We start from the raw sequence: 144,179 nt of genomic DNA, 5'->3' as shown, positions 1-144,179 counted from the left end.
AACCTCCCACTCTCACTTTGTCTTACACCTTTCACTGAGCTGCCTTTGCTCCTGCATCATTTATTTCCTGACTGTACGCTCTTGTAAGTTACACTAAGTTGCTGCCAGGTAACATACAGCATCATTTATATCACCTATAGCACTGCCCAATTACAGAGCAAGATGCTGGAGTCATTGGTTCAGTCCCAAACACACAATCAAAACAACTTCTGCAGTGAGAGCAGGCACAAGATTAAGTCTTTATACAAAGCTGCAGAAATTGAAAGCACAATTGCTGGGTAAAGTGCCACCCACGTACAGCTCGCCCTAAGTGATAAAGGCTGATTGTCATATGACAGGCTCTAAACATCTAATGGTACCTCTTACCCTTATTCTCTGCACAGACATCTTAGGCTTCCTCAAGCTATCTACAGCTGATCTAATACTTCAGCTTGGTACAGTGTTGTGCAGTTGCTACAACAAGACCCCAGAAAAATAAAGCCTGTGTCGATGAGATGCATTGTTTTACAGCCCAGGGATAACTTGATAAGTACCCAGTCAAGCATCTCTGCACTGCTCTTTTGCACATCACAGAGGAGCCTTGAAAGATCAGGCTATATTAAGTGTGAACTGCAAGGATTTTCTACAATGCATAGTGCATTCCAGCTGCCATTGTTTGGATCTTGTCCCTCCTCTCAGTCTGCATTTAGGAGTGGCTTTGTGCAAGTCACTTCCCATTTTTATCCCTCTGCTGGTCCCCATAGCATGGTAGTACTGTAGAACTTCATGAAGGCAAGCACTTTGGGGCCATGTCAGTACCAGGACTTGGAGCCATGTGTGTAATTGCCACATTGCAGTTGATATGCATTATATATTATCCTTTGGCATCAATACTGGGCTTTATCACTGAAAATTAGCATTCTTCTAGATATGACAATCGAAAAAGCTCTCAAGCATGCAGAAAAATCTCCAAAAAAACCAGATTGGCATTGACAGCAATATGTTAGCATATGTAAGACCCATTTCAACTCATGAGTTCTGGAAGGATAAGATTAAACCCTCTTGCATTAATACCTGCTGCAATGGTTTCCCTTTCCCTCCTGCTGGAGACTGGGAAGATTGTAATTTGTGAGAAGCCCATTAAAAATACAGATGTCCCCATTCACACTGGTGTCGAGTATTAATAACTTTTTCACTGAAAGCCTGAAGACCACATATATTCTTACTCACTATATCCTTCACCTTAACAGACCTCAGTCTAGGGATACATCTTTAGAACGTAAAACACACAAATGTCTAAAAACATTAAGAGGTATATCCAGCGTGTGTATAATACTTCCAATTTTCCAGATGAGTGGTTTTCAGACTGTGGTCTGCAAACCCCAAGGGTCTTGGTCTATTTCTGTATCTGATGTGCATTGCAAGGATCTGCACATGGGAATTTCCTAAAGATGACTGGACATCTTTCAAAAGTATAAGGGATCAACAAATGAAGACGTGGTCAAAATTTGTACATAAAAAGCATTGAGGCCAAATGCATCCATGATGAGAGTGGCGAGGAAAAGATGGGTGTCTGAACACTCTAGCTGTATGTGACACCAGGCACTCCCATACACAAGGTATTACTATCAGCAAGGGCTAAGACCCCATCAGCCTCCTCCTTTCCCTCTCCTCCTGTAAATCCACAGCTGATTAAAAACATTAATTAACTGTCAAACCCTCTCCTGCTCTCCCATCAATTAAATCTGGTTTATGTCCATTTTATCTATCCATCCAGATGCTTTAATTAGTCTCCATGATTGCAATTCATCAGCACTTCCACGGAGTAAAACACATCAGCAGTCTTCTCCACCTCTCTCTGCAAAATTTACCCAACACCTCACCTAATGGGGCTCTGAGCCCAGCTCATGTTTTGGGCTCAACTACAATGCAACTAACAGCAATGATTAGTACAAAGGGAACTGTCTTTCCATTCCCAGCTTAATAGCTAACATTGTGTCTTCATAATCCACAATACAATGATTTAGTAGTGCCATTTGTGTTTCCTGATTCCCTAATGTAATGACTTAGTACCACAGGGATATGCACATTTTCTTCTGTTTGTAAATTTTTATCAGGTTTATAAATACAGCATGGCCTTACTGTGCAACCTCACAATCTCTCTGAACCCAGAAAAAGTTTAAAATTAATAATAAACGATAAAACTTGGGAGAAAAAAAAAATGAATCAGGCTTCATTAAATGATAAAATCCATCAGGAGCCAGGGGCAAGGACAGGGGCAGGGACTCAGTTAATTTGTGAGAGTAACGTAATTTTGAATTGCTGAAAAGATATAACAGTGGAAATACGTAATACAGTTTAATCTTGGAGGTCACCCCAAGGAGAGAAGGCCAAGTAGCTATCTGACCTTCTCCAGAAGAAAGAGAATATATTCTGTTACCTTGGCAAAATTGAAAGACTTATGTGTTCTTAAGCTGTAATGATTAAGAAATCAAAGAGTTCAAACAGCCAAGCTGTGATCATTCCCACCCCAAGAGAAGACCTCCATGCACATCTTTAGCTGTAAAGAAATTTGGGCAGCCAGCCCAGGAAAACCCCTGCCATCCCCTACCTTATTTTGCGCTCTGCACAAAAAACAGCTATATTATAACTTCAAGTTTAAGATTAATTCCACAGCAGTAAGACATTTTTACCATAAAAGCTCTCCCGGTAACCTCACCTCTACTCCATGATGATGCTTTAGAGCAGTTATAACCTGGTTATCATCATTCTGCTGTCAGAATTGGACACTGGGCCACTAAGTGTTAGTATGAGCTTCCTACATTACACAGACATTTGAATTTCAGACAGTAATATCGGTGGTGAGGGGACTTCACTTTCCTCTACCACCACATGCAAGCAAATACCATCAAGTTCAATGCATGAGGACACATTAGAAAACATCTCTAGGAAAGCTACCCGACCTTAACAGAAGGACCTCAGAGGAAGATGAATTAAACAATCTCCTCGATAAACTTCTATGGTCGACGCATTGCCACTGTAAAAAGTTGCCTCTCATTTCCTGTGTAATTTTTTTAAATTTCAATATGCAGCTTTTAACATTTATTAGGACTCTGTCCCTTAAATTAGAGGTTGTGACACTTTGAGACAGCAGAATGACATGAAAAAGTAAGAATAGGTGTCATATTAAAGAGAAAAATTAAAATACCCTCATTTTGAGCTGGTAAGTATGATGTTGGAATGCTAAGTCCTCTCCTTTTGTAACCATGTTTAGTATTATTCTTCTCAGGGGATCAGGAGCTTTGTATTCCTTAGCTGAAATCTTAAAAACAGTATAGTCTTCTATTAGAAAGGGTGATCTGATAGAACTGAGCTGTGCAGTGTCTGCATGAACATACTGACAGTATAAAAAGAGTCAGTGTTATCAAAATACCTTTTTAGTGTAAATACATATTTCACAAAGTATTTCAGATATCTTTAAAATATTTATGTTGCAATTAAACTAAAAATATGGAATGTGTGTTTCGCAAATTAAGCCAGTAACCCAACTGGGGCTTTCATCCCAGTTTGACAACATAAAATTTTGAAATGTCAAAACTGCCTTCAGGACAAAATTTCCATTTCTGTTGCCATCTGTCATGATGTCCCTCAAAAGCGGCAGACCACACTGCTCTGATCTCTCCAGGTCAGGAGCTTTCGATTGCTACTTCCTACCTGCTATTTCCACTTTCACATGGGAATGAAGAACTCATTTGAGACCACTACATATCAAGCACTTAATTAACAAGCAGAGAAAACAAAAAACAAAAGCAAGGAAACAAATAAACAAAAAACCCAACAAAACTGTGTTCAACTGGGACTGTGCCCACATATCTTATGTGGGCTGCAGCCAGGGAGTAAAAAGTTACCAACAGTTCATCCATTGCCACAATTGTCATCTCTGATGTCCTGACACAAACACGTGAATAACCACACTCGAGTTTTGTCAAGAAGTGTAGCTATGCCAACAAAGGGGGATATTTTGTGGTGATGAGCAGCTGACATCACTAACCTTCAACCAAGGCTGACTGCTGTTTTGATCTAACTCTTCTGTTGAACGTAAAGTCTAGACTGACACTTGGTCTAGAGTATGTAAAGAAATGCAAGCACATGCAGGTTGTACTCAATATGCATTGAGCTCTTTATACTAACCAAGGCTTTCCAACAATGGAAAAGTTACGCTTGAGAACCCACAAAATAGTAATTACATCAAAATATAGCTAAGTATAATTGCCTTACAAACTATCTATCACATCTTAATACAACCCAGATATCTTCCTCCCACAAAATCTTCTGATTCTGGTCCCTTAGAGATCCATGAGATATATTTACAGCTTCCATAAAAACAAACAAGAGATATTGTTATGTTAATTCACCACAGAGTGGTCCTCAGTCTCAGGAAATTTTGTAGGGATTTGCAAACTAAAAGAGATTGAAAACCACTGTTGCCTATCAACTCCCCAAGAATCTATATGGTGCTCATACTAAATACCTTCATATATTATTTGCATACTCTGCAGATGTTTGCATGCTGTGATTATGTAGAATAATAATGCCTTGAACTGTAAAACACTGGTCTTATTTATATACAATGCCATACTTGGTATTTTATGTTTATCTTTTCTCATAAGCCACCTTTGTATATTGCATTGGTGGGAAACCATCAAAACAGCTCTGAAAACAACAAACACTCAATCACAGGTCAATTTTTCTGCCAATTCAGTTTCTTGTTTATCTGGGGAGGGAGTCTTGGTTTTGGTGGTGTCAGAGCAAATTTCCTCACTGACCTCAGTGGTCCTAGAATTTCAGTCAGTGTGTTATACTATTTTTTTGCATCTCAGGCAAAGTAATGTCTAGCCTTTCCTTTTGGAAACTATTTAATAGCTCAATGAGCCTCACCATAAGGGTTTTCTCATTTGCATTTCTTCCCATCACTGCTAGCTCTGCCCAACACACATTAACTAATTCCTTCTCCACTTGGTGTTTACACACTTCAAATATTCATAGAGGGCTCAGTTACTCCACATTCCCATCACTGCCAGATGCATTAACTTTCAGTTTTACCAAGTTGAATCTTCATTTGTTTTCATACCAAGGCTCTAATCTCTCTAGGTATCTTTGTATTATTACTATTTAATTTCTGTTAAGTACTGACAGTATGCCAGGTGCCTTCAGTTTGCCAGATGCTGTAGAGTGGAAAGGTACAGTTCTCCTCCTGTGGACCAGGCAGTCTAAAAGAGAAAGCAAAGATGGGACAAAGTATCCTCACAGCTCAGAGTATATGGTTACGCTGAGAATGCGGGTGCAGCTGTGAAACTAGGCTGAGGGATAAAAATACACAGGTCCCTTCTACAATCCTGGTAAAAAAAAAAAAAAAAAAAAAAAAAAAGGTTGGGTTTTCCCGACATCATCAGATGGAAAGGTTGTGCTAATTTTGTGGGAATTTTGAGGGAAAGAGGTGGCATGAGGCTGAAAGGATGCATTTAGGGAGCAGGACAGGATCCAGAACAAAGACCACTGCAGGAGTCAAAACAGTGCCTGTCTTTGACAAACGTCACTCCAGCAAAGGGAATGGTGGCATCAATGAGAAAAGTACCCTAGATCCCTTCCTCAGAATTGAAGGCACTGAAATAAACGTTTGGAACCACCACCACAAAACCAAGAGACAGCAAAGAGGTGATCAAGCAGACAGCCGGCCTAAAAACATAAAAAGAAAAAAGGCAAATACAAGAACAGCCTCAGAGAATCACAGGTGAGACTGGGGGAGAAAATGCAGCCCTCAAAGCTACCAACAATTGGGATAGCAGCTTTACTGTCCTGCCCTGCACCCTGGCTGCAGTTCTTTCCTGTCTTGCTAACATCCACACAAGAGACAAGAATGTGCTATTTAGTTTTTCTTCTAGCTATAGCTCACTTTGGAGGAGTGGATATACTTTTTCTCCACAGTGCATAAATCTATAGTCTACCCTTCTCATTTCCCTCAAATCTCAGAAAAGCAAGACTCTTCTTCCAAGGCCAAAAACGTTAAAAGAGTTCTTGGCTCTTTAACCACAAGGCAAGAAAGCACTCTAAAAGGAACTGGATATTTCCCTACTGAGAACAGACTAGAGGCTCTCCTAGCCTGCTTTCCACAGTCTGAGAAGGAACAACTAAAAGGAAATCCAGGGACCAATCACAGTTACCCTCAATGAGGCCAAATTCTGGCAAAGACTCTTAAAAGCATCAAAGACTTTACCAGGAAGTGGCCTGCGTTGTTTCCAACACACAGATACATACAGAAGTAATATGCACTTATTGTTTGTTACAGCAGTTCTCATGGCTGCTCCTTAGGCAAGTTGTTCCTGCCCCCTGGATCTCTGCCCCAAAACAATGTCAAATGTTTTCTCCAGCTTTAGTGATGGGATCTAGCTGGCAGACAGCACTCTGCGTAAGCATCCCTCCCCACATGCACTTTCTCCAAACAAAGCTTCCCAATAACTCTTCAGGCTCTTCAATTCTGTGATTACCGACTAAATCTCACATCTTGCTCCACCATTCCCAGTGGGAAAGAGTACTGAGCACACACCATAATCTTCCAGCCTCCCTACTACATCTTTTACCACTTCACCGTAGAAGAGATGAGACAAAGACAGTGCCAAGCAAGTTCCATCAGAGGAGGGAGACATGAAATACTGAAGTTTTATTTATTCACACCTTTAAGAAGTTCTTGAGCTCCTAAAAGCCACCTTAAGGCTTCTTCAGACAAACAGATACTTAAATGCTAGATCACAAGGAAGTGGAATAATACATACAGTACTGCACAGGTGGGTAAAAGACTTAGGACTCGAGTCCAGAGCAGAAGCAGCCCTGACTGAATGAAAGCCAGACAAATAGCCACCACTATTCTATTTCTCATAGAAACAGCACTTTTTACAAAGAGCAACTCCCTCCTTTCAGATATCCCTATTCCTTCTCTCCCAGGAACCTACAGGCAAGGAGATAAACTGTTTGTAAATAGTGGTTTCACACCAATTAGCTCCATGTTCTGCAAACTGCATTGCAGACTCAGTGTGGGGTTTGCAAGGGCTTGTTATTTCAGAGTACTACATATATATTTCCATATAATTGATCTGTTCTGCTTTAAAGAGGCCATCAGGAAGATATGTGGGCAATTTATTGTAGAGGTAAGAGAAGGAGAGGCAAAGGGAGTTAACCTCAGATTAGCTGTGTTTACACAAGAGTGTTTTATACTGTGGGCTCTTGGAATGAGACCAGAGCCCACATTGCTTTTCCCTGCCTCCTGAGCACCCTACTTTTCCCTGGAAGGGAAGGCAGCCACAGCAGTAAAAAGTCAGGAGGGTCAACCTCGCAGTCATGACAAGGCCAAGATAAACACAGAAAAATCTCTGCCCCATAGCGTGGTTGCCACCATTTGGGCACAGATCTCTAGTGCTGGATGACACAGAGCTCAAGCACAGTTGACTAAAGACAGGAACACCTGGATATGGCCTACATTAGGAACCATTTGGCTACTGGAACTTGTCACAAATGACCAGCAAGCAAGCTGGCAAATATACAGAGTACTGTAGCATCTCAAAATGCCAAGGTTTACGGCCTCAAATCTCTGTGCTCTGAAGATACCATGCCATGTCAGGGACAGAGGAGGCAGGCCACAGAACTATGACTATCATCATTTGTTATCCAAATACAGACAATAGAAGCAACCGGGGTTACTCTAACCTACTTCAGAGCACAGGTCATGGCCTCCACCAGTAGTTCCTGCATGACAATTATAATTTCTCCTCACACCGTGCAGCCCATGTCAAAGGCTGATAGGGTTGGACTGAAGACTTGAGTGCTGGTGAATTCCCCTGCTTTTGACAGATCTCTTCCAACCGTTCATTATTCTGCTGTGCCTTATTTGCACTCCTGATTTGTCTAGCTTCCATCTCCAGTTCTCAGATCTCTTCACATATCTGAGTACTAAAGAGCTGTCAGACAAATTCTTTCCCCGTTGGCTTTATTCCACGATCAAGACCCTTCACTTTAATAAGCTAAATAGATAGAAATGTCAATGCCTTCTCTGCAGATGAGAATATTCCCAACTCTGAATCTTTCTTGTAGTTGACTCTGCCATTTTCAGCTTTTGATTTGTGGACCACAAAACTGAAACAAGACCTGGAATAAGTGCACAATATACATCTTCTTAATCTGTTTTGCTGAGGGTTCTGCAGCAAGGCAAAATATACCACCTTCAGCTCTCCCAAGCCAGCCAAGAAACATATGCAAGCGCCACACCTTGAAACAGAGTGAGAGACTGAAAACCAGATAGGATACAGTTTTCTCCAAAGAATGGGGGAACTATATATGGGATCTGGGTGAGGACCACACAGTTACCTTGTAGTCATGGTCCATACAGGATTTTCAGTTTGAAGGAATCTACAACAGTTCTCATGTAACTCTGCTCCCCACAATCAGGAGCACCACTTCACAAGGGGACTGCTGTACTGCCAGAGTACCAAGGCCAACTTTTTCTAACATGGCTGTCCATGCACTGGGATGAAACACCTCTCAAAATAAAAGGCACTGGGCAAATCTTTTACTTGTTTCCTACTCTGATGTGCCTGAACAATATCACAAATTCTCATATTCATCTACAACCCATTAGCACCGGACCCCCAAAGTTGTTTACCAAAACAGGACAGCACAAGAGGCAGCTCTCCCAACCAATGCCTGCCCCACAGCATTATTTGTGTATTAGCCCTGTGAAGTTGGGCATCACATCTTGCTTACACATTGCTCCCCAGAACCGGCCTCACCCTGCTGTTAGTTAACATGCAACCTGTGATGTGAAAGCTTTACAAGCAATGATTTTATCTCTTCCCCCTAGACACATCTGTTTTGTTATTGTAACAAGTAAACTTTTCCATTTCTTTTTAGAGGATGGGGAGGCAGCCTTCTAGTTTTAGCATAAAATAGCAGCTTGATGAACAGACCTTACAGAAAGGTACTGAAAGAACATGAGGGTGACAGGAAAGAAGACATCCGTCAGTGAGAGACGAAGTTGAAAGATGTGATCACTGAGGACAGATCAAGGGGAGAAGACGTAAAAGCAAACCAAATTGGAAACATAAGCAGGAACCATGAGATGTAGAGCCCTGAGAACAGGAGCTGATTTTGATGCACAGCACAATGAAGAGGCACTGAAGTTACTTAAGGAGGCAGCTGTATAATTAAGAGATCTCTAGGCACCATCTCAAAGATGTCATGACTTGTAGTCAGAGTGAGATAGCAGAACAGCAAAGCAATACTGAAGGGGCTACCAGCCTGCTTCCTTGCATCAGTCTCCAGGGCTTCTGTATTGTTCTGGAAAACTTCAAAAGCAAGAAAACATGGGCAAATGTGTGATTTTTTTTTTTCTGTTTAAAGTTATTCTGCTGTAGCATCCTGGTGAAGTTCTGCAGAAAGCTAAATCATGGGTCCACACAGATAATGTAGAAGAAATACATCCATTGGATAGAGGCTATTTAAATATTTGATGGCTAATATATTAAATGTTAATTGAATACTACAATGATTTTCTCCCCTGGACAGCACACAATTAACATTTAATTTGTTATAAAATATTTAAAGTTATGAAATATCCGAGGGCAACTGAAATGTGTCTTTCACCAAATGGTCTTGGGACAATGTGTTAATGGGACAAAAGGGCAGGTTAGCATTTCAAATTCCTCCAGTGATCTGTACAAGAGACATGGGAAAAGGTTTCAGAGCTGACACAGTTCAAGGACATCCTTAGAGGACATGAGGGGGGGACACAGATATCTGATCCTGTCCCATCCAAGTTAAGCAAGCTCGAGATTCCTCATGGCTACAAAGCACCCAGCTTGAAAAGTGCTGTGGTGACTATCCATTCCTCAGAGAAAAGCAAATTCTGGGCACTTAGACAAAATATATATTTTATTGTTACTTGTTTCAGAGATATCAGTGAGGGTTGGACTCTCGCACTCATTCGCTCCAAGGCATATTGACAAGAATAGAATTCAGACAATACAGAGCTATGGCTTTGGCTGTGCTCAATGCTTCACTGAGTATCAAGGATGGTAATCAGCTTGGGATGCTAAAATTAAGCCAGTTGTTTAGGACCTGAACACAAATCTATCTCATTTGCTTTAGCAGAGCTGAACATCTTAGCACCTCAGAAACTTACGATACTCTAGTGCCTTGTTTGGCAAGAGGAGTAGGAAACCTCTACTAAGACTTCAGTGTGGAAAGGGATCTTTTAGTTAGTTCAACAGCTTCCTTCAGCAAGTCTAGGAAAACTCAGCCTCAATAGTCCTGGTATTTTTTGAAGTAAAAGTCAAAGAGAAATAAACAAAGAAATTAGAGTTCTACAGTGTATCATTCATGAGTCAAAAGGAATCTATATATAAGTAAACCAAACATCTTTTACAGGTACCCTTAATTAAAGAAGCAACTTTCATTGCTAAAAAATCCTGATTATGCCCAGTGGCACAGAAGGTTTACCTACTCAACTCCACATTGCTTAGCCTTAATTCACCTCAGCTTTACAGAGAATATATGCTTTGTAAAGCTCACCTGTTGATACAGCTTCTTTTAAATTCCTAACTTTCTTGGTCTCTGACCTTTCACTGACTTTTTCTAAAGATCTGCTAAAAAATTCTAAGCTTTAGGCTTGTAATAATGGTTTATTTCTACCTAGAAGACCTTCAGCTTCCAGAAGCTCCTCCCATTTACTACTTAGATGTTTGACTAATGTGGGGAAATAAACATGTTCAGTTCAAGGCTATGTAGAAAATAGCATCGGGAAAAAAATCTTGGTCTTTATCAGATGGAGGTCAGTGGCCTTCATGTGACACACTGGCTCACTCCCTCCCTTCATGTTCCTTTGATAAGAGCCTTTTTGTCAATCAGCTGCCATGGTGAATCACCATCACTTCACCACTAGTATACAGCATCACAGAAAAATTGCATCCAACAAACTGTAAGACTTGTCTGTGGGAACTGACTGACAGCTTGCACTAAGGATTTCCCTGGGCCTAAGATGGTAGCCCCAAGCCCTGGCTCTAAGACAGAGGGAGAGCCTTCTGCCTGTTGAAGTCTTTCTGTCTCTGTGTGGCAGAGAAAAGAGGTTTATAAGAATACATTGAGAAGGTAGGGGTGCCTATACGCTCCCAGTGGTAATTCTCACATATTAATCGCCGAGGATATAATACTGTACAGCTGAGGTCACAGTCATGGTAGACTGCTGTAAGAGACGAGTCTGGCAGCCTGCTCAGTGCCACTAACACAGAAGCCCAATACAGAGGCTTGCATAGACAAGCAACTCCAGGAAGCTTAAGAGGTGCTCAAATGAGCAGATTACTTCAAGTCAATGCTGAACCACCAATTCAAAGAGACTCTAGATTTCACATACTTGATGGCTCAGAATGTTGCAAACCAGCACTTTGGTCTGACTTCTTGGATAAAGTGGTACTTTTTTCAGTTTGCCCCTCCTAGTACTGTGGGAGGCCTTGGAGGAATTTTGCTTGATTTTTGCCCCTCCTAATATTTCCAACATGTCAAATTATGGTCAAACAGAAGAGGTCAGTGAGAGACAATAAAGGTTTTGGGAGGAAGGTTTCCATAAAAATCAGATTTTGCTACTGCAGAATGATTCTGTCCCTTACTGTCACAAAACACCAAGTTTATTTAAACTTGCACACTCTTTGGTCACGGCAAGAAACAGGAGAATAGAGAAGTACTAAAGGACAGAACTGATATGTTCTTTCAGACTTAGGCAGAGCAACTTCAGAACAGTACTGTGAGAAAGAAGTGGCTTCAGCACATGAATGATGAGCATGAGCAGACATGGGTGTGGAGAACATAGAACACAAGCCAGTGAGGCTTTTTTATTCACTCTGTTTGCCAACCAGATCTTTGGTCACACCTTGGACTTCTTCCTTCTACCATATCAGATTGCTCCCTCTTCTTTCACTCTGTTCCCAGCCAGAAATGGAATTGCCCAAGTAGGACCTGTTCTCCTGGTATGGTGGCTGCCACTTACCTGTCCAGTGGATTTGGCCTTGTGGCAGGTTCCTATAGTACCATAGTATATCAGTGTCATACCTAATTATCATTCTCTGAGGAGTGAGCCCATTAACAAGCTGCACTGAAACAAGATCTGCATACTAATTAGGGAGCTGCCTTGGAGGATATTAATTAGGGGTGACACTTTCAGGGCAAATTCTACTATTCTTCCTTGTATCCCATTTGAGACATGGCTGGGAAATGTGAGTACAACACAAAAAGAGACAAGATGGGGCATTACAGGGACAGCCTTCCATTGCAGCAGAAGACAAGAGTAGAAGAGTTATCGCAATATTCCTTTTAGGACTTGCTACTGTCTCAAGGAAAAATCTAGAAAGCCCCTAACATTGTTTTAACCTAGAAAGGAAAGATGCGAGCAAGCTTGTTTCTTTGTCTCCACAGAGGTAATCCTTCTGCTCCTTTCATTTACACTCCTCTAGTCTCTAGTACAAAGGTCTCATACAAGTCCAGCAGCCTTGACAAATGGCTGGAGCGCTTGCAAGGAGATCGAGAACTCAGTTTCTTGTCCTGGCTCTGACAAGTGACTGAATACTTGTTCCTTGAGTTCTCACTTCCATTTATCATCTTTAGTCTCATACAGCACCTTCCTCACACAGCTCTGAGCGCTGTCTAGCTTCATAGGCCCCCCATTCTCTTCTACAGCACCATCCTGCACCCAGAGCAACCCTGAAGAGCCAGCAGAAGAGCAGGTTTACAACTTACGCCATAATCTGGAGACAGCTACAGACTGCCAAATTTCATTGTTAAGACTGAAGGTGGGAAAGAAGCAGCAGGAGTGAGAACTCCACAGCAAGGAAGATCCTGTTTAGAAGCACACATCACTTGTTAATTTGCTGCACAACTTCATATATTGTGTTTGCGTACAATTCACACATCTGTCAACACATCAATGTACAAATAATTTCACCTCCTACTAAACTGCTGCCACTTCCCTTACTATGTTCTCAGTGCATGCCCACCATTACTTTCTGGTGTTTCACAAAATGAGGAAACAAGGAAAACAAGTGGTAGACTGGATCATGTAAGGCCATGGAGTGCAGGGGCCCAACTCCCACAGCGATTTGCATGAGAAGCTGCAGAAGTGCATGTGCCCTCCTGCAATTAACAACCCACCAACAGGGGAAATTTCTTCCTTGAAGCCATCAGTTATTAGCAAGCAGATACCCTCAAGCATGAAGGTTTGCATCCGTTCTGCATTTTTAACCTGTCTAATGTAAATATGTATGCTCTCACTAGCTATTTTAACACCCCTTCCCCTCCCGAATTCTGCTGAGCTTCCAACCCCGAAGTTCTCACGTGGCAGTGAATTCCACAGGACAGTGGCACTGTAAAAATGGACCTACTTGTCATTCTTAGGAATGAATGTAGATTAGGCAATGCAGATTTCCTGCACATTTTAATGCTCACATATATGCTTGATTTCAGCTTCTTTCTTTGAGAGGTCATATGCTGGCTCCTGATTTGTAAGGCAGACTTGTTTAAGCTACTGGCACTAAAAACAGTAGAAACAAGTGAATAAAGAGGAAAGCCTGACATTTCTTTTCCACATGGGAAAAACTGGAAATCTGTCTCATTTCATTTTAGTGATCACTTACTCCAAATCCCTTCATTTCCATAACAGAAGTAATAATGCATAGATAACTTTTTTGGGGGGAGAGGGGGGGAGCTGCTGAGGAAGTCAACAAAACACTCTACTTTTTTCACCATTTTCCTTCAGGCTGAGGTCACTCACCTGATATCAGGAGGCAACAAAACCACAACTATTCCATAAGGGAAGATCACTCAAAAGCTGAGGATATCCAGAATGTTGTCTCAAATCAGAGGCACAGCCCCATGGTATCCAAACAGGGCCAGGTCAAGTTCTGCTGACAGCGCAGTGATGAATAGCAATGAAATGATCCAGGTCTTGGGCTCATGCAGAAAGTCCAGTCAGTGGAGGCAGTCAGAGATAAGACTACCTGCAACATAGCTCAAGCCAGGAGCAGGAGTCTGAGTTGGAGCCTAAAAGCAGTTCCTGACCAATGGTGGAGGGTGCATGAGGGGAGGGTCCAGGTGAGGCTGGTCAAGGTTGTTAAGCCACACAGGTGCACTCAGGGTTGATACACAGTTGATTAGCACAGAGTTCCATCTGCATGTAAGCCTCTGTGGCAGAAGGCAAGCCTTTTCCTCACTGTGCTGAGGATCTGTAAGATATCCACAGGCCAAGGAAGCTTTTCCAGTTTTATAAATTGTTGTAAGGCTCAATGGATGTAAGCAAGTTGGGGTGACTGTTAGACAGTGGGCAGAGTTCATTGCCTTGACTCTTATACTCTTTTTTTTGGTTGCCCTAATTACCATCAGAGTTGACAGCTTTTCAAGGTGTATGTGAAGTACTGAGATTTGCTTCTGATTTATTCTTTTCTTTTCTACACCTCCTGTTTCAACAGGGTTTGGGCCCTGTATATTAAGGTCTAATACACTTCTTATTGTGATGAGGAACACCTGCACTTTGGGAAGAGGTCAGTGAGATGACAGACAAGCCTTAGTTACTGTAGGAGTTCAGTTCATCTCAGACTAGCTCCTGTAAACTCTTTGCTTCTTTCCAGTAGAAACTTAGGCCTTGGAGTTCTGTCCAGCAGTGTGCAATGTGGCACTGTCTGTACTTTCAGCCTTAGAGGGCAGCCTTGATATTAGCCTTGCCTAGTTTCCCTGCTGCAAGCTGCGAGTGTAGCCTCAGGCATCGTGCAGCCGTGATTCCCATCACATGTAGGAGCACAGGAGCCCCAATGTACTCAACATGCCTTGCTGCAAGGTACAGCCTTCAAAGCAGTCCCTCCACTGGCTGTGAAGTAGCCACAGAGTCCAAAGCCAGGCAAGGTGCAAAGCACTTGTGCTTCCTTGCACAACCTGCTTTCGCTGAAGAACAGGCATAGCTTGTGTCAGTCCTAGCTGCTGCCTTTATCCCATGGGACACAGAAATGATGTGTTCAAAGCAACATTGCTGGGCTCTATTCCTGGATTCATCTGTATGCTAGGGATGATTTCCCCAGTGGTTTTCTTCTCCCATGCTGGTGAATCATTTCCCCAGCAGAGATGATGTATCCCAATAGCTTCTAAATATGCATTGAAAGAGCATATTTTCTGTCTTTGGATTATGCCAGATGGCATCAACTGATTAGTGGGTTTAATATAAGGAGTTTCCCAGGGGAAGAAACTCCTAGATCTCACTAAAGGTTCTTTACCACCCTTATGGTCCTTCCCTTCCCAAACTTCAAATTACAGTAGCTGGGCCCCTGCTGCAGAACTGAGTCCTCTGCTACTCTTTGAAAATTTTTCAGGAAGAAAGTGGAAAGCATTTCCAGCAAATGCTTTTAATGTCACTTTGTTTGCCAAGAGATGCTGATTCCTGCTTTGGTTATCATTACATGAAAGCATCTTTAGTTAAATAGGAAAACAAGTGATGATTTTTCCCTGAGTCGCTCATCTCTCTAGCTACGAAGTTTCTGCACTCCCTGGCAAAGGGGCATGGCTTGTGATGAACAGAAGAAAATATTAGGAGCTCCCTTTTTAAAAAGCACCCCTTTGTAAGCATCACTTCATGACTTCAGATAAAACCTATTGTCAAACACCAGTCTCCCTTCTCTCATGTGAGATTCGATAGATTGTGTGACTGGTATTTTTTGGGCTGTAATCCATGCTAACACACTGTGCTCCTCGCCTCTCTCTTGTGCCTAGATTCCACCTATGAACATATTATGGCCTTACATTTCAAGTCAGTAATTTTGGATACATTTCAAGTGAGAGGTACTGAGACAAAGAACAGCTCCCTACATAAGTTTACAGCAGACAGCCAATAAGCCAAGTACCTTTCCAAAACAGGGATCCGTTGCCTCCTAGGAGCTGTTTGAAAAGGTGACGCACTTCAGTTTCCCTGTAGGCCAATATCCTTGAGGGAACAGTATCTCCCATAGTCTAGCGCATTCCCACCTATGATACAAGGCACTACAGCATGATGGGTTTCTTCAGATTTTCTATTCCTCGTGGTTTTCTGAGCAGCTTTTTACTTCAGAGTAGCCTCTCTGCTCAAGTAGTAGCTGCTCACACCTTTCAGTCTTTGTTACTCTTGTCTTGAGGAAACATTTAAGGAAGAGCAAATATCTTTCTTGTGAAGGAGCAGAGTGAGGACCCATATTAAGCAGCATCACCATTGCCACACCAACTGGCAGCTCCCAGAATGTTGACATTCAACAGCCATGGAGCTGTGGTACCTTTCCCTCATTGGGGATTTTAGAGTCTGTGACAACTGAAAATCGTGCCACCTTCTGTTAGTCAGAATGATAGCACCATTCCTACCTCTCACAATTTGAGTGGTCAACTGCAAACTGACTGTGTGGGCAGCCTGTTCCCCCATCCGGTGCCCAGAACAGAGATTCTGAACATTGCCCTAACACGGAAGCCAAGTGATCACAAATTCAGATTTATGGTACATCTGCAGACACTTTCTGTTTTACTGCCACACTAGCAGCTTTTTACAGGTTGAGCCAATATAATTTAAGAAGATAGCAGTTCCTGCTGTTTGTTACAGCCCTTCATAGGAGAGGATGATCCTAGCAGTTGAGACCTAAAAACACTCATCTAAGCATGCCTAAAGAGTTGTAGCCTTTTATGCTGTTCCAGCCAGGTCTGCCAAAGACACTTGCCTATACTCTCACTACCACTTCTGTCACGTGCAACTAGTGCCAATCAAGGATTTAATCATTGCAACACCTCACCTTCCCTTGCCAAGTTACAATCCAAAATGTTCATGCAAGTGCCTAGATTTGCCCTTGGCAGCATAAATGGAGAATGTGGCATCTAAAATGGGTTCTAAAATAGCCACCACACTGAGCAAAGAGAAAAAATGAACATTGTACATAGTAACCTTGAAGGACAGAAGACCATCCCTGAAACAAAATGATCCTGAAGACACAGCCCATAATCTATATACTAAAAGGCAGAACAAGGGTATACGGTCTACAGCTTCTTCTTTCACATATCGCTGTGTCTTTTAAGCATCTCCAGTAGTCTGGACATACCATGTCACTGTAAATCTAAACATCACCTGTCTGCTTAGTTGAGGAGCCATGTGGGCACCACAGAGAGGAGTGTGAGCTCATGCAGTGGGAAGGGGGACAGCACATAATGGGGAAAGGGACGCATGTGTCATATCCCTTTTTCAGAAGTTCAAGAGGGTAAAGACACAGAGGTGCAAACGTTGAGAGCAGTCCCTGGTGTACATGCCATTGAGGTCACCCCTCCTTGCCCTGTGGAAACACTATACCTGCCTTTTACTCTGCTTGTCCCTTGCCCCTTCTCTGCCTTCCAAGCTTCTCTCAGCAGAGTTTGAATCTCTCAAAATCAAGGTGATCATACTTCCCAGACACTGAATCCTGTGTAACCACCACATTTTCTACGGCACACTATCCTGACAGCAACATCACAGTGAGAATAATGTACTATCAGCTCTTGTGTAAAACATATTTGTTAATAATACTGCACATCAGTTTTGACTTAAAACTGAAGCTTGCCTGTGTTTATGCAGCCTCCCTTTATGTGGTCACCTTTCTCAGTGCAAGCTGTTGTTCTCATTGCCACCTTGTTCCTGATCTCTCTTTTCCCCTGCTGCTTCCTCAAATCAGTTTTGTGCCAAGTGCAGCCATAAACACATATAATGGGATGTGTTCTTCATCACCTGAAACTCTCCCAGAGGTTGTCCAGGGCTGGGAAGTAGCTGAAGAAACACTGAGCCTCTTCACTGCTCACTCAAGGTGCCTCTTTTTTTATTTCATTTTTTACTGGTTCTGCTTCCTCCTTGCACCCACCTCCTTCATCTCTGTGCAGGTAAAAGTAATCCACTCTGAAATGCTACTTAATCACAATTCCAGCCAAAAGGTACATGAAGTTAAGGCCTGGCCCAAGGGAGGGTGCATGGCTGGGGCTGGGACTAGATCTTAAGGCATTTGCTCTTCTTTTTTCTGTTTGGCTAAAAGCTGTAGCAGTACATGCTGAGTGTCATGGCCAAACTGCTCCCCAGTGACCTTCCTAGTTCTCAGCTCTATTCCAAATTTTCCTTCTTCCCTGACTTATTTTCTTGATGTTACCCTTAACTAAGTCTTCTCTCACACCTGGCTCTTAATCACCTATGTTTTCTGCTCACCCTCCTGTTCCCCACTGCTTGCATGTCTCATGCAGGTGCACTGTGCAGCCACTTCACCTCTCACCAACCTACTTCCAGCCTGCTGTGGATAATAGCAGACATCAGATATAGGCCATGCTCTGTGAGCACCTATAGAGGGGAAGAAGTGAGGATGCCCCTCCTATTCAGGTGACACTGCTGTTCAGGTAGCAGGTGGTACTCTGCTCATTGCCTGAGCCACCAGACTGTGGGTATTTGCATGCATCCCAGGGTATTTACTGGCATCTGGGTAGCTTCAGAATAAATAAAATTTGAGTAATGTGTGGGTCTTAGCAGCTGCAAGAGCTGGACAGCAGCTGCTAACTACATGGGAAAGTGACTACATGCTAGATGTTTCACCTTAGTCCTATTCTGAGCATCAGACAATGTGGACCATAACATGCCTCTGAACAGCTCACTGAAGAAAGCTCCCTCCCCTGACTCTAAAAGAAGCCAAATCCCTTCCTTACAATTCGTCTCCCCTGACACAGAAAGATGCTTGTAGGATCCAGCCTTGCACATTTTCCAGCCTCACATCCGTTGGCACATATTTGCCCTGTCTCTGCCTCTGGCTGATGATGCCTCTCCAGCCAAGCAGACATATCAGCCTTGATAGGATGCCTGTAGTAAGTAGGCTTGGAGTCAGTTCCCTACAGCTGGGCAGCCAGCAGTGTTTGCTCGACATATCTGGCAAAGCAGAGTCACCCAGCTCTCAGCTTCTTTGTCTTTTCCTTCAGGTCCCATCCAGGAGGTATCTATGCCCTATGCACTGGCACCAGGAATCAGCTCATTGGCAGGAATCTGCTACCTTGTGTCCACTTCAGTGTGCCCTTGTATCCCACTTCAGTCCAAGTAACAGTGCCTGGAGAACAAGGCTTTTACCTTAGTGCTTTGCAGCTTAATTAAGGTGAAATCTGATCTGCTGTTCTGAAGCCAAGAAATGCCAGGATGGCAGATGGCAGGGAAGAAAGTTGAGCAGAGTTCTTTGCTGGCATCCAATATCCTGGGAGAAACCAAACTGGTCCTGTAGGGGTCAACTACCAGGTTGAGTAGGGAGAAAAAGCTGCCAAGAAGTGTCTTATTCTGTTAGAAAAGTCAACAGTGAAATACTATAGAGAGATTAAAACACAATATAATTACTTGATTTATTGAGAGTTAATGTCCTGGTCCCTCATGACAATGAAGAACCAGAGGGAGGTGAAATTGTTAAGCAACATAATTGCCCCCCGCCTGAGCTTAAGCTGTCCTCTTTCATTTGAGACTTACACAGCTCAGAGAGAGTGAGCCACACAGCAGAGGCAAATGCCAGTGAACACAAGTGCATCTCTGCTGGTGAATGGGTGTGTGAGGGTGGTTGGGCAGGGCTCTGCCTTATGACCTGACCTTCTTTCCCAATGCCAGCCACTCCTCTAGGCAGCAATAACAGCTGCACAGTTTAGTGTTTCTATCATGTTTGCACGCATAGATCTCCAAGCACTTCACAGGAGAGGGAACTGTTGTTCTCTCAGTTCACCCAATGAGAAAGGCTGCAACGAGCAATTAATCTCCAAGACCACCCAGCAAAGAATCATAGTCACAGAATGCCATTAGCTCAGTGTTACCTGCTTCACTAGATTGCCTCTCTTTTGGAAGAAAAAAGGGCAAAGATGAAACCTTACAGCTCATCAAAAGCCCAGAGATGAATGGGAACCAATGCAAAATACCAGCACCTGTACAGATTCAGAGAAGAGCAGTAAACATGATTAAAGGGCTGGGGAAATTGATTCCTGGGGAGGGAAAGAGAGCTAAATATGTATAGCTGCCTAGCTATACCCAGAGGAGCATACTTAACCTGCTACAAGTATTTGATGTAAGAATAATTGTCCTGGGAGGAATAAAGGTCTTACAGCTATGAAGAATAGGGTGAAATTAAAAGGGTGGAGATTTAGCCTCTGATGGGCACACTCGATAATGGGGATGCTGACCTGTCTCCCTGAGGAAAGCCTGTTGCTTCGCTCATGCAGAGTTGTCTGGGAGACAATCATTCTCTGGCACAGCAGTGGACTCTGGAGGTTTTCCCAGCCCTATTTTCCTGGTTTCTGTGGACCAACAGAGGCTTCCTGTCTCAGTAGCTTGTCACTAGGGGTCAGGTGGGGTTTTGTTTTATAAATTCTGAAGACAGCTAAGGGATTCCTGGCAAATCTGTATCACTGGAGAGTCTTACCAAACAGCCGCCTCCAAAAACACAAAGCTCTGGTAATAATATACAGTGCCTCCAGCCCTCTGCTCTAGAGGAAGAGGCATTGTTATTCTTGTCAGAAAACTGAGGGGCTGAAATCTAGCATTTCTTGTTGTTAAGGAAATTTTGCAGATGGGTCTTTGCTGTTAAATGTTGTGATGGCAGAGCTCAGAATAATGCTAACTGAAAGCAGGAAAAAATATGGCTGCTGTGAGAAGAGGGCATTGGGGTTTATAGAGGAGGCTTCACTACCCAAAGCTGGCATGCACAGGTTTTAGCCCACTGCAGTGGCTCAAACCCAGAGTACTTTCAGCAAACACTGGCAAGGGCTGTCTCCTTGGAAATGCTCACTGTCTCCTATTGGAGAAGTTACTTTCCCACCCATATCTAACCCTCGTTCTCCTCTGTTTAGCACCAAGGCAAAGGGACACAATGGTTTAGGGAAAGAGCTGTCTGCTTTCTACACCTACTTTCCTCTCTTTTTGGGCTCGTTCTCAGAGGAAATCTACCCTAAGGCCATGTATGTTTTTCATTTGCTTTATGGGGAGTTTCTTATTTGCTTTATGTACAGTTTCCTGACCCAAAGTGCATGTGCACTGCTTGTCAAGGCTGACTTCACTCTATGTGTGGGGCTCCACATTCACTCTCAGTAATCTTCAAGCATTTTTAGGGAATAAGAGTACAAGATTCTGCTTTGCTCTGCTCTGTACTCCTTGGCCCAGTAAATACTGAGTTTCACATCAGATACACAAAAAATATGGAGCTGGAGCAGAGATTGAACTGACAAACTTCCAGTTTTCATCTCCTCTGGCATCATTAATGTTTCCAGCACTGTTTTCGAAATATTGTCAGAAAAAGGGAGGCCACACAGATGGGTGCTGTCATTAGAAGACAAAAAATAAGGCTGTGATGGCATGCAAGTATGAGAAACCATGAAGTGAGAGGATTTGGATTTAGGTTTCCCTAAGGCTTTCAATACCACATCAGTATGAGTGAGAAGCAGGACTTACCATTTATTTACTTTGGCTAGACACTAACTGGGATCATATTTTCTTGGTAGAGCACTGCTTCTGAGCTAAAATAATTGAGACTAAAGCAGTAAGATGGCCTCTACAGGGCCTGGATAACCAACCCTGTCTCTTCAGGAGGCCAATGGAAATTTCCCTTCAGAGCTCCCCGTGGGAAGAACTGCAACATATCTCACCTAGGCCGTTGATAGCTTTGCACAGAAGATGTTTCCAGACTGTGTAGAGACAGGCTAATGATTCTCAATCCTTATTTTCTGTCCCTCACACATCAGGCAAAAACATTACTGGACTTATTTACAATAGTATATAAAGACTCATAGCTCTTTTTGCCTATGTTTGGTGACACAGTCACAAGTATCAGGGCTGGATGCCATGTCCTCTTCCAGCTGCAGCCAAGAAGACATTACTGCTTGGTCAGATCTGCTGAAAGCAGATCCCTTCCTCATTTCAAGAAGGACCTGGCTTAGCTTTAATAACAGGTCATTGCAAACTATGTTCAGATAGCTAAAACAATTTGCTGACAACAAACACACCTCAGGATGTAGGTATCAAAAGCAACTTACCCCAGGCAGGAGGGCCATGCCAGAGACCTGAAGACAGTGAGCCCTTCACCTGGTACAGCGGCAGCCAGGAAAGCATGAGTGATTGTGCCTTAGTGCGAGAACATCTGGAAATCAAGGCTCGTGATTTCAGGAACATTGGGAACAGGGGCTGGTCTACTGTAACAAGCTTCTGCAAACTACTTGCTTTCTTCCTTCCTTCCCTCCTTTAAAATTCTTTCTTCAAGTGCAGGAAAGCCAGCCCACCTGGTTTGCAGAGCCTGTCACCAGGCCTTTAGACTGGAGGAACAAGCATTTGCTTGTAGAATGTCAGCAGCACATGTTTCTGGGAGACTGAAGGGCAGGTGGTACTGCCTTATAAATCATCTAAACATGCCTGGTGTGATAAATGCCTGCTGTATTTTGCATAACATCTGGGACAGCATAGGAGAGACCTTGGGGGTTGGGAAGGAGCAGAAAGTGAATGTTTTCTGAATGTTATGAATTGACAAAGACAGAGATGGTGTCACCATATGGTCAAAGAAACAGTCAGAGATGCCCAGTCCTCCTCCTCTGAGGGGAAAGGCAACGATTGGGGCATGAATGCATAGCAACCAAAGAGTATTCATTCTGTTTGGTTTTGTCAGGATTTGACAGCATTAAGAATAGTGGGGTCTCTGTGGGGCAGGCTGAAAGGACAGAGGGAGGGTGAAAGAGGAGGAGGAACTGTGTAGCATGCAGATGGACTGGTTGGTTAATTCCCCTGGGGTTAAAAGAAGAAAGATCAGGAACAGCATAAACCAGCATGGGAAAAAGGACTTCCAGGAATTGCTAAGACAGTAACAGAGATCAGGACAAAGAAGGTTTAAGGAACAAATCTGAAAAAGAGTTTGAAGCCCAAGCATGATTTTAACACCTTAGTTTGACCAACTATCTTGAACCATCTCCATCTATTCCTGAAAAATAAATGTGATAGGACATCTCTTGTCACAGAGGACACCTCTTCAGCTGTCTATGATTCCAGCCCTCCCCCGAACACCTAGTTCCTACTACCACTGGAAGAGAATGCACTGGAGTGTATTTTCAACAGGCATTTGAGAATGTCACTTAGCACAGCCCCAGGGAGCACCGAGTCAATCTTCTTATCACACTCTGTGTGAGTGGATCTTTCTTCTTACATTTGATACCAGTGCTCCAACCCACATATGGAGCTGATTTAACCCCAGGCAAATCTGGAACCACAGAGAAAAAAGGTATGGAGGAACCTCAGGACACCGTCTAGTTTATCCCTTACCATGAAGTAAGATGAGAACTAGAACTAAACCATGTATGGCAAATAGCCACCGAAAGCTTTTTAAAAGTTTTCTCATGATGGAATCTTCACACTCTCACCATGCAACACATTTCAGTTTTTCACTATCATGGCCAGTTTATTTCTAGCCTGAGTCTTCCTTGCTGCAGTTTAAGCCCATTATTTCTTATCCTATCCACCATGAATGAGAAGAACTGTTTATTACCTTTTTCCTTTCAGCAGCCTTTGATAGACTGTTACCTCCTTCCCTCTCCGGCCTTCTTTTCTGTTGGCTAATTTACCCAAATTCACTCAACATTTTTTCAGACATCATACTTTGTCAGAACACTGATTACTTTCATTACTGCCCTCTGGACTCCCTTTCTTTCCAGGCTCCTGCTTTATTTAACGGGTAGTGCTGGAGAAAAAAACCAAAAATTAAAAAAGACGTGCCCACATATTTCTGAGAATGGACCTTCAGATTTTTTTCTACAGATCCGAAGTCAACACCATGTTTTCACTGGATTATTTTCTCTGTATTTCTCTTCTATTACTCTTTTGTCACTTCCCAAAGAGGTTCATGGTAATTCCTGTCTCTTCACAATGCACTAGCCTCTACTGTGAGGGCCTGACAAGGCCCTGCTCCTTTTAGTGAAGGTGGACTTACTCATGACTTCACAGTGCCACACACAGGGCAGTGGGCAAAACAAGGGTTTGTCAGCCCAAGCTTAAATAAAAGCAAAGCAGCCCAAAAAGACTGCTGTGTTGTCTGAATGTGTATCCTGTTATTGAGAAATTTGCTTTATCACCAGGTAAGATTTAAGGATAAAAGAATACATTCACCTAAAAACACTAATTTTCAAAAATGAAAGTGAGTCGTAAAAAGATAGAACAATGTTATTAAGATCATCCTTAACTTAAGAATCCTCTGTTATGACTTCAGCATAGTTTACTTCAGACTCTATTCCTCTAGATGAGTCAGAAGTGAAAGAAAGTGTTTGCAAGATGGGCACTTCCAGGAAAGTTGCTTTGCTATGCATTGTTTATACCAAAATAGAGTGTTATCATTGCTGTAAGTTCTCTTTTTTGACATCTGAATCATGCCATGAAATTAATAGACTTCAATAGTAATTGTGCCAGAGTCAAATGCCTTGTAATGCTTTAAAACCTTCATGCATTTGGAAATGTCTTCACAGTCAAATCAGGGCCATTTATTTCTTGAACCGTCAACATTACTAAAAGCAAAGAACGGAAGTATGAGCCAATGTACATTTGTTCTTACTGTCTCCATTTCTATTTCTACTGCTACCATAAACAAGTCTGCAATGGAACATGCTGGATTAGTTAAGCCCTGCATGAACCCAGTATCTGGAGCAGGCCAGGGAGGAAATAGGGCAACTGAGCCACAGAAGGTAGATGAAGGGGTGGAAGAGGGAGCAGGGAGCAGCAACAGAACTGGAACATGGAGCAACTAGGGCCAGTGATTGTAAGGGAAGGAAAGTTGAGATCCACCTTTGATAATACTGTAAGAAACAGAGGAGCAGCACAGACTAGCATCCATACCATGGGGTTTATTCCCTGCAGACAGCTGTAATGAAATGCCACACCATATATGTTATTAATCTCCAATGGAATCGCATCGTTGCCCCTATAGCATTCCTTCACATGATGTCTGTGTGCAACATGTATCTCCTTCAAGCTGGACTCAGTTTAGAAGCTTTTGGTGCATTTGGGGATAAAGAGCAAAAAGCTGTTCACTGCACCACTTGAAAGTGCTTGCAGAATTGCTGTCCAGATTTCCAACACAAAATGGAAACATTTTCATTTTTATCCTTTGTCAACGTTTTCTGAGTTACCTTGGACTCATTGTCAGACAATATTCAGAAGTCAGCTCCACCTCCAGCTTTGCCGAAGTGAAGACAGTTCCTGCTGCTGCAAAGGAGTGGTATGGAGCAGTTTCTGTTGCCTGTGTCATGCAGAAGCACTGAGCTGGTCCCAGTCCATACTATTCACCAGGGAAACAGGCACTTAAGGCTGCTAGTAAGCATTTGGATATGTGGACAGGAGCCAGCCAAAAGGGCCCTGCAGTAGGAGGGGCCATGCACAGTGGGATCAAGCTGGACTCAAAATGGGGCAAAAGAGCATCTGGAGGACCATCAAGGAGAGGACAGTCAGGAATTACCTCCACATGAACCTGAAAGCATATTCATTCAAGGTGTAGTTAGTGTTTTCCCAGTAGGACTTGTTAGTATTGGCACCATGTAAAATGCAGTGGAACAAAGGCATAAAGTCATGCTGTACCTGGCTGCAAGGAACTTCCAGGAAGATGAACATTTAGTACCTTGAATATATAAATACCTTTCTTATATAACAAGATTTGAGTTATGTTTCTTAAAGCCTTGGTGAAAAAAATCGATCACAGCTCAGTCTCTCAGTGAATATTGTTGCAGAAGCAAAATTACTTTCTTATATGACTGCCATGCATAAGCCTTTCACCCCTTTTGTTCTCAGTACACCAATCAGCAAGAATGGCTGATTTCAAGCCTTAACTTCTGCTCTGAGGAGACCAGGGATACTGCTGGAATCCAACAGTCTTTTCCCAAGCACAAGCCCTTTACCAGGCTCCCTCTGCAGCAGGTGACATTAACACTTTTCCATATATTTGTCCTGAAAGAAATGTTTTTGTTTCACAGACTATTCACTGACATATAGCTCCCACAGCTAATCTTAAAGTGCTTTCTAACACCATAAACTATACATGTTACAAAGATTAGAGCTGAACAAATATTTCACTATAAATCATTTGTTCAATAAATTTCATATTTTTCTTTTATCTATTTGTGAACTGTCTGCAAACTGCAAGCCAAATTCCCAAATTCATTCATTAGTCAAAACTGCCCATGAATTTCTCCTGCAGATAGTTTTTACCCTGCAGGCCATTCATGGACAGTTTGTTATGAATAGCCTCAATTCAATGCTTGGTTAGTTTAGCTGCAGCAGTCATGTGGATGCGTCTCTGTTCTGAATGAAAATTCATTTTCAAATATGAACCAGTATTCACAGTGAATTTCTCCCTCTGTTCACTTAGCCCTGGGAGGAATCAGCCTAGTCCATATAACAGGGAGGGTTAAGCTGTCCCCATCAGCGCAATGGACCTGGAAAGGAGTAGAGTGATGTCCAGTTGAAACCGTTCTGCGTAAAGGCAGGATGGGAATACTTTGCTGCACATTTGTGAAATGTCAGAGCTGATGTCCTCACTCTTTCCTGAAGGGTGACCACCAGAGATAATTAGGACGATGGCCACATCTACAGTGCAGCATCACTTTATGTAGCACAAGGATGTATGTTCTCCTGTTACTCAAGAAAGATGGATGCTTTCTCCTTAGCATTCTCATAATGAAGTAACATGGGTGAGTTCTGAGTTACATCCAGACCTAGTTTCCTCTTGCCAATCTGCTTTCCAGTGGGTTAGTCCATACAGCATGTTTCCAGGGTGTTTGTAAGCATCCTTCGCCTCTCTGGAGAAGAAAGTACTGTGTTACAAACAGTAGCTTGAAGTTTGAGCTACCATTGAAGAAGTCTGTAGGCTTCTCCTGTCCTGTTATCTGTCTCCAGCAGATGTTCTTCTCATCAAATCACCGTGTTGCAGAGTGCTGATGGCAGTTCTGACAAATTCAGCTCCTACTCACACAGGGGTTCTAAACAGCCACCCAGCTGCATCTGCTGGTCCTGCTTCTTCATCATCAGCATGCCAGGGCAGCAACACCCTAAAAATCTCAGACAGTTAATGACAAGGATTATGTGTGTCTCTCAATACCACTGGTGTGCACTTTGGAAGAGATTTCTCAGGCTGATAAAACATTGTGAGACTTCTTCTCTTATTTCTGAGGTTTGAATTTCTCTGTGTGGCTATTTTCATAATAGAGAAGCAAATCCAGAGGCCTTTTCAGCTGAGATTTCAGATAAATAGATCACCAGCTAGGAGAGAATAGCAAATGTCTGCAGCTGGAGAAAATGCTAACTTTAAGTTGAGAAACTCAAAGCCAGAAGAAATAGAACAAGGTAATATGGAGAAAGAGGGAAAAAATAGCCAAACCCAGAAAACAAATGCCCAACCTGAAAGCTTTTCATTTTGTGATGGAAAATGTTTGTGTTCTTTCCCATGAAAAGCATACCTTTGCTGTGAAAATATTGCATGAAAATTTCATATGATCCTTTTACCATCTTTCCTTTGTGTGCCAAACAGTTTCAAAGGTCTACTGCAGGCTGAATAAGTTATAAACATTTTCAAGCTTCCATTTGAAAGATATTTGCATTCATTGTGCAAGAAAAGCCCTAATGCAGACCTCTCAGAAAGCACACACAAAAAAATCCCATATCTAGACCTGTATTACCTTGAGCTTTGACCACGAAACACATTGAGCCTCAGTCTATCCAAGAAGCTGCTGCCATTATCCTCTCCAACACCTTTTGTTCAAAATGCCTCCACACCCACCCTTCACCAGTTCTCTTTCCCCTTTGCAGTCCATTTGAAGCATTTTGCCCTCGACAACCCATCTTCCACCCACTTCCCTGCACCTGTGTCTTCGCTCAGCTTTCTAGTAGCACCTTTGCTGAAGCCTTTTGAGTAGACAGTCTCTCACCTCTTCCAAAGGGGTCCTGTGACCAAAGATGCATCCCTGATCCCTTCTGTGAAGCTGTTCTTGCCATTCTACAAGTCTCTCCCTCGACGAGATTTGACTTTCCAAGGTCTTCCCTCAGACACCTCCTCTCGGAAGAGCATTCCTCTGCTCTTCTAAACACACAGATGTTACTGAATAGGAAACTATAAAGGCACACGTGAAATGTGCCCTCTCACTCTTCTTACTGTCAGTCTTCTTGCACCCTTCAGAAGAGCAGACTCTAAACTCCTTGGAACAACTGCCATGGCCTTTTTCTATCTTTAAAGGTTCCTACCACTTTTATCATGATAAGAAACAAACAAACAAAAAAAATCCAACAAACAAACAAAAAAAAATAAGCAGTACTTCACCTAGGATGAAAATTAGATGCTGCTTTGTATTGCAGCAGCAGCTGTTAAACAGTGAACAGCAAAGCTGCATCTCAGCAGGGAAGAATGAGAGGGAAAAGCCTGTAGCTGGTTAAAACTACTTTGGTAGGAATTTATGGAGGTAAATATTTTACCTTTATAACTGTAAAATTTCATCAGATTCATGGGGTTTACTTGCTGGGACACCATGATACCCACCCAGGTCATATCTGTGAGTCTTATCAAAAACAAACAAACCAAACTAATCTGCAAACAAAACACATGACATTTTTTAATAACTGGGAAGAAATTGTGCATTCCTTCAAAATCCCACTGCTTCCCTCTCTGTGCACTGCCTGCTGCCACCCCAGCCTTGGAGCAGCTCAGCACAGCCCTTCATCTAGGCAAGCCCTTCTCTCTACCAAAGCAGGAGGGTGGTGGATCCCAGCTGGAAGTGCACCTGCTTCCAGACTCCTTCACCCCTCCCCAGGAAACCCAGAGCATTTTTCCTCTCTGACATTGGCCTTGGAAGACAGGAAGGTTGCACCCAAGGGTGCCAGTCCTTCCTACGCAGCAAATGAATGATTACAAAGGTATTGTACTAGAAGGCAAAGGTAAAAAAGTGCATTGCTGGCACCTCTCTTATTTGATTTTATTTTTCCCCTCCAACCCTTTCCTTCAGAGCTATGTGAAACGATAAGAGTAGGGGAGAGATTTCGCTTAAATTAGGTTTACAAATAGCCCAGTGAATAGGGAAATTAGATGCATATGCTGCATGTTAAAGTGTCACCGCCACGCAGCCCGATGCGACCGGAGTTTGGAAGGCAGCCGGGGCCCCGGAGATCAGGTGCAGCGCTCTGTCAGTCAGGAGGACGCCGGAAGGTTTCTGGAGCGGGGCTGCGAAGCGCTGGGTGCTGCTGCCCCCCGACGGTCCCTCCCCGCAAGCGGCGCTTTGTCCCGGCTCTGGCGGCTCAGACCGGGCTGAGAAGCGGCTCCTGAGCCCCCAGCGCCGGGGGCCGAGAGGCACAGCGGCCAGGCCAGGGAACCGCGGGGCAGCAGGGGTGACCCCGAGAGAAATCGTCATTTTCGATCGTTTTGAATGCAGTCATGGTCTATTAAAAATGACAACTCGGGGCTCTCCATTTATTCCCTGCCACTGAGATTTATTTTCTGTCCAAAAATTTTATTTTTTTTTCTTAATTCCCAAACTTCATCTGGCAGCTGAACATCAAGATCTGGTTTTGATACCTTGCAGTAAGGATATGTGTTGATGGTTGAAGCTGCTACCTCGGCAGCCTCGGAGACCAAAGCTCTCTATCCACAAGGTATTCACATAGCACAGTCTGTCTACATAGTATCATGGCTAGCTTCTTTCAAACACTGGCTCTTGCCCACTCAGCTCACACACTCTGTGTAGCAAAAAGACACTGTACAAGCTCACAAGGACAACTAGTCTCCTCATCCTGCCTGGCCTACTTGGTAAGCCTGCTCGCAGGGGGGGATCAGGTTGTTTTCATTACTCCTTTTATTTACTATCCTTGATGAATTACAGCTGACATGAAGGCCATTTATATTTCATGTGCATCCCTTTAGAGGGGGGAAAGTTTGGATGCAATGTTCATCATTTGGGGCTTGTTATCAGCATTTGGTCAAGGGTTCTGGTTCTGCCTCTGCTCTTGTGAGATCACACTTGGACTAGTGCATCCAGCTTTGGGACCCCCAACATAGAAGGGATGTGGACCTGTTGGAGCAAGTCCAGGGGAGGGCCACAAAGATGATCAGAGGACTGGAACACCTCTCCTATGAAGGCAGGCTGAAAGAATTAGGGTTGTTCAGCCTGGAGAAGAGAAAGCTCCAGGGAGATCTTACAGCAGCCTTCCAGTACTTAAAGGCATCTACAGGAAAGATGGAGAGTCTTTTTACAAGGGCATGATAAATCAAGGGGGAATGGCTTTAAACTGAAAGAGGGTAGAATCAAATTATATATTAGGAAGAAATTCTTCGCTATGAGGGTGGTGAGACACTAATACAGATTGCCCAGAAAAGTTGTGGATAACCCATGCCTGACAGTGTTCAAGGCTAAGCTGGATGGGGCTTTGAGCAACCTGGTCTAGTGGAAGGCGTCCTTGCCTGTGGCAAGGGAGCTGGAACTAGATGATCTTCAAGGTCCCTTCCAACCCAAACCATTAAATGATTCTCTGATTCATACAGAAGCTCTGCACCTTGGAGGCAGGTCAAACCCCAAGAGATAAGCCTATTACATAGGCACCACTTTCATTACAAGGTGTGCTGCCATTGCCATTGAATTACAGACGTGTGGACAAGACTCAGTTGTCCTCTTCAGAGATGGTAGAACAAGGTAATTGGGTCCTGGTGAAATCACTGGACTCACCATCCTTATAAATCTGACAACCAGCCCCCAGAGTTCCCTCCAGAGACTCACACTGGACCTCAACATGAAACTGGGAACATGGGGAGAGATGGTAGTAATGGGTAGGAGACACAAGATAGATGAACAGAGGAAGGATGGGTGAGGTAGAGCCCACAGAGTTGAAAGCCAGAGTGAGGAAAAGCAAACTGGACAAGAGGCTTCAGCCACATGGACTAGAAGAGACAGGGCTAAAAATGGTAGGAAAAGGGCTAAAGATGGTAGGGGACAGGTTAAAAAACGGGTGAGGGTTTGGAAGAGAAGGAATAGACTCCACAGAGAGGGAACATAAATATCAGCAGTAGGAGAGGCAAAACAGAGGTGGGGTACAAGAGAAAACTTCCTCTCTAAGGCAAACACCAAGAGAGGAAATAGAGAGGATAAATAGATGGAAGGGGGAAGAGGTGGAGAAAAGCAGAGAGGCCTGAGAGCAGGAGGCTAAGGGAGTAGGACACCGTGCCTTTGGGACTTGGCTTGAAAAGACAGCTGTCTTGGGAATGAAGCATATGAGGAAGGACAGCACAGAGAAAGATGCAGTTGCCCTTGTCTGTGCTGTGGCTGTCACTGTGCAAAGGAACTGTATTCACTGTGAGGGCTCCCAACAACTGTTTTCACCAGCTCACCTCTGAACACACTCCACAACTGCAAGTAACCAACATGCTGGGAAGCTGCAGCCACCCTGTCAGGAGCAGCCCGGACAACAGAGCTGATGCTTCTACCTGGTATACTGAAAGAAAGCTGTACCACCAGTGCAGCATTGAAGTCTTCACACCAGTTTACAGAGAAGACTGTTTTTGTGCCATTCCATAGAGCAGCAATGCTCCTTCAGTCCATGGGCAAGTCTTAAAACCCACCTGTTGCTTTCCAAACCCATTGATTGGATGATGCATATTTCAAGGTCATGGCAACCAAAGCTCTCTGTTTTCTATAGGGAGTGTCAGAAACATGAAACCCAAAGCTTTTCTTTTTCTCCAGTTAGCAAAAAAGGTTTATCTTTCCATCCAGGCTTGAGAAGGGCTATGGGGTTAGCTGGGAGCCATACCTGGGAGCGATAAGACTGCTAGCCAGGTGTACACTAACCACAGCTCTGCCTGTGGAGGTAATACACTCTCCTGTGCTTCGGGAAGCACTCCTCTGGGACTGAGATTGCTTGGTAAAACCAGCCCCCCTTTCCTGTCCCCTGGATGAAGCCACCAGGTTTGCAAGGGTTACTGTAACTGAATTAAATCCCTTCTTGCATCCTGTAAGAGCAACTTTGAATGTGGCTGGTAACCTACTTTAAAGAGCTGCAATGCCAACAGAGAGGAGGTGAACAAATTAGTTCAGTTCCTTGAAAATATAGGCGAGGACTAAGGAAAATCCTAGTCTCTGGATACAAGTTAATGAGAAGTACAGGATTCTGTATATTCCTGTATACAGTCTCTGCAGCATCTGGCAAAGTTAACACTCAGGGCTGGCAATGTGCATATGGAGAAATACATAGATTATCCTTAAAATATAAAACTCTTACAAAGCAGTCAGTCAAAACCAATGCTGGAAACGTTTCCTTTTATACCTGTGCCTAGTGAGACTGTGGACTCTCTGAGCAGAGATCTTTAAGAGCAAGGTAACCATCTTTCAGCAAGGGATTAAATATAGTTGGACTTCTTAGATCAGACCCGGTGGGGGTTGTGTGCGCACATACGCATGTGTATGGGTGTGTAGATTAGATGGGGTTTTTCTAAGTCATCCTCAAGCCTGCTCCTTATGATTATATCAATTTTCCAGGTGGGGAGCAAAAGTCTCAGTGAAACTAAAGCTAATATTTTCACTCTCAGGCTCCTACGTTCAGATTAACCATTAGGTCTGTCTCTGACATGCACTCCAAGCATCCAGCTGTGGCCCCCCAGGATAGGTGTCTACTTACCTCAGGTAATGCAGCAAGTCAATGACAAGATGAGAGTGAAACCCAGGTCTGACTAGGACCCCAGCAGCAGGTTTGCTGCATCACGAGCACCCAGTGTATTTGTCTTCATTTAATGTGCTATTTTTTCTATCCTCTTGAGTAATTTCCTTCTCTTAAAGGATATAAATCACATACCTACAAAGTAAAGAATTATTTAAAGAACATTTATATTTAAGCTCAAAAAGGAGTTTGAATTTAACTCCCTAATGGCTGAGATGTGACTGGTTGTTGAATATAACTTGGCTTCATTACATGAAGATGTTTTATGGCTTCAATACCAGCTGGCCTGCAAACCAGTGTTCCATACACTGGGGTGCTACTGTGGGTGAATACCCTTGCTGCAAGTTAACTTAATACTGCCTTCATTCATTTCCCCTAAATCAAACTATGCTGCTCTCAGCCCCAAATGCACAAGTCAGGCTTTGCCCCAACTTAACTCAATCAGTTTAACAGCTCCATTTCATTGTGTGCCACTCTCAGGTGGAGACAAGGTAACAGAGGTTTCTTTTTACTTCTCTAAGTCACACCACAATTTCATTTTGTCCCTGATCTTATTGCTGACAAAGACTGGGGGAGGAAATGCAGGAGTGGAGCCATTCCCAGTGGAATAGCATTGACTTCAATAGTATTGACAGTAGCAAGTGTTAAAGGTAATCTGTTAGTGGGAAAAGGAATACTCTTCCTGCTTATAAAGTACAGCTTAGGAGCAGAAATACCACCATAAGTTTTAAAGGAATAATGAAAAGGACATGAAACAAATTAATACATTGGGAAAAATCATAGTGACCATGTTCTAAACAACTTAGCAACTATTCTCTCACACTACTACCTTGTGCAGCAGTTGCATTTGTGCTTCACTCTAACAAACAATGGATTTGCTCTGAATAACACAAGTCTAATGCTGAGATTTCCATTTATGAGAATTGAAATATGATGCAAAGGTGCAAGGCCATTACATGTACAAGACAGACAGTCACTGATAACTTCCAAAATCCTTTGGAAAAGAAAAGAAAACATAAATCTACAGTCCAAGAATCCTTTGTGGCCAACAAAAGTAATTTAAAACTCGCAGAGACTAATTTGATCAATTTTAATGCAGACCTCAAACTCCCTACTCAGAAATATGACACAGCCATCAGGCACTGCAGCTCCTTTCCAGCCAGAGGACAAGGAACTTCATGTCACTTGAAAGAAAGGTTAGACATACTGTGTATCTGGTGTGTGCTGGGGAGAGATGGAGCCACAAAATTTATATCAAAACTCAGCTGAAAGGCTACCAGAAAAGCCCCATGGGCTGTATGTTCTTGATTTGACTGACAAGAATAGAAATGAGGGCATGACATGGAAATCCTGATTATGAGTTGCAATTCAAAAGTAAACAGTATTTGTTGAGTAGCTGAACTTTGAACTGTGATTTGGACCATTTCATACACCATCTTTAGTAAATACAAATCTGGAACCAAGCTCTGATTTGTGGTATCCCAGGAGTCCACTTCCTGGGGCTGGAGATGGTTCTTTGAAAAGTGAAAATCTTTGGAATCTTAGTCACATCCAAAATCTATTAGGGTCATGTTTCCTATTTCCCATCAACATGTAGCTGAAAAGAAAATCAAACTTGGGAGGTTTGCATTTAATCACCTTGCTTTTTGAACCAAAGCTTTGCCAGACTTGCATGAGCAAGTACTTTGCTCTCGTATCTGACCCCAAATTCTGCCTGACCTTGATGTTGCAACTAATCTGGGCCCATTAATGAGCGTGGACATGGTTGCTGGTTTCACAAGGTCAGTGCAGCCTTGAATCCTCAGAGCTGGCTGGCAGGCACATAGTTAGTTTGCAGTGGCTCTTCCACTGGGTGCTCTTCTAAGCTATGAAACGCTGCCTTGACCTGGAGGAGCTAGAAAACTCAGCCAGGCAGCTCCTGTCAGCCTCACAGGGCAGTAGAACAAATTTAAGCCAGTTGTGAGCCCATAAGAAGTCAGTTGAACTGATGGATACAGTTAAATAAGGAGGCAGCAGCTCTTTACACAAGTTTTGTCCTATCTTTTCCCCAGCATTGCCCATGTCCCAGTCCATCCCCCATTCCCCCTGCCTTTGAACCACAGACCATCACAACAAGAGGAGGAACAGGGAAGCTAAAGGCAAGCTATGGTTAAAACCATTTGCTTCTGGGACACAGACAAAGTACTCAAGCCTCTTCACCACATCATAGCAGATACAACAGTACTGAGGGCAGATCCTAAGTAACAATAATAGGAGATAAAAAGGAAGAGGTGTTTATACTCAAGAGGCAGAGAACTTTGTTCTTGCAGGACCACAAGGGAAAAAAACAACCTACGAGCTAGTGAGGAGGTGCAGCCTGGTGCAGACTAACTGAACGAGTGAACGGGAGTCGATGTAGTTCTTCATCCCTCCAGAGGATGTCATCATAGAGCCACCAAAAAGGGTGATCTTTGTGACCCAAATCTGGCAGGAGAGTGAGTTAAATGACTAATGTGCAACCGCTCTTCGAACAGTAGACCCAAACCTCTCTGCTTACTTTCCCAGAAGTAACCAATTTTCTCTAGCCAGTGTGGAACTGGTGGAAGGATAGAGGAGCGGCGAAACCCACAGTAATTTGGGAGATATGCAACAGGCTAGCCTGGAAAACAAATGGAATGTGTGCTCTATGTGACTTCACTGAGCAAAGGCATGGGACTTTCACGTGATTTACAATCCTGCTTTCAACCTGTTTCAGTGTCCCTGAGCATGGATGGACATATGGAGCACGCATTCACACAACGAAGGTGAGGAAACAAAACTATGGACATGGAGATTACGTTTACAGATAGCAGGAACAGGCTGCATTCTGCAGCCTTGAGCAAGGGCACCCAGGAAAGCACTGGTGGGAGATCTATGTGCTTCATCATCCTGTTCACCCATTCCTGTTGTTTGTGTCACAAAAAGGTAGTCTTTGATTTTGTACATATTTTTCCCTACAGCAAACCCCAGCCAAAAGAAAGAAGGACTGATGACATTCATGGCACATTTCTGTAATAGTTTCTATCCCTAATGAGACATCTTAACTTTGAGAGTCTAAACTCACACTGGCTTTTCTGCTAATTCTACACACTGCCGCTTTTGGTCCTTCATGTGGGTCACAGGGGCATACATGCCTTCGCCACAAGGCTCAGTCCAAGAAGAGAGGAGAGAATCCCAAATGGAAAGGCTGCACCAGTGATGCTGAGCACTAAAGAAGAGTCTCTAGGCTACCATACAACCTTAGAAACTGCCACAACTTAAAGAAACTGCTGCTGCAACCCAAATCACACACCTTTTCCCCATCTCAGGTGTCCACATGGACAACAACCTGGTGATTGCTTGCCAAAGGATCTTGAAATGTTTCAAGAAAAATAGCTACCTGAGAGAAACTCTGCAGATATTGGTAGTATCCAGGAAGACAGACTGTGCAGATCAGCCCTTGTACCAAACACACTAGGTTTAGATACAAGCAAGGTAAACTACAGAGCCTCTGGGCTTTACTGTATTAGGCCAATGTTTCTCTTTGTGCATGCACCACATCAGTTTTCCCATTAAAGTGTATCAATTAAGTCATCATTAAGTGCATCATTACAATTAAGTGTATCACTAAAGTCATCATCCCTTCCCAAGTATGATTTAATAAGGCCAAATCCAGGACCTGACCCAGACTGCATCTGGTTCTAAAGAATCACTTGCCAGCCAGCCATGCAAGCTGCATCTTAATCTCTCTTCTTTGCTGTTATTACTTTCGAGGGGGTGGGTTTTTTTTTTTTTTTGCTTGTTTTTTACATGGATAGATTAAATTTCCTGCCAACCCACTTTCTCATTCAAACATGTTACAGAGGAAGTGGGAGGAAGGAGGAAATCCGGAACAAACAACAAGCAGAAAATGGCATTAGAAGGCTTAGTGAAGAGTCTGATCCTTAGCCATGCACACGACCCCATTCCTGCACATCAGCAATGCTCTCTACCACAGGGAAAGGAAAAGTGCTTTTTTATCTGTCCTTGTCTATGGAAACACATCAAAGAAAATATGCCAGAACCCCAGAGTTGGGAAGTCCCAAGGCTACCAAGTTTCTCCTCCTAAAAAAACTGCATTCACCAGTCCACACACGAAGCTCTTGCCACGTATTATCTCCCACTCCCCTCCATGGCTGCATAGGTGATCTAAGGAAACCTTTCTCTGCACTGCCCACCAGCTGACAAGAGGTCTGAGCTAGTACTAAACCTCAGGAAACACCTTCCATGTGCACTCCCTTGCTTAGGAGCTCATAGACCTGGTGATTCTCAGTAACTCCCTGCAGGCACTTGCATTGCACAGAGGCAGACATGGAAGAATGCAGTGTGGAAAAAAAGAGCCACAGCCTTTCACTTTCCTTGCTTTCGAGGCTTGCTTTGTCCCTGATGTTCACCTGCTCACCAGCCAAGGAGAGACAGCTCAGTGAGTTCAATGACATCAATTCCTGATCCTCTTCAGCACATCTTGCCTTTCTTGTGGCAAGAGCAGAACTGTAAAAAGGACACAGTGAGGGAACCCCAGCTTTGCTGGCATCAGGAGAACAAGCTGCAGGCAGCATGGCCAGCAGCACTTGGAAAAAGCACAGGGAGAAGATCAAGATAGCTGACAACAGCTCTGCTGCAGGCCTCCCTTTAACAGAGGCCATATATTAGTTATGAGTTAATGTGAGGGCCTGCTGGGTTTGCTCAGAAGTAAACTTGTGAAAGGCATGTGCTTCCTCAGTTTTTCCTGTCATGGAAATGTTCAAGACCCTCATAAGAAAATCTGCTAAACCGTTTTGGGTTCACTTGGTGTTGGCAGACACACACACAGGCTCATCCACTTGCTCACAAAGCAGTGGTGCCATGGCTGGGAAGATCCTGGTTGGAATGAAGACACAGAAAGGCACTTGCATGCCTTAAGTAGATGAGACTGGGATGCAAAATGTTGCTTCTAAGAAAAATCCAGTAACCTGCAAAAACTTACCAATGTACTTGACGAAACTGATTATTCTGAACAGTATAAAAAACATTTATTTGATTTCCTCTGCCCAGTTCCAAATTGATCACCCAGTTACCTTGAACCTCGGTGTCGTCTCAGGTAGCCTGATTTGAGGTACTCTTCATGAGTGCCTAAACCACAGTGTGAGGAGGATTGATCTCCTGAGCATTCCCTGTCCTCATGGGGAAACCAGGCAGTCTTGGACAGGACACCATCTGTTAGACTGGCTTCTGCTGGAAACTCATCTGTGTTCCAGCAAGACTGTGTTGAAGTGCATGCATCTGACTAATTTTCTTTTTTTTTTAGTTCAGATGAATCAGCAGATACAAGTCCAAAAGCTGTGTAAGTTAAAAAAACTTCTAGCAGTTTACAGACTACATTTCCCAAATATTTTAAATTGATCTCTCCTCTACAACAACCTCTAAAAAGATGTCTACTTCTAAAGTGTGAAGCATCCTCTCATAGTTATTTCTGTCTCAGCACTCAAATGTACAGTTAACCCTTGTGTTAAAACAAGTTCCCCTCTCATACTCTTTGGTAGAAATTGGTATAACTGACAGGTACCAACATTTAAAGTAACATCCATGGCACCCACTGATGTGGACAATTTCTACTACACAGATGGGGTTGAAGTCTGTCAACAAGCTCAAGCATTTCAGTAGTGACTTCCACTTACAGCTGTAATAACTTGAACCTTTGTTTGATTTTTAATGATAAATTAAAACTGAAGCAATACTAAGTTATCTAACTGGTATTATTTTTTTGCTAGATATTTGTATTGCAGCAATGCCTCACTAGGTACAACTTACAGATTAAAACTCCAGCATATCAGGTGCTGCACAAACCTAGTAAACTATCCTGCATCTTAGGAAATTCTGCTATAGATCAACAGAGACGTGCAGAAGAATGATGTAAAGGGCAAACCAGTGGCAAGGAGTGGATGGTATAGCAGAATACTCACAGTGCTATCATGGGAATAAAATATAAAGATGCTATTAATGTCATATCAAGATTGCACAATCAAAAGATGAACAATGGTAACACTAAGATTCCTATGACAACTTTCTGAAAATGGCAATGCAGTCTTCTTATTTACAGTAAGGTCCATAGCTGAAAACACATTTACAAGAGTATTTTAAAGTAGATGTTGAAAAATGAGAACATGATGCATGTGCAGCAGGGCTGAATTACCATTGCTGTTGGATCTGTAAGTTTCTTGTTTTAATAATCACTCTCTGATTACCTGGGGGATTTTAGAGAAACAGTAGGGAAAATGAGAAGAAAGAAAATGCTAAATATTTGGCAAAACATCAGGTTGCCCTAACTAATAATAACCTTCTGGTAGCAGCTGTTGATACAGACTAAGAAACGTGTGCTTCCCAGTCCCCTTATGCCCTGAAAGTGTGAATGCTCAGACACTGAAATCTCCTGTGCTCTGTCTATGGGGATCAGCACTTCTGTTAAATTCCTGACGGTTCCCCCCATCAAACTTATCCAAAAGCCCAAGAAAGTCAGTAATTGCCTTAGATTTTGAATCTAGTATGGACATGCCATTTTTTAGATTGGAAAATCAATATGTGAGCAAAAGTTAGCCATTTAAAAAAAAAATTTCTGACATCACTCAAATCAGCAAAGGGTCTCCTTTGTCAAATGACAGAAAATAAAACCTACCTTTGTCTAGAGAAGTAGAGATCTTCCACGTCTGGGAAATTGTACCTTCAAGGGCAATGTGTCAGACTATTATGAATGAGTAAAACAAGTCTGTAGTACCTGGGCTCACTACCAAACTGGCTGGCCCAATAGCATGCAGCTCTTAGTTGCATGGTCACTGCTTACTGCCAGTCAAATCAAGGATGAGTATTAATAGCCAAATTCCTTGTAGTTACAGAATTAGATAGGGGGAGGAAAAAAGCAGCAGCAGGCAGTCAGAAGTCCTTTTTTTATATGAATAAAGTTTTATTGAATTTTATACAATTAGAAAGAACAAAGAAAGAGGAGCAAACAGTCTTATGGAGGGTAGGAACCAGAAGAGCTTTCCCAGTAGAGGAGGGCGCCTGCTGAGGGCAGTGTTCCTGTAAATGTCACACAGGGGTTGTTACAAAAGCAGAGAGAATGTGTCTGAGCTTTTCTTTGTTGTTTTTTCTCCCCTCCCACATTAGGGTTTCTAAAGCCACTCTTCTTCCCCCGTCAATCTTACCACCCAGCAGCAAAGTGAGCAGATAGGCAGGAAAGAGGACTGCTCCAGTGAAATGTGTGTGCACACACAGAGCAACTACTGCCAGCCTGCACCAGTGCAGGGGTTTGCACCCATTCCACCCATTCTGGATGGAGTTGTGTAGAGGGGGAAGGAAAGGAAGTTGGATTTCTCCCTCTCTTTTTTTTTTCTTTTTTTTTTTTTTCTTTTTTTTTTTCTTTTTTTTTTTTTTTTTTTTAAGCAAAGAAGGCACAAAATCTCAGCCAAGTTTCAAACCTAGTGCTGCTTGGGAGCTCCCAGCCTCCCAAAAAGCCAGTGTGTCCATATGGGAACCCAGCCCTCACCTCTTCCTCCTCTTCCTCAGAGTCTGTGCTTTCATTTGAAAGGTACTGCTCAGGTAGAGAGCCCTGCCCAAGGTTTGTGCACTGCTAGGGAAAGTAAAGCCGTGCCAGGACAAGGAAAGTGGGGATGAGGAAGAATCTGTTGGCTTAAACAGACCCTTTTTCCAATGTGAGAACTATTGAAAGTCACCTGTGATTCCCCACATTGCTTTTCCAAGAGCAGACCTGTGAGGGCTCTGGTGCTTTTGGAGGTGATCATTGCTTTTTCCTGTGCAAAGGTTGGTGTTACGTGGGAGGGCCAAGACATCCATACAGACATGGCCTCTCTGAGCCAGTGCTCTCTAGGAGGCAAAATCCCAGCCCTGAGTCCAGCCCTCCAAATGGCATCAGATTCCTTCAGAGGTTTCAACTCTTGGCTTTGATTAAGGCTATTTAGTTGCAATAGAAAAAAGTAGAGATTCCAGCTACAACCACCTGCCTGACTGCAAGGAGATGGCAGAGCCACTGGCAGATACCACCAGTACCAAGTCCCGGGACATTGAGGGAAGAAGGAGAGACAGAGATATAGCATGTGGGCCTCCATTAAGCCTCTGCTTTCTAAAGAAAGGTATTTGCATACAAATCCTGCCAGCCTGTCTGTGCACATGGGAGAGCAGAAATGAAACCTCTGATGCCTCTGAAGGCCCCAAGACTGCCATGTGCCCTCCATGCTGGCCAGCCCTGGATATCCTGATGAGCAAAACCCACCAGGCAAACATCAAAGCTGGGGTTTGAAGTCACTTGTCCTAAACCAGAGCAGCCCAGAGGAGTGGATGCCTCATGAACCTGCTTGGTGTTTACCACACCACCCAGCTCCTCTCTGCCTCTGAATAACCCCAGCAACACCCCAAGAAAAGAAAAAAAACAGAGATGCAAGCCCTATAGCAGCAGCAGCAGTGACACGTGGAGTGTCTCAAGGAAAGATACTCACATGGCTTCATCCTCCACAGCTATAAATAGGGCTCTGGTGGCATCCCAACCTAATGCAGGAAAAACACCTAGCCTGAGAAGGACCTGCATGTATCTGTGTGTGTGTGTGTGTGTGTGTGTGTGTGTGTTTGTCTGCGTGTATATTGAGGTGGGAGAAGAACTGCAAAAAATAAAGACAAATTTTCCCCAGTCCACGCCCTCACCCAACCATCCCCTTGGCCAGGCTGGTGGCTGTGCCTTCATCTCGCTCCTTCAGCCTGTCTCCCAAGTCCCCTCAAATCGGGTCCCAGTGCACTATTCTCCCTAATCTGACAGGCAGAGCCAGGGCCATGGAGTGGGAGCTGGGGCTGCTCAGCCTTCCCTGCCCAAACGCAGGCTGTCATCCTCTTGGAAAAAAAATAGCAATAACAACAGAAAAATATTAATATATATATATCTCCCCAAACCTCCCTGAAAGACCCAAATGGATGGAATCAGTCCCCAACAAAACCAACAGGAAATAAAAGCAAAAGTTCCCTCCAAGGTCAGGTCCAGGTACATATCCCAGCTGGGGCCCAGCAGCCGGGGAACACGTCCCGACCTCTCTGCTCCTCTGGCCTTGGCACATCTGTGGTGTCCATCAGCAGGAGGAGCTCCAACAGCTGTGGGGAAAGCGGCTTGGACAGGGCTGTCCCACCAGCTGGCAGTGGCCTCAAGCAGGGAGGACAGGGTGGGGAGGTTAAGTGTGTGCCCCCCTTCTGCCTCACTGCCTTTCAGGAAGGAGTAGGGTCTCTTCGCCCCACCAGCTATGAGAGGCTCCTTGCTCAGCTCTCAGCAGCTGACGCGGTCCTACACGAGGGAGCCGGCCCGGCTCTGGGCGGGCACCATGACGGGAACAGCCCCGATCCGCTCCAGCGTGGCCTGACTGACTGCATAGGAACGGGTGTGTGGCAGCCGTGGCTTCCTGCTGACTGAACCATTGCTCCGGATCACCTCCTGAGGGGACGGCGCCGTGCTGGCCGTCACCACCAGTGTCTTAGGAGGAGCCGGGGATGGGTGGCCGCCATTGGCATAGACAGGGCGGGCACTCGTGCTCCCTGAGCGGGAGAAGGGGGGCTGGTGAGCATCGTTGCTGTTGCTGAAGCGGGTGAAGGAGTCTGTGGCGTGGTTGGCTTTGGGGTCATTCCAGTAGCGGCTGTTGTAGGTGTTGGAGGAGGTGAGGGTGTCGTTCTCTGATGAGGACGCGTCAGCATGGAACGTCTTTGCAGCAGAGGAGCATTTGGGTGGCAGGTCATCCTCCCTGGGAAGGAGAAGGTGTGAGAGCACATAGAGGATGCTGCCTCACTTGCCCAACACCGCCCCCACCACCACAGTGCTGGGGTGAAGGAAAGCACCAATGTGAATCAGTGTTGCTCCTTGACCTGTTTGCTCCCCCCTCTGTGCAGGACCCACCTCTGTGCACATTAATTGCTCCATGTGATTATCACTGAGGGAAATGACCCACAGTCACGTGTCTAGAGGGACAAAACCAGTGGTTGTCACAGCCAGTGATACTTCTCAGGCAGTCAGTATGACTGTACAATCAATGAAGCTGATCCTCAAGGGAGCTGCAGGATGCTACCAGAGGGAAACCCTGTGATTGTAACACGAGACAATATCACAGCTGTATCTCCAGAGCTTTTCAGCTATCACTGTCTGGTGTTGTGGGTGAGGATTCCAACCATGCCACTCTCCTACGGAGCTAACAACATCAAGTCCTCTCCCTGTTGCTGGCAGAGGGGTTGAATTAGATGATTTTTAAGGTTCCTTCCAACCCATGTGATTCTATGAAGCCAAAGCTCTCATTAAAGGCAATACTGAAAAAAAGATGTGTTGTTACATTCTTCATTTTCTCTCTCCACTTTCTGGACATATATGGACATCTTCCCCTGGCCCAGGGGAACATGCCCAGGATTAGCAAGAATGAGATTTCCAATTCCCTTCCTGCCAGCAACAGCTTTTGCTGCGTGATCAGAGGTCTCCTGCCATCAGCTTTCCCTCACCCTTACCTTATCTCATTTGGAATTTCCTCCTCTTCTTCTTCTTTGTGTTTATTTTTCCAGTAGAACAGTGCCACGGCCACCAACACGATGCAAACAACGAGCACAACGGCGCCCGTGGCCACCGCTCCCGCAATCAGGCCAATACTCCGTGGGTGGGCTGTGGAAATGATTGAACAGAGCATAGAGGAGAAATCAGGGATTGGCTGTGGCCATCCATGAGTATTTGAAGCTACTGTGGCTTGAGAGGGGGGAAAGGCAATGTTCCCATTCCAGGGCAAAATTATCTTCTGACAGAGAGGCACATGGTGGCTCACAGCAAACATGGTTACACACTTTACTGTCACAGGACAGAAGCTGGTGGCCAAGCCTTCCCTGGCAAAATACTTACGTGCAATGACTTGCAGGTCCAGAAGGCAAGTGCTGGTTCCAATGGCATTTGAAGCCACACATTGGTAAAGACCTGAGGACACAGTGCTGATATTTCGGAGAGTGACAGTGCCCTGGACTTGGTCTAGTCAGAGAGAAAAGAAGGATTTAAATCCCTCCCCCCCTTAAGGAAAACCATGAAAAGGCAAAGCCAGCAAATAGATAATTTTGGTGTGAGACTCTTAAGAGAGAAATAAATTAGGAAATAACTTTGAGATGGAAGCATTGTGCGTGCACAGATACACACAGAGAGAAGATTAGGTCTTAAGGAGCTTACACTAGATGTTTCTTTTTCTTCTGATAGATGAATTTCTGCAAATGAAAGCTTGGCATTCTCAGTATTGTGTGATAACAGGGAAGAAAGTGATGTGAAAAAAAAATATATATATATGCATATATCCATATCTACTTGCTAAATTCAATCTTGCTCTGCAGAACCCCTGCTCTCCCATCCCTGGGCTCCCCACCCCCTGCTCTGCTAATTTTCCTCATTCCTGAATTATGTGAAACTGAAAGCTTGCATATTCTTAAAATACAGCAAGATAAAGGGCAAAAGCACAGCTATCACTTGATCAGGACACCTAGGCAGAAATTTTATGGGTGGGACTCGAGGCTGGGAAATACCAGTTTGATCAGAGCCTTGCTTTTACGCACATCTGAAAAGCAGCTCTGGCAGTAATTTATTGGAGAATGGTGGCCTCGGTGTAAGAAGCTGTCACTATTTTCCTGGGATGATTCTGCCTCTCTTCTTCCACTTTCCATTCTATGATCCTTTCATTTGGTTTTAAATGCAGGGGAGTTGGCAGCTGAGATTTCCAGCCACATGCCATCATCTAGCAACCACTTTCTCTCTCTCCCATCCAACTCAATCCTTGTTTTTCAGTGGGAACATGTTTCTGTACAGAAAAACACCATGATCATTTAAGTGACCTCTGGAGGGTACCTAGTCCACCATGGGCTTTAGGAATCTTCGTTCCAATAAAATGACCATGCAAATGATGGCAGACACTCAATGAGCCACGCCACCTCTGGCAGCAAAGACAAAGGAAAACCCAGGCTGTCCCCTGGGAAATAAAAGGATAATCAACAGAATGAGCACCTTGTGTGGCAGTTGGGGGCAACTTGGGAACATTGTCCAGTTTCTCCCAGAGGTATGTTGGTCGGGGAATGCCTTCTTCTGAGCTGCAGGTCAGTGTGATATCGCTGCCCACGTCCAGGGACCCCTGGATTCTGCAAAGCGGGGCAGAAGGAGGAACTACGAGAGAAGAGGGGAAGGTGATAGCATATCAGGAAATAAAACCAAACAGGGGAGTGCAGGCTCACTCTGGACATGTGCTGCTGGGGAAAGCAAGGACACTGGCACAAGCTGACAAGGGGACAAGACTGAGGCAGCAAACAAGAACCCATTAAGGTTTGGGGGGTGACAATTCACACAAAGATTCCTGACCCACCAGCCCATCAAGGTTACAGAGTTTCACAGGACCCAGCTCCCTTAGATCTTTCCCTTGAGAAAAAGGTGAACATTTCTGTCATTGAGATAACAAGGATGGTGAGAGCTAACAGAGCTGCAGACAAAATTTACTTTGAGTGGGTTTTGCATTCATATCCCTAAAATGGCACTCACTCTAGAGTATTTAAATCAAAGGGAGCATCCAGAACCAACTGCTTTCGTGAAAAGGAAGAAAAGATCTAAAGTAATCATCTTTTCTTGTTGCTATGCACAAAACTCTTACAGTTCCTTCAGCTGTCCAGGACTTTTTTTTTGTACTTTTTTCATGCTTCTTTGCAACTCCGTATCACAATCCCACCACAAAAACTCTCTCCATCTTATTTTAAACTTCATTATATACTACCTGCATATGGAGTCTGTCTGCCCTACAAACTCACACAGTAGCCACAAGGCAGCCTATCCCTCACCACAGGGTGTGGGCTCCAATGCATACACTACCATATTGCTCTGTTATGACGCACTGCCATGCACAGAGGATCCCCTTGTCCCTGTTCCTCCCCTCTCCCCCATAATACCAATAAACACACCCAAGACAGTAAGTCCAATGACTCCAATATTCCTGACGCCTCGGTCGGGAAGATTGTTGACCAAACACTGGTATGTGCCAGTATCCGATAGCTGAGTGTTGTTGATGAAGATGGAGGCACTGGTGGTTGGCATTGTCACAGCAAACCCCACTCTCCCATAGAACTGAGGTGCACCACCAAAGATCTGACCCCCTTGGTAGAGAATAACCTAGAAAAGAAAGGAAGGCTCAAACAACACTCTGCAGGAGCTGAGCAAGAAGGAAGCACAGCAAGCAAAACATGGGCTTCCAAAGCCAAAAGGACAAGTTACTAAAGGATTTCTGAATAAACAGACCTAAATATATATCCTAGCAGAGGTGTTTTCTCCAAAAGAGGAACAGACTCTGTAGCATATTTTATGTCAATAAAAATGTTCACAAAGGTAACAGACAAGAAAGATACCCAAATCTTCTGACATAGCTGGATAGGTAATACCAGCCTACTTCATATAATAGTCACTACCCATCTGGTCAGGATTGATGTACAGAAACAGAGACTCTCTGCAAGTCAGTGAGTACTTTGCTGAAAAGTATCTGCGCAGTGGACAGTATCATTTTGAGTCTCAGTCAGTAAGATCCTGCCATGATTTGACACTGCTCACTGAAGATCTTTGGGATGAACTGAATGACAGGCATTGCAACCTTTGAACCTGCACAGTCTCTACCAGTCAGACTGTACTCAGACCAAATCCCTGAGGAGCAAGTACTCTCCAGTGTGGGTTCTCACACTGAATACAAAATGCGATGAGGGCAGTGTGAGCCAAGACAGATGTATCTCAGAGAAATGGCATTCTTCTGTTGTCAGAGTATGTGGGCAAAAAACAGGCCAGCATATCTCAGGTTATGATTCTTGTGCCCACCATGATACACTCTCATTTGCTAATGTTCATAAGAATGGACTTGCATAAGCAACAGACAGTGAGAAAATAAGAAGGGAAGTTAAAGGGGTGATAAGTCTATGGGAGGTTATGTGTTACGGGACATTTTACACAGATTTCACAGGTTCAAGGCTGCAGCTACTCCCAGGCCCTCCAGAAACCTGGATTACATCCCCTGTGCTCTTTTGAACACACACCCCCCTAGAGGTCCAGGGTAGCAATACAGTATCACATACACCTGCCCCAGGTGCACATCCAGCCAAGGCAGCCAAGAACACAATGTGCATCTGCTAACTGAGCATTGAAGAAATCATATTAATGTAAGATCCAGAGGGCATGTTCAGCAATGAAGGAATAGTGAAATTCTGGGACAACCAGAGACTCAGCATTGTAAAGGGTGTACATCCCAAAAAAGGTGGGGAACGGGAAAGCCTCAAAGAAATACATACTCCAGTAAGAAAGGACCTACCTGTTGAGGTTGGTTGGCGTTAGAAAGAGGAATGACCATCCAGATGACATTAAGGTTAGTGAGAGCAGCGTTAGTGGTGAAGGTGCAGGGCAATACTGCTGTCTGGCCTCGGGCAACCTGGATACTTCCTGAACTGACAGAAACCTCCAGGGGACACACCAGACCTGGAAAGAGAAGGACACACAGTTCAAAGCACTGCAGGTGGCCCCATACACTTACAGGTCATGACATCAGCATCCTATTCTTACACAGTTGTACCTTACCAGACACTAAGGGCTAAAAATAATTATACTCCTTCCTCACAGATCAGACTGCTCTCATGCAGATCATTTCCACAGACAAATGCAGATAGGTGGTCCTTTAAAGTGAGAGCACTCTGGTTTTAGAGTCTATGAAAACAACTGGCTTGGCTTTGGTGGCAGGGAAAGAAGTAGAAGAGCAGCCAAGCTGTGTCTGAGAGATAATGAAATATGTTTTCAAACCCATCAGTACCCAACATTAGTGAAACAGAAGAGGAAACTGCAGTCTTCACCAAGGGGTAAGAAGAGAGAAACACCATTCTCCCCTGACTTCTAGGCCTCATAAAGTCCAGCATGACCAGAAGTATTTTAGTGATATTTTTAATTTAAAGGGTTAAAAGCCAAAATATTTTCCAGTCCAGGAATTTCTATTTAGCTGGTGAAAAATGACCAGCTGATAATGGAGGATCTCATAAAGTCTCACTAATTTTCCAGCATTTCCACCATTCACTTCTTTGCTTTCCACACAATCTAGATAGAGCTGAAAGCCTGATAGCCCCAGCTACCCAGTACAGCAGCTCAAGGCTGCAGTTTTAAGATTGCAAGTCACACAGGGAAATCTCTCCGTTCTTAACACCAAAATCTTATCAAATGAACCAAGGAGTTTCCACCACTATTTTGAGTAGCACTAAAATTCTTTAAAACATTTTTCCCCACAAAATCAAAATAATGACTACAAACCCTATGTCTCTATATGACAGCTCACCATCTTCTTGTTCAAACCATGTGAGAGGCTACTGGAGGAGAAGGCAAGGAGTTTTCAAGCTCCAAGATAATATCAGAATACTGTTAACACTCAGGTGCAGTCTGTGAGCCACCCTATTCTCTTGCTGACTCAAGGAAGGGCTGCCAGCAAAGTTTCTATTTTCTGCCAAGACACACTGGTTTGCTGAAGGTGCAATGTTTCATGAGAATAGTTTTCTATCTGAACTACAAAGAAATTGAACAGGGTAATGTCTGAGAAAAAGCTGAGTGGTCTCCCACATGCTTGTCTGCTGAGATCCTTCCCACACTACCTTAAAGAGATGGTGTGCTCAGAGGCTGGAAGTGCTGACCTTCAGATGCTACAAATACAAATTTTCTAGCACTTGAACAGCCTATGATGTGTTCCAGGGTTTGCACTGACTGTTCTGGAGCTGCAATACCCCAGGACATTGTGAATACTCAAGCACCTCCTCTGAACTTCTATTCCTTCCTCCATCTCTCCCATCTCCAAAGCCCCAGGTAGTTCAGGGAGGCTCAAAAATGCTTCAGAATAGAGCTAGACAAAATTCCACTTCAATCTCTCCAAGTGAAATTCAAGGGAAAGTTTCTTACTTTGGGGAAAAACAAAAACAAAACAAAAAACCCACCACAAACAAACAAACAAAAAAAAAACCCAAAAAAAAATTTCCAAATTTCTTCACAGTTTTGGGACGTATTTAAAAATATGAAAAATTTTGGAAATTCGTAGGGAAACATTTCATCACCACTGATAACATCACAGAGAATTAGGTGGCTGGATGAGGAACAGCTGGTGAAACCTTAATCCACCAATCTTCTATGCAAGGCTCTCAGCAACAAGCAGAAGTAAATAACTTGAGGAGCCAGCAGTAACCATCACCCTTATTAAGGCACCTGCCTTCCAGTTGTGTCTGTGGGCAACATTCTGGGAATGGATTTGGACTCCTCACTTTCTTATGGCTGGCCAGGCAGTGGCAGTAGCCCAAAGCCCAGAATTGATCCATGTTGACTTTGGAGATGCCTCCTACTGAATATGACCCTGACAAGGAATTATTTTCTGCAGGCCTAAATTTGAAGGAGGTATTGCCATGACTACTCATGCAGCCTGGCATCACCCATGTGCTAAACAGTGTGCAGGGATTCACAATGTTTTGAACGTTTATTGGACTAACCTCTCTCATCAACATGGTCCAGAGAGCTCTTCTGTCATATTTGGCATAGATTTAATGAGAAGTTCTCCACAAGAGGAAAACAAATTTCTCATCTTACTTGGAACAGCAATATGTGTTCTTCAGTCCCATCCCTTATCCCTTCCTTTTTTACCCTCTAAGAAAACCCCACACATTCAAATTATTGTCATTCAGAGAAAGTAATACTTAAATGTGAGTATTCACTAGGAATAAATTTACTGGAAAAGTTACACTTCATATTTGCCTTTGCAGGGTTAGTTACATCAATCACTCAATCATCAAGACGATGAGATGTTCATGCCTAATCATCCTCTTGCTACTCCTAATATTTATTATTAGTTGATTGTAAACATCCCGCAGAATAACGAAAACACTAAAATAGAACATACATAATTTAATCACTGTAAAAATAATTTTCAATACATTTGAGGATTTCCCAATCTACTTATGAACAATTTAAAAAAAAAAGAAAAGGAAAGAAGACACATATTATTTTTGCTCCCAGTACCCCACTCATCATCCTGCAACACCTCGTAATTTCCTCCCCCTTTTAAGGCACCACAGCATCCCTTTTAATTTTAATGGCATGGAGCAAGGGAGCACTAAGGAAGAGCTGAGGTCTCCATCAATTTCTTTTGCCAAGGGGAGCTGCTTCGAACCTGGCTTGCAAGATGGACACCCACACACACACCATACTGTCCTGTCTCTGTCTTGTTAAAGCACCAGGCAAACCAGCTCCTCAGACTTAACCTTTGCCTCATACATCCCAGAGTTGCTCTTTGGCCTGGGATGTATACAAGGCAGGCAGTGCTCAAAGACAAGAACTCTTTTTATTAAGCTAAATGGCATCTGCAGGGCTACGGCTGGGGAAAACACACACAACCGCCTCTGACAAGTAAGCTTAGACAAGGCAACAGGAGAGCCAGGAGACCAAATGTAGGCAAAGTCCTCTTCCACCAGCATAAACAGGAAGGTGGCTGGTGTGTTAACACAGCTCTGGGGCGGCAGTACTGCAGCACAACTCCTCTCCCAGGGAGACAGCTGAAAGAGCAAAGATCAAATCCTCTTCGAAAACTACAGCATCTCAAGACTACTAGGAAACGTAACACATTTACACGTGCACTTGTCCATCTATGCAAGTATCTGTGTGATTGCATCCTTCTACACCAATACTCATGGCCCAAAACACAGATGGATGCACACGAAGTCACATACACTTATAAACCTGTATGTCTGGGGAGATACATAGTAGAAAAACTCAGCCAAATTATACACGTTTAAACATTTCAAAATTAGGAGTTGCAAAAATGTGGCTTTGCATTAATGCAAGAGGAGAGAGGCAGGGGAGAGAGGGAGGAAGATATTTCAAATTTAGCATATCTATTGGGATAAGGATTTTTCAATTCAGCCTAAGGAATGAGAAGTTGAATTCCCTTGAGTAGATATAAATGCAAATATAGATATATGCACACACATACAGCCCAGTCTACTGAGTCAAATTACACATAAGAGGTCAGAAAAATCAAGCAAAGGATGTTGTAAAGGCTCTCCTTTTGCATAGTTACACAATCCAGATATTTTCTAAGCATTCAGAAGTTTAATGACTTTTGAGAGACAAGGAATCGATCACCACCAAACCGTCTCTCAGAATTGGATTACAATGGCCATTGCACTCTCTCGTATATGCAGTCTCTTTCTTACTTAGTAATTAAGCATCCCTGTAAGCAGCATGCCTGGAGGAAGAGCAGGGTACACCACTGTCAGCAGAAAGAGGAATGGGCCCTTCCTGTACGTAGGACACTTTGATCTTAGCTTGATTCAGCAAACGATGTTCTCCTTTGATCCCGAGGCAGCAAGCTCCCATCACTAATTACAACAGATGCTCCATTTTTCTGTCCCCTCTCAGGGAACCAGTCAGCAGAACAATGTTTTGGCTACAGAGGCACTTTCAGAATTTCTTCATATTTCCAAGATCAAGTATTATTCTGGCAACAGATCGCTGTGATTTCATTTTTGATGGCTCACTTCTGCTTTTTCAAGTGGCACACTCAGCTCCCTCCCCTGCATTCATGAAGGAGTCCATGTAGATACTTCATACAACATGACACAAGCATGTAGGACACAGTCCCACAATGACCATTTGCCTCCCTGCTGTGTCTAAGGAGTCAGATGCTGCTACATGTTTGCTAGCTGCCTTACAAGGGTTGCAAGCCTCAGAAACCTAAGAATATACCAGATACAGTGAAGCTGAAAGACATGGGCATATCTTAGCACTTGACTCTTTCTAGTTTGGCTGAAAATGTTCCCAGCTCTCACTCACTGCCACATCTCTTTGCCAGAGATCACCAGCAAGACCAGCAAATTACCTTGGCTGACAGCCCTATGAGTGAAATAAGGACTTCCACCGTGACCACATCACTAGGCCAGGTTGTAACTTGAACAGCCAGCACAGAATCACCAGTCCATATCACCATGACGGCAGATGGTCAGAGACCACAAGGCCCACAAGGCTGAGACTGTGCCTTCAGGAATCACTGGCTATTTCACTCTGTTGAAGCTGTGCAAAGGGCAAGTCCTCCTCTGTTGGACCACACCCAGCACCTGGTTTTCAGAGGCAAACGTGCTCACCACTGGCTGGGTTGCAGTATAGCGCAATAGAGAGGGTCTTCCCCCACTATATTTATCTTCAGAGTGTTCATCTCCCAGGACCTCAGAAAAATAGAAGGTTTTTTGGAGAATCATTCATATCATGAAAGTCAAGTTCCTGCCTTGCCTCACCTTCTGACAGACACTCTCTACTTTGCAAGTACCCCCTAGAATTGTTGGTAAGTCAACAGCTTTTGGCACCTAATAGCAGCAAACTCCTGATACTCAAAGGCAGAGGCAGGGGTACAGGTTCACTCTGCGGTACTGGCAAGCCAGGGAAGCAAATGGGCAAGGGAGGAAGGAGGGAAGAAGGTGTGAAAGGCATGGAAAAAGCTTCAGCTGTCTCCATTCTGCATCTCCAGACCTCAAGGGAAAACATGCAGAAATGTGTGTGGTTGGAAGGAAAATGAGAATAAAACTTCAAGCTGTATCAGTTTGCATCTGAAACCCAGGGAATGGCTGAAACGGCTCCCCACCCCCCCCCCCCCACCCCCCCCATCCCAGAGCAATTAGCAATCCTGTTGCCACATGCTGAGGAAGATACCTTTGGCAGTATAACATTTTAGGTCCCTCATTAGAGAGGCAAAGATGAGGTCACACAAAAGTTCCAAGAAAAGGGTAGAAACACAATGTTCCATCTGGCAACTGCGGGCTACGGAGGGAGAAACTGCAGAGCAGTCTCATTCCTGAGATGAAAAGAAAACAAGAAGCTGTGCCTTTGGCCTGCCTCACGACTTTGAGTCTGGGAGCAAAGATACTTCCTGTGCCAAAGAAGAGGAATATCTCCCACCCTAAATGAGCTGAGGTACATTGCAGACTCAAGACACTGAGCAGCAGCAAAATCTACAGTCCAGAAAGGAGAGACTCACAGCTGGAGAAGACAGTGACAGATGCCAGCAATACTTCTGTCACAGGACCTGCTTGTGCAGCAACTGGAAGGAGCCTGGCTTGCAGTTGCAAGCATGGATGACACTGAAGTTATCCAGACTGATATGACAGCATTCAAACTGGCTGCTCATCAAGCTGCTTGAATACTGGTCTTGCCCATTCTCACTGGGGAATGAGCATCCTACTTCATTCCAGATGTGCTATAGTTGCTAGTTCAGAATCTATCTAACCAAATGCAGTGTTTATCCGGTCTAGTATCTGGAGGCAGCTTGCAGCAGACTCCATCCTGCTTGTAGAACCGGCATCACCAAACACTCCAATGGAGCACAGATCTTGAACTTGAGCCCTGCAGTGTTTCTTGCCAAGAACTAGACTGAGTGATCAGGGACACTGGCTACCCATAAAACTGGTAACACTAACCCTTCTTCCTTGGCATTTATAACCTCATCTGAAATACACAGAAAACTAGCAGGGAAACAGCCTGTTGACCACCCCACTGTGACCTCAGCTGTTGACCTGGTGAGCAGCAGTCACTACCACCCCTGCCATCTTCCCTTTTAGAAATAGGTCTTTCTCTTCAGGCCGGTTGGGAGGATGATTTCAAACAACTGGCTGATTGAGGTGACATAAAGCATATCTCCCTGTGCTGACCTCCCCAACCTGCAGCCATAGGCGGAATGAAAATTGGACTTTCAGACCAAAAAAGGCAGGAAAGCTTTTAGCTGTACATACTTCAAGAATGGTGTCAGTTCTCTTCCATGTCCTTGTCAGAGGAGCTGGACTAGCTCTTGCAGGGGTAGAAAAGGGGCTATCATGACACACTGAGGAATTTGATTCCTTTCCTATTTCTGGGACAGACTCCCCGGGTCCTGCTGACCAAGCCAGTCAGCCTCAGGTATTCTCAGCAGGTCCCCATTAGTGTGAGATCCTCGTGCGCTCAGGTTTAGACCTCAAGAGTTTGATTTGCTGAATTGCTGAGCCCTCAAATCTGCTAGGGGAATCAAGAGGGGCTGTGCTCTCCAGGTAGCAGAGATCACATGATGTTAAGCTCTCTGAGCATCTGAACAGTGCTTTTCCAACAGATCTTAATGCTTTTGTTTAATTAGTCACAGTCTTGAACTGCAAAATAGTTTTCTGAAGTGTGAGAACATAATGTTTGAGCAGCTTGCTAATATGTGCTGAGTGGGAACAAGAACCCAAATCTGGTTTACAGATGCAGTGTCAGGGGGCCAATGACCCAAATGGTCCTTTCCAATTCTAGGCTCCTGCTGTGCTCCCAGTACAGGCTTCTCTTATGTGTTTCTATCAAGCCTTGCTGAAGCTGCCAGGGGAGCTGCCTTCTTCACAGCTCCTGCTAGCCGGGATGGATGCCTTGCATCTTTGCTGCCCTGAATGCAGTATGCATGCAAGTTAGAGGTAGAAAAACAACTGCATTGTATTATAGCAAGATTATAAAAATACAAAGGGACAACAATAGAAACAAAAATAGCATCTACAATGACATTAGCTAGGATAAAACTAATCAATCGCTGTGCTCTGGGCATGCATTAATCCCCTTTCCATGGTTTAATGTTGCACAATTAAGTACATTATGGAAAGTTTAACACTTCCTTCCGACGCATGCAGCACTGGCTGGAAACAGAAACTGCTGCGATCTGAGCTGGCAGTCCTTGAATTTACAGCATTCACAGAGGACTCAAGGAGCAGCTGCACTACTGAGGTCGGGGAATTTTTTGCTTTAGTAGATGAGTAAGGCCAGAGAGGACCCAAGGGGGAACAGAAACTCAAGTGCTTGCTCATAGTTTCACTGAATTGAGAGTGGAGGGGTATGTAAACCTGATTCAGCCCATTCTGTGGAACCATTTGGTGTTGATTTTGTCCACTCCTGACTGTGCCCAGAATTGGAGTCATCAGTGACTCACACCTCCAGGACTAAGGTGAGTAAATCAGAAGCATGCAATCTGTCTACAGAAGGTGGCTTAAGGCCACAGAGACAGCATACACAAGGTACAGAGTGGTGTGTCCTTGCAAGAGGATGCCAGTCATTTCCTTCTCTGCTCAGGTCCTCCAGAGATGCCTGAAGCATCATTTTCCAAATTGCAGGCACAGACAAGGGGGAAAGCAAAAGGTTAGCTGGGCACAGAAAGGTATCTTCCTATTCTTTGTCTTCTACAAAGTTGAGACTGGCAAACACAGTTCTTTCTCCTTCACTCCTAGTCCTGTCACAGATCAGCTCTAAGGAATCCTTTTGCAGGAACTTAAGATGTTGTCATCCTTTGCTATTTGCATTGTTATTTTGGCCCAAAGCCAGCAAATGCAGAAAGGAAGCTGTGCCTCCCTCTCACAGCCCGGCATGAAGCAGCATAACCTGCTGAGGAAGGTGTGGGGACAGTTAACTTGCTTTGCTGTGAGAGGGGAAAGCTGCATTGCAGACACACTATCCTGTTCTGCTCACTGCTGTAGTAGAGGCATTATCCAACAGTAATGAATGTCAAGGGATGGAAGCATTTTGAAGGACCACAGCCAGTTACTTTAGCTGAAGTGACTTGGAGATGAAAGTTTATCAAATGTTCATATAAGCACATTTAAGGTGAGAAGCTCAGCTTGAGTTTGCAAAAAGCCTGCAGCAACAGCTCAGAGCTGCAGACTTTCCCATTCATCTAGCTCAAATGCCAACTTAAACCTCCCACATCCCTCCTCTTAATTATCTTACTGCTTGTCACAGCACACCAGAAAGGAAAATGCACCTTTTATACAAAGATTTTTACCTACATTTCCTAAAAGAGGACAAAGGCACAGAATTGACTGAGAGCAGCAAAGGCATACATTGGCTTCATTTTCCTGAAGCAGGTTGCAAAACCTCACAAGAGCCAACTGTTAACATTTGGAAAGCATCGCCATGGCCAGTCATTGTCTCTGAAAGCATCCTCAAGCATCCCCATGGGTATCTGTAACCACACCTGAGGCCAGATGAGCCCAAACATGAAAAGTACAGGATGAGGATGCATGGGATAAATTGAGAGCTGCATGTAATTTGCTTACCCCAGAGCGTGAGTCTAATTAGAGCTCTTCCCAGGATCTAAAAGCAAAAATAGGCTCAAGTTCCCCCCTCCCTGATCCCATTTCTTTGCTAGCATTCTCCCAGCACAGCCCAGTCAGCAGAGATGTGTCACGCTGTGGATCAGTGCCAAGTGCTGGCAACAACACGTGACATTGCTGACACAGCAAAGTTGTCTCCTTCAGGAGAAGGTATCCACTGGTGCCTCTGCAAGAGAAATGTATCTGCTCCCAAGACTGGGGAACAGAAAGTCAGGGTTAGGAAGCTGAAATTAAAACAGGTCGGCAAAGCTCTACTAAGACACTCACTTCTATTTTCTATTTGCCGAGACATAAAAAATACATTAACAGCCCAGCAGCTTTGTAAATGATTTATGGTCAAAAGAATAAATTTCTTCCTTCTCTGCTGGCTAAAAAAAAAAAAAAAAGGTTGCAACAGTGATAAACTGCTTAATAAGGGAAAACAACTCAAGGTTTAAATATGTTCAATGGTATATTGAATGGGAAGGACAGAGCCCATAAGGAATGAGATTAAAGTCCAATAAGGGGAGCTGGCACAGGGGAAGGCAGGATGAATGGGTGTGCAGGCTGGAATACACAACTTTTGTGTGGTGGGGAAAAGCAGGAGCATGGAGTGCAGCTGCCTGAGACAACCATTGTTTGGTCAAATTCCAGTGCAAATAGTCTCAACCAATGTTTCAACCAACTACTTTTACCCAAAGCACCAAGAGCTATGTTCATCCTCCTCCAAAAGGAGGAAGAGCAGAGGGTGATTGACAAAAAAGAGACAGAGCTTTCCCTATTAGGCACAGGCTGGGTTAAGATCCAGGGACATGCTGTGTTGTGTTTCCCTCTCTGACGGCACCACTGACATCATCTGGGAGTCCTTCAGGAACCTTAGGTGGCCACATGAAACCCAGGGTTTACTGGTGCTGCTGCATCTTCCAGAAATAGCAAAGGCAGCAAGACAATGGGAAGACAATGCATCCACCCACCCAGATATTGATGGGCTCCACAACAAACAGGAGTGCACCCACACACGCAGAGGTGCTGTATGACACAAAGCCACTGAGGCCACAGCAGGGCTTGGATGAGGACTCCAAGAAGGTGGGGCTTCCTTTGTAGGCAAGCTGCCCTGCAAGGGGGAGAGTGAAGGCTGGGCCAAACCTAGATCGGGTTGGAGAGGAGCTGGGGGCACCTCCTGGAAGGAAGGGCTCAGGGTGAGGACTGTGAAGCTGCAGTAGCAGTATGGGAGCTGGGATTGCGGTTAAGGAAGTTTAGGGGACCATGGACAGTGGGGTTTGGGAATATGAAATAATTCCCAAGAAATGGCCTCACTTCTCCAAGACAAATGCAGGGGAGCTCCTCCAAATAATTCCTGTGGTACCCACCTTACCTGTCTTGCCCTGTTACCAGGATATTCCAGAATCATCATCACCCCATGATTGCTTATGATGATGGCCTAAGGGGTGTTATGATGGGCTGGTTCCTTAACAAAGGGCTGCCTAAGACACGACAAAATAAAATTAAATAACTGAAAATGAAAACAATCCCCAAGGAGACAGAAAGCAGCCCTTTCTGAGAAGAAAAGTTTTCATTTATAGACTGATGCTATTCTCCTTGAAGTCAGGAAGGACTGTCACCAGAACGAGTGTCAGATTCTTAAAGGATCTGGTCGAGCAATCCCCAAGTTTTGGCTGAGGCAATGCCAACATGTTGGCTATCTGTTTTGTATCTTGTGCATGAAATGCTCTCATTCTATGCAGTTCACAAGCTTTGCAAGTGTGAAGATACTTGGCCAGTGGTCTTTGTTTTTCACCATGCCTTTGAGCTCCCTAAAAATTTTCCTGCTCTGTGAGTTGACTGTGCGTCCTGCTTCACCAAGGCTGCCACCTGCACGGCCAGCAGACTGCCCGCATGGAGCTGGGGCTGCTCGGCCAGACACTAATGCCCAAGAGGATTTGATATGTCCTAGAAATTCCACTAAAGGCAGTTAAGTTAGTGGAAATATATTTAATGTTTAAAAACTAAGCACATGTGTAAGTATCTTGCCAAATTGAGGCTTAAAGGTCTAATCACATTTGCATCCATTTTAATAAAAAAACTCCTGCAGCCCTCTGGTAGGAGAGAGAGCCTTTAAGTGACAGTGTGCAAAATCACAATGGAACTTCCCTGTCTTACATGTGATGCTCCAAACAAGACTGACAAAAGCAGTCGAAGTGTCCAAAAGCAGTCAGATTGAAACTAGTTTTCATGAGCATATTCAAAGACATTAGACTTCCATATCTTAAACTCTATTAATCCCAAACTGCTTTGAATTTAAAATTATTAAAATTATTAAAAACAAGCAAACAGAAAGGAAAAAAAAGGCAGGCTCTTTTTCATTTAAATTGGAAAGAAACGAAAACCCAAATTTGTCTTTTGCTCTGGCAAATGTCAGGTCAGTAATTGAATGTTTCAGATTATGAGTTGAGCTGTCTGAAAGAGGTTGTAAAAGGACAATTTTCCACTGGGAAAAGAAGAGTTTTCATTAAAATCAAAATAGGTTGTAAGAATATCAACTTTGATGACATTTTCAGTGAGTGAAGACAAAATGAATTACTTTGACTTCCCCATTTAATTATGGTAATATTGGCACACTTGAGTTCAATAAGGTAAAAACACTTTATTTCAGTCCATTTAAACTTTTGCCATATTTAGATACTACATAAATTCTGACTTTGCATAATTTTATGCAGTAACAGTACAGTGTATACAAACGTGCATACTTAATATGCTAGGACCTTTCAACATTATATGAATAGTATCTTTTCCCAGTGGAAATCTCCCTTGATTTTTGGTCTTTCTATTAAAAGATCTGGACTCTCACTGTGATGGGAAATGAAACAGAGAGGGTACATTAGGAGTTGCCTGGAATAGACGTCCAGTTTGTTACCAGCTTTAGGTACAAACAACTCCCTCACGATCTTCTCACAGAAACACGCAGAGTTCTGGAGGTATAGATGTTTCCATGTAAAGTTTGGTCCTCATGTTGCTCAAATGGCCAGTGTCAAGCACAGAGACTTCCACACATAAGCCACAGGAACACATCTATTTAAGCACTTTGCAGTCCTTTCTCAGAATGAGTCAGTCCATGCTCCCTGTCCTCTGAAAGTGCCATCTTCCCCACCTCCCTACACCAAAACCCAAAGCTTTGGTACAAGTGCTGCTGACTGTCCAGCCACTTGGGCTGTTCATTCTCACATTGTATAGTGGAAGCAGGACAAATAGATGAAATGTACACAGTCAGATTAATACAAATCTGCTGTCCATCTGCAGTGTGTCCTTTTGGCATGTGGGTAAGTACCAGCACAGGGCGCAAAGGGAAAGAAGTCCCAAAGCTGGGAGGCCCTCCCTGCTCATGGGGTACCCAGGCTTGAAGCATCTGCAGCTCTAAGCATCCAAGCTAAGATCACTCAGCCTGACTGTTCACAAATGCTGTGCGTTTTCACCTCCAGCCAGTGCCAGACCTCAGGCACCCTAGTTGGGTACCCAGCATGGTGCTGAAAAAACTCAAGTGCAGAAAGTTGCACTGGTAGCTCTAAAACATGACAGGAGGTAAGGCTCCTGGGCAATGCAGTCTCCATTTTGCAGTGAGGAAAACCAAGATGGAGAGAGGGTATAACTCACCTAAACACCAAGCAGCAGGTCAATGGCGAGACAGGAACAGGACTTCAGCACCTGATTCATGGCCCATGCTCTGCCTATTAATCACTCTCTCCACCACTGTACCAAGTATTAGTATTGATTTCAAATTAACACACACACATCTTATCGAGGAGAAAAAAAATAACCAAGAAGTTTCACTATGTTCAGCTCTATTGGAGGCCAACATGATTCCAAGAGCAAACATTTTCTGCTAGCGGCCCTGCCCCAGAGCTCTCCAGGCTGGGAGGCACAAAGCAGGTTCCCTCAAGGACATGTCAAATGCTCCAAACATCTTAAGTAGCTGTTCAAATAACAGAGAGTACCATCATAACCTGCTTGAGATGCAGAAAAGAGACTTTGCAAATGCAGCTACTGCTGTTGCTGTACATGACGACGTGCCTCTCTCCTTAGCACCTTATTTTCTCATGCCAAGATCTGAGAGTTAACGACAGGTGACCAAGCCTCACAGTGCTGTCTGATTTTATGCTTGCCCTCTCTTCTTCCCCTCCCATGATGTCCTAAATTCACTTTTCCAACAGCTGCTAACTTTTGCAAACATAAAACTCCTACAAGCTTCCCTTGTCTTTTAGAGTTAAAGTCTCAGGAAAACACTTTGCAAATTTTCACTCTGTAACAGATGCAAGAAGTTGCTTATGCCCAAGTAGCAAAGTACACAACTGCTCTGAACTAACTTTTTTTTTTGACACAGCTGGCTCAGTTTTTCACACAGATGTTGTTTCTCCTGTCAAGTCTAAGAGCACACAGAGCAGCATTAATATGAAAGAGCCCACTTGGACACTGGTTTAACAACAAGTTGAAAATTCCCCAAGCACAGCCTGTATGCTGAGTTTTCCCTTTACATTGTTTGGGTTTTTTTGGGGGGGGGGGTGTATGGTTTTTTGTTGATGTTGTTGTTTTGTTTGTTTGTTTTATGCACCCAGGGGGAGATAAAGAGAAAAAAAAAAGAAAATGTAAAATAGAACAAAACATAAGAAGCTACTGAAGGAAGTTTTAACCTTTCGGGGGTAAATTCCCTTTCTGAAATTTGAAACACACATGTTAATCTTTAATGTTAAACCATGGATTAAAAATTAATTTGAAAATCTCACAGTTTGGAACAGTTACAAGTCCACTGCATTATTAAAAGCTCAGATCAGTGCTACTCTGCATAAAGAAGTCTCCCCAAACTCTTCCTTTTCTCTTGAAGCCAAGAGCAGGTACTCACTGCTCTCCCCATGTATTCTTAAAGCTCAGAGAAACCTTGTAGTGGTTCCCAACAGCTGGGAAAGGCTCATGATGAGAGTCTCTGGGTCCCATTTCAGAGTACTGCCACTCTCTCTGTGGTCCTGGGAAGCAAACCCAGAGCAAGCGGGAACAAGTGGGAGACTTGCAAACAGCACTTCCCTGTTTAGCAGGGCTTAGCTAGTGAGGCAAGGTCACAGCTTGGCTCAATTTGCCCAGTTGTACCTTTTTGAAACCAAATCTTATTCACAGGCATCAAAAATATCACTGGGTTCAACCTTCATCCAAGTGCCTTGGAAATGCTGGTAGGGACTCTCACCAAATCTGCAGGTGAGCCCCAGTGTCAAGCTTGTTTGTGCCTGCAAACGCCCCCAGTTTTAACAGTGATGTGGGAGGCACAGCCCTGAGGAAAGAACAGTCTGTGCTTGACATGGTCTAGGCTGCCACAACTCACTGTGGCAGAGCAACTGTTCCAGAGGATTCACCAAAACATTTTGCATCATGGAAGGAAGAACTGTTCCCAAACTGCCCCGTGCCACCCTGATACAAAGGTTCTCATTTCGGAACACAGAGCACGAGGCTGAGCCCTCAATTTTACTTAGTTTTCAGTGCTCCCTTTTTGTTTGCCTGGAGGGGGAACCAAGGGACCAGGCAGCATATGCAGAGGTGTTTTTACAAGTATTTTTGGAGCCATTTTCTCTATTACCAGCTGCTGTCTTACAGCTCTGCTGTAGGCTGAGCAGGAGGTTTCCATCTCTGGAGTCTGTGGTACCACGTTGTTTACCGTAAGGGTTAAAACATTCTTTTTGAGCATCATTGTTTTTAACAGCTACCTCAGCACAGTTATGCTAGCAGTTACCATCACGAAGCAGCCTTTCTCCTACCCCCTTTTTTGCATTCTCAGGCTCATTTCCTTCCAAATCCTCCACCTGAGACCATCCTCAGGAGGTTGCCTTCACCTGCAGCCAGCTGGGTCCACGCCAGATGAACCACCGTGCCAGCCGAGGTGAGCACTGCTCACGTACCTACTGGGTGAGGAAGATGCTTGGGCAGCCAGTACAGGTCTTGGAGGGGGGTGTCCCCCTCAGGGAAGTGCTGATGCCTCTCTGACCCTCTAGATGCTGTCAGAGGAGAGGACATCTCATCTGCAGTCGAGACTGCTACCTGCTGTGTGGTAGGCACTGTGTGGTAGGTACTGTGTGAGAATGAATATGCTGTGTTGCCTCACACAGTGGGCAACCCTGGTATCACCAGACTCTGGGTGAAAAAAGAAGCAATCTGTCCCTAGTTTTAAATCAGTACTTGTATACAGAAAGAAAAAGAAATAAAAGGAAAAAAATGCACAGAAGAGTTTAAACACATACAAATCACACTTATCTTTCCCTTGTTTATCGTAACTTTTCCTACCATATCTGCAAATGAAAATAATAATAGTCATTGTAGTAGAATCACACTTTGACTTCTTTCCCAGATTCTCTTCTTATTCACCAGGCAGTGAAGTCATTGTATCATCAAAACTTCACAGAGACCTGGTTTTGCAGGAGAAGCACCACCAAGAAAGGTTTTAACAGCTTCCCATGGAAGCTGGGAAAACAGAAGAGGAATGGAGGAGAGGCCTCCACTTGCGGAAGGGGAGGGACAGGCAGAAGGATAAAAAGGTGGCAAATGTCCACTATATTTTCAGGAATGGAAAGCAAAGAAAACAATTATGATTGAACACGGAATTCAGCCCACAAAGAGTCCTGCTCAGGAGGCAGATGTGTTCTACCAGCAGGATCTGAGCACCCCTGGAATCCAGGGGAGGTAAGGAGCAATAAACCCTAGTGACTTGCCGATGCTTTTGCAGAGCCAGACATGAAGTCAGAGCTAAGCTTGATAGTTCATCTCCCAAATCATCTCTCCTTCCATAAATTTAGTCTTCTACTTTTAAACTCATGTGCCCATCAAGTCAGATTACAATTAAGACTCTGCAAGTATGGCAAAATATATTCATGAACATCTGTTTGAATAATAAGCCTGAGTTTGCGTTAACAGTATTCATCCGACCTGGTTTCCTTGCCTTCTGCAAGTGCTCACACCAGCTCTCCCCAGTTCAAAAATGACAACATGAGGGAGAAGCTGCTGCACACGCTCAGATAAACATGAAGGTAATTTTGCCTGGTGGAGGAGGGGTTTCCAGCCCTTGGTGCAATCTTTCAAGGGTTGCAAGCTACTCTTTGGATTCCATAAAAACCAGCTAATATAAACCAACCTAAAGTCAGAAAGCTAAAACGTACTTCATCAAAGTCTGGCCTACCACCAAAAAATCTGTATGTGGCTTTGAATCTTGGGCTCTGCAGTTTGGATCTGCTGAGAGAAAAGGGGTAGTAGCTTGTGCTGAGGTCATACATGCTTCTGCATCTTGCTACTCCCAAGGTAAGGGTGAGCATGCCTCCCACTCCTCATACCACTGTATCCCCCTCAGACCTGCCAACATAACTGCTAGTGTAATAGCTCTCCCACACAGCTCTGGCAAAAAGATCCTCGTTAGTGGGTAAAAACAAATTTTTTTCTACCGTAGGTCACACTGAGAGAATCAGGCTCAAGAGCAAGAAGGCAGGCAGCTGTGCTGAGGACGTGAACTGATGGTAACCTCTGGCAGGGGAAGGGGAGCAGTGACAACCTCTGACCTCAGCAGCAGTCCAGGCAGTACATCTGACTGCCACCTCGCTCCCTGCCTCCGTTTGCCTGGCTGGGAACTGGGGCAGTGTCCCCTCACCCCACAAGTTCTTTGTGCTGCTTGGGCATGTGGTATCAAAGGAAAGCAGATGAACAAGCAGAGAGATCAATGGAAGGAATAGAAACCATACCCTGAGGCCTAGATACCGTTTGAAAGCAATAAATACTCAAAGCAAAAGATCGCAAACTAGAATATGACCCCGGGGGAAAACATTTCTTGAAAAGACAGAGTAATAAATGCAACAGTGTTCACTTGATGGCTACTCAGAGAGAGATTGTGGAGTTAAATCAGCATGGCTTAAAACACACACCCCACAGAGATAGGTGGAAAGGCTGCCCACTGGATGCCTCTGCAAGAGCCCCATATCTCCACAGCTAATTTGGTTATCTCTAAACAAGATGTGGAATGGCTAAAGAACAATACAGCAGGACAAGAGTAGTCTGTGAGTAGGAGAAAGACTAGCACTACACTGGGTAATTCCTAGAACCACAGAAGCTCAGGAGTTGTCTTTTAATGCTGCCGCAGGGATGCTAGGTATGTTCACAGTAAACACAGTCCATAGGGAAGGAATTCAGCTCAAATGACAAGGTGGTATTGTGGGAGGCTGTGCTGTACTAAGACTGGCACAAGGCTGCTGCCCATCTAGGGATGACTTTCATCAAAGGAGCAGCTTTTTAGAATGGCTTGCTGAGCTCTCATTATAGTAGGAGCTACAGATATGTATTTCTGTGCTCATGTCACAAAATGTTAAAGTCTTTTCCAGGCTCTAGGAAGCAATACAACAATGGACTAAAGCACTTCTGCTAGGCTGAAAGACAGCATTGCTTCAGATAGCACATGGAGCAAGAATACACAACCATAGAGGACAGATGAGGAAAACACATCTACCTTCGGGAAGTAGAAATTTATCAGATGAAACCAAGTTTGTGTTAGTCTTTTGGCAAGAACATCCCTGGCTCTACATAATTAAATGGGTTTGGTTCATACTTTTTCTTTTAATTAATCAAGAGGAATGGTGGTGCTCTTTCCACATCCCCACTACATCTAAAATTAGACACCAAACATGGAGGTGTGGGATGACAGCATGCAAGCTCCCGGCCATGAGAGTACCTTCCTACCCAGTGCAATGGAGTCAGGGTGCTTGCTGGTGCTGACAAGGCCATGCAGTACCAATTCTGGTGGTTTGCATCCTCTGAGAAGTGAAAAACAGGAGGTGACAGAGTGGTTTTTCACCTGCTTTCTGGATCCTTGGGTTTCTGACAGATTTCTCCGCGAAGGGCTACCCAAAAGCTCCATGGAGCTGGAGTGTCAAACGTGAACACTCAGCACTTAATTTGTGGTGCAAATCCTGTCAAACTTGATTGCGTCTCTTTGCCCCTCTAAGGCATCTCAGGCTCTCTCCAGTTCTGCAGGGGGATGAGGCTTTAAGGAATGACCAACTGCTAAAGCGAGCCTGCAAACCGGCAGGATGCACAGCGTATGCTCCAGAGCCAGGCATGCCCTCTCCTCCCCTCTGCCAGCTCCACATACGTACACATAGTGGGCAGCAGGGAATACACCCCAGGAGGCCTAATTAATGAACATATTTGAAAGCTCCAGGCATCACCATGCTAGAAGAAATGAGTGATAACTCATGAGCTCCTGAGCACAACCTTTTTGGGTTAAGAGAGGAAGGAGATGGGGCCGCAGGCGCTGCCTGGGAGGCATCTCGAAAGCACAAGACCCTCTGCAGGGTTCTGCCATACTCATCTGTACCACATGCAAAAGTAGCAGAGGGAAAGGAGCCTTCTAACGTGGGAGATCAGGCAGGATTAAGTAGGAACCCAGAAAGCACAGCAGAGCTTCTTTCTGCTCCCTGTGAAAGGAGAAAGCGATCATCGTGGAAGAAGGGATGCAGTAAATGAGATAGAGAGAGGGAGATACATCAAAGGGACAGAAAAGAAACAGAAGAAAAATAGATAGAAAAAAGCTAAAAGATAAATGTAGTATACTTTTAATTTGCATGAGAAAAATAGTTCTCTTTTCCCCACCAATCATCTTTATTAGCAACAAAATTTGCAGCGAGGTCTCAGACTAGCTATCTAGCTGTGACAACAGCAAAGCTCTGAAACAAACTGCTCCATGGAGACTGTGAAAACTCCACCTCAAGCAGCTTTTAAATGCAGGGCATAGAGTTGACTGAGGCTTAACCAGATACTTACCAGGTACCTGAGACTTAACTCAGGTACTCTGCTTGAGCAGCACACAGACCAGATTGGCAGTGCCTGAACTTTTTGACTCACAATCTACTTTGATTTTTGGAGAGTAGTTGCATGAAATCACTGAGTTTCTCGAAGTTCCTATTTAATAATACAGTTTGCTTACATAGTGCTCACCTCAGTCTCCCAGTGACAGTCCACATGTCACTGGCCTAAAAGACGTCCCAAGATCCTAAGCTTCTGCAGCAATACATGCTTCAGCTGTGGGGACAGACTCCAGGAGATGTGAAGGTGGTCACAGAAATAAAAAAGATGTGTAGAAAGCCCATTTGCCCATAGGGACCTATAGCTTGCTCAGCTTTAGTGCATGTGTTGTATGTAGCCACACTGGAATGGACAATCTCCCCAGTGTTTCCAAACTCCCTTCTCAGTCCACCAACGAACTGTCCACCATCCACACCAAAATACAACATTGAGCCTGAGAGGGAGCACATCAGGCTGGGTTGTTTCAGGTCTTGGCTATGAGCAAGGAAGCCAATGGCAACACCCTGGGCAGGGGAAGAGGCTGATAGGGAGTAACTCTTCTTTCATACCTCCTTCATGACATTCCAGGGATAAAGTATATAGGAAAAGATGCCTCCTTGAAGGTCTTCTGTATCTGAATATCTGCTGCAGTCCAGACTCCAACCCCATGCCCAGTTATGGGGCCTGAGGCAAGACCCAGCAAAGCCACTGCTATTAAGAGGATGGAAAAAGCAGTGGCTGATTTCAGACAGAGGAAAATCGTGGCTAATAAAGCACCTGCCAAGTAAAAACACGGACCAACTCCACACAACATTTTGGAGATACAGGCTAGCCCCAAACCCACAAGTCTCTGTCCTTAGCAAAATCCAGACACAGCATGTGTCTATACTAGGTTTAATCCAGCTAGCAGGGTAAAAACAGCAGTAATGCCATTCTGGAAAGAACATTGTATACTTTCCTGATAGCAGGTCACAGCAAGACCTGTGCTACCACATCATACCTCTGACTCTTACGCTGAACAGAATGGATCCAGTAATTCTATCACACCCTCCTTTGCTCAGACAGACAAAATCCCTAAATGCACTGATTCAGTGCTATAATCTCATCCAGCAGGTATCAAAGCCTCAGCTCCCAACCAGGAGCAATAGAGCAGTTCATGTGTATGGGGCTGCTGTCAAAGACATGTCTCTGAGAGGTTTATTGGCTCCCTATCTCCCACTTGCTGGGAGAAAGCCAAGACACAGGAATTTGTGAGTGTGCTAACTCAGCATTTCTGCCTTACTGGCACAAGGTCTGGACACAACCTTCAGGAAAGTCTTATGACCACTTGTTGGTTGTAAGTCCTACACTCAAACCCACATCTTTTGAAGCTGTTGCTCCAGAGGATAAATGGTTTGTTCACACTATAGTACCGATCATGAGATCAACACTACAAATAATTCCTTAGGAAAAAGAGGCCTGTGAAGCACCCGCAGGGCACAGCCAGCAGACACCACCACTCACCCTGACAGCCACACTTAGCAGGCAGCTGGGTCACAGTGCACCTCAGTGGCTGGGGGAATACAGGAGGCAGGCCAAGAAGAGATGGGGTGCACCAACTTTAAGGGGGTCCACGTGTCCTCAGATAGCTGCGTGCATCTGCTCATATGTATGCGCAGGGGAACGGCACTGTTTCCTCTGGATCTTCCTCTAAAGCAGATTGAGGAGAACCAGAGGTTCTCCTTTCTTTTCAGTGCAGTGTTCTAGCATGAGGGAAGCTGGTACAAGCAGAGAAACTGGTACAAGGACCCGTCTTCCCATAGAAGGGATGATGGACAAAGCACTCTGCTGTTCCCTTTTTGGTAAAGTACTGCTGTCCCCTCAGGCAGCAGCCTTGTGTTCTCCTCATGCCTCCTGCTCTCTCAAAAAAACCCCTAATTCTCCTGTAAAAACATTTACCACCTCAATTTCCTTCTTAGACAGCCCTTACTTCACTCATGAAAGCACAAAAAGCTGAGCTCTGATATACCACTGCATCCTTCCCTTTATTCTCATCCTTTCCCTCAGCACAATTTGAAGAGCAATGACCTGAACCAACCCCAGCTTAAGACAATAGGTGTCTGTGTACTGACTTCAATGGAATTTGGATTAACATGAGATTGCAAAATCTCCAAAATTAATGCAACTGTAATGCTGTTAAAACAATGCCTCAAAGGCCAGGAGATCCCTGAAATTGGGTAAGCCGCACCACACATCCTGCATTGCCTATGATTATACCCTCCAAAAGAGAATGAAACAGAGTGTTCCACATCTGAGAACAAAACCCAGGAATATGAAAGACCGTGTGTGCAAAGCAAATATTAAGAGTGGATAGTAGTAGCTATCTACATCTTTCTTTATCCCCCAGTTGGTACTGATAGCTTGTTCACTGCAATGCTTTTTGTTCTTGTGCTTTTCTTGAAAAATTCATAAAACAAAAATGTTAGAAGACAGTGCATGTAGAACAAAAGCTCCTCTGATAACACTTATTCTACAACAACACAGCTCAGAGAGAAGCAAACTCAGACTAGAGAAGCAAACTCAAACTCAACCTTGGCTCCCTGTAGCCATGGGATACCACCTTTGAGCCTCCTTTCCAACTCACCAGAGGCCAGGCAGGAAAGCAACAAGATGTTGATGAATGTGCCATTAACAGTGACACCTTCTTTCAGAGCTTCTCTCCCCACACAGGTAATATCCTTGTGTGTTTATTATCCCAACTGCCCAAAAGAGAAACCGAATTGCCTGGCTCCATTTCTAATCACAGCACCCACTAAATTGTGACTGCTGACAATGATGGATGCCCATCTTTAGACAAGAGATGACAGCCAGAAGTTGAGTACCTGCTGTTCCTGCTGAAGGCAATGAGGGTTGGCAGTTTGAAGTAGTCCTTTCTCCAGTCACTGTCATAATGCCATGATAATGTCATGTCTCAGTGTGGCCCCACAGCTTCTCCTGCAGGCTCCAGTGGAAGTGGGGGTAGATGGATGGAGTCAGAGGGGAAAGCAGACAGACACTATTTCCACTAGTTGCTCATCTTTTGGGACCTGACTATTCTCCCCAGAACTTTCCAGGGAAATCCTGGCTACATTTATTTTGGCTGGGCTACAAGGCTATTTTTAGAGAAACAAATAAACAGATGAAGATCCATTTTTAATTTTCATTTAGATCTAGGATTTATATTTTATTTGTTAATTTTGTTTTAATCTCCTTGTCCTTCATTACTCCCTGGCTTTCACAGCAGGGGAGAGAAGACACCGCGGGAGGAGGGTGCGGAGTAGGGGGAGCAGTGATGAGGAAGGTACTAAAAGGGGGAAGAGAGTGAGGGGAAAGAGTATTGTTGACAGCATCTGATCCTCCGATTAATGTATTTCTAAGCAGATTAACCAAATCCCAACTGCTCTGTGCCAGGTTTCTTCTCTAAGCTTCTCTCTCCCCCGTGTAAACAAAAAGACATTTCCTCTGAACAAACAACCAACATAGTGACCAGAACCCCAGAAGACTCCCTGCCCTCGTTTAGCCCAACACTATGGGGCACAGACAAAGGAGAAAATATAGGTCTATGAAGGTAATCTCTATTTTTAAGCCTATTTTGTGCATTTTTTTTCACCTCCTGAGGACTCTGCTTGACTCCCGACTTGTCCATCTTCAGGAAGTGCGTGAAAGATGCCTAGAGTGATATGGGAAGATGAAGGGACAGTGGCTTCTGGTCCCAGAGTCACATGAGAACTCATGATCTCATTATGTTTTGCTTATCCATAGCTGCGCTCCCTGGCACCCACACAGGGAAGAAGGGAGGGAGAAAGGTGGGTAAGAGCACCCCCAAAAGAGGTGGCAGGAACCACTAAATATAACCCACTTCTTCCTGCCCCACCCCACCAAAACCTTTACTCTGACTCTCTACAAGAAAGAAACATTTACATTTTAACTCAGTTTCTTGGAGCATTTCACAGTCAGGAGTGGACCAAACCCCCGCAACCCTGTGTCACTGTCCCTGTTTTGTAGATGGGGAAACTGAGCACAGGAGAGGCTTCTCCAAGGTTAGAAGGCAAGTCAGTGGCACAGCCCCATTCACATGAGCTCAGTCACAGGCGTTTTTCCAGGCCACATGATCAGCCTTGGCTGAACGGGTTTCCTTCAATGAGTCTCTAAATTTAGCCTCCAGATTTATTTTTTTTTCCAGACCTTGTGAAGCAACTCCTCCACCAGACATTCTCCAGTCTTGCTCCCCAAGAACAGGATTACCATTTCTAGTAGCAACAGCCACAGTGGTCATGGGACATTTCTCCCTGCCTAACATGCTGAGGGAGCTCAGAGACCATGCCTGCCTTAAAGCATGGCACTGTTGCCAACTTGTGTTAAAGCAGAGCTTGGAAGGATGGAAAGACCTCCTGCCTCTTCTTCCTTTTTACAGTCACTCAGTGTTTCAGTCTAGGTTTCCTCTTGGCTGTCTGCCTTCTCCTGAGCAACAAGGGGCTGAAACACTCACAGATCCCCACCGCCCTGGTTGGGTTAGAAAAACTCCCCTTAAAAAGGGAGCTTTTTTTATATCTCCTACTAGGAAAGGAGAGCAGCCCTTAAATGAAGGCAACACAGCACAGTGAATGAAACCACTCAAAAAGCAAAGAAATTCCCATTTCCTTAGCTGCCTGTCTTGCCCTGCTCAAGCCATGGTGAGAGCTTTAAAGAATTAAGCAAAAGATATTCTAAAACTAAATCACTGGTTTTACCATGCAGTGACTGCTCCTAACATAAACCGACTTTGAGAAAGCTCCACAACACACAATTTTTAAATGAAACATTTCAGTTTATAGTATAGTGTGTAGTAATGTACAGCATAGTATTTTCCTACTGATGCCTCTTCATTAAGAAAATCCACAAGAAAAGTCCTATGCTGCAAATGAAAGTAGAGATTGTGACTAAACAAGAGTATAGAGTCAGTTAAGGATGTAGGGAAAAATAAGGGCAAGGGGAAAAAAGCAAATGAATTTATGTTGCCTAAGGCACTGAAGAGAATAAGAAGGGATTTACAAATTCATCAGGGGGAGAAGCAGCACCAGAAAGAAGGTGGGTTCATTAATAAATGAGGATGAGGATGAAATTAATAGTTCAGAAATGGCTGAGCAGCTTTTTTAAATCTGTCTCTAGCCAGAAGAATAACGAGAGGAAGTTTGGACTAGAAAGGATGGGAAAAAAAGCAAGTTTAAAAAAAGGAAAAGCAAAAAGAACTTGAAGAATTATATGTCCACAAAAGAAATAAAGCAAGCAGCATCCTACAAGTTAATCCAGAAAAGACAGAGACATTTTTTAAAAGTATTTTTCACTTCAACAGAACTAATACAGGACTGAATGTTAAGCAATCTATACATATAAGCACCTGCATAAATGTATGCAGGAGCAGGAGCCTAATTTGTTACAGTGAGGCATTGACAAACGTGTTATCCTAGTGACAAATAATCTGACAATTTACATTGAGCTAGGGAGGCTCCACACAACCAACTAAAAAGCAAACATAATAAAGATTTTCAATAAGGAATAGAGCTGGCAATATTTAATTCTAAGTCGATATCTATGCCTAGTGAAATAATGAAACAAATATGAAGGGTCACTAAGAATCTAAAGAATAAAATCACATGCAATACACAAGTGAAAGTCTTTTGCTTTTTAATACACGTGCACAATTAACACACAGAGGAAAGGTAGTAAAGAGAATTTGGAGCTTTAGGAATTGAAGGATTTGACACTGCCCCACTACATCAGTTTCACTACAACCGACAGCCCGTGGATCAAAAACTGTCCAGAGGTACCAAAAGAAAATATGCTTTGCTGGACTGGGAAATGACAAATGACGTGCCAAAGGGTTTGCATCCACGTTGGTCTTAATGAACTGGTGTCACAGGAAAACAAACTAACTGTCCATGAAATTTGCAGCTGTCACCCTGCAGAGAAATTGCAACAATAATGGAAGACAGAGGCCCTTGACAAATACAGAGCTCCTTAAAAGTAAGCATGCGAGGCCAATGGTCTGAAAGTTAAAGCACAGAGTAGAAGGAGTGGTAGAGAGGATGATTAAATCTAGACTCATCAAAGACACGAGCTGAACTCAACAACATGGGAAAAAACCAGGTAATGTCGCTTGAGAGCAATAAGCCAAAAGATGGATACTCAGCAAGAGGGAGATAGCATGGAAACTGTTTTGTTCTTTGAGACTTGAGGTTGCAGAAAAGAAGCAAATAAAAAATCTTGATGTGCTATAATAGCAAAACAGGCTTTTGCAATTTTGGGTGGTAAACAGAGGGGCATCTCATCATGACAAAAGGAAGGAGAGAGGGAAGAGTTTCTGCACCATTTCAATGCAATCAGTCCAATAATTCAATTTAATTAGTTCCATCAGTATTTCCTCATATGCAATAGATGAGCAGCAAACTAGAAAAAATCAGAGGTGGTTGATAAACAGACATAGAAGAATATATAAAGAAGACCAAGAAGGGTTAAATGTGTACAGTTTATTAAGGAACAAACCTAAGGAAGTAAACTGTAAAATATACTTGATGCATGTGAACACCGCAGACTGAAAGGAGGTAATAACTAGGAGTTATGAGATTAAACTAAAAGGAAAAGAAAAAAAAATAGTCTTTATACCAGGAAATGAGGCAAAGTAGAGGGGAAAGTACCAATCTCTTTACCCTAGTGACTAGTGACAGAACTGGAGGAAGTGATATGAGTTGGGGGAGGTTTAAGCTGGATATCAGGAAAAAGTTCTTCAGCCAGAGAGTGGTTGGGCACTGGAACAGGATCCTCAAGGAAATGGTCTCAGCACCAAGCCTGTCTGAGTTCAAGAAGCATTTGGACAATGCTCTCAAGCACATGGTGTGACTCTTGGGATGTCCTGTGCAGGGCCAGGAGCTGGACTCAACAATCCAGTTGAGTCCCTTCTAACTCAGCATATATGATTTTATGAAATAGATTGGCCTGATTCTGCTTCTGCATCAGTGAAAATCAGAAGCAACTCAACAAACAGGAAAGAAGGGGCACAGAAAACAGGTACTACAAGCGCATTCAAAAATTAACATTTTTATCTCTCATAGAAATTTAAGCCAGCTCAAACTGCAGGTACACCCACAGCACACTAAATCCAGGGAGAAACAAACTTGGGTCATACATATTTTCAAAAAGACAAATCCAACCCCCATGTCACTAGATGTCCATGTCTGTTACTTAAGAGCCAATGAAGGTGAAAAATAGAGTAATAGTACTCAGCAGCTCCGAGGACCTTCATCTAAGCTGCTGTGAAAGCTCTGCACTACTGCAGGCACAGGGAAGGACAGAGCACACTGGAGAGAAACATTCTGCTTGATGGCATCTTGTGACAAATTTGGCTACCCATTACACCCACTACTGCAGGATGGAGTGCTGTGATAGGGACTTTGGGAATCCGTCCACTTACTAGAATAAAAAGGCATTGCCTGCCTGAGAGCCATTTTCTGGAGGTTAATACACTCAACATCCTTATTAAATTTATTCCTCATTTTCTGATAGTTAAGTCCTGGCTTGCCCTGCCTTCGTATGCTGTAGGGTCAAGCAGATGAGATGCACATGTGCATTCGCCCTATGTATTTTGGGTAGGGCCAGCATAACACCAAGTGTTTCCAGATCACCCAGTGGCAACAATATTCAGTTGTATCCCATGTTCCCAGAGAAACAAACTCAGTTGCTGGGGGGCTAACACTAGAGACCTGCTTTTCTCTTAATGCCTGGCAGAAGCACTTGAACTGCAATGCTTTTATCCAGCAAGCAGAAAAACTTCAATACAGCTCACTTGCCCCACCCAGAGGCATTTTATTCAGCATCCTGCAAATACCAATGTTCTGCAGCCTCCAAGTTCCAGAGCAGAGGGGGCAGGTAACAGCCGTATCACTGAATGAAACCCAAGCAGCAGCAATGATGGTAGTGAGGGACTCCTACAGATCTTGACAATTATCAAGTTCAGGCCCTCTGGAGCCTACCTTCAATCTCTCAGAGTTGTGGAATTGATCTGGAAACCACTTTATTAATGTTCTTTCTTTTCCTCCCCTTCTCCCCAAGCAGCATCATCATTTATTAATTTATGATTAAATGAATTATTGATTCTCACTGCACCTGCAGTATTCGGCATTGTCCTTCTTCCCCAGAGACATCTTTGACTGATGTGAGAATGGCAAGATGTCAGAGAGACAAAAAGAAGAAGAGAAGAAACTCAGTTTGTGGGGGACCTCAGACAAGCGTGTTCCCCACTGAAGTGTCGAGCTGCAGGATGGACGCAATGCACCAGGACCCAGAGATGGTGCCACCTTCTCTGACAGGAATGAAAAAATCCAGAAACTGCAAAGCCAAATCGCTTCTGATAAGGAGGGAATGAGTAGCAGAGCTATTCATAGGCATTCAGCATATGGGGAGGTATTTAAAAAAAGGAAAAAAAAGGTCTGACCCAGAGCAGAAGCTTTTGTTTTTATTCAGAAAAGTCAAGCTGTAGTTCTTTGAATACATCATTGAAAAAACCTTCCAGGCTTTTGGCTTTTGCCTTGCAATTACGATCAACAGATGGTGATTATTTCACAGGCTGGGGCATCTGGTCAGCTCCCAGCCAAACATAAATAAAAGACCTTTGCATGATTGTATCGGGCATTCTAGTCCAGAAACAAAACCAAGGTTGGGAACAAAAGAAAAAAAAGGTGAAAGAGAAGAGGTATTTAAAGTTCCCTGATTTTGGACATAAAAGAGAAAAGATAGTGGGGAGAGGGTGGGAGAAAAACAAATACAGATTCTTTACAGAAATGTGCCCCTTGCATAGATGATCAGAGTACATCACTTCTGAAACTTATGGAAATTTCTGAGCCAGAATCTCTCTGTCATGAATTAAACCTAAATCTTGACCATTTATCTGGGCTTTGCAGGCCAGAAAAACTTCACCCTGTTTTGTAGCATCTTTTACCCAAACATTGCAATGTGCCTCCCCCTGAAAAGCCAGGCAAGTTTTACTTCATCTGAGAACACGAAGAATGCATCAAGGTGCTGCTTCTGCTTTTCACTGGGAAAAAGGACAACCAAGCTACCACAGGAAAACATCCTGTCCCCATGCGTCTTTCCTGGATAAAAGAGCTGCAATATTCTCCTGAACTAACCACACAGAAAACATGCCTCCCCATTTTTGTCCTTCCTGCAGTGCTCACCTCTGTGCAAATCGCTGCTGGCCCCAACACCAGGTGTTGCACGCTGACCCTGTGCGCTTGCCCACTGCCCACCGAGGGATTGAACCCACAGCAGCAAGGGAAGACCTAATTGCAGCAAATTACCCCCTTAGGCGCAAGGTGCAGGGCTGTGTTTTGGTGAAACAAATTCCAGGATGACAGAGGCTTTGGGCATGAATGTGTGCAAACACCCCCAGAAGAAATGCAATGACCACAACTGCTTTTCCCGCAACCCAATTTTGTTGCTCTCTGTCAGCTCATGACTTTGTTTCATCACAAGCAGATATGAAAGATTGGCAGGTTCTATGCCTGAGCAGCAGGCACTACAAACTTCAGGGAGGTAAGAGAAGGTTATTACTTATTACCTGCATCTCACCCTGCACCATGACAGATTCTCTCACTGTTTTGCTGCATATGAAAGCAGCTTTTTACCACCTCCCTGCTATCCCCTTTGCTCTTGGTGGCACTGCAGGCCTGCCTTACCTGACCTGCAGAGAAACTTCAAAGCCCTCACTGCTATTTTGTACTGCAGATGATGGCTGAAAAACTGAAAGGCACACAGCCAGAGCACAATTTCGTTAGGAAAACAAGGCAAACACTTTCTGTTCCTGCCTTACACATGCCTCTGGGTTACTCAGCCATTATCTGCTAAATGAAGGCCAGCATGGCTGGCCTTAAGAGCCTGTCCTGTACCAAAGTCACAGCCAACTGTGTCTTCCTAGCCATCACTGTGGGGCGCTTGTGGCTGTCGTGAACTCTCAGGCAGCCTGTGCAGAATCCTCGCCCATCACTCGTGAACATGCAAGCCCTGCTCTCACAGGTAGTGCAAGCAAAGAGATGAGGATCTCCTCCAGGTTCCTGGCCATCACAGCTTGCATCAGGACATACCACTGAACTGTTTCTGACTCCCTCCCAGGGAGGATCCACGGAATATGGCCATTTCATTACATGCTTGGCAGGATTACAGGCAAGAGTAGAATTAGATATCTGCTCTCCAGCTGAGTAGGAATGAGAGGGACATAGTCCAACCCAATTTATACAGCAGCATTAAAAGGCAAAGGCAAAACAGGCCCAAGGTGGGGCAAGGCGCATGGATAGGTAATAGAGGAGTAAAATCTCTGCAGAGAACATACATACATCATAGAATGAAGGCAGAAAATTACATTATAGCTTATATGTGCAGGGAACAAGCTTGGCTTTGAAAGAAAAGAGCAACATGCTACCCCACCACTTCCTATTAAATTGATGGACTACATGGCTATGCCTAGGGCTTCTCAAGATAAAAATGCTCATTTCCTGAGAGAACAAGGTTTTGATCTTCACGACCTTACTGGGCCTGTGCGCGTTTACCCATTTTAATTTCAGATTAGCATCTCTCATTTTCAGTACCTAGGGGATTACTGTTTTCGCCTGTGCAGCGACTGCAGTTCATAAAAGTATCGGTTACCCTCCCCCTTGTTCAGAAAATCAAGGCAGATCTGACCAGATGGCACATGCTCCCGCGCTCTGTGTCAGGCTGCATTAATTCAGGGGAAATGAACTCTACTCCAAAACTGTATTTATTTCAGACACCGCCATGCCCAGTTGCTGGGCTGTCCTCAGGAAAACCTAGAGCCAGCTATTTTCCACAAGCTTAGCAGGGAGAAAACACAGCAAAGGCCCTGCTAGAAGTCTCAGATGCCAGCAAGGAGGAATACCCACAGCTTTCCAGGTAGGTGGAAGTATTTCAGCGGCCCTTCCCCAGGGCTTTGAGCCAGTAGTTGCTTCCCTAATGTTCAAAGCATCATAAAGTAGAAAGTGCTCCCACATCTCATTGGACCAGCCCAGTAATTTCTTAAGGGAGTGCTACTGGAACAGCTCAGTCTTTTTGGGAAGGTTGCACTACACTTGCTTGGATCAGGAAGGAGATTCATCCAAGCAACAAAGACAGGTGAAAGCTGTTCTGGTGGAAGGTGTGCAACTTGGGTTACTATCTAGATCCACCTCTTTGAAAGGCCCACTCCTGCAGGGTGTAAACAAGGCATTTCACCTATTTATAGCTCTGCCCATGCTGCCCGTTGATGACCCATTTCCTTCACCTTCTGCCGGAATAATTGTGCCCATTGCTGAAGATAATATAGCACGAGTGCTGGAAAGAGAGTCTGATGGGGTGAGAAACACCTTTTGGTCCTCTCTGTAAAATGCTATTTACCTTCTTACATAGCACATATAACAACACCTAAGTGCTATACTATAATTAGCAAAATCATGCAGAGAAACTGTTCATGTGGATAATGATACTTTTCGTCCTCCCATGTGGGTAGTTTCAGGTTGAATTAATTCATGTTTGCCCAGCTTAGTGAGATCTATGGAAGAAAGGCTATTGTTATGCAAATAATTATTAATAATGACTGTTCCTGTGTTGCTCCCCATTAAATGTGCTCAATTTATAAGTCAAAGGGTGTTTTTCTTCTTGGTGCAAGACTAACTGGGTTCCACAAATGGAAATACTGGTGTCAGTCTACCTGGCAATGGAGGATAACTCTGAAACGATGGTGTTTTCTGAGATTAAAGGTTGATCTTCTGGTTCCTACTTTCTATGCTACAAGTAATATATTGTGACCCTGGGAGTCACTTGGAAGAGCAGTCACACCACCTACTCAAGGCCGCAAATTCAGGCACAGTTCAGAAGATCTCAAGACAGAGGCAAGCCCATGCAGAGTGAAATTCAGACAACCAAATACCATATAATTTGCCCTGAGGTGAATAATTATCTTCATTTCACAGACTGAAGCACAAACAGTTTGGACAATAAAGCAACTCTTAGGGGTGCAGTGAGTATAAATGCACCATAGATATAATGCTCAAATACTACACTAAATAAGAACAAAGGCAATTTTTAAGAACATTAGAGTCTCAGTACAATGCAGGCATGAGGAGTTTGATATTACAACTACAGTTGTTTGGAACAGATATGCAAAACAGTTCCACAGTAGCTGCTAAAGTCCCTAAGAGGTCTCCTACTGTGGAGATGAAGGCAGGACCACACAGAGTCAGTAGATAAGGAATTGCATATCGGACAAGGCTTCTCTGAATTTGCAGAATATCTCATGAGCCACACATGGGTCATACCAACACAATACCCACAGGACTGCTGCATGACCAGATGCCTCTCAAAAAATTCTTTTTTTTTTTTTTTTTAAATCTAGATAAACTGGGAGAGCAAAAAGAGACAAATTTGGCTATTACCATAGTCTTTTTAGAGCTTCATCAGCCCTGTGCAGGCACAGTCGGATGACTTACAAAAAAGAACAATATTGTCCAAAGCCCATGCAAGGCTGCTTGCAGCTAGGACACATCAGTTTTACTGTGCTATTTCTATGTAGGAAACAGTCATCAGTGCAGCCCATCTGATACACCCCACGCCCTCATGCACTTTTACTTTGGTGAGGGATTTCTCAAACAGAAACAAGGAGAAGCAAGAATTAAGTAAACCTTTGGCTCCCAAGGCAGTAGCTTGTGTGTACAGGGCTCCTGGGCAGGATAGGCTCTGGCAGAGGTTAATGGGACTCCCCCAGCTGACCACACTTCACCACTGACAGACATTTTTGCAGGGTTCCCCCTGCACCAAAGTTAGCAGATGCCTTAGGCAAAACACAAGGTTTGAGATGAATGTCTTCCTGTATCTTCAGCAGCTGCGGACACTAGAGAATCAAGGAGCATTTGGGGACCACAAGAGACAAAAATGATGCCTGTTCATCTCCCTGTAATTTTGCAGATGCAGTCCAGCTAAGCATCAAGGAAAATTGATTTGTGCCACATGAATGAGCAAGTATGAGGTGAAAGCACTCCTGGAACTGATGTGGTAGAAAGAAGGGCCTTCTCCATTTTATTTATCTGCTACCCTACTTTCACAGTAGCTATGATAAATAGATACCAATTGTTTCCACAGATGGTCCAGCATTCAGATGTGTGCCCTTCCCTGAGGGTCCTGGAAGATTGCATGTTGTGTTGCAGTGTATGGATGCTGGTGTAGCTGTCGTGAAGAAAAGTCTGTGCCCTAAGTCCCACGGAACAGTCTGTCAAGGATCTAATGCTTCATGGATTCCCTAGTGATTTCTGCAAGCTCATAAGAACAATCTAGAACTTTTTTTTTTTTACTGTACCAAATTTAACTTAAGAAATCTCTTCCTCGCTGTCTTGTTTTCAGTTGAGGCCAAGTCAGATCTCAGGGTAAGGTTTGCAGCCACCACGAGTGACGGCTTCATGTCATGACACATGTGAATCCCTTCAATGTTGACACCACAAGCAGCCGTAAGCATTCAAGAAACAGAGCAGCAGGCTCTTTCTTGGACACAGTTAGCTCTCTGATTGCTGTCTTGTAAAACTGGCCCTGGGGGACAGTTGTGACATATGACTGCAGTACAAACATTGCAGGTGTTCCCTAAGCTGGGAGTTACTCAGGATCTAGTACAACTTTCATGTTACTGGTAATACATGAGCAGCATCAGGAGAAGAAACACTAATTGGATGACTTATGATCCCTGAAAAGACCAGGAAAAAGCAAAACAAAGGAATCCTTTCCAGCCACGAAGACTAGTCACTGACAAGTGAACTGGCATCTGCCTTGGCAGTTGTGTCTATCAGCTTTGCACGACACAGCTTAAGATTCACAATGAACCGCTTCATGTAACAGACACTTCCAGCACACATGAAGGCCAAAAATTGCCCATTACCAAGTCTGCCAGGCCATGAGAAATGCCAACACTTTGTGCTGTAACAGAGGCACAGCCAAGAGGAGAAATCAGTTTCCAAATTTTACAGTTCAGTGATCCCTTAGACCTGCTGAGGCAGAACATTTCTGCTCTCTGCAAGTTTTGTTGGAAAAGAGGAAAGACCTAAAACATCCCCTGCTAGTCCATCTGTGGAGGAGATCCCACCACAGCCTGGTTACAGCATACATCAGAAATGCAGGGCTTAAATGTATGGCAAGATGCTTTTCCAAGGAAGGAATGTGCAGTTTAATTTATTTACAGCAATGCTCCACACACTTTTCCTACTCTCCCAGCAGCTCAAAAGATGCACAGCCAGCATGAGACAGCTGTTCTGGGATTGGCCTTTGTCACAGAAAAGATGCTGTGAATAAATCATAGTCTCATGTACATTACTCTGGCCAACAGTATACCCCAGTATAATTAAGCCCCCATTTTACAGATTGTTAAACTGAGGCACAATGTATTGGCTTGACCTGCCATGATCCCACAGGCCATGAACAACCAAAACAGGGGCAGCAGCCCTCCCTAGCCTCCCAAGAAGGCACATGGACAAGCAGGAATGAAGAAGGCACATCTGCTTTCTTACTTCTCTGCATCATCTTTTTGAAATCCCTCCTTCTGACTGCAGTCTTGCAATGCACTCTTGGCACTTGTGTCAGCCCTCCACATACAACACTGATCATGGACCAGGCTTCACAGGATGCTTCTTGCTTGTTTGTTTGCCAATGGATATAATTTTCAAAAACTAAGATGTTGGGGGAGGAAACATGAGGGAACCCAGAGTGAAAGCTGTTGCTGTGCTCAGTCTCTATGGAAATAATCCACAATGCTAATACATCCTAAAATGGTAATAAAGCCTGTGTTCTCTTATGTAATCCCATAGTAAGAAAGAGCTCTGTCGGCTTGCCTGACAAATGATATCTCTGTAACCTTGGAGGGGATTATTACTAAAAAACACAGGATGGAAAAACAAAGCAACACACACAGGAGCACGCAAATCCATTGGATGCAGAAAAAGGACAAACAGCTCCAGCCAGGTTTCTGTGCACTGGCCCTGCAATATTATTTGTCTGCCATCAAACGGGGAAAGGACCTCCTGGCAAAGAAGCAGCCCTGCCCTGGCTCCTCCTCTGCTACAGCCTCCACTCCCTCCCCAGTCACCTCAGCACCAGGAGCAGGCAGAGGGCAGGTTTTCCCTTCCTCTGTTGTCCTTCCCTCCCTCCCTCCCCCAAAATGAACATTCAAAGCCCCGGCAGCTGGCCAAATCCAGTTTGCCTGCGTCACCAATGCACGTGGATTCACATCTGTCCTGCCCAGCGGTGATGGAGCCAGGGCTACGTGCATCCCCGAGAAGGATTCATGCCCCCAAATCCATTAAGTTCTGTGTCAGCAAGGGTGGGGACTGCACTTTTTTCTGGGCACAGCTGAATGGCACTGTAAGGTTTAGAGTTTGCTTTCGACCGAAATGGAGAGGGGAGGTTTGGAGGCAGGGGTATACTCATTTTGGCGCTGTCTCTAAATTTGGCTGGTGAACCATAAACCAAAGCCAGGAAGTTCTTTGCTCTTGTGCCTCAGGTGCAGAACAGAAATAAGGCAGTGCCAGATTAAAGCCATGCTTCACAAGGTGAACTACAGTGTACAGGTAGCTCTCTCACTGCCTCCCTCTACTCCTCTCTTCCCCTGGAAGCTGTGCCCTCCTGCGAACACACAAAGGGGTCCAACAGGCCACTTGAAAACTATCGGAGGTGCAGGTCTAACACAGTAATTGCTTGAGCAAACATTCCAGTTCTCATGCGAACCAGCCAGCTCTGAGCTCTGTCCTCCAGGACATGGCAACCAGTCAGTCAGGAGGCTGTGATGAGCAGCAGAGCTCTTATCTCAGTGCCAGCAAAGAATGGTGACTACCCTAGTATCTCCCACAGATCAAAGCATGGGAACACTTAGCGGAATGCCAGAAAACTTTCTTGGGAACAAGAGATGACATCAGGCGGGTTTCCATGCCTGTCTGAACATTTACCCTTTCATGATCGGTTGTGTTTAAGAGAACTTTTATGTTTTCTCAGATAGCAGGAGATGCATGAATAGAGTCTCAACCCACAGAAGATTCCTGAAGGCTGGAGAAAGACAATCCTGAAGAAAAAAGCATCAGTGCTAACACTTAAAATGATGTTATTATGACATTTAAAAGACATGTTTAATGGAGCACAGCCTTTACCAGTCAGTGCATGTAGAGAGCTCCAATTTGTACTAGATATATGCAATGTGACTGTCTGGAAAATAAAGGGTTACGATCATTATTCACAGCAGTCACATTTTTTTAATTAATAACCTTGTAATTGGTATTGACTTAAACCAACTGATGACAGTCTTATGATGAGCCATTCCCAGCCAAGCTTCGTACCCAATTGCCCTCAGGTCAGGAAAACAGTGAACTCCATTATTGGCAGATGCTTTCCACCCCACACCAGTCTCCTTACTGGGCCACAAAGAGGTCACCCCACGCATGAGGCGCAGCAGCCACCCACCTCTGCAGCCTTTCTCCAGCCCTTCCTTACAAGTACCATGGCTGCATTGAGCCTCTGCTGTGCTGCAGCCTGGTTTCCACAGGCCAGCATCTAAAACACCAGCACTTTCTGCTGCATTGACTTCCTTATGGGGAACCGTGATTAAGAAAAGTGAACCCACTGTCAGGACCACCAGAGCCCCTTCCCAATGGCATCCTGGCAAAGAAAGTAAAGGCTAACACACCTCCAAGCATTCACTTCCAGGAAGCAGAAGGAGCAAATCTTGCTCCTCTATTAAGACAACAGCTCAAGGGATGGAAACTCCCCCTACAAGATCTGCAAGATATAGTAATTTTGGACATCTCTGATATAACTGCAATGCGCAGCTTGGACATGCCTCTCTGAAGCACAGGGAAAGGAAAAAGGGCAGCGCTGACAAAGGGCAGAGTTGTCTCCGCAGCAGCTCAAGCCACAGCCTCACCTAAGACAGGTCACAGCTGAAAATAAAGCCCTGGGGCAACATTTCTGACCTGAAGCTCATTTACAGCGAATTTTTGGAGAAGTTTACTCCCAAAAAGAAAAGCCCAAGCCAAGTGAGTACAGAAGGCACCACAGCAGCTCCTCGGTAAGGCTGGAGCACCTGTAAGGCTGCAGCACCAGGCACACCAAGGGATGGAGAAGCAAAACTACGGGTCTGACATCTGTGCTGGGCTCGTGGCTTCCCCCCAAACCATGCCCTGCTGCTCACCCTCCTCAGGGGGACAGAAAAAAACCCTTTTCTCCCCTGAGCTTCAACAGGGCACCCACGGGGCTTCCTTCAGCTGGCACCCTCCGGAGGGATTCCCTCCTCCACTACCTGGGAGCAACGTTAGAGGGCAGTGCGCTGCCTTGGAAGCGGGATGCTTGTGTGTCCCCCACTCCCGGGCCAGGACCACGGGCACCCCCTCGGGCAGGGTGTCTCCCCGGCTGTCCGTCAGCATCTTCGCCGAAGGAGGAGGCCACCCCTAATCCCCGGGACAGGTTCCCCCGAGCCTTGCCGGCAGCATCTCCCCCCGCAGGCGGCAAGCGGGAAATTCTGCAGTGGCTGGGTTTTAATTAGAAAATGCCTAGGTTTAATTAAATAAATGTGAAGCTGAATAATACAATCAAGAGAATTGCCTGTGCTCTTTTATTTTGCAATTCAATTTACTTTGTGCTGTCCCCACACTTTTAGTTTTCTTTTGCCAAAGTCTTTTGCATTGATCACTCGGAGCTGCATTGCAGAGTTTGCCAGGGACAAAGCTGGAAGCGCTGGCTGTTGAATAAAGGGCAGTTGGAACTTTTCACAGCTGGAGATGCATTGGAGGCAGCCTGTGCCCGCAGAAGAGGAATGGATTTTTCCAGATTTTTGAACACCAAAGTTCCTACTGACCGTTAAGTGGAGTTCATCAATGCCCCCAAAAATCAGGTGCAAAAGAAGAGAACAAGCAAAAACACCGTCCCATCTATAACCAAGGAGAGCAAGCAAGTAAGCATGCACACACAGAGGCGTGCAAGTAAGCACAGAAACCAACAGGGTGTCTTCATTCTGCAACCCTGCAAACACTTTGTTGATTTCCTGAGCATGCAATTGTTAATGTTAAGGTTCCAGAAAGCAAAATTACAAAACAAAACAAAAGGTTTTTTCTTTCAAAAAGCCAGTTCTGGTTGCTAAGTGACTACAGTATACTTCTCTATCACATTTTTTTGAAAAACCCACGCACTAAGAGCAAGAAAATTGCTAGGTTAGGACATCAGAAATGTGCCCTAGCAAGATGATGAATTTTACATGTGTATTGGTACTACAGTAGCACTTAAGGACCCCATGGAACCATTGTCTTTGGCAGCATAAAGAGTAAAATATGATTCCAAGAAGGTTTTTAGCTAAAACAGGGCTAAACAAGTTAATGTAAGACACTGGAGCACAGACCTGGAAGAAAAAGGAGGACAAGGAAGCAGCTCTATCAAGACTGAAAAGAAAACTCACTGCAAACAGAAGAAACTGTAAAGGGAGATATCTGCAGGCAGAACTGGTGCCTGAGGGTGTAATAAAATATGTTTGGATGGAGAGCTGGTGAGGTACTTGGGGGAAAGAACACAAAAATGTAAAAGCACGAATGAGGGGCTGAAGTAGGAAAGCTTTAAAACCAAGAACAGAAGTTTGAGAGAACAGAGGACAGCAGAGTAGCATACTGCAGGGTCAAAAAAAGGGCTCACAATGAGGGCACACGTATAAAGTTATAGGTGAAAATCTGGAGGAAATCATATGAAACTTTGATAGACTGCAGGCAAAGAAGCAGTAAGAGCTGAACCTATCAGTTGAAACAGCACAATAAGTAATAGCTGCAAGACAGTAGGCACTGGTTCTGGTTACTGTGGCAATATATACAAAAAATGCTCAGACTGAAAGAATATGATTCCTCTGTGCTTTATCAAGCATTACATAATGAAAAGTATGAAGCAACTTTACTTCCCTTCCCTTCACTAATAGCTCTGCAATTCTTAAAAAGGACTATTGATTTTATTTCCTAAATATTATTTTTCAAAATGCTTGTCCATAAAAATCATTGTTAGTGAATAAATTTATCAGTCGACTATGCCTGTGAATAGTCTTTCTGCTCACTGATTCTTAGGAATGCTGGCATCACTGTCTGTTATAAAGTCTGCATGTAGCCATAACAAGCCCCGTTGTTTTGTAAATACCCTTTTATTCATGAAACAGTGCTATGCTTTCCCATAAGAGTCTACTACACCCCTCTCAAATAGGAATTTCACCTGCAGTGCCAAGCAGGGAACAACAACAAACAAGCACAGACATTTTGCCATGAGCTTTTGAGCATCCACACACAGGGTATGTGCCTGGAAAATGGGTAGGGGGCTGGCCCATTAGGACTCTAGCTGTGAAAAGATATGATGTCTGGAGTCTTCAAGCCAGAGGATCACAGCAGCACTGAGACATGGACTCTGGTCCAGGCATAACTGTCCACAGAGAAGGTCAGAAAAGGCTGAGTGAGTTTGCACAGATAATTCAGAAGGAAAAATAACAAAAATTTGATTGGTAATGAAATTAGAGATGTGGACTTGGTTTTAGGCCAAAATTATATGATTACTGTCTATATATACAACACTTATGTCACTTCTTGAGATCACACTGTGAGTTTGTGTGGGTGTACATCAGTATTTTGTCACCCACGCAGTTTTCAAACCTGCTGGTCAGAAAATTTAACAAAGCAGTAGACATCTCCAAGATATAAGTTCCTGTAAGTTTTGTGACATTGAGGAGATGGGTAAATTTGTGTTGTGACAAACTCTTGTAACAACTCAACAGACAGATGCCTGGTTTCTCCTGACAGGCAGTCAGTCACCACACATAGATCACAAAGCCAAGTACTTGCCAGACCAATACCTGGTCAAGTAAATAGGAAGGACAGGAGAAAGTAAAGGATATTTACAAAGGTCAAAAGAGATGTAGGAAGATGTCCAGTGTTACCGGTTTGGGCAGGGGCAGGGGGTGGTGGTGTGGAAAGCTTTGGCAGAGAATGAGGTGCCTGAAGATGTGTGGACTCTCTGCAAATGCTGTGGTGCTTGATCCTGGGGATGTCAGCAGAAGATAGCATTGCAGGAGTGTGGAGATGTAGGACAGAACCTGTAGGCAGCCAAATTTCCCAAATGAGCTTTTCTTTCTGTGTCAACAGTTGAAAATACCATTTTCTTTAAAGGTCTATAAAACAGGGGCAAGTACCAGGTACCAGGTAGGTACAGATGCAAATCAGTGTAAGCCAGCTCCTTCTAGGCATGCCTACACACTGCACAGTGACAGTAGTTACACGTTTTTGTGCAGCACTGTCCTCATTCACCCATATGTTGCCAGCAAGCACAGAGAAATCAAAGCAAGTCAGGCTGAGTACACTTACTCATCACATCCTTGCCTCGTGCCCTGCTCCTAAGGTCATGAAGTCTTTTGTCTCTATTTCCAAACTGAGCTTTTGTACCTCAGGGGCTCAAATAATAGGTAGAACAGCACTTTACATGTGAATGATGCCTGATCACTATCTGCAGATATTCAGAAAAACTGTGTATCTACAAGTAATCTCTGCAACATGCATTACCATCTAGCAGATAAGCTACAGATCTACCAAGCCATCTGTGACCCAGGCTTTGGTCATCCCTGCACCACAACCTGTCCCCCACCTCATACAAGTCACTTCACCATGGCTATTCATTCAAAAAACAGACCTGTATCTTCTTCCTCACTGCCAAGGAGGCACAGTAGTGGGGAGTTCAAGAGGAGGAATAATTTAGGGTTGCTAGATTAACTTCTCTATTCTCTTTCAGTGCCACTATTTCCTGGTCTCTGATGCATTTTATCTCTCTAATTATCTGGGTTAAAAAAAAATTAGTCATGAAGTCTTGCAGGTCCTTGGCCATCCTCTCCTACTCCCATCTTGCAGCTACTGCCCCCCTGCCCCAGTACCACACGGCTCCTTGCTAGCAATACCCAAGTGTCTCTGGCATGCCAAGAGTTTGTAGTGGTAACCAAACACGGCTCCTCAGAATAGACACACTAACCCCATTGCTACCACCCTCCTGCATCTTCAGTAACCCTACCCCAACAGGGCAGGGAACCAGGGGGGCCAGCAAAACAGGAGATGCTCAAGACTCCAGAAATTAAATCCATCCACCAGACACAACTGCTGCCCAAGTCCTTATCCCCACCCTATACCCAAATCTTTGTAACAGGTGAAGAAGGAGGGGGTGGCCACCACCCTCACAAGAATCCCCAGATGGATGCCTAAGGGCTGGATATAACCAGGTACAGCCAGAGGCATCCTGGCAGAGGGACAGAGACGGCAAGCCAAATTAAGACACGGAATTCAGCACTGAAGTGGAGATAAAAATACATGGACTTCACCCCTGCTCTGAGCAGAAGAAAGGGCCAAGAAAGCTTGTTGCCAAACCCAACAGATTTCATTCTGCCCTTCCCAAAAGATTTCAAAAAACACAGCAAATACAGACTCAACTACTACATGCAAAGCAGACCAAGCATGCCAGGAGCCCTTTAGCAGCATTGGCAGGCACTGCTCACATGTGTTGTCTGTTGTGTGCTCGTGGGGTGGGCAGCCTCAGTCTGCCATAGGGGCTCCAGGCCAGCAAAGTCAGCATTACTGCTGGAATACAGCTCACAAAGATTAAGACTAGTGCCACATCACAGGTAAAGTGAAACTGAGTGTACAAGCTCTGCCATGTCTGCACAGACTCAGTGGCTGGGTATGTGCATGGCACCCAAGGAGCCACTGCTGGGAGGGAAGAGCTGCTCAGAGCTCACAAAGGGTCAGGAGTCCAGGGCTGTCCAGGGCTGGCAGATGAACATGACAAAGCCTGGGAGATAGCCAGGCTTCTTAGACAGGTATGGCTGAAAAAGTAGCCACTGTCCTCAAGCATCCTGCCCCAGACATTGGATGAAGACACATGACCAAAAGAACAGGAGGAGCATGGAGGGAAGTGGTGGGAGGATGCAGGAACAAGTGTAAGAGTCTCTGTGCACGACTTGGAGTGGGAGGAATTAGGAGGCAAGGGTGGACACAGAGAAAGAATGAGTCTCAGAGAAAACTAAAAACAAGCAACAGCCACTAGGCAGAAAACAGAGAGTCCATTTTTCTGCACCACTGGACTGAGTCACTTAGTATTTTATGAGACCAATGATGTACTAGGAAAAAAAAAAAAAGAAACTCTCCCTCTGCCTGAGCAGATGAGGCATTTCTAGAGCAGAGCACAAGAGAACAGGTCAGAGGTCTACCCTACCTTAGCAGCTCTTGCAGCATGGCACAGCACCATGGTGAGCAAGGCACACAGCACAGGCAGGATGGTAGAACAGTATGAAAGGCAGTGGGACTACAGAGACCTATCAGATTCAGCACACTGGGGAGGGCTGGTGAAAGGCCCAGTTTGGTGGTCTGGAGTCCTCAGTCAAGGACCTTAGGGCACTCAGCCTCAGGTCTGGGCTTTGATGCTTCACCTTTCATGGGGAATTCTGATTATGGCATGACACTCCATCACAGTTCAGACCAGAGTCCTATATTACATCTGCTCTGCGAGAGACAGAGCTCACCTGTGGTTGCAGCCCTTTGGATGCAGCTGCTCTGCATTACCTTGGGACAGACCACTGATGCATAAAAACCTAATGAGACCATCAACAGAAAACAAACAAACAAACAAACAGCTGTAAGACTCTAAGGAGGTGACTCTAGATATAATTTGTGCGTGATGTACCAGACTCAGCAGAGAAATGGATCTGCTCCACTACCCAGTGGCTGGTGTAGGTCTAACATAACAGAATGCACTTTTACTTATATAACAGAGCAATCCAGAAATATGGGGGAGCAGGAGAAGGAGAAACCTGCCAATAACCTGGAAGAACACAATCAAGGTGTCACTTGTGCAATGCATCTCAGACACAGAAAATGAGACAGGCAACATTTGGTAGAAGGTGGTATAGACTTAGGTAGAGCTATTCAGGATTGAAACAACCAACCTTTGCTAATGTTGCAATAAGTGCAATCAATGCAGATTGCTAGGGCAATCAAGTTGTCCAGCGAAACTAGACCTGTGGACATCATGATCAATAATGCAGGATTCTTTAGATACCTCAAGAACAAGAAATTTTAGTGCCTAGACTGAGCAATTTGGTTTGCTGGCACTGCCTTACTTTAGAGAAACACAATCCTTTTCATATATAGGTTTACGGGAAACAGGATTATGTCTAAATTTCACCAGACACTCTACACAGGCAGCTTCCCTCCCCAGGCAGCTTCAAAGCTTCACCAGTCTCATGGCTTAGAGGTACCAAACTGGATGGGGCAGATGCAGTGTATGGGGCTCTCTGCAGCAACTGAGAGCCATGAGAGCATGCTGACATGGGCAGCAGCCATGCCACCTAAATGCAAGTTTTAAGCAAATAGAATGCAGTGTGAATCGCACACTCAGGGATGCTGTATCTATGTTAACTGCTTTTATATAAAATGAGCTTTACTTTGGCTCCTTCCTGTATTCCTCCCTCACACACTGTAACTATCAATGACTTTACAAGAAGTCTCTGAAGCAGAGGAGCTGTCAGGATGCTGTAGCAGCAGAGCATGAGACAAGAGGGCTCTTCACACTTCTGGAATATGTTAGAGGCTGTTAAGACTTGGGGTATTTACATATTTGCTGGATATGATTAAGGAGTTAACTCCACCAGCAGTTACATTTTGGGGTTTAGGTCACCCCTGTCTGGACTAACAAGTCGTCTTTCCCTTCTGGCATGGACCATTACAAACACCTTTTGCAACTCTTGCAGAAAATCTGCTGCAAACTTGGAGCCTCCCACCACATCCTCAAACATCCAGCTCTGCCTCTGAGGTGTGCTATTCCCTCCTCTGTTTATGCTGTGACATGCAGGCAAGTGAGTTGGAAGTGGGGCCTTCCTACAAAGTATGAGGCACTGGCCATTTTGCTCAAAGCAGGATGCCCAGTGCCCTCACATAAAGGAGCACAAGCCCCTGTTTCTACCTAGTTCTGACTCTGAACTCTCCCTGGACAGGAGACAATCATACCCCTTTCTTAGGAGTGAATACCGGTAACTTTGTGCAAAGCAAACAGCCTGAGGATACGAATCCAAGAGGTTGAAGTGTGAGAAAGAAACCCTATAAAAGGACAGCAGCACAGGGCAAAAGGCTCTTACAATTACCAACATGCAGGGCTGCATGTTGGACTGCTTCAGCTTTCTATTTCGGTGCCTCAGACTCAGTAATCCAGCTGCTTAGGAGAGACCAGAGCTCCTTCCTTCCTCCCTAGACAAGTATCTTCACTGCAAGGTGAAGCTTTTCCGTAGCTGTTGCTCCAACTCACACACACATATTTTGGACCTAGTATGTGAGCCTGGTCCTTACTGGAGGGAGAGGTTAAAGCCCACATGCTGGTTCCACTCCTGCAGATAACCTTACATATTCAGCAATGTGGGCAAGGGATCCTTCTGATTCTGCCCATAACTACTGACACGACAACTTCCTGCCTTACCTATACACTCCCAACATATCCATTATCCCCTACAAGTCTGCCTTCCTGCCCTTAAAGACCACATTTTGCAATGCTATTCCCCACATTAACACTTCACTTCCAGAGCAGCAGGCAAAGGAAGCTGATGGGAAATCATTCTCTTCCTCTTCCACCACCTTACCATGTGAAGGGGCCAGGGACCTGCTGGACACTCAGCCTGTGGCCTGGAGGATCTTGAATTCAGATATTTGCACTCAGATCTGCCTCTGTATGATGGCCTTACGCAAGGTTTCCATCGGGATTCCAGGACAGGAAAAATTCAAAGCTCTCAAGCTATGTATCAAAAAGATGAAAGACCACATCCTTCAGCCTCAGCATTTACAAAAACTCATAGCACGCTCAGCAGCAGCTTCCAGCTGAGAGACTGACTGACGACCTGCAATGACGACAAAGGCACCTGAGAAATCACCCAGAGCACAAGCCACAGCATGCAGCTATCTCTCAACGGCTGCTGATCCAAGAAAACCATCATTTGGGGAATGTAAGCTTTACTTAAGTAAACTTCCCTGTACTATGGGAAATCTCCACAGCAGGGGCCCAGCAGGTAGTGATTTACGCAAGTTTTCACTGACATTTTTTGCAGTGAAATCCTGGTCTGCCATTCAGATCAACTGTCTATGAGGCTCTTCAGAAGTATGTACGTTGCAGTGTGTGTACAGTGTGCGCACAGTCTGCACTATGTGTAGACAGAATCTATAAATGTAATCTCTTTTGCTGTTCATACCTCTCCCAGAACAACGCACAGCTTCCTTGCTGCCCATGCTGCTGACAGACACTGGCAAAAACAGCTGGCTAGTGGTCCTCCAAGTCCCAAGTGCCTGACGGAGCTGCTCTACACCCTGCAGCACAGAGGCAGCGGTGCTATAGGAAGTGCCACACTGAAGGACAGGTTATGAGGCCACAAAACATAGCTGGGAAAAGGCACACATCCCCTTGCAAAGAAGGGGCAGCAAGCTGCAAGGTATGTGCAGGGCAAGAATGGTGCTTCCGAGGCTTAGCCTCCACTGGAGCACCAGTCCTCACAGCACACAGCCACTGGGTTTGAGTTGTACAGGTGTTTTCCTCTGGCGATGGCTTTGAAGACTGTCCATTCATCTGATTTGTGAGTTATGTAATCACCAGTGGAAAATAGGGTTTGTTTGTTTGCTTTTTGCTTTAATAGAAGTCATGTAATCACTTTAGGTTTAAGCTCCTGTCCAAATCGGACTATTTTTACATTTCAGGCTTGATCTCTCTGGAAAGAGGATGAGTCCTTTTGCCTGGCTTACAAAGAACGAGTTGTGATAACACAGTGGCTGCTGGAGGACTACACGGAGAGCAATGAGTCCCTTCTCATCCTGAGCCCTGGGGTACACTCACTGCTCACCCCATAGCTCCCACATAGAGATCCCTGGGAGATGGTATTGGAACCTGAATTGCATGGCCTGGACAAACTTTGAATAAATTAATAATTCTTGCTCTAACTTTCTTGCACTTGTACATCCCACTGTCCCTGCTACCCAGAAGCAATTAATTCTCTACTTCATCCCAGGTTTTGAGCTCACCACATTGTTCAGCATTTCCATCTGAAATACAGCAGCCCTTGCTTTTATGATACTTCCCTTGACATTAGCTGTCACTGTGCATGCTAACTACCAACTAAACCTTGAGATGAAGTTTCAACCAAAGGAACTGACGAAAGATTTGCACACTCTAACAAATCACACCTTCCATTACATGGGAGCTACTCTCCACATAGACCAAGTCCTAATCACTTGGAATAAAGCAGAATTCCCCAGTATGCTATGCCTGTTCCTCACTACCACCCCATTTCTCCCCATTTGCAGCAGACACTGCCTTCTGTTGAAGACAGTTCACACCTCAGAGGTATTTAGACCTTGGCCCAAGACATCATAGAAACAAGATCTGTGTATAGCCCTTCCTCAAACTGCAGAATGTTTACAAACTGATTTATTGCCCCAGGCCCCATCAGTAGTTGTTTTTGCTCCTTGTCAAACAATTTGGATTTCACTCAGCACTTCTTCTCAGGCGGAAACGCCCATCATGTTGGCAGCAGGATTAAAATGGCATGTGAGCCAGCCAGGGTGAAAATGTCCCCATTAATTTTTCATCCTTCCTCAGGCAACTCTGCCTATAGATCTACACAGGTATTAAGACAGCCTTGTCAACGAAAACTGTTAGCTCATCTTCCTCCTGTGACCCCGGTGCACAGCCGGCAGAGCTGCTGCCATACCAGGAGAAGGTAGTGACCCTTTCGGAGTAGCTGTGTCCCTGCCATACCATGGGGTCTGGGGCACCTGCTGAGGCTGAGGGCAGGTCCCCATGGACCGAATGCATGGCTTCGATCCACCTCCATTCACAACACCCCTGGGAACAGCTGAGCCAAAGGTGGCCAGAGAGCACTTTTCATAGGGATTGTGAGGCCAGGTAGTTTGTGCTAGCTTCCACTGGGCAACCATCATTTTGAATCAAAAGTGCTTACTAGAACATCCATCCCTCCACTGCACACCCTCAGCCTTCTTCAGCAGGGTCCACAGAGGTCAGACCATACTAGGGAGTAGTTTGTCTGTGAATGAGCATCTCGCTGAGATACACACACATGCTGTGACTGAAACCAACCACTGGTCTGCCTCAAAGCTCTTAACAACAGCAACCAGGGTTACACCATCTTCGAGTTCACAGAGCTGCTTTGCTCCAGCCCATGCTCAATCCCCTTTTCTCTGATGTCATGTCTCCCTACAGTCCTCCACAAACAGAGATGCACTGAAAGAGATGTCCAAAACGAAACAAGAAACCTATAACCACCCTTCCTTAGTAGCCTTGACAGAACCAGGCTCCCACTGGCTCTGCTCTCATACTCATTGAGCCTGAACAGTCAAAAGCCTATAGCAAAGCAAGGACACCTTCATGGGAAAAAAAAAAAAAAATGCTGCCCAAGGTGAGTTGTCAGCAGGTTGTTCTCTGTGCCAAGCCCAGGCTGGGAGAGCAACCTCTCCTACAGAAAAGCCAGGCTTCTGGAGACCTGGGCTTTCAGGCCAGGAATAAAGCTGAGGACCCGATCACTTCTAGCCATCAGAGGTCTTGTGCTTCTCTTTTTTAATAATATTAAAAGTGATAAGCCAGTGTCAAGGCTAAATTCTAATCTCAGGTGACTACATGCTCCCTAGTTTAATCCTCCCTTTACCCCTCCACAGGTCTGACTGGATGAAGTAATAGTAAGCCAATACTTGATCAATAACCTACATTCATTTTACAGAGGAGGCACAGCAGAAGCAGCAAGCCAAGCTCAGGGAAGACTATGCTCGGATGTATTGGAAGGCAAAGAGACTTTGAGAAATGCAGATAAGCAAAAAAGTATTTAAGCTGTCTACCAGGCCGGATGCTCTCTTAAAAAGCTGATGAGAAATTTAGAGTTTTGTGTTCATTTGATTGCATGTTTGATCATATGTCCTATTGCTATAGATCCAGCCTTAAAATATTGCTAAGGATGCAGCCTTACAATACATACTTGATGTGAGGACCATTAACAATGAGAACTACGTAAGTACTAGCCTTGACCAGATGGCAGAAAGATTTTTTTGCATTTTCTCATCGTACAGTTACCAATGGCTCTGCACCATCATCATAATAGCTTTGTCCTCCAGCTGTATAGTCATAATTGCATTTTATTTTTGTATTTCTTTGCAATTTAATGCTAAGCATAGCTCTCAAAATGGCTGCTTTTGTTCCACATAGGACTCTTCCCTCTCTCCGCTGGCTGGCTTTAACTTCTGTTGTGACAATATGTTTATCTTCTCTAATATTTGTTTACCTTCTATTATTCCATCTATTTTCTTTGGCATACATTTTTAATTAGATGCACTCTTCTGCTTTCAGTGCCTGCTAACACGTTCATTTAGAAAGTGCAGTGCTCACTACTGCTGCAAATCTCAATTGTATGCCTAAAAGGTCAAGTCTATTTCTTGCAATAACCTTTGCTTGGACAAGTTATCAGTCATACATCACAGATTAGATGGCACCTAAGGAGACAACTTGTATTCAAAATGTATTGAAATCTTTTTCCTTTGGAAATGAGGATTTGTAAATATGAGGGGTAATTCACACCAATATAGTAATAAATTATTTTACTTTTAGAGATAAAATACCTTTCAAAAGTGATACTCTTCCTTCTAGACTCCTGAAACTTGAAATCTCTGGAGATTTTGTTCAACGTGTTGGCTATCTCACCCACTGCTGAGCCTCAGAGCCTCCAAGCCTCCCATGGGTAGCAAGTTTGCTCACCCTCTGTACATTTCACCAAAATTTCTCAGAAAACTGGGAAGCACTGGAGCCACCTCATTCAATGCTCCACCACAGACACTAACCTATTAGTTTTCCCCAAGGTGGTGCCTGGGTAGAAGGGTAGGAGAGAAAGCAGCAGTGCTGAAAGATGAGTGCTTGAGTGCTCCTCCTCTTCCTCCAGCCCTGCAAGTGGGACAGGGGACCACAGCATAGCTGGGGCACTCCAGAGACAGCTTCAGCTTTCCAAAACAAGGCAGGGACCAGATTTGTGCAGACAACTGGAAAGCATCTGGGGATACTGACTGCAGCGAGCAATACTGACCAGAACTGCAGTTTGTCCCCCCTGCCACAGCATGGAGAGGTGACCTGTCTTCACTCAGGTCAGCAGCAGAGCTAGAACCAGGATTTGAGCTGGGAACAGGAATCAAAGCAGACTGAAATCACGCTTTGCTGATGTGCCAACTTTGCCCACACCTTGCCACTGCCTTCATATCAGCCTCAGCAACTGTGCAGCTATCTGAAGAGTCAGTTCTGGGGTGCAATTTAAAGTTCCAGTCCAGGGGAGCTGGTGGGAAGTCACGGATGGGCAGGCAGAGGGTTGCAGCATGGTCTCAAAACAGCTTACACAAAACAGACCCACACCTTGTGCAGCCCTGACTCTCAGCTTCATGCATTTGTTACCTCCTCAGGTGTACAACAGTTGGACATCTATCTCAAGCCAAGTAACTGAACCACTTCCAGCATAAGCCAGGCTCTCCTCAGTACTGCTTCAGTGCTGTAATTAATTCACAAGCCTTTCCCTTTCCCCTCCCTGTGCCAGGTCAGCAAATTCACTGTTATGCCAGTTACTAAAACTGTATCTCACTCTCTCTGGCAATTTATCAGTTTTATTGGCGTGAATATGTCTTCCCCAGACAGCTTACTGAAGTAAATGTATGGTAGAACAAACAACTGAAACACATGCAGGACAGACAGAGAGAAAAGCTTGCATGATACATGGGGTAGGAGGCCAGGACTGTGATAGGAAGCCTATGTGTGAGGTGGAGAAGGAAGCACATCTGAGCAGGAGAGAGAAGCCGGCCGAATCCAAAGCAGCAAAACTGCTCCTCCAGAATTAGGGGTGGGCAAGACTGATGTTGCTTGTGCTCATAGCTATGCAGTGGTGAGCCGTGCAACCCAGGGCTGGTTTCAGCTCTGCAATGCTTGTCACAGCACTTACTTTTGCAGCAAGATATTTCTGGTTTCTGGGATGCTGCAGGAAGCCTACTGCGAAACACGGCAAAATAAAATGCATCCGTGCTGCCTGTGAGATATCACGTACAAGTAGCACTCGTCTATGATGGAAAACAAGTTGCTAAGATAAAGATATCAGCTCTCCAGCTGTGTAACTAGGGGTCCTCACTGTGAAGGCACATGTGCTTCTTCTGCTGTCAAAACGCTCCTCAGATTTCATCATCATCTCAAAGCTGATTATATTTACCCTCCAGGTATTGTCTCCTTTGTATTTTAATAATCTACCCACCTTTTTTTTTCTGTTATTATTTTCTGTCTCAAATCTGGAGCTTTTTAACAGTGCTGTAATTTAAATCCAGCTGAAGGCTTCTTGGGTTTGGATGACAATGTTTTCTCCATTAGTATCTGCCAGACACAAAGCTGAAGCTGATCAAATGATAAATGATCATAACCACCTTCTGCTCTATGAGATTAATTTAGATCATGATGCAGAGTGAAAAAAAAGCTGTTTGGCTGTCATAGCACCACTGTGGGCAAATGTCAGTCCCCAGTCATGATATGACCCACCAGCCAGAGATAGCCACTGGCCTCAAAGGTTTCCTAATGAAAGTTGTGGCCCTATACATGTCCAGTGTGGGGTTTTTTCTCCCATCTCTTCTCTTCCCTCTCAGGGGAAAGTGAAAATCAATACCAGATGCTGGTTTTCTGTCAGTATGGTAAAAAGGAAGAGAAAGATGGTCTACCACATCTCCATGGCATCCAGGCTGTATTAAAGGAGGGCAACATCCTACCTTGTTATAGGAAAGTCAGTCTTATCCTGGTGAAAGTACAACACACAAACTCCTCCAATATCAAATGTAAATTTACATGGGAGAAGAGGGTAGGGAAAACTTCTTCCCGGACTTTGTGGTTGACCAGGCAAAGCCCCAGAGTACCTGGGCCCCTTTTGCAAAATTAAGAAAACTCTAAACCAAGCTGATTCCAAAAAGCCAAGGCTCTGCTATCCTGAAAACTGACATTGAAGCTAGCTCTTCTGTACAGGCCTCGTATTTTACTTGGCCAGTATCTCCTTCAACTGTGCAACATGACATTTTACATACTCAGCAATAGCATCTTCTCACTGAGAGAAAAGCAGAGGAAAAAAAATAATGTATCATTGCATTAAAGTAATTCTGATCTGGCCTGGGGGTATATTATGACGAGGCTTCACTCCCTGGTATGCTTCCAGACGTTTCCGTTTCCCCGCTGTCACTTCCTTTTGCATAAGTGTGCCTGCATTTTTTGCCCAGCTGTCAAGCACTCTGGAGATGTCAGGAGACTGACAGCCACTTGCACAAGTGCACTATCCTGCAATACAACTCTGCCTCCTGGCCCCACATCCCTGCCAGCACTGCCACCTCCCTCCAGCATGACACCAGCCACCAACCTGCTCCCTGAGTCTGAAGTTGCCTGCAAGAAGGCCCCAGTCAAGGAGTTGCCTCATCTCCTGGCAGCAGGTGAAAAGCAGAGTAGGACTGTCTCTGTGCACATGTCTGTTCCCTGGTGCAGAGTCAGTCCAGGGTTGCTCTCTGCTGGCACACTTGTCCATTCCGCTGTGTTGCCACCCTGACCAGCCTCACCAAAGAAGGCAGCAAATGGTTCCTGAGCTGACAAGGGATTGGACAGAGAGGAAAGACTACTCTTGTTCTTTACCATCTGTCAGCCAACAAGCTGTTGTCTCACATTGTCCCACAAGATCTTGTGGGTTTGGGATGCCTCCAAGAAAGACTTTTGCCTGGGCGAGAAGTTTAGACTTTTGCAGGGTTCCAGGATTCTTTGCTCTTTAAGCAGTCATCTGCCTTCTCTCATAGACACGGGATGACCATGACATTGTGACAAGCAAACAGCTTTTCACTAGACCTTGTCTGACTAGGAGGGCAAGACCCAGTAACAAAACCCAGCCAAACTTTACCCAGGGCAGTTGATTGAGAGGTTCATTGAGCATTGCTGAAGCCAGGACCAGCAGCTCAATCACATGTCTTGAAGTAAGCTAAGACCAGACTGCACCAGAAGTGGGCCATAACACGGAGAGAAGGAGCCTCCCAGCCCAACAGGCTGCTGCAAGTCAGCAAACATTACAGTACGTAGCCAGTATGTATTGGCTATGAAATAGCTGATACAACTCTGCTTGAAAGAAAGATGCCTCTAGTTTATCAAGACACCAGATCTCAAAATTTGGATGTCTGTGCTAACATAATTAGGGTCTGTAGACCCCAATTTCCTGCATATTGTCACAGACTGCAGTTATTCAGAATTGCCTGCCTGAAGGGAAGAGGCAATGTATCAATCCTGCAGTTGCCATCAGTTGCATTATTTTGTTTTATGGTCAGTGTCTGCCAGTGGCAGGATTTTCCTCTCTAGAAGTGTCTTGAAGTCTTCCAGGAGGAAAGCTTCTCTTAGCTGGTGCTGTCACCTCCCTGGAAAGACAAGGGTGCACCCCTTTGTTGGTGGTTTCTGAGGTGACAGCTGCTGGCAGACCCTAACAGAGAAGGTGGACTTAAAAGTTGAAAGAAACTTGCTATTATTCTGTAAGGTAAAATGTCTGTGTGAATGCTGAAACAGCTTGACTGCTCTCCTATCAGTCTTGTTAGGAGCTCATTTTATTATGCTTTGTTATTGATGGGCTGAGTTCATTTTGGGGCCTCTTAATTACAATCCACTCTGCTTTGGAAATAAAACTTGCAATAGTGTCTGCAAGCACAGAGTAGAGAATTATACTGAGTAAGCTAAAAAAAAATTTTAGAGGCAAACCTTCAGCTGTAAAAGTCTCTAATTTATGGCCAGGCAGGTTACTGCAGGGGCTTTCGAGCCAAGTCACTCTGTGTTAAGATGATAAAGATGGGGAACAGCCGCCCCGGGTAAGAACCGCGGCAGAGCATGGGTACTATGCCACAGTGTTTGCCATGCTAGTACCTGGTGTCACAGCCCTTGGGCAGCTGGTGTGCAAAACAGAAACACATTTAGGGGGATGTCTTGCAGGTTTGGAGACATAGGCAGAAAGAAGCAGGAGAACAGATGAGGTACAAGGTGAAGAATTTTTGCTCATTACAGATAGGCCTCCATGGGCAGATGTAAAGCTTGGTAAACACACTGTTTTGGAGATTATTGAGGTGAGATGCTTGCAATTGGAACCCATTCTAAGTAGTGTTTCCTGCCAGCAAAAACTCTGCAAATTCTATGGAAAACATGCAAACAGCTGCATAGGTGGGGTGGATGTGTAAGCAACTATATATAGGAAGCAATCCTAGCCAGCGCACAGGTAGGTTTAATACTGAGAGGGGTGGCAGGGTATAATTAACTAATAAGAAATCTGCAGGACAGCCATCACTAGAATCACTCAAGTAGATGTTTCACCCATCTGTCACAAGACGGAACCTACCTTTTCTGCATGGACACAATCACGGGACAACAAAGGACTAATACATTAAATGATTGTCACTGTGCCTCAGTTACAGGTCCTCTGAATACCTCCAAGAGCACAGACTGGGTATGCAAACCCCTCCTAAGGAAACTCAGATCTTTCCTGCCCAAGATAAGGGAGAACTCCCTACACTGTGACTGGGGCTCTGACACCCAAAAGGACAGGTCTGCAATTTTTAAGCCTTACAGAAAAGCAGAGTGCAAGCCCAGCAGCATGATGGGCACACTGATTTGGCAGTGCACACCAACACAGGCATAGTCTGAAGTTTTTCTATCTCGAAGCAACTTAGCACCACGGGGGCTCCCCCCATTTCACTGAGGACAGCTGCTCTCGGAAGAGTCTGGGGGTGTTCTGGTGCTGCTAATGACCACTAAATCCTTCCCAGACCTTATCAAAGAGACATGAGTACTGACACCCCACTACAGTTTGACAGCAGACAGATTTAACAGTGACAATGTGGGGTAAAGTGTTACTGGAAAATGTAACATTTGCAACATGTCTCCACTGAAAATCACAAGTAGTGCTAGTGCTGTTTGTTTCCTCACATATCTATATGTAAAGAAAAAAAAAAGATGCAGAAAAGGGGACAAAGCATATGTTGTCTCAGGCAGTCGAGCCCCAGCTGTACATAACAATTTACTCATATGGGGGTCTCATCCAGCATTTTTCTGTCTGTATATATGGAACCCAAAAATTATGTTCTTACCATTATCATTCATAAGCCAGACCAAAAAATGTCTATTCAGAGTTTTCTTGATATTCTACCTACATCTCTTTCCCTGAGATATATCACATCACTCCTACTTATATACCTCCTGCTACCCTTCAGAGCAGCTTCTCCACCTCAAGTTCACACCATTCAAATTACAGGAAGACTGTTAGGTTTCCTCTCTTAATTACCAATTACCCATGATAAACACACTTAGTTGCTTTAATCTTTCCTCATACCTCGGCTCCCCTCCAGCACCCTAATCATCGTTGTTATTCTTTGAACTCCTTCTAACTTGCCTGATCTGTGACAATGAGATGTCTGGAGCCGAGCACCGAGGTGTGGGTGGGATCTGACCAAAGCTGCATGCTAATTTCATCATTAGGAAGATTAGGTGTCTCTGGCAGGATGCGGGTGTTTGTTCATTCGCACATCTCATTGCTCCTGGCGCGGCTGTCCTCCAGCCGGCTGCAGTTTCCTACTCTCGTTATCATTTGTTGGTTTTATTTAACCAAGGGATTAAAAGCTTTCGGGACGGTAATTACAATGATCGTTTGAATGGCATGTCCTCTGGCACGGGAAGTGCCCGCAGGGATGGGTCAGACAGTGCTCCCACGCTCACTAACTCTGCAAGGGATGTCCACCCACGGCAAGCTGAATACAAGTGCAAAGGCACGTGGCCTGAATGCTGTGACCACCGACAGAAGGGTCTCAGGGGGGGTATGGAGGAACTTTGTGCCCTCTGAAACTTAGGGGACTGCCTTGCCTTCACTGGCCCTGCCAAGGAATACTACCTGTGCACAAGTACAATCTAAGCACTATCCACAAATCCAACCTAAATCTAGGGCAGGAAAGGCAGCTAGGGATGCTCTGAAGTGGCAACTACAGTCTTTTACTGTGAAAGAAAAGGCAGCATAAAAGCCACCCACACGTGGCTGCAGAGCCGCATTAGCTCTAGCATACTAAGAATGAAAAGAGAATCTGGTGCTACATGACCACAGTAATGAGCAATAGCCTGTCACTGAAGCACTGGTACCCAGAGCACAGGCTGGGAAATGTCTGCAGGTAGACTACCATCGTCATCTGGACAGAAACACAGGGATGTCATCTTTTCAATTTGTTGACTTTCTACATTAATTCCAGTAACAAAGTTCCATAAAACAGAGCTAATGAGTCTTGCCTGGTTTGAGATGCAGACCTGAAAAGCCCTCCACATAAGGAACAAGTAGTATTAATAATATATCAGACTTCTCTGCAACACAATTCTCATAGCTGAGAATGTACGTGGCCCTGCACAAGTTTCATCATCTCTCATCTCTGTGCCTTGGGGGCTTCAAGGTAGTCTCAAACTTTGAAAGTCTTCCCCTCCACTTGCTCCAGTTTCTGTTGTTCCTCGAGAGCTGTCTGAATTTCGCAACATCACCTGAGCAGTAGATAAGTAAAAATTGCCTCAGCCGTAGAGGAGAAATCTAGGTTAATTACGTTGATAACTTAACCCCCAGGCTAATCTCTAGTCCATTAAGGTAAGCAGATGGTCAGCTCACTGCAGGGAAGAGGAAGGGAGGATGGAGTAGCATCTCTCATTCACAACATGCAGGACCAGACATGTCCCCGAGAGGACAGGCATTCCCAACCTGCTCCCTTCCCCCACAGACAAGTTTTGTTTGCACCATGGCTGGCAAGGCAACACGGAAAGGGGAGCACGAAGCCACCGGGAGATAAAAAAAAGCCCACACAAGGTGAGAGTTTTTGTGATTCAAGTAAGCAATGTACTGGTATAGATTGAAAGCAAGGAAGGATAGGGAATGGCAATCGGATGAGTCTTGTAGGCTGGCATACCTGCAATAGGGTGGTTAAACAAGACTGCCATAAATAATACAGGTCGGACACAATGTCATTGCATTTGCAAAATAGTCTCCTGACCAAAGCAGACGCTCCTCCCAGGAGCGCTGCTGTGTGGGCTACGTCCCTCCCAAGGTGACAGGGAGGGAGGACCTTGTGGTCAGTACTCCGAATAGGTGCCCAAATTTCTGTCCCCAACTCTTTCAGTAATTCAAGAATGGATCAAGAAGCAGCAAGGCATTTAGTCTCAGTTTCTCCATCTCTAAAGAATTCCTCCTACACCTTGCAGGGGGATTTTGTAAAGCTTAAATGCCTGTAAAATGCTTTTCATCCCTTGGATGAAAAGGGCCAGTGACACCTCAAATTTCTGTTAGCAGTCACCCCATTTCTTCACTAGAGAGACAGGGAGGCCAGTAGCTGCTCTGCCTAGGAGTTCCCTGGTTTCCATTGAAATTGCAGAAGAGTCTTTATCTGTTCTCCTCCATAGAAACAGCAAATCCCAGGAGCAGAACATATGATAGGTTTGTATGCAAACAACCACAGAAGGGACTCTCCAAACCAGCAATTTTGAGAATCATTCCTCAGGGCAAAACCACTGCATCCCAACTTAATCCTCCAACCACTGAAGCAAGTGACTTCCCAAACGCTGTCACTCTAAAGGCCATCTGCCAGGACACCAAAGGTGTCCACAGCATGGGAATATTCAACCATATAGAGAAACAGAAACTGGGAGCTTTAAACTAACTGTTATTTTTAAAGGTATGATTTAAGACTAATGGTGATGTTGCAGCATTGTATTGTGATATTTGGAATCCTTGTGTGAACCACAACATGACTGTAGAGTTGCTGTACATTAAACAATTACATCTGAAGGAGATGGGACCAGCTGGTGCACATTAGAGCCATTTTACTTATTTAGGGGACAGACTGAGCAGCCTTCTCTTAAAACATGCAGTTGGAGGCAGGCTGCACTTTGGGAGATGCAGGGTTTATTAGAAGAAAATGGCATTTGCAAGGCCATGGGTACAATCACCTGGTGTTTTGCAGGCAGAAGCAAGCCTGGATAAAGCTGCATAGCTGTGGTTAGTGTGCTGAGATGCAAGGTGCATTAGCTCATACCAAGTGCTGCACTGAAGCAATCTCACGGCTTTCAAACTAGCGCTGGCTTGCATCCACCAGCTCGGATAGAAGGTCAAGTGAGCTTACTTCTGACTGCAATATATCGTGTAGGCACTGCCCACATCACCCCCCTGCAAGGCTATAATCCCCTGCTCCTCATCTTTTCTTTTCCCCCTCTCTGTTCCTTTTCTGTAGTGCAGGTTCTTTTGGGAGGCAAGGACAGATGACACTGAGTGCCAACTCATCACCACTAACATGCACACACACAGAGGGCTGGTTCACAAAGGAAACTGCTGCTTCCCTGAGGGAACTGCACACAGCTTCACCTCCCAGGAGCACCCTCCAGGCAGTCATCCTTTCTCCACTGCACCTCATGGAACGGCAACAAAAGTGCAGCTTCTGTCAGAAAAATAGCTGTTACTGAAGGACCCCTTTCTCACTGCTGAGACCTGCTGCCTCTGTGTGCACCCACGCGCCCAGCTTTGCTCACCCAGATACATTTTAATGGCTCCTTATTCCTTCTGGTACCGCATAACCAACTGAGCTGTTCCTCTTCTGGTTCAAATTTCAACATTAATAAAACACGTCCTAAAACAACCTGCCTACAAACACCAGCACCAGCCAGCCCTTATACAATACTGCTGGATCATGCCCTGGCATGAAGAACCAAGCATCGCCGAAGGTCCTCCAAGCAAGATGGCTCACTGCCTCGTTCCCTACCATCCCAGCCAGCACACTGACTGCTTCAGACTGAGGGACCCCGGGCACATACTGCACCCCTTGGCATGGCAGCACTTCTGTGGGTAGGCAAGTGTCATAACTTCAGTGTCACTGACAGATGCTTAAGCCACAGGTCCCTAAATCCTCTTCCAGATACAACTGGGAAGCATCAAGGAAAAGCTTGCAGCACTCATCCTGCTAAAACTAACATTACCAACACTGAGGCAAGAGCAGGAAAGATGCCTTCTTGTGTCTCAGAGCCCTGCCTGTGTTGGTGGTACAAAGGCACTGATTCTGCTCCAGTGGCTGGGTGACACCGGGAATGTCATGCACCAAGCACTACACGCTGAGCCTTACCATCTCATTTTGTGTTCCCTGTGGAAATTATGCCATCAGTGCCAGAAGAAGGGGTGAAATGTTTTAAGTAGCAAGGAAACATCTGACAACTGTAGGCATGCAACAGTGATAACATGGATGTGAGAAAGAGTGCATGGGAAGGAAGTGTTTTGTCTCCCTCCTCAAAACATTTGGTCTTGCAAAAATGCACAGGCAAGATCAACTTCTCCTTTGTCTCCAGGGAGTCAGACTGATAAAGAGTAAGTCAGGACCCAGAATTTCTCCCACATACACACTGGCATTGAACATGTTGTTTAGCGAAGACAAGACTACAGGAGAAACAAGCATTTGTGCTCCTCTCCCAACACTGGTCCTGCTAAATTGCAAGTGCCATCCCCTGTACACCTCAACATGGCATGGGAAGAAGATGAAAAGATGCAAAGCAGAAATCCAGCCACTCCAGGATGCCCCAAGCTGGGCAGGTGGCAACCCTGTAGGGTGCTGAGAAGGAGGGGAAAGACATCACCTTTCAGTGAGGATTTCCTCTCCTGAGTCACTTCAGAATCAGCCCAGCACTGCATAGTGATAATTTCTAATCCAGCAGTTGAAGGATTACAGAAAGTTCGAGGAGACAGATGGCGTTGCAAAGACAGAGAAATCTTATTGCTTGGCTGCAGCCTGTACTTTTCAAGGTTACGTCCAGGATTTCAGAAAGCTCCACCCTCCGTGTAAGCCGCCACTAGCTCAGGGCCTGTCAGCCACACTATGCCATTGAGATGCTGGCTCAGTGTGGGAACAGCAGAGGCTGCTGGCAGGAAGATTTGCAGATGGGCTGCAAGGAAGAGAGCTCCTTCCTCTGCACAGCCTCACAGGGCTTTTGGGTTGGGACCAGACCAGGAATAAAGACATTCTACAACCCTCCAGCATTTTGCAGGGGCACGAGCACAATCCCCATTAATTTGAACACTGCCTCCCCTCACTACAAGCAACTCTATCCCTTCCCAGTTTTCCTGCTGGAAAAGGAGACACTCAAATTTTGCAGCAAGTCAGAGTCAGAACCTGGGACAAAAAGCACCCCTCTCGCTCTGCCCCTGCCCTGAGCCCAGCTGGGGCACAGCAGTGGTGCAGAAAAAGCTCATGTGCCAGCCAACACCAGGCTCATTCCCAGCAAGGCTGCAAGAGAAGGCTGCTTCGGTGTTCAAATTTTTGTTTTCATGGGTTTGCAATAGACTAAGACTTAGGTGAAAATTTATGTATGGATGGGTTTTTTGCATCTGTTCTTTCAGTTCTTTTTAAGACACATTAGAGATATTAGCTTCCTATTTTTTGCCAAAGACGTCTCCAGTGAGCAAATGAAATAGTCACATCTCAAGAAACAGAACAGAAGCTTAAGCCAGGAAACTGAAAGAACCATCGAAAATTCACCCTCTGCTTTATGTTAACACTTAATTAAACCAGTTACCTGACAAATGGTGTGAGAAAAAACTGTTTTCCTGGAAGCTAATGCAATTTTCAGAGAAGGATGAAGAAACTTCATGATACACCTTTCCAACCCTTCATAAACCCTCCAGGAAAACCTGGGAGACAGCTTCCTGATATTTCGTATGTGAATATCAAGCTGAGGAAAAAAAAACGTGCTCCAGGAGATTTCAGACACCCATGGATAATGGCACAGGCATCAGCAGCACTGCAGTAACCTCTACAAACCAGCAATGGATCAGTGAAACACGCAGAAGTCTGACAAAAGAAACTTCTCTGCTTCTAATGGCAGCATATTTTTCTTTTTATGGGACACCTTTTAAACAAGGGAAAGTGGATAAATCATAGCCATGGCACCTGGTTCTGCTCTTGGCTTTCTCCAGGCTGCACAAACCCTGATGAAACCTCTCTCTTTCCTACCGCCCAGTCTTGCCTGCTGCCAAACAAGGATCTTGGGGACATTTTTGAGGCCTAGAGATGAAAATTTATTTTGATAGGTCCAGGAGGAACAAGTGGCACTCCCTAATTTTGTACAGGACATAAGTCCACTTTCCTGTCCACTCCATGATGTTGCCAGTCACGTCCAGGACAAGGCTGACACAGGCTTCTTGCACAGCTCCAACAGTTGCAAACTGAACATGCCTCCATGCCCTTGATTTAATAAATGAAACACTAGAAAGCCCACACAGTGCTTCCTGCCCCCCATTCAAAAAAAAAAAACCAAACAACAAACAACAACCCAAAACTCAGTGGACCAAAGTCCAAGTGGTGAATCTGAGGGCAGACAGCACTTTATACCTCCGTCTTCTGCTTCAGTGGAATGTGCTGAGGGCGTTATTTACAGCAGAGCCATTGTTGCACACCAGTTACCCTTTCTTTGGGAGCTGTGGAGGCTGCAAGAATAATGAGATAATTATCCCCATTATTCCCAGCAACGGTGGGAATGAGATCGCCTTTGTCCCCTGCTCCAGACTGCACCAGCTCAGACGGTTTTGTTCCACCAGCAGGGCCACCTTCGAGGAGGCTCCCGGGATGGTTTGGCTGAGGCAGCACCCTGTTGCTCATGCGGGGGCACAGAGACCACAACAGACCCTGGATACCCACACACAGCAGAAATCGTCTGCCTGGGAAATTTCAGCCTACAGAGAGCCCAGCATGTCCCTGCTCCCCTCAAAACGCACGCTGTGCCCTACTTGAGTGAGGATCGTCGAGAAATGCAGACAGCAGATGGGAGGGAATTAAATTCAGATTGAGGAGAGACTCAGGCCCCCCAGAATTGAGACTTATTCCTGGCAACACACAGCTGAAAAGCACTTAGATATCAGCAGTCCTTGTTAATTCACCAGAAGGTATTATCCAAGCTTGTTACAAGATTGATGTTCACTGCAGTACAATCATTAATAGTTACCCTCAGCACTTGGCCTGGATAGGGATGCAAAATCTAGTAGCCAGAAGTTGTTTCTCTTCCTCGCTTGATCATTTTGCTGATCCTTTGGCCTGAGCATAATGATCACGTTAGAAGGCTTTATTTTTCTTATTTTTTTTCTTTTGGCTTCTTAGTCTTCTTAAACTAGATTTACATTCATGTGGGCCACTTGTCATCACTGCCGGGAGCATTAATCAGAGCCAATGAGAACCTGCATGACCTGCTGTGACACAAAAATGCCATCATGGAGGAGCAGCTTGAACCAGGAGCTCGATAGAACAACCATTCTTCCCTGATGACCCAACATATACAATGGCTCCACACGCATTGAGGCAATCTAGAGATCACTGGAAAGCAAGAGGAAGGTAGTGCAGTCACCAACCCTGACAGCAAAAATGCAGCTGAAAGCCCTTAATGTAAAGTTACATGTTGCACCGCTCTGCCTGCAGGTGGACTAGATGGGCCCTTCCACCTTAATTCTTTTCACCATCCTGAATTTCAGGGAGGACACAGGACTGCAGGTGTCACAGACTGCAAAGCTACCATTGTTAGGTAACACCTTGATGCAATATTCTTTTTATTTCAGGTAGCATTGCAAGCACTATGGCTCATTGTTCTCATATGGCTGAAAAGCTCAGCAGCAGCAGAACCCACACCTTGCACTCAGCAAACCTCTCAGCTGCTGGGTTATTTGCAAAGGGAGACAGATCACCCTTGTGGTGATTCTTTCCCACCACCACATCTCGTGTCTTTCACCAACCCCCAGCTCCAAGGAGCCCCTGTGGGCCTGACGTTCCCCTGGGGACCAGCACAACAGTGTCAGTTATCCTGGGGCCACACACAACAGCGGCATTTACAGGGATGGTGCCCGTGACTTATTGAAGCTATTTCAACTGGAAAACAGAAAGCCTTTTTTTGTGTCCTCTTGTTTTTAAATGAGCACCAGGCACGCAAGAATGATGCTGCCTTTGCACACAGCTGTAGCACCCGCGCCCTGTACCACTGGCAGCAGGAAAACCACTTGCTGAGGGACCCACTGTGGCAGGCACTCAGCTACTTAGGCACATGCCCCATTTACGTGCTCAGCTGCCCAGAAAAGGGCAACTGTGCTTGAGGGCTCCTGCCTGCTCACTGGGAAAAGCTACCAGGCACACCAGGGTGCTGCACCTCCCATTTCTGGGGCAGGGAGATGAGGAGGGATTCTGCGGGGCAATGAAAGGGAAGCAGAAGCCAAGTATTTTTGGCAAATAGAGAACACGAGCAGAAAAAAACAGACAAAGCGCATAGATGACTTTAAAAGAAAAGGCAGGTCTACTAGCACTGATTTATTTCCTCCAGTACACTCAGGTTTCTCTGTTCCTCTCTTCCAAAATAACTGAGGAAGAAAATAAAATCAGTTCCTTATGATATCCATGTGGTAATTAGTTCATGAAGGAAAGAGGCATAGAGGTTATGGATGCCAGGGACAAAAGAGGAGTTGAAACTCAGAGCATTGTTTCCATTTCACTTTTCACACCCTCTCTGTCAGCATCCAATGCCTAGGTAAAGTAACACACCTGCTCCTTGCTGTAGAGCAACAGCCCACACATCCCTTTCTGGGCCTGTCTTTTGTCTCTTTAAAACTAGGTGAGAGTCATCAGCCTTACAGCTTGATGTTAGCAGGAAAATCCAGCCCCCGTGCCAGGAGAGGATTGGCTGGGACATCTCTTCCCCATGAAAACCTTCAGCTGCCCCAGCCCACGGCTGCGCTAGCCATGTAAAGCTGTGCTGCTGACCTTTTCCTGGCACAAACCTCTCCATATATTTCATGAGGGGATTGCTGTTTTCTTGTGGGTTACACATTTAAGACCATTATATTTGGAGCACGGATAGAAAGGATCTATTTAACCAGATCTTTTATTCCCTCTCTCACCCACACGTACACACTTGCCGCTCCCCCACGGCCAGCTGTCTGTGCACACACACACCACACATGCCTTTTGGCTGCCTCCCATCACACTGGGTTTAATTAAACACCCCGGAGCCCTGTTTCTAAACGCAGATTATTGATAGATTTTTTTTTTTTTAATACCTCGACTACTGCAATTCCGAGCTAAATGAACAACAAAATTCAAAGGGGAGAGAGGGAGGGAGGAGGAGCACAGCAGCCCTCAGATCTGAGCAACATGAGGACACAGGCTGCACTTGGATTAGGATGCAGAAAAACTTTGTGGCAGTCGCTGAGAAAGCCTGATCCCCACCACGGACTGCGAGGGTCCTGCCAATCCTTACATGAATCACACTCCAGAGTGATTCCAGAAAGGAAGGACTGGAAATATTGTGCAATTGCTGGTAGTCTGGCAATGGGCATTTTCACACGGAAAGTTCCCACAAAGAGTAACTTCACCCTCCTCCCAATGCCCTGTGCCCCTGACAGTAGGAGACTCAAAGCTGTAACAGCAGTGCCCAGGGACAGGCAGGCAGATGAAGTGCGACACTAACACCCTGCAAGGCTCTGTTGTGTGCCTTCACCATCGGGAAGAATTTATTGGGCAAAAGTACCCACTAATTTGAAAAAGTGAAGTGTGCCCCAAAGTACAGAGAAGAGGAAAAAATCCAACCAGATTACAGCAGATCTGCCATGCTGATCAGAGGGAGAAATGCCCTTCTGACCCTACAGATGACTAACAGACAGTCTGAAACATGAGATTAAAGCATGTGCAAGAAAGGCTAAGCTTATGAGTATTGTCCAGGTAAACTGAGAAAGCCTAGAAGGAAATCCCTCCAGGGATGCCAGCAGGCTGGAAAGATCCTTTCAACTCCAGTTGGTGCAGGCTTTCCTGTCCAACTGAGGATCCTGTTTCCAAGACACCTAGTGCAAATGACACAGTGAGATGAATTGGGTGTATTATTTACTCAAAAATCCTGCCCAGGTTTTATGCTGGCTGCTCATCTTCATGCTGGATCCAAATCCAATGGCCCTGCAGTTGCCAACACTGAAACAAGAAAAAGATTTTACTTTGAGACAAGGTAGGAAAAAGAAACCACAATAAATCACGTGCCACTGCTGAATATCTCTGGGAGAGCTCATATCATCCCTACAAAGACAGAGGAACTAGGATATTGAGATAGGGGGGAAAGGGAGAAAATGCAGACTAATTTTGCAGTGTTGGATGTTTGTATAGCAGGAAAAGCACTTTACTCCCATGCAGCAGCTGCTGCTGCTGCACAGACCAGAAGAGCAGGTGAGGGAGGAGCTGCAGGTTGGAATGATCAAGCCAACATGCAATGAATGCTGATAGTTCGACTGCTGCAAAGAAAGAAGAACTGCCAGGAATCTGCCCCGCTCTGCTCATCCTGTGACTCCACAAGTGTGACTCCACATGTTCCCCCAGCTTGTAGCATACTAGACCCACCTCCTGTGTTTCTTACCAGGCTTAACTCAGCATCTGCAATGGTCCATGATGAAAAGCACTGTCTAAAGCAGTGCAAAGCACTGCATCACATGCTGGTTTCTAACACTTGTCCACTGTTTCACTGCATCACAGGGCAGACAAAGGCTCACCACACACAGCACTGGGACTCAGGCTCAGCCCAGGCCAGCACCCATGGCAACTAAAGTCCCATGCCTGAGTTGATACTGGGTTTAATGACACACCACAAACTCCAATTTATGCTTTGCCTAGGAAAATGCACAATTCTCTCATAGCAGTCTGCACCTCATCCTCAGACAGCCTGCTTATTCCTTCCATTCCTCCAGAGAACATACCTCTGCCATTCCAAGTTTCATGCCTTGAAATAAGTGGGATGGCTTCATTGAACACAGGACACAAGCCAGAAGCAGCACTGACCCATAAGGTCCTGTGCCGGGGCCAGAGGGAGCATCTCATCTTACCCCTCAAGGGAGGACAGAGGATCTCTCATTGCCATTGGGGCTGTCCAGGGGATTAGCCCACAGTTGTTCATTTTTGATGAGAGAGAAGGCAGGCATGTGAGCCCAGCTCAGCGTGCACGATACCCTCTGTCAATCAAAGCACTGAAAGTTGAAGCAATCAAGGCCAGAAAGTGCCTCAGCTGAGCTGAGCTATAACTGGTAACTACAAAACTCAGCAACATTCCTGCTCTGCAGTTTTGTACAAGCTCAGAGACATTAACTGTACACACCCACCCCCATCCCAAATAGTTAAGGAATCCCTGAGTAGCAGGACTGAAGCCTAGATTCAGTGCCCTGTTGGCTTGAGTTTTCTTATGCCTAATAATCTACCTAAATTCACACTGTAGACCTCCTTTTCCTCAGTAGGGTTTCCTTTCTTAATCTGGCTGTATGTTTTGATGACTTCTGGCAAATGCAGCATTTTGGAGACTCTTGTCAAACAGGGCTAAAAGTGGGCAACAAGGTACAAAGCTATAAGGGTGAAGTAGACAGTACAACTTCACAGTTCTTTCCTCATAGTAAAACTGAGCTAAAAAATGGATCCTGCAAGTTCAGTGTTTAGTTACTGCACCAAAAAAACCCTAGGGCCTCAAATCACATTTGGAAAGGAAAGTTTGGGCTAAACAGCCTTTTTCATTCTTGGCTTCATTTGAGCAATAGATTTTTCATGACTTTGAAATACTTTACACATTTGAAGTGAGCTGTATAAGAGAATATTGATGTTTTTTTCTTCACCTGAATTGATTTCTGAACCCTTCCTGCCCATCCCTTGATACACATGACTGTTAGGAGGTGGGAGTGCAGGCAAGAAAGAAAGTGCTGCAGTGGCAACCCAAAGCACTACTCCCCACCAAAACCCTAGGTACAAGCCAAGGTTTAGGCTGGTGCCTGGGCTGTAATCAGAAGATCAGAGCTAGACACATCTGTGCCTGACTCCAGAGGGGTAGAGAGCAACCTCGCGTTATGTCGTGAGGACTCTGCTCTATGGGGCATCAGTGGGGAGAAAGGGGCAACCTCCTGGCAGGGTGCAGGAGCTTCAGCCCAACCCCTCACACTGCCCTTCTCCCCTCTGGAGGTCAGGCATTACAGCACAGGCACCACAAACCCGTTGCTGTGTAGACAAGGAGCTGAAGGTGAAGGCAAAGAGTAGAAACTATTTCAGGTTACGTGAACCCATCTCCACCAAATAGGATTACCAGACACAATCCAATTGGCCGAGGTGGGTCACAGTGCTGAAAATAGTTTTGTACTCCTGCCCTCTTAGCTGGTAAATAGCTTTCAGCCCCTAAAAGTGCTGAGCTGTGCTATGCATTGGTGGAAACAGCTTGCACAAAAGTGAGACGGCTTGAGGACGAGGAAGGGGAAACCTGGGCACTGGGTGAAATGCTGCTGCGGCATATTCAGGTCAAAAGGACACCCTGAAAGGAGCCATAAAAACAAACAAACAAACAAAAACCCCCACAAACCAACAGATGAGTCTGAAGTTGCAAACCATTCTGTTTCATCTATGATTTTTATTTAGGCAAATGTCGTGCACAAAGCCAGAATGGTTAATGTAGGACTAGAAACATAGGAAGCAGTATAGGAATAGAATCCATTGGTACACAGATCCTGGCCCTCTTAATACAATCCCCTTCACAGACAGATCGAGACTCATCTTAAAGCCTAGCTGGGAGTTTTGACCCCGTTGCTCTACTTGGAAGCTGCTTTCCAAACTCCCTTGCCTTAACAGTTTGAAAATGTGTTTTAATTCCTAGGCTAGATTCCCACAACTGATTTATAGGAGCCTGTACTGATGCAAACATCTTCCCTTAGCCTCAGAAAAGTCTTCCCCCTTCACACTGTTTACCTGCTGACATATTTACAGAGCATTCTCATACTCCCCCTACCATTTTCCTCAGGCTAAACCATCCAAGCTCTTCTAATCTCCCCTTGTAGGACAAGCTTTCTGTTGCCTCATCATCCTGACAGGCACTTGCTTCAGTGCAAGTGCAGCTTCTGCTTAGCAAGATGAGCTAAGAACAACTCCCTCTGCCCAAACGAGAAGTCAAGGTTTTTGAGAGGTTGCTTCTTTGTTGTTGTTGATTGGTGGTTTTTTGGTCAGTTTGGTTGTTTTTTTGTGTGTTGTAAACAAACTTTAACCCTTCATTTTGGTCACTAGATTTTTCCATGTCAATATTTTGGCCTTCTGTGATCCCAAAGAAGTTCCTCAAGCCCTTTAAAAGCTCCCTGCACTCAGCTATTAGGACAGCTCCACGTACAGTCCAGCAGTTGACTGTCCCCACACCATGGGCAGAAGCAGGAGCTGAGGCTGGAGCAACGTAATTTCTGCTTTCTGGCATGGGCAATTCAAACAGGGATGCCACTGCTAGCTATCAGCCCAAGGCAGAAGAAAAACATGCTCACAGCAAAACTGAACAGGAGCCTCTATCCCACTAAACTCCCCAGGATGGAGAAGTGAGTGGGGCTCAGCAGGTCTGTCTTCTTCCTCCTGTACCTGCTCTGCCTAGAACTTACAGGATGCTCAGTCCCTCCTGCTCCATTTCCATTAGCATGGGATGATGCAACCAGACTTTTACTGCAATTTGCTGAGGAACACTGCTGTCCAAACTGATGAAACAGCAATTCAGCAGAGGACGCAGGAGGCACTTTAGAGAAGTGGCAGGGACACCAGACAGGCTTTCACCACATTCATCAAAGTGCTTGCAGTTCCATTTCAAGGCGGTAGCGACACTTATAAATAATGAGAAAAGCTACTCTGCATCTAGAGCATTTTAATAAATAAAAATGTAAAAAAGAAGCCTAAACAGCACAGTTAGTTCTGCTTCTGCAACCTTTTAGGTCTTCCAGCAATATATATCTATGATTTTCTCCTTTGCAGTCCCTGACAGCATGACCATCCCTGGGTGATGCACCTTTGAAAGACATGATCTTTCACATGCAGAGGCCATGGTACTCAACTGTTATTGACAAATGTAGAGCTCTATGTTTGTGTGTGTTTGTGTGCACACACCTATATGATTTCACTCACCAGCTGCTCAGGCTTCAGGCACAGACTAAACCAGTCCAGGCCCTTTCCTGCACACTCTAAGTTTATGCATACTCCCTTCCAATCACTACTGGTTTTGAGGATGACATTTTGGGGAGGATCTATTTCCTATTTTGTCATCCAATTTCAACTCTTTGTGAAGAATGACAAAGTAAAGAGCAGGAAAAGAGACACAGCTCAGCCAATGTCCCCCTTTCCCACCCAGCCATATCCCCAGTACCCTGCTCATGAGGCAGTTTAAAGGACAAATGACACAATATTCAGCAGTCTTCCAACACAGGCTCAGAGGGCAACGTGGAGCCCACTCACAAAATCAAAGCAACATTTCCAGCACCACATTTCCTCACACACCTTTAAAACACGTCTCGGCCACAACACAAGTACACATAGCAACACAGGCACAGGCACACTGCCCAGACCCCCTCCCACTCTGTAAGGATTCTCTGCCAGAGCACTCACGTCTCTGGAGGTCCTGCACAGTTCTGGTAGTGCTTCCTGCAACCAGGCTCAATTGAAATGCACTACTATCAATGTTGTGCTTTATTCAGCCTTTGCAAGTCTCAGGGAGCAGAGTCAGGATGGCTCAGTCTCTGCTGCACATCCTGCAGTGCCTGCCCTTTCATGCCCAGCTTGAGTGATGTCCACCGTATGGCACCGTAAGTGTGCCCTCTCTGCTAATGTGATTCACAGCCTAATTAAACCCCTGTGGAAAGAATACATTTTCTGTGACTTGTTGTGTGTTATCTGCACAGACTTGCCGAGGTGCAGCAATGACTGCTGCCACAGTATCCTCTCTGCAAAACAGACAGAAAGGTGCTGTTCCTTCCTATGGGGAAGGAAATAGCTTCTACTGGAATAGTTGACTTCACTGGTGAATACTTGGAAGTGCCAGTCCACCAGAGCTTCCCAATCCCCACTTCAGCATGGCAGGCAGAGTGAGCTGGGAAAAAGAAAGCCCTTCTTACTAGTCACAGATGCATGAAATCTGAGAGTGCAATGAGATTTCCAGTGCTGACATGGGCAGCCAGGAGACTGATTGCAGGAGGAGGAATCATCCTGTGGTTATACCACCAAGCTGGGAAGGTGTCAGTATCCTTCCAGGTACTGACACCAATTTGCTCAAAGTCTCCACTTATTATGTCCAAGTGTCAAGAATATTTCAGTACCTAATTCTCAACAAAGTCAGTGGAGGCTAGGACAGCAGCTAAGAGCCTCCACACCTCTGCAGATCTGTGTCTTACTCTCCCTTCTGTCCTTTTACCCATGGGCACAGGCAGGAAGCCACAACAGCCTGTCCTTCACTCAGGGCACCTACAGATGGGGAATAGGGAACGCTGGATTTCTGTTGACAGTAAAGAAGCAGTCTCTGATGTGCTCCAAGCCTCCACCACCAACCTGAATAAGCTCCACACTGCTTGCAGGATTCAGTGCCACCCTCACACCACCAGTCCTACCTTGCTGCCAGAGCTGAGATACAAATGGAGGGGGTAAAGGCAAGACACCCAGGGCCCTGTACATGCTCCATTATCTGAGTGCTGCGAGGAGTGTAGCTTGTTTGAACTGATGTGCTCATCAAAAGACAGAAATCAGGACTGCAAGAGGTCAGCATCCAAGTGGCAAACGAACAACACTCAGTGGAAAAACCAAGAAAAGTAAAAAGAGGTGCAGGCAAACTAAAATTTTAAGAAGTTACCAAAAGAAATTGTTACCTTTTCTTATGAGCAATTTACCCATACTGACAGAAGAGAAAGGTTTCTCCTTTTCTGCTGTGAACTAGCGATTTAACACATTGTAACTGGTTTTAGTGGGCTTTGCTTGCTGCCAGCCCTGGCAGAGGTCTGCCTGGCCTCATCACTGTCCCCACGCTCCAGCTGGCTCTTCCTACAGCAGCAGAGAGGGAAGCCTGCTCTGCTGCTGCCCCTTCTGTGCCTGCTCCACTGAATTTAAATGTCATCAGTGTGACACTTCGGGGAAAAACACAAACAAACCCGGAGTCCCATACCTCTGCCCACAGAAAAAAAAAATAAAAAAGGAAACTGGTTCAGAAAAGCAGCACCCACAGTCAGCCTGGCACATCACAACATTGGGAGCTCCTTTGTAGGAGTTGGGGTTTCTCATGCCACCTAGAGCCCCTGGATGCTGAAGGTAGTAGAAGTAGTTAAGTTATTTCACACCTCACTGGAAAGAGGAGCTTCCCCATGGTGGAGACCAATCTGTCACAACACCTGCACCAGCATCATCTGGAGGGAAAACTCAAAAAAAATTAGCATGGAGGGCTGTCAGCCCTCATCCATGTCTGACTGTATTAATGAGACTCCAGTGCTTCAAACCCAACCAGTTCACTGCAGGGTCAGCCCTGGCAACATGCTCTGAGTAGCAGGATGGGGCAGGAGAGTTTCATTTGCTCAGGCTCAACAGTCCCAGGGCAGGAGGTTAGATGTTGCTCCTCTGTCCTGTGTTTACCCTGAAACGTTGGAGGTGGGAAGATGTACCTGCATGTCCGGAAACAAGTGCCAATACAGAAAGCTACCTGCATGGCAGGATATGTTTTTTAGAAGGATATTTCAGGCACAAGGCACAGGTCAGCTTTGATCTGAGGTGTCAGCATGACCTAGTGAGACAGAAGCCTCGGCCACAACGCATGGTCACCCCCATGAAGGCACCCGCTCATCATTCAACCTTTGGCAAAGGACCCTATCTCTTCACCATCCCTGGCTACCACTCCACTTTGACTTATCCCTCCCTTTTTTATTACCCCAGTGCCGCACGAAAACCAGCTGTGACTCAAACAAGCCTCTGATAGACATAAAGCCCAAAGTGGGAACAGGCTGGGGCTGCTTAAAATGAGTGGCATGTTGCCCGGGGCCGGGATCCTGTCCCCCACCAGCCCGGCGCCCCGGGCTCCAGTGGAGGGGCTGAAAAGCCGCATTGAGGACAGCGGGGACGTCAGGGCTGGCTGAACATCCCATCCCTGAACAGTGGGCTCCTTGTTCCCTCGCCTGGGCAGTGGGGAAGCCTCAGCAGAAAGCCTGCTATTCAAATGGAAATCAGGGCCTTGCACCCAGCCAGGGTGGAGGAGGAGGATTGCTGTCTCCTCACAAACAACAAGAAGATTGCTAGGAGACTTTGGATAGGGAAAAAGATACAGTGGGAAGGGGATGGAGGAGGGGGAGACGCTCTCCAGCACACACAGGGCACAAGTGGATGCTGGAAGGGGGAGAACAAAACCCTTTGGTGGGGGAATAAAGGGAATCTAGCCTTCCCAGTGAAGGCGATGGAGGTGCCTGGTGTAACTTGCCCGGTGAAAAGCAAATTAGGTAAGGCTGGGCATGTAACATGCCCATGATCCCAAAAGCACATCTCAAATGCAAATGAGCCATGTAGGGAGAAATAATAGCCCCAAGGAATAAGGACTTGTGCCTATGAACTTGTAGCAAGCCTGGTACAGAGACATGCTGATAACTCCATGCAAAAATGGTTATCAAGTCCTAAGAAATTTCTCACTCTTCTTTAAACAGCAGAACCTGTGAATCTGTCCCTTTCTTTACAATTTTTTTTTCCCCTGATGGAGGGAGGGGTGGACAAGGCAAGAGGATGGGGGTAGTATCATCGAGAACTTGTGCTAGATCATTACACGATAATATGCCTTTCCAGTCTGCAAGAAAATGCAGCAGCTCTTCACAAAAGCTGTCTGAGAGCGCAATTCAGCAATGAAATAAACCAAGGCAAACCCTTAATAAATTAAACCTGAATTAAATTAATTAAGAGGAGACATTATGACTTCAATCACAGGAAATTCTACAAACCGACCTGCGGTTTTATTTTCACAGCTGTGCTTGTGCTACCCTGTGGTGCTCAGTTGAAATTAATTCTAGGTAGAATCATAGAATGGTTTGGGTTGAAAGGGGCCTAAGGATCATCTATTTCCAGTCTCCCTGTCATGGGCAGGGACACCTCCCACTAGACGAGGTTGCTCAAAGCCCCACCCACCCTGGCCTTGAACACTTCAGGGATGGAACATCTACAACTTCTCTGGGCAACCTGTTGCAGTTCCTCACCACCCTCACGGTAAAGAATTGCTTCCTAACATCTATCTAAATCTACCCTCTTTCAGTTTGAAGCCATTGCCTCTTGTCCTGTCACTATGTGCCCTTGTAAAACAGCCCTCCCCAGTTCTTTTGTAGCCCCCTTCAGGTATCAGTAGGTGCTATAAGGTCTCCCTGGAACCTTTTCTTCTCCAGGCTGAACAACTACAACAAGAGCCTGGGAGACAGTAACTGCCCTACAGAGCCCAGCAACTGAGATCCAGATCTCTCTCCTCATCCCAGTCTTCAACTTGGATCAGGTTTGATCAGGAAGGGAAACATCTCTTCTCCCAGTCTTAACAGCATCCTTTTCCCATGCATGATTTGTCTAGGCAGGGCACTGGAAAAAGACAGAATCTAAAAACAACCTTTAGTTGGCATATTCCTTTCTCGAGTGGGAGCAAAAATAAAAAGTTGGGGATTGTTTTGGGGGTTTGCTGTTGCTAATGGGATAACAAAGATGCAGTTTCAGAGTAATTGATTGGAACTTACTCCAAAGTTCAATTATTAGAAGATAAGATCACAGGTGACAAGAAAAAAGAAATTATACACTGGACTCTGTTTTTAACTGGGCTTGCCAGGAACCCCCTGAGTTATCCACAGGAAAGATATCCAAAAAGGAAGAGTGAAATGCAATGAACAAAGGAAAAAATTAAACGTGTGTGTCCTGCCCACTTTCACCCTTCACTTTAGAAAGTAATTGCTCACAGTATTTCTCATTTGCTCTATTTCTTAACTATCTAATAGACAACAGGAACATACTTGGAAACAAAACTATGGAGAAACACGGAGAAGGCTTCATTTGCCCAGAAACCTGACAGTCTCCAAACTGCCCCAGTAGGTAAGAAAGCCTGTATCTAAACCATTAAGATAAAGCACAAAGTGCTGTGGACAGACAGAACAAAATACATCTTTTCAAGGCTCACCAAGGTGGGAGGGAGATTGCTTTAACTAAAAAAAGCTATGCTTCCACACTGGGAAAGACTAACATATTTTGCAGAGAAATGAACCCTCTCTCCAGTTGTGTATCACCCCTAGGAACTAAGAGCCACTACCTGTGGGTTTCTCACAACACCACCCATATATTCAATAGATACTTATGCACAGGTAAAACATCTGGAGATCAGAGGGCAGGGAAGGGGAGGAGGCTCTCTTGTAGCCGTTGATTTCTGTAGGAGAAAGCAGTTCAGTCACTCTCCAGGCAGTGCCTCGTGTCCATTTCAGCCTTCTTACTATCTGTGATTGCTTCGCAACACGTGATTAAAAAAATTATTTACTCTCAATTCATGATCCATTTGAAAATTATTTACTCTCTATTCGCAATCACTTGGTGAATGATTTAAGGAGAGAAACACTTTCTATTTGAGAGAAAGAGAGTCTGCCTGCACCAGCTCTTCATGTGGCCAGTGACTTTGACCACAGGGTGTTGTGTATTGTCACAGTCTGAGAGCAAGAAACCAGAAAATCTATATAGAAAATTTTTCTACTTGCTCCCAGGAATGCCCGTGCAGCAAACAGCCATCTCCCAAACACTTACACAACTGAACCTGCCTGTACAAAGACTTAGGAGCAAGCAGATGAGGACAGCCAAACCCTGCAGCTTCCCTGCAAATAAAGAGTATTTACAAACCCCGCTCTGCAGCACGACCCAGCTCACTGGAGCTGATAAGACATGGTGATCTTGGCATATGTTTCACAGGCTTTACTGCCTTTCATTACAATGGAGAAGTGTGAGAGGGAAGGGAGGGAGAATGCTACACCATCAACTGTTATTAGCACCATGTTTGATTAGCTTTCTCGTCCTTCCAGTCAACCTGCTGCAACGCCAGCTATCACGAGAGGCAGGAGGGAGGTGCTCTGGGAACTTTGGTCTCCATCCTGTTTCCTCCCTCATGCTATACAGATATCTCTCTGCCCAAGCTCTGAAACACACCACCATCTCTCTTGTTTCTGAATGATGGCTTCTGAGCAAAAACCTGCAAAGTTAGTGTATGTCAGGGGCCCAAGTTCAGTTACTGTGAGCCACTTCCATGCAAAAGGCTGAGTTAGACCGCCTGTACAAAATATACATCCCATTCAGCCAAGAGACCATTTTGTCCTCAAATTCCACTCTTTTGAACAACAACAAAAGCAGGGAAGAGCGCTATTGCCCCCAAAGCATCTTTTGACTTCTGTGTCCCCATTTCACTCAGTGGCTCCTCTTCCCCTGATGGTTCCATGCTGGGGGAGAGACTAGATGTGCAGGTAACATGGCATATGTGAGCTCACTCATCACTCCTGGTAATCCTTGCTGCCACAGACCCCAGCTACGATTCCCCCACTTGGGTAACAAACGTGTGCTGCTCAGCACGTGCAGCTCCTGGGGAAATTACGTGCCTATCCCTTTTGTTTAGCAGCCTCTCTACATTTTAAATCATAAACTGAAGCCATTTATTTTACAGTAGAATCATCTCTCTCCTTTTCCTTCCCAATTTTATTCCCAAAGGAAGAAACAGATTATGCCCATACTGCCAGCGATGATGATGAAATACTTATACTGCAGAAGTCCTACACCATGTTTTCCTGGATGTTTCCTGCGCTAAAATGCTTCTCCTCATCAGTGGAACAGCAGGAAACATAAAACAGGCAGTGAATGGCCACCACACCAATGAGTTCTCAACACAAAAGCGACAGGAGAAACTTCAGAAATATAACATACCTGCAAGGAATGGAGAAAGGGGTAATCTACTTAGCAGAAAATTAAACTATCCAGATTTTAAAAATTAATTGCTGCTTATTGTTACTAATATAGCAATTATTAATAGTTATAACCTTCTTATTATGTTAATTCATCTCCTTTTAAACCCCTGTTGTGCAAGTACCAGCCTTCATCAAGGTAGTTTATAAGCAAACTGTCTAATCACTCAAGTATGAACCCAGTTCAGGTATTCAGCCCAGATGCTGCCGGAAAAGCAACAGCAACAGATGTCATATCCACTGGCACTGCTGATCATGTACTAAAACAAACAAACAAATAAATAAATAAATCACTTTGTTTCTGTTTCTGTCAACCTCCAGGACAGACAGAAACTGAGCATATATTTAATTCTCTGGCTTACTGACTTTGCACTAAATAAGTGACTGCAGGTTATATTTGTGGTATATCTTCAAGTCCCAGCCAGAAGATAGAATCACTGAATCCCTGGGGAAGATTTTAGAGTGCTCAGTTCTTCTAGTTTTTCAGTTTCCCTGGGATGGGACACTGGTCTTCTTGCCCAGCCAGTCTCATCATATCCCTATCCTCTGAGCATCATCAGGCCAAAGGGTCCCTCACAAAGAGCCCCACTCCCAGTCTTAATCCCTCTGTGTGACCGTTGTTTCCCATAGGAGAGGCTGAGAGAGATGTTGTAGCCTGAAGAAGAGAAGGTTTGGGGACAGCCCATTAATATAACTCACTCCAAGTGAGTCCATCTCCATCCAGTCCCATATGGCTCTGCTTCCTCTCTTCTCCCCACCCCCAGTTCTTTGGTATGTTCCCACTCTCATCATGCTCCTTTGTCCCCAGGCACCCCTGCCTTGGTCACCTCCCTGACCAGCTCCATCTTTCCTTGAACATGAACAAAGTGGCTTGCTTCTCCATCATCTCCAAATATGACAAAGGAAAGCCTCTCAGCAAGTAAGGGAGACACAGACTCATACCCTGCTCCTACTGACAAAGATCAGCCCTAGCTCAGCTCATGGCATCTGCAGGGGAGTTCTGGCTTTGTCCCAGTACCTTTTCAGCATGGTTTGCGTGCCAGGGGGTGGCATGATGCACATCCCTAGCACACAACAAAGCTGCAACAGGTGAAAAGTCAAGGGCTTTTTCCTTGCTGAATTCTCTGTTGCCTCTGCTGAGCACATGGACAATCACAATTGATTTTTCAAAGGCTCTTTATCTAGCCTAATTCAGGTAGATTTTCTCAAAGGTGACAGAAGGCACACCTATGTCACACAGACCACCCTTCTGTTGCATTTTAAGGTCTGGCTTCACAACACAGCAGAAAGACAGCATTAGAAAAAAAATATTTTCATTTTCAAACATTCAGGAACCCATTTTTCCCCTCAATCTTATTCTCGAAAATAGGAGAGAGGAGGGTAAAAATTTCCATCCAAAGTCAGTCTGAGCTAGAATCCAGGGATAGGAAAATTCTGGGCCATGTCTTTCAAATCTGGCAAGATTATTAAGTGTCTCAAAGCAAAGACAGGATAACAATAATGACCACCACATTTACTTAGGGGGGCAACAATTGTAATCAGGCAATTGTTAACCCTCATTTACCAGGAGTGAAACTGAGGCAAGAAAAGGTGAAAAGCATGACTGAAAATACCAGGCATCCTTAAACACGAGCAGCACAACCAGTCTCTCCTTGAGGCATCATTATTCTTTTAAATCCTAAAAATACTGTTAGTGTCCCCAGAGAGGATCTGAGCAGGTTGTCGATTAGCCATGATGTTGGTGCAGAAAAACAGTGGTGGCTCCCATCAGGGTTATCCAGGTCTGGCTGGCCGACTGAGCCCTGGCTCTGTGCAGCATGAATGAGGCAAAGCCGCTGCGAGAGACAGATCAGGCACGCAGTGGCTCAAAGCCTGAGTGAGGCAGCTCTGCCAAGCAGGCAGCGTGCAGAGGAGCCAGAACGGGTGTGCCTGCACCCCTGAGCTGCTGCTGGTCAGGAGTACTCAAGTGCACAGCACAGAGATGCTTGAGTGACCCTGCACTGTGCCAGCCAGGTTTGATACAGCCACTCGTGAATCAGAGTGAATAAACCATGCCAAAGCTCCTCTGCTGCAAAGCCAATTAGGTGCCTCTCCACTGTGATACCTTATATGCAGTATCTGCGAGAGCTTATCCTGACTCCTAAGCAAAAGCATGGAAGGTAGCACAGGTCTGGCACCGCACCCAGGTTGCAAAGCCCTCTCCTGACCCAGGCTCTGGGGAACACAACGCAAATATAAGCATGGCCCCAGGAGGGCTTATTATCGGTGGAATGACCCCTGCCATGCCAAACACAGACTGTTTCCAGGGGAAGCTTCCAGATGCCTTTGCTTTTGCCTCACTACCCAGTATCTATAGCATCTGTGTGCTTCACAGTCCAGACAACCCTACTCTGCATGACCTCAGTGTAACAAGAGAAGGACTCTACCCTGGAAATACCAGGGGTAACAATTCCCTGTGCAGCAACCCTCAGGAAAACACCAGCTTCATCCCCCTGCCCCAAGGCAGGATTTCCTACAGTTCTGTCACCCTGCCAGCTCCTGGATGAACTTATTCCTAGAGGCCTTCTTCCACGGTGCAAACTCCACACCTCCTCCAGCCAGCCTCCTCCAAAAGTTAGCGACCTCTCCTGCACGTGAAAGACCTCCAAAGAAGATGCAGATCCTATAGAAGCCAACAGTACATATGGCACTCTGGCACTTGGGTTTTAAAACTGTTTGGGTTTCTGCAGGAGAGCATGAGCACACAAGCAAAATGAGCCCTGAGAGCTTTTAATAAACTACACACATCCTTACATGGAGAGCAGCCCATAAGATAAAGAACCTCTTCACAGTGTCTCTGAAGTCTTATACATGGTCTATTTGTATATCTGCACTGATGGTAGCACAAATACATTCACAGAGCACAACACACCCTTGTACACAATGACAAGGGAAAAACATTGCAGTTCTGCCTGGCTGGGCCCCAAGTCAGTGCAGTTTTGCTCCTAACCTTTGTCCTCATTATATGTCTTAGTTCAGGGTTACAGTGGTAACAGTAATACAGCACCCACATGTTTTTCCCAGACAAACCCCTGTCATTCATTCCCTTCCTAGAGGTGAGGAAAGGAAGACCCAAGTGTATGAACTCTCCACTGTGCAAGTATAAAAGAGGGCAGGGGGAAGACACACAGCCTTATAGTCCTCTACCATGTTATGCAGGCAGCACCTCCTCCTGCCACCTGCTTTCCAAGGCTGGTCAGGGAACAAAAGCCTCAAAACAGGTAGGAAATTCAGCCCTCAGGCAAGAAAGAGCGGAATTTATCTGGAAGATGAATGAAAAACACAGCACTGGTGAAGTGCTGTGTCTCCTCATTGGAGAAAAAAAAAAAACATCAGAGTTTTCCTATCCAAGTGCTCAGTACAGCAAAAGAAGTCCAAACAGATCACACAAAGAATTACCCTGCTGTTGTTTTGCTGGTGTCAACCACTGCAGAACAAAAAGGATGAGGTTGTTCAGGCACAACCAGCCTGCTGCCAGAAGACATCCCTTCAATCTCTCTGCATGCTCCATAAAACCATGAATTGGGACGTGATAAAAAGCAGACCCTGCACCTTTCTACTCTATATCTATCAGTATGCTTGTGGAATGATAACCAAAATAGCTGTGAACTCCTCCAGTGACTTGAGTACAGTTGCCCCATCTACTTACCAAACCATCTGCAGGAGGAGGTGAGGAGGATATGTAGTTCTTACCCATTTTCTTTGGTGCTCATTTACTCTGTGTATCTGCATAATCACAGACAGGATTTGAAATGAAAGCTGGTTCATGCACACATACAAATTTTCCTACCCCACAAAGATAATGGCTTCAGCCCCTACTCATCCCCACATTACCAATGGGAAAAATGTGTGTGGGCAGGGTGGGGGGATAGTCATGAGCAGAAGCCGTGATCTGACTCTGTCAGCAGATGACTTCTATTTGCACTCGTTACCACTGCCCTAGCATGAGCTAACACCACCCCCTCGGGTAATTTAAATTTATAAAAAAAATAGAAGAGAAGAAGCAAAAAAAAAAGCCTGTATTTCTATATTTAGGAGGTTAGGATAATCGGGGTGGAAGAGCCCATCTGTTTGGTGTTCACTCCAGCTGCTATGGATGCGGAAATTTGTCTATTTTCTTTCCTTTTGCCTGTTTCAACTTGTCCTGGCTGACTGTGAGAGACAGGGTGAGCCTGATGTATGGCCACAGCCATTTAGGTATGAAACTGTGCACCATCCCATTGGAATCACAGCAGAACCAGTTGGCATAAGCAGGATCTTCCCCAAGGTAGTGTAAAATAGCTAATAATAATGATTATGATTATTATTATTATATTATATTTTATTGATATAATCAATAAGTCTATGTTTATAACACTGGACACAGGACAAGAAAGAAAGGCACAAGACAAGTTAAAATGCATCTTAGACCTCTATAAAAGTCAGTTTTAGGAAGGCAGACTCCCCTCTGCCACATCCTTCTTTTGGGACATTTCCCCAAATAAAGCTGGATTTCTGTGGGATGCTGACTCGTCATCAGTGGCACTAGCCACTGGATGGAGACATAGCCACACTTCTTTGCAAACTAACCTCCTCTGCCATTTTCATCTCAAGGCTCTATGAAAGTGAGCCCAAGCTAAATTCAGAAGCAGTCTTTGATCTCCCACCTTCCTGAGCTGACCAGGCTGTGGTCTCAAAATAATGAGGATGCAATTACCTCAAGCAGTCTCTTGATGCTTTTCCTGTCATAGATACAAATGCCCACAGCTCTTGCAGGATACAGCATCATTGCCCTTTTAAACCTAATGCAGTGCTGCTTATTTTGCTGCTAAAGGCATCCCTGTAGTGCGACAGGACACATGGCAGACTGTTGGGACCATTTGTTGTTTATCTTGTTTGGTATAGGTGATTGCTTTTTAATTTCACAGTGTTCATCACTGAGGTCGTAAAAGGTGCCAGAGATGAGCAATAAGCGTGGATAAATTTTCTGTGATTAATGTTCAGAAAGCCTTAGAAAGAGGAAAGAAGACTATTGGTGTAAAATTTGGAATTCCACTGCCAGCTTTTCCTCACAGGATCCTCTCCAGCCCTGGGGCTGCAATCACAGCACAGAACATGGAGGAGGACAGTGGGTGAGGAGTATGGATCAATAAATAGTAATACAGATTGGGGAACACACAGTCCAGGGACTCCACAGTCCTCCCTGCAGCACACACTGCTAGTCCAGCTCCAGCACTCCTTTCTTCTGCCTGACGAATGTTTCCTCACCTTCCCAACTACACAAAGCTGAAACTCTCCTATTGATTTCTGTGTGTGCAAGATTGGGATCTAGATCATCTCCTAAAGGGCAAGACATGTGCACAGAGGTCCAGAAACCCTCCTTCTGGAAAAATCCCTCTTCTCATGTACATTATGCAAGTTGCTTGCATACAAGCATTGGCAGACATTGATGACCACATTTTGCAGGATTACCACTGTGATATGTCTGGTCTGGGGCTTTGGTGCAGAGCATGGCTCGAGTGCATTTCTGAACACTGGTATAAGAAACAACACCTTATTCCTCTGACTCTCTGCTCCAAAGAGGTCATTTTAGCCCTTGCAAGTCAGTAGGAACAGTTGCTATTCTTCACCCAAAATTGACTGCCTATTTCTGCAGTTGCATCCCACACATCATTCATCACCTAGAGATGGCTTTTTCTCTTCCCAGATTCCAGTCCACACTGGCCTGAGCCATCTGTGGTCTTCTGCTAGCTACTTCAACTCAATATGTCCATGGGCATTGTGGCCCAGAAACAATTGTTTCCTTGGAACACAAGGCGCCTGCACCCATCCCTGCTCTGACAGAAAAGGCCTTAAAGATATAACTTGTCTCTCCATAGGGTTCATAAAATTAGATGGGCAGGTACAGGCAAGGTATTCACTGTCACACTCAACCCTCTGCTAGTCATAAGAGAGCCCACAAAGTTCAGCCTGAAGGCACAAATGGGAAGAACATGAGGCCTCACCTGTTCACAAACCCACAAAATCGACTCTATAACTGTGCCTTCCAGGCAGGCCAGAGAAACACCATCTGTGTTACAAAGCTGAAGGATGCATCACGAAACTTCAGAAGCTGCGTTCCACAACCTGTAGCTTTCAAAAGTTGCACAGAAGAATGTAAACCTTTAATGGCTTACATTGTTATGACAGCTCTTTAAGATGCTAGAGTAACTCATACCTATTCCTTGCAGACCCGGAGAAACTTCCTTTCTCTGATGGTCACTTTTGTCAAACAGTATTTAATATTTCCAAATGAACTTTTTTTAGTCATGATAAGTGGATGGAAAATATTCTGAAATCTGAGAAATCTTTAAAAATGAAGATATAAGTAAAATAGTAACTGAAAATAATGGCTGAGGATTCTTGGGGAGGGTTTTTTATTTGGTGGGTTTGTTTTTTTTTTTTTCAATTATTCATGTTAATTCCTCCAATATTTAAGGGGGAAAAATACAGAGAATGACATGTGTGGGAAATTTCAGATTAACTGCCTCGTGTTTGATGAAACCAAAAATACTGCAAGTTAATGCAATATTTAAATGATTGCTTCCCCCTCTCCCCCTCCCCACCTGAAAGATGCAATGCCCCATAACTGCAGATGAGGAAACAAAATTCTCTTGCATGTTCACTTTCATGAAAGATAAATTTCCTTTTTTCTCTATTTTGGTCCCTAATTCAGAAAACCACTTAAACATATGCTGAAGTTCATAATTTGCCACTCTACCACTTACGCATCTACTCAAGAATATGCCTGAAGTCAGGCATATGCACAGCACACTGTGGACTTTACAGCGTTCTGTTCATTTCTGCAACTATTCTAATTCAGTGACGTGAATGTACAAGGAAGTAACACATTTTGAGCAATTTTAGCACTCGCTGACAAAAGTGAATTTTGAACTTGCCTATCCATGCAAACAGTCTGAATAATCATTAAAAAGTAATAGCTAATTCTCAATACCTTTCAGAAACTGCTGAACTTTAACAATTACTTTTAGTTGTCAGGATAGTGAAATACTATGGCATGAACTTTTGCTCTGTATCACTGGTGAGCAACAAAACCTGGAGCTGAAATGCTGCTACCCCTCCTACAAAACAATAAAAGAAAAACACCAAACCTGCTCATAAGCTTGTGGTATGTCAAATATTATTTGTAGAAGCTATTCAGTAAGTAATTTCAAATAAGTAAAAAGCAAAGAAACCACAGGATGTTCACAAACAATTTGCAAATAGAAATGGAAGAGGAATTCATTAAATAAATTATTTGCTATAAATTATTCACCTACCTCTAATCTTACTACCACTTAGAATATAAAATTCATGCCATAAAAGATACAGGATTCGTGCCATAAATGATAGAGGATACATAACAAGGCATCATTAACTTTTGCATTTCCCAGTGCTGCTTTATTTTGGCTGTCCAGTTATGTATGCATTATTATATATTATATATTATATATTATATATTATATATATACACAGGCATTAAGGCAGCCTTTTGACTTTAATGGACTTGGAGTGTAATACGTTTCTCTTTTAAAACCTGAGCTTAAGGAGACCTGGTCTGATTTTAGACTGTGATTTGATTTTGAGCTCCAAGGCTGAATAACTCTTCAAATCTGAGAGAACAATCCAAGCTGTTCTCTAAGCAAAGCCAAAACAAATGGAAGTCTTACACAGTTGGCTAATTTAATGAGATTTACACAACTGGGGCCCATTTCATATAAATTCACAGTGAAGGCTGGACATTTCTTTGTGTCCATCAAGCCACATATTGAACTCTTTCATAAAGGTGAGAGATGCAGGAGACACGCATCAGAGAGCCAAGGGAAGAAGAAGATCTAGAGAAGATCACTGGCAGCGGAAAACAGTGGCTTTCTGGGACCTGTCGGCTCTGCGCTGGCTCACAGGGTTGGCAGCATCCCCACTCAAATCGCTTTTCCCCTTCTGAAGCTGCAAGACAGGTTGCCAGCTGTGCCCTGGCTATATGGCCAGTGCAACAAATTCCAGGAAAAAAACCTAAAATACACTATGAAATTCATTTTTGCCACGAAAACAAAATCTATAAAGAGTTCTTACTCATAAGCAAGGATGAAGGTAGCTTTTTCGTCTTGTTCATGTCCTGCCTTATTCTAAGTGACAGCTATATTCCACTACTTGTTTGGTCCCCAGCAGTTGTATATTTTTTTAATATCATAACTGTTTACTTTTAATTAAAAGTGTGATGATTGTCACTGAATTTCTCCATTTGTGGAAAACTGATGCAAGCTGTCATTCTTTGGTTATGGAGGAAGAGAATAAAAAAAGATTCTTGCAGTTGTAGAAAGAATCTCAATTATCTGCAAAGCAAATTCTATTGCTGCTACTGGCTGTGAGTTGCAACTAAAGGCTACACCTCACCGTCCCTACACATTTTTACTCCTTGCAAATGAAAAAAGGGTTGGTTTTGCAGAGTTTCACCATTCTGGACTGATTCTTAGCAGACTCAGTCCTTGGCCCAGTGGATGTCAGGTGCATTTGTCAAGCCTGAGCACAGCACAGGGGCCCTACACACAGTGTTATTACACATTAGTATTTCCACAGTACTTATGAGTGTTTTAAAAGACCCTCAGCTCACAGCCAGAGCAAGCAAGGGTATAGGGTCCACTCACATCAGACACCTCTTGCAAACTCCAGTCCTAGGTCCTGACCTAGAGACCTTCAAAGCTAAATAAGCTTTACCATGGCAGTTGCTACAGCAAACACAGGAAGAATAAGTGTGGTTCTGCTGACAAGACTGCTTCCACTCCTTGCTTATTTTCAACATAAATTCACATCAGCTAGGCTGTTCAAAAGGAACCTGGGGGAATTGAGTGCTTAATTCCCATAGGTACCTCATAAAATCCCAGTTGTAACAGACAGTGCTCTATTTTTTTTTCCCATTTCCAGAGTGAAGCCACACCATGGGTAGAGAGTGGATAAGGAGGGAGGGCTGCATTAAACCAGATGGAAACTATGGTTTCCTTGAGCAATGAAGACAATAATTCAAAATGCATGAGGACCAGATCCACTCCTCTGTAGCAGTGCTCTGGCTAGCACATCACCATCCATTGTAAAGCTCACACAGAAACACAACTTGAAGGCAGGCCAGTAATGTAGCAAGGATACTAAGCCTCCCAAACCTTCTAAGCTATCCCTGGTTGATCTCACAGAAAAAGCAAGCAGGGAAAGATTTCCTCCAAAGGGTCCTCAAGGCACAGATGGTTTGAGATTGCCACCAGTGTCACAGACTGCACCCAGCATGTGAATAGGCAGCAAGCCAGAGTCAAAGAAGAGAGACGTCATCCCCAGTGACCCCAGGGCCACCCTTCTGGGGGTACTGTGCATGATATTCATCATGAAGGTGGTCGAGACAAGGATGAGGGAAGAGCAGCATTCAATTTAGTCACCGCAGATTTTCTTTAAAGGCTCAACGTTGATAACCATCCAGGAGCCACTGCCATAAAAACTCAGGATGGATGAAAAGTATCCAGCAGGCCACTAACTAAATCAGTGGACAAGCATCATGGTCCCATGGGGAAGGCATGGGCTGGCACTCAGGAGATGCAGGCTTCAAGCCCAGGTTGCCCATGGGAATCCTGCTTGACTGTGGGAAAGGCAATTCCCATCTCTGGGCCTCAGTTTTCCCCATCAGCTGCATGATGATCTAGATAACATGGCTGTTACCTGAGTCAGTGAAGAGAAAGATTATACAAAGATTAACATTAAAAACGTGGGTGGGTGGATGAAGCATAGATATGAAAGGTTCTGAAAAATACATGGGCCTCTGTCTTCACGCTTACCTCTTTCTACAGAGTGGTTGCTAAAAGGAAAAATAATATGCTCTCCCTACAAAGGCAGCACAGATCAGAGACATATATTTAGATCACTGTGCAAACATATACCAACTTTTGTCCAAGGTAGGAAAATGGTAGCCTGTGCTACAGAGGGAGAGAAAGACAAAGACATCTGAAGTCACCCTGAAACAAGGAAAGGATCCAGATCTCTGGGACAGATTCAGCTGTAGTATAAGCCCTGATGCTAGCCATACTCAAGAAGGTCAGGAATAAATGGCAGGGCTCTCACAAGCCTGACCTGGAGGTCCATCAGGTGCTAGATGTATATAGGACAAGCACTCATCTTCCTGTATGTCTAACAAGTAATTTCAAACCCCTAAACAAATGGTAGGACACTGCAGCAGAAGTAACCCTCAGGAAGGACAGGACAAACCACCTTTTCAATCATTTTATTTTGCAGGTTTTTTGGCTTGCATAGCTATCCCCCTTGCTTGGCTGAGGGTGTCACATGCTGCTTTTCCTTTCTCAGGAGAGATCAATCTTTCACTAGGGCCACTCACTCGACTCTAACCCCAATATGTGTTTTCTACCCCTTCTACTTGTTTGAAGCATAGAAATGGCAGCACAGAGACCCAGTGGCAGCAGGTGGGAATGGAGCCCACATTTCCTAATCCCCAGCACTCACAGCCAAAAAAAATCAAAAAGGAAAAAGCAAAAAATAAAGAGCTCCCCCGCCCCCCTGGTTTCTCCCTTACATGCATAGCATCATCGCTGCTGAGTTGCAGCCTCAGAGAAAAGAAAGAAAGAGGCCCAAAAGGCAGCTAGGAAACCCACCGTCCATTGGCTTCCCTCCACGCAAGGCGAGCGGACTCCTTCTGCTGCAGTGACTTGGCAAGCACACCTCGCTCTGACTCAGCACCTCGCCGGCACCTCCTGTCAATTATTCCCACAAACTGCTGACTCCGGAAGGGCTATTTGCAATTAGGATGCAACACAAGCCGGTGGTGGTGGGATGCCTCATCTCCCCCCCTTCACCCGCAGCAGTCCCCTCCAGCTGAGCCCTCTGGCTCAGGGCTGGAGCTCCCAGTGAAGGTGAAGCAGTGGGGGACGGGGGATGTAGTCCAGGAGGGCTGGAGGATGGGGGAAGCCTGCCTGCATTGTACCTATTCTGTGGATAAACAGACAACTGCTGTCAATGTGGCAGCTGAAATGCAGTCTCACAAAAGAAAAAAAAATAAAAAAGCAAAGCAGCCACTGGGAATAGGGATGAGAGCAGCAAGAACACATGAAACTATGCAAAAAAGCTACTGTAGAGCTAACTAATATAACAGCATTCCCCAAAGAACAAGCAAAACGCAGCCTTGCTGCAACTCCATGCAGCTTAGAAACACAAGCCTACTCTCTGTATCCAAGGCATTTTTAGTGCAAAAGAGGGAGGCGCTGATTGCAGATGAGTCCCATAATAAGGGCCCAGGGCACACCAGCTGTTTCAGAGGCAAAAGGAAGAGCTGCCCTTGACAAGCCAAGGACATGATAATTTTGCAGACAGACAGAGGCTATTCTGTCCCTCTGCCATGTAGCCAAGGTCCTCCCAACCTCTCCGAGCCACTAGCTCGCAGCACCCAGCCCAAAAGCCAAGCAGGCTTGCAGCCTAGCAGCTCCACAACCAATGGAGACATCCAGACATCAAACCCCATCAAACAGTGAAACACACTCAGCTATGGAAGCAGCCCAGAAGCCACACAAGCCAAGCAGTGCCCTGCAGAAGCCCTCCAGCACTTTTTCTTAAGCATCTTCACTAAAACAGCAGGGTCTTCCGCGCACCTCTCTCTCCTTCCCCAAGGGTCATGGTGAGCTTCAGGCCCCACTCACTGGCACAGGCAGTGAGAGGCAGCAGAACTAGTGATGCACAAGAACTGGAGGGACTCAGAGCACTCCCTGCAGGAGCACCCAGGGACTTTTTAGCCAAGAAACAGGGTTGTACTTTCTGAGATATCATTTCTAAACCAAACATTTCATAGAGTGCAGCTAATGCTGACAGACCACATGTGAACACAAGTCAGAACAGGCAGTTGTGAAACTGGAGCAAAAGGCTCTAAGGAGCATTTCAGGTTTGATGCTGAAGCCTGCAGTGAGCCATACCCTACAACATGAGGCAACATCCACTTTATACAGCCATATCAACCAACAAAGTGTCCGGCATGTCTTGTAGTCCGTGTGCCCACAGCTGCAGAATTTATCACAGACTAATGACCCACCTGGAAATCCAGAGTGGGTAAAAAGGCAGAGACATCAACCTGTAAGATGGGTGATACACAAATCCCATCTAGATAGCCAAGGCTGAAGAGGGGGAAAAGCTAACTAAACCCCAAATCTCACTAAAGCAACCTGGATTTACCAATGGCCTGCTGATCAGGTAAGGAATATCTACTGCACCACGTGAAGTGAGAGCAAAGGAACAAAGTCAAAATAAACAAAAAAATAGTGACTTCAGCAACATGTTCAGGAATTAGCTGAGTGTCACAGCAGGTAACAGTTCTGCAGCGTCTTAAAGAGCGTAGGTAGAACTTGGAACAACCTGTCCCAGGGCACTCAGAATCTAAAACACTGCAACTGATGCAAAGATACTAAGTAACGGGAACTGCAATTGTGGCAAAGACACAAAGGACCGGAGACTGCTACATAATCAAATTTAACATCCCTGTGAGAAAAACGGTACCAGAACTTTGCACTGAGCCTCTCGAATGTTAGAAAAAAACAATTACAAGTAGAAACAGTTGAAACAATGTAACTCCAAAAGCAGCAAAATTAAAGTTGTTATACTCTGTACAATGGTGTGTTGAAGCAATCTCAGCATCGACACTGACAAGGTAGTAGGTGCCCCTAAACAAAAAACTGCTGAGAAGCAAGGGAGCACATTGTATGGCCAAACAAAAGGAACAAGAAGCGATTCAGTCTAAGCAGTTGCTTCATAAAATGGTAGCTAGGACTGAGAGCAAAAGTGAAAAAACAAACAATCATTTCAGTACATTCAAAGGACAGGTCCAGAAGTGCTGAACAGGAGGAGAATGAAATTTCTCAAGTGGCTGTACTTCTAGCAAAGACAAGCAAGCTCTTACTAAGTCAGGTGGTTCCTGAAGTTAGCAATGTTCTCCCTAAGAGAGGGTATAGGGTAGCCTGGGAATTGCAGCAGGGCTTGGTTAAACCAGAACAACACCCTAAGCCCCAAATAGTACATAACAGGAGACAAACCAGCTTGATCTCTGCTCAGGGGAACTTGTGGACGTTCAATCCACTTGAATTTTGGAAGGAAAAGGACAGGACTAAGTGATGAATTTTCTGCCACTTCAAAGTGCACCTGCTAAATTGTTCTGGGCAGGATGCCAGTTCAGTGACAGACCTGTCTGCTGCTTTCCTGGTGTGGGAACTCCCCCCTTGCTTCACGCTCAGTGGGGTTCAGGCCACTCGGGGTCAGACTGAGTCCAGAGCTGCTGCCCCACCACTCAGTGCCCAGGCTCAGAGGCATGGGAGCCCCTCTCCCCCTGTCCTTGCTCTGGCCCTGATTACAAAGGATTACCCCCAGGTTTCATACCAGTTCTGGGGTGGTTTAATCTATTCCTTAATATCTGGAAGAGAGACAGGAAGCTGGCAAAGTGATTTGGGCTGGCTGAGACAAAAGAAGATTGAGATAGACTTCCAAGGGATCTGACAAAGCTCAGCAAGTGGGCAGCATAATGCAAGATGAAATTTAACATTACCAAACGGACAGTAATAAGAACTTGAGAGAATAATCTGAACTACTCACATACCATGGGGCTCTAATTCAAATGTAATCACTTGAGAAAAATATCTTTGTATCACTGTGAACAGCTAAATGAAAACATCTGTTCAACATGTAACAGTGGTCAAAGAAGCAAGCAAGCTGTTAGGATGTCTAAAGGCGGAGACTGAAAAGGATGCTGGAAGTATTCAAATGCCACCATGAACACTGACAGTGCACCCTGGAACTGCTGGAACTGCTGTGGTTACTTCTGGATGGCAAATTTGAAAATGCAGAAGGCAGAGAAAGATTTCATCATTCACTCATCAAAAACACTTAGTGGTCAAGCCCAGTTAAAACTCGGACAATTAAATTTGGAGACAAGTTACATAGAAAGAAATTATCAAATGGAAATGAAGTGAAACGTGCTTCTCTATAGTTTTGTTTGTTTGTTTGTTTGTTTGTTTTTTCAAGAGAAAAAATGAAAGGTTGTTCAACATAACTGAAGAGTAGGAAACATGACTGGACATAAGGAAAATATTATTATTTTCCTTTTCTGTTTTTACTTTTTCTGCTTATTCTAAACAGTAGAAATCATAGAGGCCTATGCATTTATAAGGATACCGGGAATATCCACAGACATGTCAGGTAGAATGAAAATCTTTTTGAAAATGAAAAAATAGAAAGAAAAGAGCATAGCAGGACTATACCCTTATGCTTCCAGGCATCAGCCAACTTCTAATTAATGAGGATTAGAAGTAGGCTCCCCAGTGGGCATGCAGAGAGGGTGTACTAACCCACTCGCTCTTGGCAGGTGCTGTTAATATGTCAGGCAGAGGAAGAGCCGAGTCTGGACAGCCTGCCTGCAGTCCACTCTATTCGGGAGGCTAAAGTGTTGGTGCCCAGTGGGATTGTACACTAACCCTTCCAAACACCAACTGAAGAGGCTGCAAAAAGGGGCTTGTTTAGCCCAGCTCAACCTGGCTCCTGGCAAGGCAGGAAGTTTTATGTCTGCGGCTTTGCAAGCGGAAGGGGCTTCTCTGAGGAAAGGGGAAGGGATGGACATTTTATTCACTTCGCATTGACAGAAGGAATACATATGACCTAATTCATTTTATGGCAAGGAAGTGGAGTGTGGACATGCAATGAAATAAAGAGAAAATTGGCTTGTGTAGGTATTGAAGTCCTGAGCAATACATACTATTCCAGCCTACTCCTGTGGCTCTGGCATGACACTAGACTCCTCTTTGCTAAATGTTTGGTACCAATTGCTCTCTCTGGAGGTTTTGGCACCTCCCACTGAAGCATCCAGCTTTGGCCATGCCAGCACAGACCAGTGGTCTGACCTGACCCAGCACTCCCTAGACAGGCTGCTGCAGAAATGCACCACATATTGCAAACAGTGTGTCTTCACCTCCCCACAAACAACACTCCTGGCTTCAGCATTCCAAGTAAAACCGAACCCCAGACGTAACTAAATGAACTTCAAACACTGGCTTTCTCCCGCTGATGCTTGTGAAACACAAGCTTATGGTCTCATAGCTAGGTTGGCTCACGAGGGTATGTGAAAATAAATGCACAAGTTTTTGTCCCTAAGGAAGCAGTCTGATCAGTCTAATGCCAAGATTACATTTGAAATTAACTTCATGCAGAGATGCAATGTACAAGTATGCTATGCTGCCAGGAGGAGATCTGTGGCTCTGCACGTGCAGTAGTAATAAGAGACAGAGCTTGACCTGCTAGTACTATTCTGACTTCTCCAGTGACTGTTCCAGAAGGGGAAGCAAAGATTAAGAAATGGGCTGTATTATTTAAATAGAAACTTTCCTTACTTCGTATGCCATAAACTGCCTCTTTTGGTACAGGCAATGTACCAAATACATTGTACACAGCACAATGAATACAGAAAGGACAACAGCAATACCACATACATGTACATGATGTTTGCATACATGTGTCAAGATGGCTAAAATAATGGGCAGAGCCTGTGCACTACTACCACCAAATGCTGTAAGTTGGTTTTTATCACTGCTCTTTGTAAATGCCCCATAGAAACAAAAAGTAGCAACCACTAAGGCTTTTACTGCAGTTACTTCCACAAAACCAAAACTTATCAAACATTGAATGTTTTGTAAAATCATAACTGTGTTTCAAAAGAAAGAACAAGAACAGGGTGAAAAAAGTAAAAAATACAGAAACGTACAACTTAAGCATCTTTGGGATGAAAAGTTTTGACTTTTCACATAAAGATACCATTTTGCTTAAGGTACTTTCCTGTACTGTAATAATACAATTCCACAAAGAGACACAATATCAGTGTCCTAAGATGGAATTTCTCTCAAAAATTTCCTTTTAAAACCATCAAAGCATTTGACTTCTATTTCCGTTTAAAATGAAGCCAAATTCCTCAATCCGGATGAAACAAAGCATTTTTTCTCAGCCCAGTTCAAGCAGTGAAAAAAAGGCAGAAGCCAGAAAAGACACAAGTGACCTCCAAAACAAAAAAGATGAAAACTTGTAAGGAAAAAAAAAGAAAGACTTCCCTGTGCACAGTTAAAAATGCTGTGCTTTCTCCCTGGTGCACAAGACATGAAACACTTGCGAGAAAAAAGTAGGGAGGCATATGACTAGAAGCCCTGTAATTGTGACTTCTCTAAAGGAGAGGCTAGGCAGATGCCCTACCTGACAGCAAGAAAATCAGTTCATCCCTGCACACATCAGTTTTCTATGCTATTAATCAAACTGACTGCCCTCACAAAGTAAGTTTGGAGACTCTCTATTAGTTAATGTTCGTAAATGACTGTGCAAACACAAGGTAGTATTAACCAGGGAACAGTCTTTGTTACACCACTATTTGTTAAACAACCAAGAGCTAAATTTCCCTCTGAACATTTACAAAAGGGAAGGCAGCATTAGTGATCCACAAGGAGAAAACTACAAAGAACAGATTTTCAGTGCATGCACTTCTCCTTGAAATAACTGTGTTAAAAGCACTTTACTTAAAAAGCACGATGATAGTAGCATCCTACTAAATATAGATGACTCACCACAATTTAGTAGTGAACATCCCTAAAGTGGACCATTACATTATTGCTTAACCTGCTGCATAAATTTAAGCATTCTCCTGTGGTTATAGCTTGCACCAAGACACTCAAGACTACTACCAGCATCCGCTGACCTTCAGTGGGTCACGAGGTCTCTCTGGGTCCCACTTTCTCCATCTGTACTATTGATATAAGAATAAAAACACTACTCCACAATGAAGGCAGGAAAAAGGATTCCTAAGTTTCTTAAAGAGTTGTTTATACCATACTTTGTATATCCGTATTAGTACCGAGAAACTAAATATAGCTGCTCTTGAGGCACTTTGAGATCCCTCGAGAATGGAATCTTATAAAAGAAAATTGTGGTTTAGGCAATACTGAAGAAACAGAGATAAAGAATTGGTTTCCAGAATAAAGGAACGAGATGCAAGAAGTAGTTAATGCATCTGTGTTTACCGCTGGGGACCAAGGTCAGGTCGTGAGCAAAATGATTTATCTACACGTCACAAAACCACACAGCTTGACACAAATGGCAATCTGTTCCAAAAAAACTGCATAAGCGTGGAAGGGTGAAGGACTGACACAGTATTCTCTTGCTAAGGGCTGAGGACCTGGTGTAGGGCTGGGAAGGATACGTGGGTTAGCACAAGGGTGCTGCAAGGCCAAAACACTTTCAGCTGTGAGAACCCCAGACGGACAGGAGAGTGACTTCAGGTGAAGACTAGAAAAGTCATGTGAAAAGTTGTGGACTTGCTGTTGCATTAATACCCTGCTGCCAGGCACCCTTGCCCCCACACCCTACCCTGCTCTTGCAAGATCCAGCTGTGATGGACTGTAACACGCTGAAATCTCCCCTGTTGCAACACTATGTCACAGGATCCAAACATATGCAGTTAAAAAAAAAAAGTCAGTTCTGCAGTCTAACTGTACCCAATGTGTGATTTCTACCACATTTGACAATTTGCAGTATGCTATTTCTGGCTACATAGCACGATTAATTAGCACTCACAGGTTTGGTTTCAAAGCTCTAAACAGAATTCCCTCCTATCTTTCCCTGAACTTCCCCAAGGAGCTTGAAAAAATATTATTTCCAGCAAAGTTATTAAGCTCATAATGCTTTAGAGAGAAAACATAGACGCTGCCCCTGCCCCAGGACCATTAACCATGGATATAACAGGCCCAGAAAAAGCAGACATCTGGTGCCAGTTACAAAGAATCATTGCTATTCTACAAATTGCACAACCACATAAGAAAATGGGACTATAATATTTGATTGAAATTTTGCTACAAAGTCTGACCGTATTTTATCATAGGTGTAAAGTGTGAGAATTATGAAATTGCCTTCAAGGTCCTTTTTTCCCCAACACCTTTCATTTGTGTGGCATTAAGTATTTTGTCCGATTATACACTCTCACAGTTTCTGATCCTTTAACTTTTAAGCCTTTCATTTAGGTATCGCTTTGCATATGACCCTCTCATTTTTCTTCTATATATTCTAAAACCTTAAAAAAGAGAAAAAAAAAAGAAACAGAAATCACTGTTCTTAACCAGACTTGGCAACCCAGAGCAGAAACACTTACTAATCTTCTGCAAATGTTGTTTAGAAAAAAACTCTCCCAATTTAATTTCACCTTTCATGAGTGTATGTCTGTTCCTTATCCCTTAGCAGGGTTTTCTATTCAAATTCAAGAACCACTGAAAATATGACCACACTGCGTAACACAGAAATAACTGTGCACCACAGCTATTTTCATCTACCACCAACCTCTAAAGACTTTTCCTAAGAAAAAAAGAAAAAAGCCAAGCTTGAGACACAGGTGTTTCCTTCGGGTAGTCTTTAAGTCTTGAAGGAAAGTGCAAGAAAAAGCACTACGCTATTGCAGAGAAATATTTAATGGAAAAGTGTGTTTCTGTACCCAGTTGTCTCCAACGTCATTGCTCCCATATGCCCTCAACCAAAAAAGAAAACTAGATATTGAGTCAATCTTCTAGCTTAAAAAGATAATAAAATTCTCCTTTAATTTTAACCTTAAATCTGATCACCGTTGTATGTTTTTGCAGCAATACCACATCACTAGAAGCACTTCACCACCTACAAGCCTCTAAATCCAGTAAGCACAGAAACTTTCTAGACATTTACACGTTTGCAATGACTGCAGAAAAAAACTGTAGCACTGAGAACCTGAAAGTTATTCAATTCTCTTTCCAAAATGGGAAAAGGACAAAAAGCAAACAAATAGTATGAAGCGTGAATGCTGACATGATTTCTTACAATTAAATGCTAATAATTTTTTTCCCCTATAATTTATATCTTTGAAGTCAGCAGGTGCAATTTCCAGTTAATACATCTGACTCAGACTCCCAAACATTTTCTGAGGACAGGACACAGGGTGGTTTTGGAGCTGATGCATTTGTGAAAAGTTGATCTTATCCATCACAAGACTTGTTTCTCAGCAGGTCCTGGGTAGAGGGGAACAGCCTGTTGTGCCTCACAGGGCAGTAACAGCTAGGCACAGCTACCCAAGCAGCAGACTCCACCCAGATCCAGACTTCATCCAGACCTTGCTGAGACATCTCTGGTCTTCTCATGAGAGATCTCGTAATTTCTTACTGTCCTCCCAGTCTCAGGAATCCCTTGCAGAAAGTCTCACAGTGTCCCAGTAGTGAAGGTGGCCAGCAGCAGTGCTCAGTCGTCTCAAAGCTGTGCAGAGACAGACTGCGGAGCAGACCTCTGCAAAACTACTTAGTGGAGCTCTGGATAAATCAGTAGAAAATTGCCCTATAGACCTCAGTAAACCATAACCGAGCAGGCCTGCTCTAAAGTTTGGCTTTACTTGAAATAAGTCATTGCCACCTGATCAACAGATGAGTCTGAACATCTTGCACTTTGTAATTTCTTCTGTTGCCCTTATCACAGCACCTCCTGGTGCTCTTCGGCAATGCACTAAGTGATGTGAGTAGCATCTGTCACATGCAATTTGTTTCCTCTCCACACAGGGACCAGGGTACACACCTTATTTCGGAAGGGCTTTGGGGGCGGGAGGTGATGAAGTGATGTGTGTGTCTCCGCATTCCCGGGGGCAGGCACGTATCTTACAGCTGAAGCAGTGTGCCGTGCGCCTGGAAGGAGGAGGCGGAGGGGAGGACCCTCGGGGGACACAGAGGGCTCCGGGCAGCCTGTCACCATCTCTGCAGAAAGTTCCCTGCTGCCTCAGGGCCTGAGGGATAGACCAGAGTTTTCCACCCAGGTGAGCTTACCAAGGGGCTAGGCCCAGACAACTGAGACTAACGTGAAACCCAGATTAAAGCAAGTTTTACAGCACTGTAAAAAAAAAAAATGAAATATGTATACATATAATAATAGTAGGAAGGATGGTGCAGCGGAGGCAGCAAAAGGAGCCGAGCGGAGCAGCGCTCCTTCCCCACGTCTGCCTGCAAAAGCACTCGCCCGCCGCCGCATTCCCGAGCATCACCGGCGGGACCGCAATCAAAACTTACCCACGGACGGGGCATCGCCGCGGGACCGGCGCGGGCGACCCCAGGGCCGCCCGGCGATGCGCCGTCCGTGGGCACCGCGCCCCGCTCCACCCTAGCAGCACTCACCTCTCAGGGCCAGGAGCGCGGCCAGGGCTACCGGCACCCACCTCCCGCCGCCGCCGGGGCGCCGCCGCGTCATGCCGGGCCGGGCGAGGGGCGCGGACGGGCCGCCGAGCCCTGCCTGTCCCCGCCGCCGCAGGTGCCGCCGCCGGTGGTGCCGCCGCCGCCGCCGTCCCGGGACCGCCCGCTCGCGGCGAGGCTCCGCCGTGCCCCAAGCCCCGGTCGCCCGGGGAGGGCGGCAGGCGCGGCGGCCGGACCGAGAGCGCAGCCTGGCGGCCCCGAGCCGCCCCCGCAACCCGCCGGGCTGCGGCTGTCACCCCCCGCACGGCACCGTCCCGGCGCGCAGCGGCACGTCCCACCACCCTCCTCCTCTCTCCGCACAAACTGGGGGTTCCCCCCCCCTCTTTCCCTTCCTCGCCAACCCGGTGCCGCTGCATCCGTAGGGATGCTACACGGGCCAGGGTGAGGAGGTGCGGTCCAACACAGGGCTGGAGATTGCACCCCCACTGCTTCTCCGGATCATCGCGGCAGCGTGGGGGCTTCTTCTCTTCAGAGCCTGCCTACAGCTGCATTGAAGACGACAGCAGCAGCACACAGCAAAATATTTGGGATGGGCTGCATGGCACCGGTCACTGCTGCAGCGCACAGTATAAACACTGCAAAGGTATGAGCCACCCTAACTGCCATTCAGGAGGCTGGGAAACACCAGTATTCAGCACTCCTAAGAATCCGACCAAGGTATCTCTGAAGGGAGCAAGGCAGCTCTTGGAGCTGGGGAACCACAATGCTGTGTAACACAAGAGTCACCAACAAGTTGTGTCACAAGCTTAAGTAATTGCAGTCCTCAAGGCAACATGGAGAAATTAATCAGTTGAAAATCAGCACACATCAAGTATGTATGGGGGGGGGGGGGGGGGAGCAAAGAGGTCCTTTATGAATTTAGGGTGGTCATCTTTGGAAAGGAGCAAAGCAGAAAACTTGCACAGACTGACTCCTCACACATGTCCGTCTCCCTGTCCAAGTCTGACCACAGTAGTTTTGCTTTGTGAAAATAAGCAATTTCACTAGGAAAATCTTCTAACAATTCTGCCAAATGTCCAGTTGCTTCATTTCCCTGCCCAAAGTTTCCTACCCACCAAAGCACAGCCATGCAGCCTTTGCATCCTGCTGGCAGAAGCTTCTCGCTACCTCCCTTCCTAGTCACAGTCTCTGGGAGCGTCCCCATGCCCAGTGTACCCTACTGCTCAGCACTGCTCAGATTTCTGCCTCCTCAGTTGCATTAAAAGTTGCACTGACCCTTTACATGGCTGCACTACCACTGTGAAGGGGGTGGGAGGAAGCTGTACCTGGGAGTCAGGATGAAAATGAAAAGCATCAGGGGTAGCAGAACAGAAATCATTATAAGTAACATGAAAAAAGTAAGCTGGTGCCCACGAAAACAGTATGTGGCAAACTAACTACCATCCCACCAGCCTAGGTTTAGCTCTGCCATCAAGCTTTGGCACAATTCTACTAGAGGACTAGGTGAAAGTGTCACCACAGCAGTCCAGGTTTACCAATTATCTTTGTTCTAAAAAAACCCAAACAAACTACTAATTATATTTATAAATAGCAATGGTTGACCTGTCCTTATCAGGAAGCAAAATTGCTGACTACAGCATGGTCTGGGGTTTCATTGAGCAAGTGGTGGCACAGAGGGGTGAGAAGGCACCAGATGGTGATTCAGGGGCTGTACCCCCCATTTCCTACAAGGTTGTCAGGTGCCTCCTGGATGTCCTCAAACATAAAACCTGACAATGTGGATATCTGACAGTTCTAGCACTCTTGCAAAACACCCTCCACTCCAGCCCTGCCATGGGCAGGCAGACTAAGAGATTTGCTCCATTAAGGAGCCAGCTCTTGGCAAAAGCTCAAGCAGCTGAAGCATAACACTTCAGAAAAGCATCAAAGGGAGAGTCATAGCCCAGCTGTTTCCCTCATTCTCTGGTAATATGGGAATTGAAGTTTTCTGAGACCCTCTCAGACCACTTCTCTTTCCTCCAGTTGACTTTCTGTATTTTTCTTATAGCAAAAGGACAGAGGAACATGATGATATTACTGATTAGAAGCAGTTCCAGGAAACTCCAGTCCTTGTGGGTACATACAGTGACCACCTGCAGGAATACAGTGGGTATGTCCACACATGTGGGTATGTCTACCTACAAGGAAAGCCCTCGAATCTTTCTTAGCAAATAAAATCTCCCTCACCAAAGTCAAGGGCAAAGAGCACAGAGCACATCGGGCACAGTGGCCTGGCAGTGGCTTTACTCCTTAAGATAACTTCCAAGACTGAAAAGTATTCTCCTTAGGACTGCTGCAGTGGCTTCCTGATCTGCCAAGACTTGAAAGTTGTCTTGACTTAATGGAAATGAGTGTGTTTTTTAGTATAAGGACACACTGCATTTAGCAAATGCCATCCCAGCTCGCTTTGGACTGTTCCCTGCATCCTGCTGTGCATCAGCTGGCAGGTAAACAGCAAAGATCAGTTCACCCTGTATAGTGGCTGAATTAATGTGCTTCCTAAAAAGTGCAGTGAATCTAGATCCTGGTGATCAGAGAAAGCATTTCTGCCCAAAATGGACCCAATCACTCCCTTCTGATGCAAGCTGCTAAGAGCGGGGAGTATTTTAATCAGCTTTTGGATCTGGTCACCACAGCAGATACTGTATCATACCTACAAACCACAGTGACACAGCAAGTGACTTTAGCTGCTTCTTGCAGCAATTGAAAGAACAATCTGTGGCCGCACTCCAGAAGGATGGAGCAGCCACAGGGAATAATAATCTTCAGATGTACCAGTCAGTCCTCTCACTCTGGCTCCCTCTTCACCTTATCACCACTTCCAAAAATAGCTTGCAGATTGTACAGAAAGGGTGTGGACAAGGAGATACTGTTCGTGGAACTCTGAATTTCTACTTCACTTGCCCTTGAGCCTTCCCCAAAAAATTAGGCTTATGCCAACAATTTATTCACCGAGTGCAGCACACTCCAGCTGGTTGAATGCTAGAGCTATGAACAGAGATATTTG

General features: G+C 44.9%; 1 protein-coding gene across 2 annotated transcripts; it reads right to left on the bottom strand.

Moving 5' to 3' along the window:
* Nucleotides 1-39,728: 39,728 nt before the first annotated feature.
* Nucleotides 39,729-141,225, bottom strand: IGSF11 (immunoglobulin superfamily member 11). 2 transcript variants are annotated; one of them, XM_051779665.1, is made up of 7 exons: nucleotides 141,119-141,225; nucleotides 47,170-47,333; nucleotides 45,785-45,992; nucleotides 44,847-45,002; nucleotides 43,710-43,832; nucleotides 43,328-43,478; nucleotides 39,729-42,579 (listed from the first exon to the last, which is right to left on the bottom strand). In XM_051779665.1, the coding sequence occupies exons 1-7, from the start codon at nucleotides 141,189-141,191 to the stop codon at nucleotides 42,129-42,131; spliced, it is 1,326 nt and encodes a 441-aa protein (XP_051635625.1). In that variant the 5' UTR covers nucleotides 141,192-141,225; the 3' UTR covers nucleotides 39,729-42,128. The 2 variants fall into 2 exon arrangements, with proteins under 2 accessions (XP_051635625.1, XP_051635624.1); XM_051779664.1 differs by lacking the exon at nucleotides 141,119-141,225 and adding an exon at nucleotides 131,546-131,780.
* Nucleotides 141,226-144,179: the final 2,954 nt, after the last annotated feature.

The sequence above is a fragment of the Manacus candei genome, unplaced genomic scaffold, assembly GCF_025592945.1.
Source record: "Manacus candei isolate 608988 ecotype Guabito, Panama unplaced genomic scaffold, ASM2559294v1 h1tg000014l, whole genome shotgun sequence".
Classification (NCBI taxonomy): Eukaryota; Metazoa; Chordata; class Aves; order Passeriformes; family Pipridae; genus Manacus; species Manacus candei.
The sequence above is the reverse complement of the archived record's forward strand: the minus strand, read 5'-3'. Positions and strand labels throughout refer to the sequence as shown.

What these genes read in the sequence shown, in the direction of transcription:
- IGSF11 (XM_051779665.1), bottom strand. Translation starts at nt 141,191, where the DNA reads ATGACGCGGCGGCGCCCCGGCGGCGGCGGGAGGTGGGTGCCGGTAGCC. An exon ending in CGCGCTCCTGGCCCTGAGAG is followed by an intron (nt 47,334 to 141,118) that starts GTGAGTGCTGCT and finishes TTCTCTTTCCAG; the next exon opens with GTCTGGTGTGTCCCCTGGAG. An exon ending in GCCCCCAACTGCCACACAAG is followed by an intron (nt 43,833 to 44,846) that starts GTGCTCATTCTG and finishes CTCTCTGACTAG; the next exon opens with ACCAAGTCCAGGGCACTGTC.